The sequence below is a fragment of the Pseudopipra pipra genome, chromosome 16 (genome assembly GCF_036250125.1).
Source record: "Pseudopipra pipra isolate bDixPip1 chromosome 16, bDixPip1.hap1, whole genome shotgun sequence".
NCBI classification, from domain to species: domain Eukaryota; kingdom Metazoa; phylum Chordata; class Aves; order Passeriformes; family Pipridae; genus Pseudopipra; species Pseudopipra pipra.
Window position 1 is genome coordinate 7,777,732 of NC_087564.1, and position 141,491 is coordinate 7,919,222.

At 41.1% G+C, this 141,491-nt stretch overlaps 4 protein-coding genes and 2 long non-coding RNA genes across 19 annotated transcripts; 3 read left to right on the forward strand and 3 right to left on the reverse strand.

The window, feature by feature from the left end:
* Positions 1–3,360: 3,360 nt before the first annotated feature.
* Positions 3,361–7,571, reverse strand: CEP20 (centrosomal protein 20). 3 transcript variants are annotated; one of them, XM_064672898.1, is made up of 5 exons: positions 7,444–7,569; positions 6,826–7,023; positions 6,145–6,229; positions 5,140–5,279; positions 3,361–3,809 (listed from the first exon to the last, which is right to left on the reverse strand). In XM_064672898.1, the coding sequence occupies exons 1-5, from the start codon at positions 7,469–7,471 to the stop codon at positions 3,733–3,735; spliced, it is 528 nt and encodes a 175-aa protein (XP_064528968.1). In that variant the 5' UTR covers positions 7,472–7,569; the 3' UTR covers positions 3,361–3,732. The 3 variants fall into 3 exon arrangements, with proteins under 3 accessions (XP_064528968.1, XP_064528970.1, XP_064528969.1); XM_064672900.1 differs by lacking the exon at positions 3,361–3,809 and having other exon boundaries at positions 6,145–6,261; positions 7,444–7,571; XM_064672899.1 differs by lacking the exons at positions 3,361–3,809; positions 5,140–5,279 and having other exon boundaries at positions 6,141–6,229; positions 7,444–7,570.
* A 2,055-nt stretch (positions 7,572–9,626) lies between these two features.
* LOC135423070 (uncharacterized) lies at positions 9,627–10,875 on the reverse strand. Its single transcript, XR_010434702.1, has 2 exons — positions 10,567–10,875; positions 9,627–9,941 (listed from the first exon to the last, which is right to left on the reverse strand). It is a non-coding gene; the product is annotated as an uncharacterized LOC135423070 (long non-coding RNA).
* On the forward strand, positions 9,950–57,685 carry ABCC1 (ATP binding cassette subfamily C member 1 (ABCC1 blood group)). Of its 8 annotated transcripts, none has more exons than XM_064672891.1 (33): positions 9,950–10,028; positions 23,819–23,995; positions 24,427–24,549; positions 25,764–25,901; positions 26,950–27,075; positions 29,842–29,903; positions 30,859–30,990; positions 31,990–32,217; positions 32,893–33,070; positions 33,721–33,882; positions 34,560–34,652; positions 35,876–36,079; positions 38,593–38,739; positions 39,114–39,201; positions 40,090–40,119; positions 40,262–40,331; positions 41,204–41,330; positions 42,507–42,683; positions 43,740–43,907; positions 44,257–44,434; positions 45,781–45,825; positions 47,647–47,731; positions 48,552–48,690; positions 49,623–49,830; positions 50,134–50,444; positions 50,833–51,032; positions 51,548–51,674; positions 52,023–52,124; positions 53,155–53,301; positions 54,277–54,435; positions 54,588–54,754; positions 55,334–55,528; positions 56,166–57,685. In XM_064672891.1, exons 2-33 carry the CDS (start codon positions 23,969–23,971, stop codon positions 56,272–56,274), a joined length of 4,452 nt encoding a protein of 1,483 aa, XP_064528961.1. In that variant the 5' UTR covers positions 9,950–10,028; positions 23,819–23,968; the 3' UTR covers positions 56,275–57,685. The 8 variants fall into 8 exon arrangements, with proteins under 8 accessions (XP_064528961.1, XP_064528953.1, XP_064528955.1 ...); XM_064672883.1 differs by lacking the exon at positions 9,950–10,028 and adding an exon at positions 10,914–11,092; XM_064672885.1 differs by lacking the exon at positions 9,950–10,028 and adding an exon at positions 10,914–11,092 and having other exon boundaries at positions 48,579–48,690.
* Positions 57,686–59,828: 2,143 nt separating this feature from the next.
* LOC135423064 (ATP-binding cassette sub-family C member 6-like) lies at positions 59,829–83,336 on the reverse strand. 5 transcript variants are annotated; one of them, XR_010434698.1, is made up of 31 exons: positions 83,142–83,336; positions 81,876–82,178; positions 81,291–81,428; positions 80,281–80,406; positions 79,652–79,713; positions 78,783–78,914; positions 78,254–78,466; positions 77,229–77,406; positions 76,638–76,799; positions 75,983–76,075; positions 75,382–75,585; positions 74,611–74,757; positions 73,814–73,901; positions 73,452–73,521; positions 72,712–72,838; positions 72,084–72,260; positions 71,499–71,666; positions 69,931–70,114; positions 69,558–69,621; positions 68,942–69,062; positions 68,018–68,225; positions 66,766–67,076; positions 65,821–66,020; positions 65,037–65,163; positions 64,366–64,467; positions 63,487–63,633; positions 62,797–62,955; positions 62,398–62,564; positions 61,744–61,938; positions 60,960–61,195; positions 59,829–60,118 (listed from the first exon to the last, which is right to left on the reverse strand). XR_010434698.1 is itself a non-coding variant. In XM_064672893.1 (30 exons), the coding sequence occupies exons 1-30, from the start codon at positions 83,193–83,195 to the stop codon at positions 61,087–61,089; spliced, it is 4,530 nt and encodes a 1,509-aa protein (XP_064528963.1). In that variant the 5' UTR covers positions 83,196–83,336; the 3' UTR covers positions 59,829–61,086. The 5 variants fall into 5 exon arrangements, 3 of the variants coding, with proteins under 3 accessions (XP_064528963.1, XP_064528962.1, XP_064528965.1); XM_064672893.1 differs by having other exon boundaries at positions 59,829–61,195; positions 69,558–69,615; XM_064672892.1 differs by having other exon boundaries at positions 59,829–61,195.
* LOC135423067 (uncharacterized) lies at positions 61,193–81,670 on the forward strand. The gene is made up of 8 exons (XR_010434700.1): positions 61,193–61,772; positions 68,090–68,198; positions 72,664–72,826; positions 73,359–73,439; positions 75,973–76,082; positions 78,828–78,940; positions 79,656–80,088; positions 81,300–81,670. It is a non-coding gene; the product is annotated as an uncharacterized LOC135423067 (long non-coding RNA).
* A 658-nt stretch (positions 83,337–83,994) lies between the features above and the next one.
* On the forward strand, positions 83,995–109,447 carry LOC135423071 (BOS complex subunit NOMO1). The gene is made up of 31 exons (XM_064672901.1): positions 83,995–84,213; positions 84,473–84,562; positions 85,826–85,871; positions 86,306–86,406; positions 86,530–86,636; positions 86,822–86,894; positions 87,409–87,561; positions 88,713–88,850; positions 89,380–89,469; positions 90,090–90,195; positions 90,616–90,766; positions 91,246–91,423; positions 92,172–92,313; positions 93,144–93,275; positions 94,049–94,185; positions 94,462–94,549; positions 95,011–95,074; positions 96,229–96,324; positions 97,356–97,565; positions 97,869–97,951; positions 98,932–99,091; positions 99,215–99,341; positions 100,000–100,113; positions 100,750–100,877; positions 101,473–101,614; positions 102,436–102,519; positions 103,986–104,096; positions 105,428–105,529; positions 105,753–105,872; positions 106,834–106,926; positions 107,808–109,447. Exons 1-31 carry the CDS (start codon positions 84,082–84,084, stop codon positions 107,937–107,939), a joined length of 3,630 nt encoding a protein of 1,209 aa, XP_064528971.1. The 5' UTR covers positions 83,995–84,081; the 3' UTR covers positions 107,940–109,447.
* The last annotated feature ends 32,044 nt before the right edge of the window (positions 109,448–141,491 follow it).

Consider the following 141,491-nt stretch of genomic DNA (forward strand, 5'->3'; position numbering starts at 1 on the left):
AAAAAAAAGTGTACCCCAGAAGGAAAGAAATGAACTTTCAGCTGCTTTAGTGTGGTGTAACCTGAACACAGCAGAGGGGAAAAAAGAAAAGCAGAGATTGTGATGTTAATTTGTTAAATAATCTGTCAGGTAAGCAATTTTTTTTGTTTGTTTCAAAATAGTTTTACTTAAGTTTTACCAACCACATTTCTCTAAGCTGACAAATGTAATAGGAACTGATGAGTGCACCGGTGTGCTACCACCTGTGTCAAGCTGTGCCCTTGCAACAGGAGGGACAGTGTTTGTCCAAGTTAGAACAATTAATCATGACAACAGTCTGATGAGGTAAAATACCAACTGCTTAATGTTAAGCTTTGTGCTTAACACTGGCTGCAGGTCGAGTGAAGTGTGTGGAGAGCACAGGTCAGTTTGAATCAGCTGGGCACCAGCTGCTGCTGAAAGGGTGTCTTTGCAAGCGTGAACAAATATTTTGAGTTTCTCTTCCTAAACGTAATTACCAGTGATAATCACTGCTCCGGAAAACTGATCAACTGACACCGAGCCCGGGCTCGATACGAGGGGTGCTCAGGAAGGAAAACGTAACCGAGTCCTCGGAGCTGCTGATAAAGCTTCGGAAAAAGCCTCCCCTGTGCATGACAGAAACTCAAACCTCTGAAGCAGCACGGGTGCTGTGGAGTCTAGAGACATATTTGCTCTCATTCTAGGGGAAAGCAAAAATTGGGTTTTAAAGAATTTTTTATTTTTAAAACTTGTGGGTTCAGTTCTTCCGAAGTATTTTCCAGATCTGATATCCACCGCAAACTTCACTGGCTCCTTGTCACCCTCACTTGTGATAACGAGCTTAGACAACGAACAGCAGCCTCTTTTAAAGTAAATCCCTCCATAATCTCTTGGTTAATGTTCTATCTCCAACAAAATTCAGAAGTGCATTTTGCTCATTAAAGCCCCTAAACTTCTACATGCTTATAACCTTTTTTTCGTTTTCTGATGTCAGTAGAAAGAATAAGGGCAGTTTAATACAAGACATCCCAGGCTGTAATTAAGCTAGATGGTGCTTCTGAAATTCTTTGAGAAAATAATTTTTCTCTGTGCTCACCCAGGTGGCAATTTCTTCTAAACCCTGAACTTGTAACTCCAGGATTGCGAATTATGTCCATCTAAATATTGATCTTGCTTACCTTAAAATTTTAAGGAATAAGTGCAACCATAGCTTTGCAATTCCTCTTCACCCATTAACAAGGCAGGCAGCCTGACATTCATTCCTAAGACTCACTATATGTCAGTATCTTGAAAGATGCTCTGATACTTCATGTACTGTCAAGATAAATGTTAGACCATTAATAATAATGTGATTAGATGAGTATATTTTCATAGACCTGTTTCAAAGCTTTGTTGTACAAATAAATATCACTGGAAATACACTTCAGTTTGATTTTATTACTTGTACAATGACTATACTTTGAAACAAGAGATTGTTTCAAAACCCCAAATCTGGACTGTGAGGGTATTAGAGAATTAGATGAAATGCATTTTGCACCAAGAGCAAACAGGACAGTTTCCACTCGCTGTCCCAGTGCAGTGTCTGGACAATGGGCTGAATCTCCCCAAGAAAATAGTCCCAATTCCCTCTGTTTTAAACATATTTCTTCTCTGATTTCAGGCATACACCTTTACCTCAAAGCTCAGTGAATGACACCTTTGTAACAGCCTCTGCTTTCTGGACTGTGGAGACCAGGAGCCTGCTGAGCTGTCTGCTTGGGAAAGGGTAAGTACCAAACATCCCTTTGCCTTCTTCAACCAGGGCAAAAATTGTATTTCATTTCTACCACTAAAAATCCATTTCCCAGGGAGCTCCATGGCACCTGGGCAGCATCTGAATGATCTATGTTGGGAAGACAGAAAGCAGAGGCAGTGGCTTTGGTTACACTGAAACATTTGCATAGCATAGAAGGTTAGGGATTCTGTGTTTCCCAGAGTGGTTTTTTTTTTGCCCTTGAGAAGACAATTCAGAATCCAAATTATACATAACAATTTGGAGAAACAGAGGTCTAGCATTTAACCCCTGGAAAACCAAAGCAAAAATTCAGGGATTTCTGTGGCCAGAGCAATCATTTCTGCATTGTTCAGACATTCATTTTTGCAACTTCCAGCTCATTCCAAAATGAAGGTGACTCACAAATAACGCCTTAGGAGATCTATTTGATACTATATTTTAGATAAAGAAATTAAGAGAGAGATCAGTGATTGTGAATATTTGCATTAGTGTGGCAGGCAAGACCCAAGAAACAAGGCAGAATCCCATGGAGTAGCTTTTACAGGGATGGCTCTTCAGCCCAGGAGCTGAACCTGAAGGAGGTGCAAGCTCAGAGCAAACACTGAAGGCACAGACAGAGTTGCTTGACCCAGTAGTCAACTGCCATTGATGCAAAGCTACAGGAGACTTACAGATGGGTTTGGTTGAGGTTGATTTGCAAACACGTCCTCCCCTTCTGGCAGCAGTCCTGAGACACTCACAAATGAGCAAAGGGAGAGCTACGGCACTGCCAGTCACAGCAGGGAGATGAGCTCACTGCTGAGGCTTCAAATGGAGAAATGCAGCCTCTCCCTTCAACTCCTAACTTCTCTGCAGTTTCAGAGCACAGATGAGCCTCCTGGCAGAAATAAAAATACACCTGCAATGCTAACTGGGTCAAATCAAGACAAAGGCAAAACTTCACAGTGTGCACAACTCAGGGTCCTTCCAAATTCACAAACTGCACGTTCTCTTCTTCTCTTTTTCCCCCCCTATTCACTGTACCATTTATGTGACGATTAAGATTTTTAGGAACCTTACCCTAAAAATTTATTTATATGAAATTCCTCTCAGTACCACTGGAAACATTTAACATTGATACATTTTGTTAAAATGAGTAGTGAAAAAAAATAGCTGACCTGTTATTTTTATGTACTCCTCTAAGTTTGGCTTCTAAAATAAATTTCAAAACATGTAAATACCTCAGCTAAAAAAGAGCTCTGGGAATCAGTAATCTATTATAAACTTTATTTTTAGCTTTCCCTGACTTTGAGTTTCATGTTGTTTGGGAAAAAAACCCAGAAATTCCTTCCCCTCCCATATACCCAGTGTTAGACCATACAATTTTTAGCAACTCCAGATGGAAAAAAACTTACCCTCACTTGTTTGGTGGCATTAAGATAAATATAGTCCTCGCTTCCGGAGAATTAAAAACAACTATCCCTCTAAAGCACTTTAATTTTCGATTAAAATTTATTTTCCCTGACTTATCTGAAATTAACAGCTTCTCCTTTCCAAAAAGATGATTAGAAGGTTTAGTTTGAACACTCTCAAAATACCACGCAGAATAAAACTGAAAAATTTTATTAAGAAACACAGGAAAAACACACAAAGACATAACATAGTAAAGAAAGTGCAGAAATGGTAAGTTACTTAACAAAAATCTGTTGGATAAACCCAGTATTTTCAAGCCAAATTCTAGACACAGGATTCATTGATGTGACCTCCTATACAGTTTTCCTTCTGCCAGCACTGGAGGAGGAGAGCCTTTGCTAACATTTTTTCACTGACAGTAAGTATGACCTCGTCATCCTTGTCTCATGGGTAGATGTTACAAGCTGAAATGGTCCCACTGGATTTGTTGGAGAAATTTATGCAAGAAGAATGTCCTAAATTAACTCTTACAGAACTTTATATGAGAAATTAGCAAATGAAAGATGTCATCTCTTTACACTTTGTAAAACAAGGGGCTCTTCGATGCTTGTGCCAGCCATCCTTCCTGGTTCTGGAATTCTGTCTGAAAATGAAACACAGACATAAATATTCTCATGCATTTGGAGACCTAAAGGTGTGTTATTTTTTATTATTATCAACTTTGATAAACAATATCAAAACCAGGCAATTTTACAAATAAATGTTTCCATGCACCTGTCTGAGATAAAAGCTTTGCATTACTCAAGATTAGACTTCAGACAACTTCCAACTCAGCTATAGTGAATGAACTGAAACAACAGAATCCACGTTTTATCAGGATCCCCAGTCTGCTGGAATAGTCATACACCTAAATAAGCAAGACAATTTCTAACATGAAGAGCAAGTTACTTGTTAAATATGATTAATCTTGAATTTGTAACTAACTGTAAACAATTAAATCTCTGTGTGAAGTTATATTGGAGTTAACAGGGCAGGGCGACCCTGCACAGAGTCACAACTTCAGAACTGACAAAGTTATACTTTAAAAACAGTTCTTCTGCACACTAAATTTATTTTAAAAATGGAGAAATTTCTGATAGGAATCATTATTTTCTAACAAAGAAGAAATTTATAGCAGTTTTGGTAAGGAAATTGTATTTCTTCAGCCCCCTCTTCTGGCAGAAGGGAAATAGCATTGTTTAAAAAAAGGGGGCTGGTACTTCTCTCACACTTTTTAGATGTCTGTGTGATCTCAGGCCTCATATTTTTCAAATTTTGGGATACAAACCAAATAGTTGATAGTACTAACAGGATAGTACTAAATTCTCACAGTAAAAAATGAAGCAATATGCCAAGCAGACTCTGAAGGAAAAAACTAGACCAATGAACCCTTTCATCCTGTAGCTTAGGCAGTATTAATTGTAACCAATCAGAAAGCAGACCAGAAAGGGCAAATAAGATTTAGCAGTGTTTACTATAGAGCAGTGAACTCAGGGCTTAAGCTCCTGTGGTCAGTGGGATGTGAATTATGTCCTCAGAAAAGGTTTATGCCCATCTACAGAACTGACAGCTAAAGAGTTAAGAACGTTCTACAGAAATTAGGTAAGTTAGACCAGATAGGAAACAGAGATATGCCCACTATTTAATATATTTTATTGAGAATTTATGTTAAATTCTTGTATTAAATCACCAATGTAGTAAGACTGTCTTTAGCTGACCCTTTTCATATTTGTGATAGTATAAGGGAGTACAATTTGGCCAGTTTAAGGGAAATGGTGAAGCCATCTGGTGTATGACCTTTCTGATACTGAGGACTGGTCTTTACAAACAACTGCAGAGCAGTACATCTGCATGTTTATGCTGCTCTATGCATATGTATGGTATAGGAAATCTAGTCACAAATAAAGTTTCTGCAAAAATGACACTGCACCCACCTTTTTGATTTCTCTCAGCAGGTGGTTTGATAAGATTCTGCTTTGGATAATTCAGCAAAGACCCTTTTGGAAAGGTATTGTGTGTACTTTCTTCTTTACCACCATGTAAGAAATGAGAGATAATTCCATACAGGAGAGGTCTGTTTAAGAGAGAAATTACAAAGTAGTCTATATAGAGGCTATAAATACTGAGAATTAAAAATACACCCTTTCCTTGGAACTTCTTAGACCATCATACTTACTTCTAGAATATGTACAGATGTCTTTATAATGATATAAAATACATTATGCCAAGTATCAATACATAAATAAGTACAGACCTAAGCTCACTCTGAACACCAACACTCCCCCAAAAAGCTTGGAATAGGAGATGCTCTGCACTGAACTCCAGATCCCCTGGTAGGTGAAGAACCAGAGCTTGCTTAGCACAAGAACACATCCACATTCTCTCCTTTGTGGATCAGAAGGATCCACACAGTCATGAAGGATCAGATTTTGGTGGGCTATACAGCAGCCCACCACTGCACACCCCAAACTTGGTTCTTCCTAAGCACCTGACAGACTGGGACAGCACAAACTACAGAGACTGCTGAATGTGCTTAAACCTGCTTCTGCCCTCAGCTCATTGATGCCCTTGTATCAGAGCACTGTGAATTTTATATCTAATCTCACAGTAAAATAATCTTTTTATTGTTCTACAAAGCAGCTCGCTGATATGCAAAGAACATATCTGTTTCCTGTAGAAAACAGACTGTGCTGGTAAAAGACTCACTGTGCAAGGACTCTTATCTGGAGAATGCCACGGTGTTGGTAGGATTAAATGGTAGTTTGGAGTATGTTTGAAAATGGCCCCATGTTTGCCATGAATCCAGCACATTAGAGCCAGGTGTGTGATCTAGTCACATTTCAATTGGTGAGAACATTTATATGTGATTTGTAATAACGCTAAAGAGAAAAATATACTGATATACAGAATATACAGCGCATTTTAAAAATCCTCCTTACACTGATTTTGCACTTGCGTCTTCGACTATATTCAGCTCTTTGGCAAGAAACTGTCTATCCAAGGGCACTTCAGGCTGGCCGGATTCTGGAAAAAAGATTTTCCCCAAATTCTTAAGACTGGTAAGAAAAACATCACCAATTAGCAGGAGACTTCAAAAGAGCAGGAGAGCACACACCTCCCTTTTAGACTATTAGTAACTAACAGTATATTGTAATTCCAGGGAACTCACTTATAACATTAGTGCTTCATACTCATATAATTTGCAATAGCACATTACCATTTTTATCTTCACTCTAAAAGGATCTAAGAAAAATATTAAAGAAGACTTACAGTATAAAGATAAATTAATCAGGCAAACAAGTCTTTCTCTAAAGTACTGTTATCAGATGTTTCAAGAAAAGTATTTTGTTGCAGGCTGCTAGCAGATTTTCTTGCTCTTGCATCAACTACTCTATAAACAATATAACTTAAGTGAAAGGAGCAGAGTGTAAGTTTTCTCAAAAACTAAGACTATGATTTAGCTTTATGCTGCAAGTAAAGCTGTGGAGAGGTTGTTTGTACCACATTAATTTCCAAGGGAGAACAAGATTGTGTGGCTTATTAATTCCATAGTATCAGTGGAATTACTCAAACAATGAATGACTATTATTACAGTGATGACAGGAAGTCATCCCCGGTACCTGCAGTTAGAACAGATGCTGTGTATTTGTATCTGTTATATTCCAGGTATTCACGGATCAGTTCATTGATCAGCAGGTTCTCATGGGACAGCGGCGGCCGAGGTTCGCTTTGGTCGTCCAGAGCATTGAACACTTCAGCTCTGATCCTCGCTTTGATTTCTCCAAGAGCGCCTCTTTTTTCCAGCGTGTCCTTTAAAACTATTACCACAGAAAGATCTGTTAATTTAGAGCCCAACGCATCCAAGCATAAACATAATTCCGGCGCGTCCCCGGCGCGACAGCGATAAGGTATCTCCACCTGGGCACGTGCCGCTGCCTAAAGGCTCCAGGCACGTCACAGACAAAAATTAAGCCTTCAGAGAAGTCACAAATTAATTATTTTTTTTTTTTTTTAGTAGTAAACACACGCTCGCTAATTTCAGAAGAGGAATAACTGGAGCAGGATGTGGTTAATAGTGAGACAGAGCGGAATACAGCCCGCTGTGCATGAGGGGGCGGTGCGCTGTGCGGGGCGAAGGGCGGCGGCCCCTTTAGCGCACGGGGCAGCTCCGAGACCCATCGGGCCGCCGGGACCCCCGTCCTCCCTCACGGCCATCCCGGCCGCCCCCGGCCCCCGACCTGCTTTGAGCTCCGCCACCGTCGCCATGGCCGCGCCGGGACCCGGATGGGGCCGGGCGGGCGCTGCGCAGGCGCGGGGATGGCGGAGCGTCCCTGAGGGGCCAGGAGGGAGCGAGGAGTGTCCTCAGGGAGCGGAGCCCCAGGAGGGTCTTCTGTTATCGGGCAAGGTCACGCTGGGATAAAGTAATAAAATAACCAGCACCGCCTCAATGGTGCCTGTGGAGCTACCGCTTGGTGTCCCAGCTGCGGCTCAGCCCTGTGGCATGTCAAGGTTGCTGTGCTTCCCCCCCCGCCTATAATTTCAAAGATTATCAAAGAGCTTTATTTAGAGAGGGGGAAAAAAAAAGAAAATTATTTAGAAAGGAAACGTGGAGAATGAGCGAGAATTTCCCCCAGCTGTGTAGCGGAGGAGTTTTGTACTCTGAGAGATGAACTGTTAGTTAAAAGGACTCGTCAGAGATGAGCTTCTAATTTAAAGGACTTGCCAAAATGTAACTGTATACGGCGTGTTCTGCAACTCTGAGGATCCCTGGCGTGTCTGGAGGCATGTGCGTGTGCCCCGTGTTGCTGGGATGAGTCAACAGTGTTTATTTTGTCAATGCATTAAGTATTTCCCAAAGGAAATGCAGCCGGAGTGGGTGAACGAACTGGATTTGTCATGGTCTGGACGGAGCAGCCTGCTGGGGCTTGAAGGAAAATGTGAGGCAGTAAAGCCTGACACTCACAAGGGTGTAGTGGTGGTGGGCTGTTGGGATTTTTCGTTTATTTGTTTGGTTTTCTACATTTCCTCTCAAAGCAAATATTTATATGATGAGCTTCCAAAGAATCTCTGGTGGGGGGCAGTAAATAAAATTCGGGGAAAGAAAAGTCCTTAGAAGTACTGGTGGAGTCAATCTGTTTCCTGACCCCAGCAGTCACTGTGTCGTAGCTGGGTGTGCCTCTGTCCACCCTGTGCCTGCTGCCCGGATCCCCAGTGCAACTCTGGGGACAAACAGCTCCTTACATTTAACACGCAAGGCATTTTCACAGTCAAAACATGTCTCTTCGCATCCTTCCAAACTTCTCCATGCTGTTATGAGTCACTCTGCTATTACACCTGATTTCCAGTTGATAAGTTGTTGCAGTTTTCCACCCTATATTTTCTATCCTGCTTCAGTTTGTATCCTATAAAGCAAAGTTCATGGTCCAAAACAGAATTTTGAGTGGTTCTTTTTTTTTTTTTCTGATTGCAAGGAAATCCCTTTTTAAACAAGATTGCAGTTTGTACTTCTTGCATTATTATGTGTTTTAAAAGATGCTTTTGTAACAATGGTTTGTGAAATCCATGTTCAGTGACTTTCTGGTACTCTGAGACCTTGGTTCTGTATCTCTGCAGGTTTGGGCTTGTGTCAGCTCTGTCTTTTCTTCTTCACGATAAATATTTTGAGTCTGCTACATTTTTCTTCTAGAGTCTTCTGCTTCCTCTCACATTAATTATTTATTCACTGTGTATTTTGCCTGCACTTTGGTTTACATTATTGTTGTTGTTGCTGTTGCTTAGAGTTTCTAAGGGAAGGAGATTGAATTAATTGGAAAGGAAATAATTTGAGGTGCAGATCCAAGTATCATTTGATGAGAAACATCACTAACCTGGTGCACAACCACTGGTGACATTGGGACAGTCTGAAGCTGAAAAAAATTATTATTTTAAACTAATTGGAAAGTTTGGATCCTGAATGTGTAACTAAAATTTTTTTAGTCTTTTAGCTTACAATAACATCTTGAGAAAAACATATATGGATAAAAATGTCATTTTCTTGACCCTCCTCACTTCATGCTTATTTCCTGTCTTCTTGTTTGGAACAATACCTGCATATGATCTCTGTATCCTAAATAATTTTCTGCTGTATCATTTCAGCTGTAAGTTTATATTCTTATCTAGTGTAAAAGTGTAAGCTCTTAGAGGCTGTATTATCTCTAGCATTTTTCTGGTTTACTATTTTATCAATAGTGCTATTAAAAGAGAAAAGCTCTTCCAACTCAACTATGGGATAGCTTGCATTAATTGCCAGAGCTACTAGCATTTATATGTGCTGCAGAGCACCTGGAACAAAAAGAGAATTCCTATCAGCTGAGGGGCAGTAGGATAACACATGTTGGAGATTGCGATGTAACTTTTTCAAGTCATAGTGAACATTGAGACATCAAAAAACCAAGATATTTAATATGATTTAAAGATCATTGTATAGAGTACACAAAACAGGACAACAATATTCTTCATATAAAAAAAGGGAAGCATACTTCAACATTTAGCTGTTCTCTTGCAATACTATAAAGATTTTAACATGGTATAAACTAAGGTAGGGGTTAAACTGACACAAACTTGTATAGCTTCTGGCTCCTGATTTGTTTGGTTTGACTTTTCTTTATGATTCTGCTCAGTTCATCAATGCAGATGAGACTTTGGTGAGGCCTGAATTCCGGTGCTGCTGCCCCTGGATACCCCGGGAGTGAGAGAGCTGGGGGACAAGACCAGAAATGCTGCAGTCAGATGGATAATCTGGCCACCACCAGCACAGTTCTGAAACTGCAGTGAAAGTGTGCAGGTGAGTAAAGAAGCAGGCTGTGATATGTTTTTCTTATTTGTGATACCTGCTTTTTAATTACATGTTAGACAAATGAGACCTATCTCTTTCTTTGTCCGTTACCATAATTGCTCTGAATAGAAAAAAAAAAAATTAAATTGAGGTTCTTTATGTAACTCATGTGATTAAAGCTTTCAGATGTTACTGTAGGGTAGTATGTAACCATGCTGCTCTTTGCTGCAGCATACGATGCCATTGCTACATCTGTGCCACCACATTCCAGCTGGTCTAGTCTACTACAGTAGATAGTCAGCCGAGCATTGAAGCTGTTTGTGGATGGAGTTGGTTTGGTTCAGTTCGTGCTAAGCAACTTGAACTAGTTCAGGGCTTAGAAACCAGTATAACTGGTTCACGTTTAAAAGTGAGCTGTTTGAAAGTGAGTGCAGGCTTTCGCTGTGGCCTTCCCCCGAGGACGATGCCTTGGCTCAGTCCTGCGGGGCCCTGGGGTCGGCAGGGTCCTTCGGTGCCTCTGCTGGGGGGGTACGTGGGGTCCCTGTACCTGGGGGCCGGAGCGATGCCGCGGGGAGGGGGATGCCGTGATGCCCCGCCAGGGGCTGCGGTCGAGTCCGAGGGTCAGGTGTGGTGCGGCCGGGAGCCGGGAGGCTGCAGGGGGTATGAGACCCGGGCAGGCAGGCGCGGCTGCGGTGCCGCAGGGGGCGGTGATTCCGCCGCGGTACGCGGGGGATGTCTGGGTTGAACAAAGACACGTGTTGGGCTCCGGCCAAGCCTCCTGGAGCCGCCCTCCAGCCCGGTCAGGGCCGCGGGACGATGGGCACCCCGCGGGGCCGGGGCCGCCCCCGTGCCGGCCGAGGCGGGGCCGCGCAGCGCGGGCGGCGGCGGCGCCGGGCTCGGCATCGGTGACGCGGAGCCAATCAGGGCCCCGCGCTGGCGCCGCCGGCCCGGCCCCGCCGCCGCCCGGGCACGGAGAGCTGCGCACGGGGAAGCGCTGCCGCGGGAGTCCGCGGACGCCTCGCCCCATGGGGATCGAGAGCTTCTGCAGCGCCGACGCCTCCGAGCCCTTCTGGGTGAGCGGCGGGACGGGGCCGCGGCCGCGGCGGCTGCCGGTGTGGGCACGGAGGGATGGCGGGGAGCAGGGCGGGACGGGGCTGGTGGCGGAGCCCGAGGGCGCTCCGGGGGAGCGGAGCCCGCGGTGCCGGCGCTGCCCTGGGGCAGAGCGGGGGCTGCGGTGCCGGAGCCCCGGCCCGGGCCGGCGGGGGGGCCGCGCCGGGGCCGGCGGGTCCCGGTCTCCGCCTGCGCGCGGTGTCCCTGTGCCCGGGTCGCGGAGGGGACACCGCCGCGCCTCGTGTGCGGGGCTTCCGGCAGGAAAATGCCTGGAGGGGGGAACCGGCGGGTGGGTGCCTGCCTGGGAGACTGGGAACGAGCTCCCGAGGGACCGGAGCAGGGCTCTGCCGGCCGCGGTACTCGGGGCTGTGCGGTAACAACAATAACGGTGTCTGGCGGCTCGGGAGCGGGGTGCGCTGGGGAGGAGGCCACGGACACGCTTTCTGCAGGCTGGCAGCTCTGTCGCGTGTTTGCACAGCGGTGTTTCCGCTGTTCCTCAGCGGAGAGCGGGTGAGCGCAGGTGCTGTGGGTGAACTGGAACCAGCTGTGCACAGGGAGCGGTGTGGGGACGCTGCAGTTGGGTCCTGCTCAGCCGAGACACGGGGGTTGTGCACGGGCACGCAGGTGCTGCAGCAGCGAGGCACCTGGGGGTGGAAATCCATCCCGGGAGGAAACAAGTTATACGGAGAAGGAGGTTGTGTGGAGGAAGGGAGGAGAAAGAGCTGGAAGTCTAAGGAAGAAAACGTGGGGAGAGAGCTACTGAAGGCAGTATAGGGGTGAGAGGAAAACGTGGAAAGAACTACTTTTGTATTCATCAGATATTTGCCAAATGGTATTGAGCTAATGAGCTGCCTTACTAGTTAAAAAAATAAAATAGAATCAGATGTCCCAACAAATGCCATTGTAATGTTTTGTCTCAAGAACCATTAACATATTACCCATCATATATTTAGTTTTTCCCAGCTGATCATAATTGACTCTGCTAACCTGCTTTTACATTCCTTATGCTCATATCTCTTTTCAGCTAATGTTCAGGTTTCTTAGAAATGGCTAAATTATGAGTTGTCATCATACATTTTTTCCCCCTCTCCTAGCGTGAGACTTTTTATTTGAAGAGCTTTAAAGAATACGTGTTTCAGAATTGGTTTATGGAAAATCTGACTTGAGAGAGTAGTAGTATTGTGAAAAAGAGTTGCTGGCTCATTCCCTGAGCTGTGGAATTGCAACATCAGGTGGAAGCAAGAACTACACTTAGGATGTTGGAAGCAACTAGTTTATGCAGGATTTCTGATAGCAGATTCTTTTATTAGGAAAACACTATTCTTGTATATACTACAGCCATTTCTGGTACTTGTGGTGTGTCATAACTATTCCATACATTTTTTCACTAGTTGCATTGGTTCCTGAGGTTTTGGGATTTGTCATCTGTCTCCAAATCATGTGGACTCTGCCTTTCATTTCTTCCAGTTTAAGATCCTTTGGGTGTGGTTGTTTGATTTCTGGATTCTTCTAATCCTGCAAAAGAACAATTGTACATTCCAATTAGGGTTAGATGTGCCTGGAAAAATCTTCCTTGTCTTCATAAGTAACACCCTATTTCCACTTGGTTGTTGCATCATTCCCAGTAGTGGAGAGGGTGGCAGTGGTGGTTTGGGTGCTCATGGATACTCTGGCTGCTCTGTTTTCTGGCATCTCCATTACTGCTGCTGTTTGAAGCTGAAGTAGTAACAGATTTTCAGAAAATGCCTGTGTATATGTGGTGTTCTGCTGGGCTTTAGATGCCACGTGTGGTTGTGCTGGTGCTCTTCCTGTCTCGAGGTACTTCACTCTTGAGCTCCTCAGAGCTGGGTGGTATCTGCATACCTGGTGCACGTGTTATTGCATTCCTGTGGTGAACTATATGGCTGCATCAGCTATTCTGGTTGGTCCTGAGGCCGTGCTAGAGGAGCAGAAGGATTTCTGGCAAACTCAGCTTCAAGGAAAAGACGTGTTTTCTTTCAAAGGTGATGCTGAGTCTAGGACAACTCAGTTTTGAATTGTGGGGGAGACTGTGGTTGGAAGGACTTAATGGACCCTTAAAAACTGTATGCTAATCTTCTTAGGCTTTGCTGGCCAGGATTTTTCTTGTTTGCACACCCAAGGAATGTTATTGTTGAAAGTTCTTGTCTGAGAATTAAACAGATTGGTTTTATTTAATACTTACTCTGAAAGGTCAGGAGCCCAAGAAAGTTTGCCATCTTCTTCACTCTGTTTTTTTTTTCCTTTTCTAGCTGTTTAGCCTACTTCTGTGCCCCTACTCAGTGTATTAACTTCACTGCAATCAGATTTGTCTGTAGAACTTTACTGCATCTTGCTTCCTTTGAACCAGACTCACTTTTTAAAAGGGTGCTGTTTAACCCTTCCTTGCTCTGGCATCACTGAGTATCTCAGAATGAGTATCCCGTCCATAATATAAAGAAAGGTACAGCTGTGTAAGATAAATTTATTATTTACTGATAGCTGTTGATGACAATAAAAGCTTTAAAATACTTTAGTGGACTTGAAATAGCATTTTGCACTACTTGCATTCTAGTTCAGTGACTTTAAAGGGCCTGTTTAAGCTGTAAAACTTTTTTGTGACCTAACATAGCTGAGATGGCTTTGGCTAGAGTATCACTAGTGTCTGAGTGCAGTCTACCTTGTTTCAATACCAGCATGCAAAAAACCAAAGGTAAAGTGGGGTGAGGACCACTGTCACTCCAGGTAAGCAGGATAAGTGTCAAGGCAGATGGAGAACTTGCTGCACGCTTTGGCCTGCTGACCTGGCTGTCTGGACATGTGTGCATGCAGTCAGTGCTCTCAGTGCATTTACATTTTGAAATAGGCAGCTGGGTTTCCTTTCTTCTGAGTAAAATTTTGATTTTGGTTTTTCAGAGCTTGTAACCTCCTCAGTATCATGTTTAGAGAAGTCTTTTCATGTTTAAAAGTGCTAAAGGAAGAGGTTAACAGTTTTTGTGGCACTGGGATATTTCAAGCCCAACACTCAGAAGGGCTTTTATGAAAAAGAAGTAGGAAATACGAATCTGAAACTTTGAGGTTCTTCCTTATACTTAAGGGAATGTGAGATAAACGGCTTATATTTATATAAGCTCCTATCATGTCCTTCACAGGCATTGTGTTTTTTAAAGTTGATTTAGACAGAAGTTAGCTCCAATTCTTTACTTCAATGAGAATTCATTTGAATTTTTTTCTACATTTTTCTAGTTGGGCTTCTGGTTTTTGAGGAAGGATTTAAAGCAAGTAATTGCATTGACTTCTAGGAGAGAAGCAGTTTTCATCTCCTCTGTTTTGAAAACTAGAGTCCTGTAATTATTCAAGCTATATCTCTGCCTGTGTAAACCCTGGCCTATTTCTTTCCTACTGGTGCAGAAAGCTTTTGTGGAGCCTCTTCAGTGTTAGTAAAGAAATGGTATCCACTCACTGTTCTGGATTTAGCACTTCTTCATATGAAACCAAACTACAGAAGAAAAACAGGAAGAATGAGTAAAGGTGAGGCAGAGCCTCGCACACAATTTCTAGGGACCAGCTTGGAGGGGTTGGACTCTGCTCCCTTTGCTGTCCTTCCTCTGCCTGAAGCTTTCAGGCATGTTTGTCTGCCTAAGTAAATGTATTTTCTTTGTCCAAAGACATTATGTTTTGTATTTGGGTTGACGTTGTTTTAGCCAGAGGGATCTATGATGTAGCTTGATAGAATTTTCTTAAGAAAAAAAAGTATTAATATTCTTCAATTTGTTATATTCTTAGCTGACATTTGTGAAGCGATACTGTGTGACATAAACAGGTGCTGTGCTTATATTGTTTATGAGGACACTAGTGGTTTTACTGAAATAGACTTCTGAAGGAAAACTAGATATTTTATGTAAGGAGCAATTTCATGTTGTTCTGAAGATCTGTGGCTTATGCTTCCATGCATCAGATAAGCAGTAAATTGGCACGTATCTTGGAACCCTGCAGCTTTTTGCACTGCAAGATATGTCTTCAGTGCTTTTCTGGTGTGTTTGTGGCAAAGCTAGGGAGGAGGTTTGAGGTGCTGTGAGAGGGTGCTGGGTGAGTTTGATAAAAGCTATGAATTTAACCTCTGCCTTTACTTGTACAGGTATAAAGTTTAGGAGTGCCTTTGTGACCAGTTAAGAGTATGCAGATCAGGAAACTTCTCATTTGTTGACAGAGGAAGGTCTTACGTGGACAGTGTTTGGAAGAGAGGAGCAGCAGTAGAGTGTTAAACAGAAAACCCTTCACTCAAGACGGTGCCTTTATTACAGTTAACAGCAGATTGCATGATTTGCATGGCTTGGCTGCTGTGTTTTTTAGTAATGAAAGCCAGAGGCCCATTTGTCAGCTTTCTCCTCTTTAAATCTGTAAGACATTCTTTTTATTGGTCATATGAACAAGGATCTCAATTTGCATAGAAATTAAACTTAGATTAGAAATGAAACTGATATCCCTTGATGCAGAATAGATCAATTTAGGGGAAATACAGGGAAATTAAGCCTGATAATCTGTTGTTGATAGGGATTTTCTGAACAGATGACCTGTCATTCTATGGCTGTCAGTTCAAGGTTGCTCCGAAAAGTTAAATGAGGAAAGAAAAGCAGCAAAATGCCTGAATAACTCTTGCTGTTCCATGCAATTACAGTGCAGTTTACATTGAAACACTGTGCTATACTGGGACCCAGGGAAGGTCAAACGAGGTTGTGCTGAAGTCATTCTGGGTCATCCCTAAAAAGCCTACTGCTGGGTACTGACCTTTTGCTTACTTTTAATAGAGTCAGAATTCCCTGCATTACTGTTTTCTCCCTATTTGCATCTGTGGGAGCTTCAGAGACAGTTTATCCCAACTTAAGCTGTTCTCTTAGTCCCTTGATAAGATCATTACCCCAGGTGTGTTCAGACTTCTCAGTGATTTGAACTCAAGGTACAGGCTGTTGCCTGTATCATTAAGCAAAAACCCTGGTTTTGGTGCAAAAAGGAGATGAGAGCAGGAATCTTTTTCTCCTGTGTCCTATTAAGTAACAGTGATTTCAGTGAAAAACTTTACAGAAGGGTAAAACCTATCCTTTGGTTCTGAAGCTGAATGGTAAATATTTTGTTGTCATTTGGCCAAATGTTGTCTTGTGGCACTTGCAGATATGGCAGGGAAGTGCTACGTCTGTAGAGAGAGGCTACATTTTAATTTTGCAAGTACTGATATAATCTGCCATATGTTTCTGTGACACAAAATAAATAGCTATAGTTGAGTGGCTTTTAGCTTCTTGGGTTACTTACAACTCTTGTAAGTGCCACAGCTGCAGGTGCTCCTTTATCTGGTGATTTCTTAGCACCTGCTTCTTATTTTAGGCTAAAAGGTTCTTCTTGTTTTAGGCTAAACAACAGCAAAAAATGCTTTTTTGCTTGTAATTTTACACACTGTTTCAGCTGATGCAGTGCTTTCTATAACAAAGGATCTCAACTGCTTGTAAACCTGAGGAAATACTGATGTTTGGGTTTGGGACAAGGAGGTACAGACACATGATTTAAATGCAGGGCCAATTATTGGAAAGTAGAGTCTTTTTGTTGGTATATTAACAAGTCAAATCTGCATTATGTAAGTCATTACTGTTGAGAACTTAAACCATTGCTAAAACCATTTCTAACTTGCTAAAACTATTTCTAATAGAAAACATAATGAGAAATTAAGGGCATTTCTCTGTCACTTACTGGTATTTTTCCACCCTAAATCTTCTTTATATAAAGGATTTAAAAATTTTAGGGCCTCTCTTTATTATGTGATTATTATTTTTTTTTAACTTTCCACCTCTTGCTCTAACAGTCTTGTCTTGTGATAACATTAAGGGACTATAAGAATAAAACTTATATTTCAGAATTACTTTGAAACAGAGGAAGAAGGAGGGGCATGGTTTTTTTCTCCCTTCTGAGGTCTCAATTCTTGCATGTTATTCTGGGGAGCTGGGCTAGAAGGCTTGCTTATGAATGATTTAAGGCTCTTTATATGACTTGTATGTCAAAATCTTAATTGGAGACCTGCATTTTTTTGAACTTTTGCTAAACAGTTATTTGTTCCTTGCTTCCCTGACTCCTACTAGCATTCATACTTAATATGAATGCTTCATACTTAATAGCAGGAGCTTCATACTTAATAGCAGGAGTTTTGTTCCGTTCATGATTTTTTGAGAAATGTGTTGTGTTCTCACTGTTTGGTGATCACCCCCTGCCCAAGATTCTAATATCAGTTTAAAAGAAGATCCCATATTGCATGGTAGGCTTAGTTCTGTAGTAATAAAGAAAACTCCAAACTATGTTTTTTCTGTGGGTGAATATGATCTCCCCAGGGGTTGGAGATCTGAATCTAATTCTTAGAACCCAATGTGGTAATTACCATTAACATTTCTTATTTCACCTTTGTGGCAGTAGAAGAACAAAAAGGCAGAAACTTATGGATCTATTTGGGGTATTATTGGCCTGAAGAAAGGTCTGAGACCTTTGTGGGTATAGGAGCACTTACCCTCACATGAGACCACAAAGGGAAGTACTGAAGTCTCTTCCCAAATTGGCAGTCAGGCTCACTCTATGTTCATTTGTTCCACTGCCTGTGGTAAGTGGTATAGGTCTGTGCAGGGCCATAATTCCAGAATTTCTGCTGGCAGAAGTAATTTCAAGAGTCTGTGGAGATCTGGGAATGAGATCAAGTATTTGGTTGTGTGGCTTTTACTTTTTAGTAGAATCCTGGGTTTGTGTGTTCAAAAAATTAAAAAAAAAATCACTGCCTTTCATCAAGCATGTGAAATAGCTGTCAGAAAAGTATTACTGTAAAATATGTGCAAGTATTTTAAATTTTTCTTCCGCCTCCTATTTGCAGAGTACACCCTTAGATGTTACAGTAAACCAATAAACCATTCGTTTCATACAGTTAGTACAGACTTCAAAGGAATTGGCTGTGTATTAAAAGTTTCATATAAATGCAGCATGAGGTCACTGTGTGCACCACTACAAAGGTACCATTTTACTTGTACATTCTGCACTAACTTCAGTTGCAAGAAAAACAACTGCATTGTGTCATAGGAGAGGTCTGTGCATTTTAGGTAACTTCCTGTTTATTAAGAAAAAAAGCTAGAGGAAATAAATGTCAGCTGAGGTGGAAAAGTACATCTGTCTGTGTATATTATGCTTCTTCATCTGGAATTGATTCTAGAGCCATTGGATCCTCTAATGCAAGCAGTACTTTTTTTTCAAAATAAAGGTCCTATAGTCCTTTATAAAGGACTTATAAACATGTAAATAGGAGTTTGTGATGGCTATTTCCATGTCATGTACCTCGTTTTGTGCCTTGTTTACCAGTTTTAGGGATGTTGTTACTGCCTACTGCTTGTTTCTGTGAATGTTCCTGAGCAGATAGGAGGGGTGTTTCTGCTGCTTTCTGGGGGAGTTCTGGAGTATTTTTCTTGCACAAATATCTGTTGCTTGTTTTATCAACCTTTATACACCACCTGTGGTGTAGCCTGAACAGTAAGCACAGCAGAGCAGGTGTTATGCTGGTCAGGGTTGTGCGTGATTGTGCTTGTTTAGCCTCTATTCTAAATATGCTCTTAGACAAATGGTGAGCTTCAGCACATGTTTCATGGTCTGACTCCAAAATGTGAATGAGAGAACAAAGAAGCTGCATCAGGTATCATGGACTTTTTTAAAACAAGGTGAGAATTCCTTTAAAGCAACCTTAAAGGGAGAGGACCTTTTCTGCACCTCCCCTCACCCTGTTGCCCACTGATGCAGCTCCTCTAGGCTCAGCCAGATTTGCCAAATCTCCTATCTGGGGAGAGGCAGGCAGGAAATTTGCTGTCCTAGATGGATGCCATGAGGCCATCAGCTTTCAGCCTACCCTGAGGAGAATGGTTGAGTCAGCTCTTGGGTTTATAGGTGCTACACTGGGGAATTTTTTAATACGAGAACTGCCAGATTGTGAGACTTCCGATTTCAGTGGGAAAGTGATGATATTATTAAAATGAAAGTTGTCAGCTGCAATTACGGTGTTACTGCCTGAGAGAGCTAATTACTTGCACTCAACTAAAATGTAAGCATTGCATTAAATGAAAAGTGTTTTTTACTGTTAGGAAGATAAGATTGAGAAACCATATCTTGGTATGACAAAGGAGGTGGGTGATACTGAAGTAATGGGTACACACCAATGTCAGTGTTGAACTGCATTTGAAAGAGTAAGTGTTGGCCATGATATTAAGATTCCAGTGTGGTTTTGTAATCTCATTTTTTTACACAGGTGTGTGGTAATGTTTAAGTAATTTTTCTGTCACAGTTGGTTCATGCAGGTGGATTTAGCAGTGTGCTGGCAGCCTACATCTCCAGCACACTTGCACACAGCAGGCATGCAAGTGAGCAGTTTTGGTCTCTTCATTTCTGCCAGTGAAATTTTAAAATGTGCTGTGGATCAAGTAGGATTATTGATGTGAGAACAAGCAGCCACTGGCTGCTCACTAAACAGCCTTTCCTGGCTGCCTGTCCAGTGTCAAATGCTGTTATTCCTCAGCTTAGGCATCCTGGAGGCATAACAGCTTCCCTGTGCTCTGCCTTCCCTCAGCACAGGCACAATAACTGATCTTTTGTGTTACACCTTTGTCTCACATTCGTGCTGTTGGTGTTTTTATCTTGCCTGCTCCTGAAATTTTAGACAGGAGTTAGTATAGTTCTTAATTTAGCTAGGGTTTATGCACTGTTAAATAAGTGGTTTACCTGTGAATAGAACCAGGTCATTTGATTCTGGAGAATGCCAAGAATTTTTTTGTGCCCTTCTTGTAGATAGAGGTTTTCACTTCAGACGTGATAGGAAGGTTTTTGGTGCCATGAGAAAAAACCTGCTACAGGGCACAAAAACTGTGGACCGGTATTTTTCAGCCACAGTGCTGGTGGTGAAAAGGAAACCTGAGAAATAGGTCAGATAAATTTAAAAATTCTCATTTGCTCTTCTGGGAAACTTTAAAATTGTCGAGGAATTTTTGAAAGGAAAAAAAATCTGAAATTATTTAACATCTGAGATGTGTTTTTTCTGGACTAGGCTAAAACTAAGCCAACAGCAGATCTCTTCTCTCCCAACATGTAGTAAGAAAGGAACAAGGATCAGACTGATTCTTCTCCAGTGGGTTCCTGCAGTCATAGCTTAAAACAAAGGCTGGTTTCTGATTGTTCAGTCTAAGAGCTATAGACCTCAACCCCTTTTTTCCTCCTTCATGGCAGGAATCTGCTGGTTTGTGTAGGCTTTCAGTGGATAGTTGTATCTCTGTCATTTGTTGTGACCTTGCAAAGTGGAAGGGTTAACTGATCAATCAGAGTGAAAATTATTAATCTTTGAGATGTGAAAAATGGGGTAGCTTTGTGCTTTAATAGAACTTGCCAAATAAAACTTGAGTCAGAAAAAATGTTGTTAATTTGCTAATTAATGTCTGTTAAATACAAAGGTCTGCTTCAGTGAATGTTTCTGCATTGTTCCATGAAGGATTTTTGGTTTTGATGGAAAAAAATAAAACTGAAACTGGGTTTATATAAAGCAAAGGAGAAGCATGTACTTTATACTGGCAGAACTGGTCTAGACTTGTGTAACTGAACCTGATGATTTGAATATGAATGCATGTTGGTTTCATGATGAGTGTGATGTGTTTTCCAGCTACAGTTGAATCTCATAAAGCCCATGCAGAGCTTGGGCTATGCCTGTCTTCTGTAATGAATTGAGTTCCTCTTGATTTTGTCCTCTGAGGGCATCAACAGCTCGGTTCAGGCTGGGAGCATGCTGCTGATGTGACCTACTGACAGTCCCCTGTCCTGCTTGTTGGGTCTCTCAAGTGTGGCCTGAGTGACTTTTGGACAGGTGTTAACTGGGAAATGTGCTCCAGTGGCTCTTGCACAGGTGGTAACTGGGAAATGTGCTCCAGTGGCAGATGGTCAGTCTGCAGCAGAGCCTGCAACTTCAATCGGTGTGGACCTGAGTGAGAGGAAACTCGTGAGGCTGTTGCTCAGCAGCAAGTATTGTGTCTACAACCCCATCCCTGTCTCTGCTCCTGCCTTGTGTAGACACAGCCTGAGGGAATTGCACCTATGGAAACAGCAGGAATAATACTGCCCTGTCTCTCTTCATGCATTCCTTGTCTTTTTCACCTGAAATGGATGTAAAATGGAAGCAGCCTCTGCATCTCACCTGTGTGTTGCCATTTCTCTTGTACTGGGAGGAAAAGTGGATTTTAAGCTAAGCACGCTCCTACTTGATAGCAACAGCCTCTGGATCAAATCCTGGAAAAAGTACGAAAGAAGATACACTGATGTTGCTGCAGCTGTTAAATTCTAGCAGGTAGTTAGAACCAAAATTGCCTGTTTGTCCCATCCTTCTTGCATTTTATGCAGAAACAAACACCTCCACATAACTTGCGAATAAGAAAGTCAAATGAAAGGTTGCACATGTTTTTAGAATGTCCTCCAGCCAATATGCATAGCAGTCATGCATACAGCACTTCTTGCTTTTATTTCGCCACGTGGCAGTGACATGTGCATTACCTGCTCTGACCTCTCTGGTGCTTTCCTGATTCATTTTACAGCAAGCATTTACAAACACTGCAGAAGGAGTTAGTAACTTTCTTAAGCAGTGTGTAGATCTCCAGAAGTTTACTCAATAAAATGCTCCTGTTTGTTTGTGGTAAAGCTGATTACATCCTGTCGATTTACTTGTATAATCTTGTAACTGTCTTAATTTGTGAATTGTAAACTGTTCTGCAGAGTCATGAGACTTTTTCTTGGCTGTTGTGCTGTAGTGGAGCAGCTGGGACTTGGAAAGCCGAAAACATTTGTGTGGTGGGTAAATGTAAGGATGACTCAGCTGAAATTTCTGATGAGTTATGCAGTCAGGAAACTTAATAAGCATGTGGCTTGCCCACAGTGTCTCGCAGGCACTGCCTGGTCACGAACAGCTTATGTGACCCCTCTGCAGATACATTAAAACATAATTGGGCATTTGTATGCTCTACCAGTGTGAATTCCCTTGAATTAGCTGTAGTAAGTTCAGAGATTTTCTTTTTCTAAAAACTGGAAAATTAAAAATGATATGAAGTGAGAAGAATTTTTAGCATGCTGTGGAATTAGAGGAGAAAAATAACAGTGAGTGTCCTGTGCATACAGTCTGTGGTATCTAACTGGGAAAGAAGTCTTAGATTCTGAGAGAAATCGAGGGAAATGGGGAAGGCAAATACATCTTCCATTTCTCTTTAGATCTATGTTCTGTTTGTAATTGTGCTTGAAACTGTTTAATCAGTGGAAGATGGGGACAAACAAAGATCAAAGTGTGGTGATTCTGAGCAGTGGGATCTGGTTTCAGCTTTGATGTTGGAATAGAGGGGACAGGCACTACAGCTCCTTTTGGTTCTGTTTCCTCATCTATAAAATGTGGGTAATGGCACTTATTTCTGTGACTAGCTCAGGCTTTTATAGAGGAGAAGGATTACTGACTGTCATTATGTCCCAGTAGTGGTACTGGTGGTGCAAGCTGAGCAACTGCCTGAAAAAATGCTTTGCCACTGAACATGATAGTATAGTTAACAAGGCTTTGGGCTTGGGACTGCTGCTCTTGGCTGTGGGGCTTTTAAACAGAGGCTTGTGAGTGATGTTTCAGCTGTCCAGTATTGCAGTTCATCTGCAGCAGCAGTATTTCTGTATTGGATTGTTCTGTTGGACAGTCAAAAATTTATGGCACTTGAGAGGAAGTGTCTCTTTTGATAATTTTTCAGCAGAGTCAGTAATTTTAAGGTAAAATTTGCTGCAAGAGATTTTCCTAACTGAGAGAAGGATAAATATGATATGAAAGCTCATTTTATTAAACAGTCTGTCATTGTAAATAGTCCTTGTACCAGTACTGGAAATGGTGATCACATTTTTATTACTGTGTCAGTTTTGGTTTGACTGTATGGTTGTTTGACTGTCTTGGTTTTGACACTTGTGTTGAGAAAAATAGGAAAACATTGAATTATATTGATTTACATTCTCTTGTTGTTGAGTAGGAAATAAACTGCAAGAGTGAACCTTTTACTTAGTTGTGTGCCTTGTTGTGAATCCTCAACTGGGTTTGCTGCAGACAGCTTGGGAGCTATGCTTTACAAATGCTGGCATGATATTGTCTTGTGCCATTCACTTTTACTGTGTGCCAGATAATGTTTGCACGTGGAAATCTGGGAATGCAGTGTATCTGAATATTTAAACATACATGTGATGCACAGTGGTTATAGTGGGAGGTAGCTAGCACTGTCGTGGTTTTTTTTGCAATGATAATGTGAAAATTCTTGATTAATGCTGTTAAAGATCCTGGTAAGTACTGTTGAGGATCCCTATTACAGTCGAGTGAGCTGTATGTTATGGTATGTTATGTATGTATGTTGTGGTAGCTGTGTATAACCACAAAAGTGACACCGTCATCTTGTGAAGGTTTGAAACTTCTGAGCTACAAAAAGTGCAATAAAATTAGATGCATCACAGAATGGAGCCAGTTTAATACAAGTATAAATAAGTGCACAAGAGATACAGAATAAGGCTGATAGCGGCTATTTCTGACTTTTAAATATCGAAGTTCAGTGTTTGCTTTTTCTTTAACTCAACCTGTTTTCTTGCCCCAGGATTGGAATCTGACATGGCACACAGAAGATCCAGATTTCACCCCATGCTTTCAGAACACAGTCCTGGTCTGGATTCCTTGCACTTACCTGTGGATCTGCTTCCCAGTGTACTACCTGTACCTTCGCCGTCATGACAGGGGATACATACAGATGTCCAACCTTAACAAAGCCAAAACGGTACCTGACTTTTTAAAATCAGGACTTCCTGAGCTTATCTGGAAGTTTGAATCTGTTTTCAGCAGTGTTTTAGCACAGTATTTTTGTTGAGCACCATTCTTGGCCTGCATGTACACTTCAGCTGTAACTTACTTGTTCTCCTTGTGTGTGATTTCCAAGCCTTACATGTTTCCCTTGCCCTTTTATTAGGCTTTTTGAAATTTACTCTGGCATAGTAACAGACATGTAGATCCTGTGTAAGACCAGTTGGAGAAGACTATTTTAGGCAACTCAGTCTCAAGGCCAAGTTGTTTTTCTTTTGTGTATGTTGTAGAATTGCCCAAAGGATATGATCTGATTATGACTTCTACTAACATATAACATCTAGTGTTCATCTGTTGTGCTGCATTATCTGTGTGAACTGATGTATTAAAGACACTTCTCTGTTGCAGGCTTTGGGTTTAATACTGTGGATAGTCTGCTGGGCAGACCTTTTCTACTCTTTCTGGGAAAGAAGTAAAATTTCTCGAGCTCCATTTTATCTCATTAGCCCTACAGTATTGGGTATAACAATGGTAAGTTCTTCTGCATGGCCACTGTTCATGCAAAACCTTAAGCAGTAACACCATCTTGATATTACTCACAGTGTTGTAATTCTTTAAGCTACTGCCTTTATATACAGACTTATTCTGCAGCTGAACTGCAGTTGACTGAAATGTCTGCTGTGTTTTAAAAAAAAAATTAGGAAAAAAACCCCCTCCAACCCAGCAGTGCTCAGTGTGTTGCACATCAGCACATAAGGCAGTGCTAGTTGTCTTGCCTTATTTTGGTAGGCTTGAGCTACCATTTATTTAATAGTTTGACTCAAGCATGGGGTGAAGGAATCAACTCAAAGAATACTGTTTCAGCCTAGATAATACAAACCACTGAACTTGGTGGAAGACAGTCAAAGGCGTTGCATTATTAAGTATCTTATTACAAACTCTCTTGCATGTAACATTCTTTAGGGCATGTTTTCTTTGTTACACTTCCTGGCACAGTGGAAATCCTAAATGCCACGAGTCACACAGGTGTCCCCAGCTAACTCTTTCTACCTAGATCCACAACTATTGTCTGCTTCCACACCAGTACCCCTGCAGCCTGCATTTCAAGGAAAATACCCTGCTATTCATTTGTTGTCACATTTATCCTGGACTTGGAGTGGTAGTGATTAAACAAGATGGTCAAGGGGGAGAGTGGGACACCACAGCTCCAACAACAACCAAACAAAAAAACCCCACCCAACAGCCCTCAAACATACTGACAAATGCAAGAGCTGTTAAGTACTTTGTGGTCATTTAATAAATGCAATTGTCAAGCTTTTGTCAGGCTGATTGAAAATGGTGTGTCAGCAGCCAAGTGAGATGTACCAGCTTCCTAAAGGACTCTGAAAACACACAAAATACAGAAGTAGAGTAATACTTGGTCAGGGTTGTTTGGCATTGTGGCTTATATGGAAAGAAATCTTTTTATTGTAAAAACAACTTTTGACAGCACTTTTGTGTATGTGATCATTTATTTCTAGGTAATATATATTCCTTTTCTTTTTTTTTTGTCCACTCCTTTACTGATACAGAGAATTTCCTATTTAAGTGTATTTTTGAATTACACTTAAAACTTCAGGGTGTTAGTGTGTGTGGGACATACTGGATTAGAAATTTTAAATAAGCACACTTTAGCACAGTACCTTTAATATGTGCATAATGTATTGTAAAACTTACAAGTATATTTTTATCTTATTTGTTCACAGTTGATTGCCACATATTTAATACAATATGAAAGAATAAAAGGAGTCCAGTCTTCAGGTGTGATGACAATTTTCTGGTTTATCTCATTGTTATGTGCCACAGTGATTTTGATATCCAAAATAAAACATGCCTTAAATATGGTAAGTGATTTTTAGCCTCATTCAGTTGAAAATAATCTGAAATGCTGCAGTAATAGAGCAGTTGCTTGCTAATTATGCCAGTCAAGTCAGTTAATGATTCATTCAGGGCACCTTGGGTTATAACAGCAAAACAATCAGGACTTAATGACTCCTGTTTTGAACTGCTAGTGGAATTCAGAGGGATTTTACCTGTAGCAACAATTGCCAAGAAAATTTTTCTGACTGTTGGAGAAAGCGGATGTGTCTGCTTGAGTACACTGAAAGTGGATAATCTTTGATATGAAACTGTTTTAACTGGGAGTTTACGTCACCTTCCTGTTATTATACTGTGGATTTCCTGAAACACTTTGTTCGGTGGTGGTGTGGTCTCACCTGCCAGGGCAAAGTGAAAGTGTACAAGTGAAATATTTTTGTGTCTTGTAGGAAGGCCACCTGAAATATCAGACTAATTGCAAAGCTGCCTGAAAATGGCAAATCATTTTGATTTCTTGAGACCTTTCAGCCCTGTTGTGAATTTTGAGAACTTTCAGCCAACTTTTGTCTTCACCTGTTGGGAATTGGATTTTACTGGGGGATGTGTGTGTCCATCTATCCCTGTGCTTTGATTTCTGTGGTTGACATGTTATGTATCAGTCCCAGTCTAAAAAATGAAAGAACCTCTGAATTTAAGCACAGTGGAACAAAGTGCAATCTAAATTCTTCTCCTCTAATTCTTATCTTCTGTGTGTGTACTAATTAAAAAATTTGCTTTGAATACTCCTTGTAACCCAATGCATGAATGCCTTGCTCCTCTAAAGAAAGAAGTTCATGCTTGTGTGATGATGGTAGTGACTGAATAAAAATAAACAGTATCTTTCACATCCTCCCCCCTCTCATTACCTTCCCTTTACCAAAATAGACATTACCCCTAATTTGCATGGGGTGGGTAGTGTGGCACTAACTTAGTTTGCTGAACTTACAGAAAGGAGTGGTTTTCTGTTTAATGGTAACATGTTGTTTTAAATCAATTCCTTAAGCCTTCTAATTGGAGTGTTACCTTCCTTTGTAGGGTGCTGAAGTGGATACATTTCGTTATGTCACCTTCTGCATTTACTTTGTCCTGTTGTTTGCACAACTCATCCTGTGTTGTTTTCCAGAACAACCACCTTTGTTTTCTGAAACAGTGAATGATCCTGTAAGTAAGTCTGTACTGAGTGCTGAGTATCATACCTCCAGTGTTCTGTGCAAGGAGCTATGGGGCTATAGTCTCCCAAATAATTCAAATTCTGCTTTTTAGTTGGTGATGAAAAAGATGAAGCCCATAACATGCAAAAACAGGGGGAGAGTGGGGCTGTATGGAAGAAAAAGCGCAAAAATAGTTTCACTCATTCCTCAATAGCATTCCTGGGGTCAAGTCATATTTATTTTTATTCAGTAGTGCTTCTGGCAGTTGGTGGGAAATAGTGATTTGAAATGCTGTGCTCCTAGTCACCTGGTATGTTCAGTAGGCAGTAACTCACAAGGATATGGATTCTCTTTCTTTCGAAGGTGGGGAAGAATTTAGACCTGGAAAACTTTTGACTCTGGATAGATGTGTTTGATTTCCATATTTATCTCTCTTGCGTCAAGCAAAAATTTAACCAACTCAATTGCAAGAGCAGCTAATGTTAGAGGGTGGTTTGGATGTAGAAATTTAATTTTGCCTGGACATGATGTTTTTTGCATGTGTTCCTAGTTATATGTGCTAGATATATGTAGAGTGACCCAAGGGATGCTGGGCTAGATCTTCTGAGTCACAGTGGAGTGACACTTGTCACTGCCTGGAGTTTGCCGAGTTTAGAAACTTCATTTCTATAATTTGATTTTTTTTTTTTTTTTTAATACAGGGTGTGATTCTGGTTTGATGGCTGTTAGGTGATGCTGACTGATGGAGGAAAGTGTGGAATGTGTGATGTGGGGAATAAATGTTGCCTTTGTAACTGTGGAAAGGGTCCATAACCAGTTGCACTTACTGAGTTCCACAGTTAGCTTTCTCCATCAGTATCCAGGGTGCCAGTGGTGCTCTGCATTCCACAGCAAACAGTCTGTGTGTATATGTCTGGAGGGAAGAGCAAACTGCTGAGTCTTTGGCACCTCTTTGGGTTCTTTTCATCTCATTCAGGGATTAAATATACTTGACAGGATACTGTGGATTTATGGAAACCTTCTTTTCTGCTTTGATCATGTTTGTAATAATTACAAGGTGCTTTGAGACCACAGTGGTTTGTTTTTCTCTTCTGAGTATTTCTAGGGGTGTCTTTAGTAAATAGGGCAGACTCAAAATTTTAACTTTCTCTTTTCATGAGTGGTGTGTCTGTTATGATGGAGAAAAAAAGAAAGAAGTCATGTTAGACAGCCTTAAATTCTGCTTTATTCCCTTCTGCCTAGCATTTCCAAACCAGAAATGTTTGTAAGTCTTAAGTAAAAATCTTAGTATATGTTTACTTAAGTCAGAAAACTAGAGTAAAATTTCTAAGATGCAGATACCGATGTATATAGAAGTCAAATAATATGTTTTGTTTCTTGTTTGCATTACACAAATCCAGACTTATTACAGCTTGTTGTTTTCATTCTACCTGGCATAAAACTCAGTAGAATTAATAGTTCTTTGTGTGATAACTATTTAATTTTACAAAAAACAGTATTATTTTAAAAGTAATGTAACATTTTAATGTTTTAAACTTTGGCTTTAAGCAAATAAAGTCTGCTTTTTGGTAGAACAAGATCTAGTGGGCTCTTGAATTTAGAGCTTCCACCTTCAAGTTGATTAAAAAAAGTGTAAAGGAAAAAAACAGTGCAGCATTTTATATAAAGTTGAGAATGTTGTTCAGTTTTGATGAAGTTGAAACCATACCCTGTATTTACTGAAGTAGAAATCTGTCTGTCAGGAATGCTGGAGTGGCTGAATGCTGGAAGTTTTGCCCCTTCCCTTTCTCTGACTTCAAAAACTTCTATTAATTCATTAGGTGATGGTGTTGGATTTGCTTGCAGTCATTTTACTGCAAGTGTTTAAATACTTTGGAAATGTGAAACTCTTGTCCCTTAAAAAAAAAAAGGCTTGTGTCTCATATATACTCTTATTGTTCCCTGCAAAGTTGCAAAAAAAGTTCTGTGAGAAAGAGAAAATGCAAGACTCTCTTGTGTAGCTGGGTGGTAACACACTGCAGCACAGGAGAGCCAGGTTACACAAACAAGAGCTGAAAAATGCAAATGTTTGAAACACTTGGCTCTGGTTGGGTTAATTGCAGCCCTCCAATGGTGTTTGGTGACTTTAGTAGATAGAATACCTGAGTTGTTCCAATTATAGTTGAAGATAAAAACCTAGTGGTTTGTTGTCCCAAAGGGGTGACTGGTTTTAGCATTCTTTGGGTGCTGTTCAGAGCAGAGAAAGAGGGAAGAGAGAAATGTGCCCTGGAATTCTGCCAGTAAATCACCTTTAGTACCTTTGAGATTCTCCCAGCCTTTCTTTAAAATGCTGTTTTAGTCCAACAGATTAGGAGAGCACATTAATTTGAAGAGCAGTCAGACAACCAGACGCTGTGCTGGGTGTAGAACAGGAGTGGGCTGTGTACATTTATGGATACTGAAGTTTCCCTTGCTTATTGATGAATGAGATACAGGGTTTCTAAGGGGAGTTTTGAGATGCTTTTGTGGAGTTTACAGGTTTTTTTTTCATTTGTGCATCTATGTTGATGAAATCACAGCACTTCACTGCTATTCCTTTTGTCCCAGTGGTCGAGTCTACTGGCAGCCCTGGAGCTGTGCTTGTGTTTTCTGAACAAGCTCTCAGCAGCATAAATGGCAAATTTTAGTAATGTGAAAAAACAGTGTACACAAAAGGAATTTCAAAAGCATATTTTCTGCTTTGCTTGTTTCTCTTGGCCCTGTGTCAGTCACTTTGATTTCTTTTTCTCTCTTCTAGAATCCATGTCCAGAGTTCAGTGCTTCTTTCCTCTCCAGAATCACATTCTGGTGGATCACTGGGTAAGATCAAGGTGCTGTGTATGGCACCAGTTCAAGTTAGATGGCACTTTGGGATCCTGCTTTCAGAGTTAAATTAGCAATAATCCTGCAATAATAATTTTGGTTGTTTTGGTTGATTGTTTTGTAGATAGATTAAATGAATATTTTTTCCAAATTCGATTAATATTTTTTACTTTCTTTGTAGAGTCCTTGTAATTTTAAATTTTAGCAGTATTTCCAGAATCACAGAATATTCTAAGTTGGAAAGGACCCACAAGGATCATCAAGTCCATCTCTTAAGTGAATGGCCTGTATAGGGATCAAATCCATGACCTTGATGTTGTTTAATATGTTTGTTGGACGAATATAATAAAAAAATTTTCTTTGGGAAATATAAGAAGGTAGAAATTATCTACTGTATTTAGAAACTAAGGCATTCAAAACTGTTACCTCTTTTTGCCCAGGAGGCTTTTTTTTTTTCTATTAACTTAGTTTTAGTTATGCTGTATGAGTTAAAGCACAGAAACATGTAAAATAACACTGGTGTATAGTTGTGGTTGGTACTTGGCCAGAGTTCCAACAGAAAGTTAGATGAAAGGAATTGCTTTGTGAAATTAAAAGCTAATAAAGATTTTGAAACTTGGTAGGCATGGGAGTATTAATTTCCTGGCTGATTTTCAAATGAGATCACTTCATCCTTTCTTTTATTTTCCCTGAAATACGAATTCAGTGGCACCTTCTGGATCCCTAGATGGTTTTGTGTCTGATTCTTGCAGGAAAGACAGGAGGATGTGTATTTTAGCATCTGAACCTGTGTTGTTACAGGTCCCATGGCTTGCATGCATCTTTGTGAAGAGCTGGCTCTGCTTTGGGGCTGGATGCAAGGGCCACTGCCTTATGGCATATATTTATATATATATGTATACACACATCTCTAGTGTTCCTAAATTTATATTGCTGATTCTTTCTAATACAGGTTGATGATTCAGGGTTATCGGAGTCCTTTGGAAGCCAAGGATTTGTGGTCATTAAATAAAGATGACAAATCAGAGCAAATAGTGCCGGTTTTGGCTCGAAATTGGGCAAAAGAGTGGTCAAAGACCAAGAGGTAAGTTCAGTTGTCCTGGCTGTCAGTTCTCCCGAGATACAGAGGTTTAAAAGCTCAAGTTTCTCAAACTCTCTTTAGAGCTGTTTGTCATTTGTTATCAAACTTACTTTTGTAAGGCCCATGTGGCAGCCTGGATTTGTCCTTAAGTGCACACAGAACAGGAACCAAGTAGGGTGGTGTGTTTCTTCTTTATGAACAGCTTCATCGACTTCCCCTTAGTCTTTCGTGATCCAAACCTTATTACTGTGACTTTTGATGTGTGTTTTTTGTCCTGGGGAGGGAATGTTTTCACACAAACTTCAGTCATGTAATTAGGGAGCTTGGGCTCCCTCTATAGTTGCCAAAGCCTCAGGAGGGTGGTTCAGGGTGTAAAAGTGAAAAGCTTATTACTTTCCTTTGACTATATAGGGAGTCTGAGCATCTAAGCCAGATGACTAAAATTAGACTGCATGCCTGCACTCTCCATCCTACTTTCATCATCCTGTACTGCAGCAAATAGAAGTACCTTTTCATTGAAGGAAAATTACATGCTTGCTTACACGGCATGTTTTTATATACAGCTTGTCCTCAGAAGTTCAGGGTATGTAGTTTGGCATAAGCCAGATGTGTAAAAAGAATGTGTGCATTGGGGATGTCTTGGCATCAATCTGACTTGTGTTTTATCTCTGGTGGTACGAAAGTTCAGCATTACTGGGTTCTAGAATAATAATGTCCTTTGCTCTTTAAGCTTAACACAACTTACAGCCCCATTCCTCATTCCCCAGGGCAGACCTGTAGGAGAGATTTGACAGGGGTGTTACCCATCCAAGCAAAGAAGACCATTTCTGAATGGCCAGTTCATTTAGTTACGGTTGCATGATTAGAAATGTTAAAACCCAGTTTTAAGCTATTGAGAGTCATAATAAGCAGCTCATAAACATCTCATTTGTACAGTGTGCATTTTTCCACTCGGCTTTATACTTGAATAAAGGCTACATTATGTACCTGCTCTTGTTTCAGGCGACCATTAGACATGTTATATGCGCCCAAAAAGCAGCAAAAATCAAGCGACTCAAATGGTGATGTGACAGAAGAGGCTGAAGCTTTAATTATAAAACCATCTCAGAAGAGCTCTGAAGCATCTTTATTCAAGGTGTTATATAAAACCTTTGGACCATATTTTCTCATGAGTTTCCTGTTTAAAGCCGCACATGATCTCTTGATGTTTGCAGGCCCGGAAATTCTGAAGTAAGACCTATATACTTTGTTATTGTATTAAAAGTATGTGAACAGAATTTAAAACACTCTGGTATTTCACTCCTCAGGCTGCTTTGCCTTCAGCTGGTTAAATGGGGAAGAGATATCATGCAAGTGAGAGACCACGAACAAAGATGACTTTGGTCCATTAGTTTTCAAGTTATAACATCGTGCAATAAATGTTTGACTTCTTACGTTCCTTTTCAACACTAGAAGGCCAGGCAGGAATATCATCAACAATAGCAGGAGAGTTTATTAAATTCTAACCTGTAATTATTTTGGGACTACCCATCACAGTATGTGAAGCCAGAGAGCTAAGGGGCTGGGAGAGTTGTATTGCTTTGAGGTGATAAGAAGTAAAGCAACTATAAGTGGTTGTATTTTAACTGGAGGAAAAATGAGACTTTTTAGTGTAGCTCCAAGAGAATGCTATACATGTAAGCTACGTAATACTTTATGTTTCAAATTAGTACCTTGAGGAGGGAGTGATGTGTGCTTATTTAAAATGATCTCCAGTTTCTAGGAAGTTTGCTTAAATGTTTTATCTAAGTTTGGTACTTTAGGTGCTTGCATGACCTGTACAGTGATTGAAATAATCTAAGGTTGTGACCATGACATCTGATTTTCTTTTGCATCTACCAAGAGGATTAATTTCTCTCCCCACAGGTTGCTACTCAACTTTGTAAATAACAAAGCTGCCCCAGACTGGCAAGGCTACTTTTATACAGTGCTGCTGTTTGTTTGTGCCTGTCTTCAGACACTGATTCTTCACCAGTATTTTCATATTTGCTTTGTAACTGGAATGAGGCTCAAAACAGCTATTGTTGGTGTAATTTATCGCAAGGTAGGTGTTTCTATAAATATACAGTACCTGTTTGTGACTGTGAGAATGCATCACTTAAGTCTGAATTATTAGTTATGAGACTCTGGTACGTTGATTCCTAAGTCTTAATGGAAATAACAGGATATCTAATTTATAAATAAAAGCCTTTAAGCTAGGGCAGTCTTCTAATTTACTAGTTAACTCTCTTCTTCCCACTACCAAACAAGAGGTCTTGTCTCATTTAGACTAGGGGTGTGCAATGATTCAGTTTGTGCAGGAATTAAGATGCCCCTACATTTACAGCTTCATTTGGGACTTAGCAGCAGTGCCACCTCATCTTAGCTGGAACATTTTAGAAAGCTGTGGACTGATAGCTCTGTGTGAGAAAAATGTGTCATAAGAAATGAAGATTCCAGTTCTTACACAAAACCACTAAACAAAATAAGCAGATGATATCCCTCAAAGATGCCTTATTGGCTGTATCACCTTAAACCTAGCTTAGCTGCTTACTTCAAACTGTGCAACTTGCATTTTGCAAAACATACAGGGTAAACAGAATATGAAGCAGGAATATGATTGCTTGTAATTTTAAAGAAGAATCTGTGTAAAGCAGTTGAATTCTGTGGAGAAAATGCAAATAAGTCTTGGTTTTATTTTTTATCTGCACCTAGGCACTTGTTATCACGAATTCTGCTAGAAAGACATCAACTGTGGGTGAGATTGTGAATCTAATGTCTGTGGATGCTCAGAGATTCATGGATTTGGCTACCTATATTAATATGATTTGGTCTGCACCTTTCCAGGTGATATTAGCACTGTACTTACTGTGGCAGGTGAGTACTGTGTGTTGTTTCCTGTTTTCACTTTGGCAACATGCTGCTTTCTATGATTCTGTGACTACAGACAGCTGTTGCTCAGACCACTGGAGGGTTAGAGCAGTGTGGGGAAAATGCTGTTTATTTAGAGCCATTCAGAACTGCTTTTGTCACTGCTATCAAGAAGGAAGGCAGGAGGTTCTGAATATGGGCATCTGAGTGCATATGGGAGGGCTGCAGGTGGGACCTTTTGGGGGACTGGAATACCTGTAGTATCTCATTTGTCACTTGATTTAAATAAAAGTGGTCTTGGCTCTGTACTCAGAGTCACCGTGTGAAGTGTCAGCGGGCTGACTCTTCATGAATCTCTACTTCAGAAGAACAGGCAAACCAGCAAAAACTGGAAAACATTAAAAGATCATTGTATATGGGTGTAGAGATATCTCTTCAGAGAGAGCTTGATCTATATGTATCTCTATATGGAGGCTATATATGTATGTTTGTTTCAAAAATCAAAGCATATAATTGTTAACCTAAGCTCCTACTTGATCCTCATCTTCCTCTAAGCTGTTCTTGAAAAGGGAAGAAGAGGTTGAAAAACTATTTCAGAATGCTTTTCTGAAGCATATGTAGTAGTTTGATTCAAGATTTTAAGAATGAGTTTGAATAAATGTTTACAATTAAGTACTTTTCAGAATTTAGGTCCTTCAGTGCTGGCAGGAGTGGCTGTCATGATCCTTCTGGTTCCAATAAATGCTGTGATGGCAATGAAGACAAAAAACTATCAGGTTAGAACCTTTATACATGTGACAGTGCTTGTAAGAAAGGTGTTCTGTTCTTTGACTTGTTCCTTGAGATTTGTCCTTTTATTTTTTTTTTCCCCATCCCACTATTTATCCCTTACAAAAAGGGAAGGGAAAGAAAGGTCAGAGGTGTTATGTATGCAGAATAAACAAACTCATGTATTTTTCAGCCTTGCAACATATCTGTGTATAATGATCTAAATTTGCAATAGTGAAGGCCAAGGTAGCATTTTAGCCACCTTCGTGAGATGTCCAGTGATGGAATTGGAATTAGTTCAGTTTTCAACTTGCTGCCTAAGAACTAAAGTGCAAACATAAACTACTGTCTACCTAATGAACCTGAATGAATGAAATATTCATCTTTTCAGAATGGTGGTTGCAGTGTTAAAATTTTCTACTGCAAAAACTGCTTCCAACAGCCCCACCATGTGCTTTCTGGTGACTTCACTACTAACTGAATGTACTGCATGTCAGTGGAGATTGTTATATTGAAGTGAAACCTTTTAGATCTCTTGTGTTCATCAGAACATACCGGAGCATTTGGTTCCTGCATGGGAGAAGTAGAGAATATCTGGCATGTCCCAGCACACTGTCACTGGTGACAGCTGTCTGGGATAGCTGTACCAGTGCAGTCTGCTGGCTGCCCAGTGCTGAGTCACAGCATCACTTCAGCTTTGCAGTGCCCTCAGTAAAATACTTTATGAAGATGAAAACTCTGAAATGTCTGATGAGTGGCCTGGCTTCTTATGGCTGAATGGAAAGCTTTCTGCCTTAGTGCACCATCAGAAAACTATGGATAGGGCTAAAGAGGAAGCAAAATGCAGTTTGGTCTAAGGTTAGATAAAAACTACACATCACTGATGCTTGGTTATAGTGGCTTATTTTTTAACTGTATATTGTACCTCTGAGGAACCTGAGTCCCAGGGCTCCCTGATGCAGGGTTAATCACACTTAAACCAGTGCCACAGCTGTTTTGATCTTGGTTTGGCTTTTCAGTTGGGTGAAGTATTCTTTTAATTGGTTTAAAACGTCTCGTTAATTCTGCATATTTGTTTGTTCAGATAGTATCTCAGATTTCCTGCTTGGGAAGCTAGTAAGCTTTTGATGATAATGAGGTAAATTTGCCATTGCAAAATACAAAGCTCAGGACTTTGAGGCTCTGCCAAGTATTGTGCTCTGTTAATTATTTTTTGCAATGTTGTTTTTAGGTGGCTCAAATGAAGAGCAAAGACAACAGAATTAAGCTGATGAATGAAATTCTCAATGGGATTAAAGTTCTGAAACTTTATGCTTGGGAATTAGCCTTCAGAGAGAAGGTATTAGAGATCAGACAGAAAGAACTTCAAGTCCTAAAAAAATCTGCTTACCTTGCTGCAATGGCAACCTTCACTTGGGTTTGTGCTCCTTTTTTGGTAAGTGAAACAAATCTAGAAGTCTTCTCTCCTTTTTGGGATGGTGCTTTCCAAGACATTGCTTGAGGACTTCTTTTAGTTTTGTGTTTTAATGAGTGGAAGAGTCAGATTGTCCTCTGAAGTGATGGGACACAACACTTAGGGCTTCACTTCTCTATGAAAAGGCACTACTGTTTTCTTTGAAACTCAGTGACATCTGAGTTAGACGTATTCTAGAAGTTAATGGCTGAAGTATTTGAAAATACAAACCTCCTCTGCATCCCCTCTATTATTTTTGGTGGAGTACTTGGGGTACCTAAGGTTAAATGTATGGTCAGAGGTTAGGAGGGGTCACTGATGTGCATGGTACCCTCCAGGTGGGAGCTGTGGCTGACAGAGTAAAAAAATCCCTTATTTCAGCGTCTTTGAGAGCAGCTGGTCCTAACATAAGAGTCCTTGATGGAATGGGGACATGGTGTGCCAGGAGTACCTCTGGCCAGGGTTCTCTTGGCATCTTTTTAAGAACAATATGGGCAGGTAAAGCCATTGCATAGCTTGGGATTGCTTCAAATTCCTATTTAAAAAAAAAAGAAATCATTGATATGCGAAACATCCCTACTGTGTTTGTGATTAGCTTACATTTCAGCTAATAAAAGGGAGAGAAGGGTGAGGTCACATCAAAATTGCTTCAGACCCTATTAGAACAAGGGGCCTTTGCTCTTGTCTGCAGAAGCAAATAAAAGCCATGACTACATTAGGATAAAATATGTGCTGTTCCAGTTGAAGGTGTTTAAGTGTACTTTCCAGTCTCAGATTCCTTCCCTGCAAACATTTTTAGTGTTTACATTATGTTTTGGGCATGATGAAAGGCAGAGAAGCGCTGCCCTGCGTAGGAAGCATCTGCTGCATTCTTAAGTGAATGCTTTTCTAAAAGAAGTCTAAGATGATTTTAATATAGATACATTATTAAATGAAATTTCTAAATAAAACTCTGCAGGTGAACTCCTTAATGCTGTTCTGTGGAGTCTGTTAGATTCCCCTAAAATGTAGCTCTGTTCCAGCAGACATTGTGGATGTGTGGCAGTGATCCTGCTCTGCAGGGGGGTTTGACACTGGGGCAAATCAGACACAAAGCTGTTGTTCAGCATCTCATTTCTTGGATTTTTGTTTTTTTCATATGTTCTTCTGAACTTCTGATTAAAGAATTGTTGCGAGCACCTACTTGAAAGCACTTTTGACATTGAAAACTTTTATATCGTGTACTGTTTCTCCTGTTTCCATGGCCAGGGCTCTTTTAATAACGGTGTCAGGAAACTATTTATTTGCAGTACCTCCCCTACTGCTCTGTGTGCTGATAAGGGTGTATTTCAGCCTAACTGTTGGTAACACAAGAGTGCAGGCATGCTGTGTGTGAGGTTATTCTTTGGACCCTTTCTTGTTTTTGATCTCCACTGGAGGGCTTTCTCCCTGGGACGTGGTTGTCCAAACTGAGGACTGTACAAACAGGCTACTGTACCAGGCACAGCTGAGTCAGCTGCTGCTCCAAGAACAATACATGTCTTCACAGCAGTCCCATTGTGAGCAGAAGTACTCATGTCTTCAGTGGATGCTGTGCTTAGATGAGATGCTCCTTAAGTGGAGGGCTAATTGTTTCAAGTCTTTTAGGAGGGGGGATGCCAAAGGTTTGTCTGCCTTGATTTCTTGTTTTAATTGGCAGTCTTTTGGAAACAGTTTCTGGATCTTGTGATAGACTGATGTATGAGTGGGGTTACCGTGGAAGAAAAAGCTATGAAGGGAATAGATCTGAAAGTGAACATCTGGGTTTACTTGCAGAATGTTATTATAATTTATTCAGCATATTTTTAAAAAGATAAGTATATAGATTTTTGGAATTATAGCTTATGACTGATAATAACAGTGGTTTGATGTAATTTTCTTGCTCAGCATGAAACTTAATTCACAACAGAAAAGCTTAATTACTATAAGGCTTCATGTTTGTAATGCAATTTCAGGTTTCCTGGAAAACAGTCTGTCCACGATAAAGTGAGCTGTATTTGGAAATCTAGGGTTGTGGTAGTCTCTACAAAATACAAAACATGTTAGCATCGTGGTGTTTCTAACTTTTCTGTAAATGTCTATAAATGTTACTGATCCAGTATCTGGTACTATGAGGAGTGCCTTAAAACTGAAATAGTGCAGGAAGAAAGACCAGTGATCGTTTCTCTCCTTCCTTTCTCCAGCAGTGTGACCACAAAGAGCCTGGGATATTTGTGGTTTCACCCTTGCTATGTGAAGAAAGTTAGCACTTAGCACTAAACACTTTTCCAAGGGGAGCCATCAACTTCTTTTTCTGACAATAGATTTAAATCAAATGTTTGTTTTGCAAAAACTGTTATCAGGAGTGAGGAAGTTACCTGAACATTCCACTTTCTTTGATTTGTAGTCCTCTGATTGCAGTTGTCAGACTGTGTGCTCCTGACTTGGTGGCTTTCAGACATGTTACCCCAACTGTAACCTTTGCCCCTTGTTTTCAGGTTGCCTTGTCCACGTTTGCTGTGTACGTCACCGTAAACAAGAACAACATCTTGGATGCTCAGAAGGCATTTGTTTCTCTGGCTTTATTCAACATCCTCAGGTTTCCACTGAACATGCTTCCTATGGTTATCAGCAACATAGTGGAAGTAAGACTTGAGTCATTAACAGGTGTTTCTGTGCAGAAGTAGGCCCTGGGTGGAAAGATTATATTCCCATGCTTAGTGAATGTCCACTGGTGAAATTCAACCACCTCAGAAAGGGAGCTTTGCAGTTCCTGTGTTAAGTGCAGTGCAAGCAAAATTATCAGTCCTGGTCGTGGCGGATGGGTGTTCCTGAAATCAGTCGTGATTCTTGTGGTTTGGGAAGTGTGAGCTTGATGACTGTCCAAGCAACTATGCAGTGGATTTAAGGAGGGATTAGGAGTGTGTAATAATGTGTAATGTATATGTGGTGCAAAATAATGAGCTCTTAAATGTAATGAGCAGACTATATGATAGTTTTATATCCCTTTTCCATGCAGGCCAGTGTCTCCTTGAAGCGCCTTAGGGTGTTCCTGTCTCATGAAGAGTTAGATCCAGACAGCATAATCAGGGGTCCCACGCCAGAGGGTGAGCTTCTTTGCCTGCTGAAAATCAGTGTGTACAGGTTTTGGGTGGTGTCTTTTGATTTCTGTAGAAAATTTACTGCATTTTTGGAAGATTTCACTGATAAATTTTAGACAGCAGAGAAGGGAGTTTGTAAAAGGAAAGTTGTATAAAGGTTCTACTTCCATCTCAGATAGTTTCTTTCCTCTCCACAACTCCTGTGTCCAAAGCAAAACTTGACTTTAGCTGTGTCAGTAATTTCTAAATAAATTTTGTTACTTCCTCTTTACAAAGCCAGTGAAATCTGTACCACTCCCTCTCAGGCAGTTAATGAGCTCTGTATCATTTTAGTCACTTGGCTTTTTGGTAAGGAGTCATCTGCTGTATTTTTTTTATCTCTTCATCTTTCTTTTGAGAATATCCCCTCCCCTTTCTCAGCTGATAGCCATGAATAAATTGCTTGCAAATCTTTAGTGTGGGGTTTGGGGGTTTTTTTTTGTCCATAATGGGTTGTACTTGCACACCTATGCAAATATTTAGCTGGACCAGTATTAATTGCATACTTGGTTGAATTAGAAGTGGTATATTTTGAGTTGTTGCTATAAAAAACTACAGATGCCACTTCCATGTGACATTTCACTGAACAGTATTTTTGGTCAAAGGTATTTTATGTGGTAGTTTGATTTATTTGGCCTATCATTTGTGTAGCAACTTGACATGGTAAATGGGCAGTTTAGCTGATGCTTCTGTTAAAACACAAGTCAGATGGAGCTGCTGGTTTCTTGAACTGACTTAGCAGTGCTGGATAAAGGAGGATGCAGCTGAATTAGTTTCTGTCTCTGTGTGGTTGACATTCATGTACCTCCTGGTTGCTGAATGACTGTAACCTTGGAACCTCTGCTGTCTTACTAGATCCAGTAAAAGCAGAAGACAAATTTTGTGGTAAGCAGTGAGTTGTTTTTCTTCTGCAAAAGCAGCTTTATACCTCTGCCTGTGCATGTTTAGGTTGACTTCTGCGGCATGATCCAGAGCATGTATGCACCTTTCATTGATACTTTTATAAATATGAGTTTTCTGTTTGCAGCTGAAGGATGCATTGTTGTAAAGAATGCAACGTTTAGCTGGTCCAAAACTGATTCTCCTTTGCTGAACAGGTAAGAATTGGTACCCTTCATTCCACCCCGTAAATTGCTGCATCATAAATGATCTATATTTGAATTATAAAATACGTATGGAGAAGAGTTTGTTGCCTTAAAGAAATAGAACAAATGACATCTCTTCTGTATAAATTGGGCCTTCATAAGCTGAAGAGGTTTACGGTGTATTGCATGCATGGAATATATAAAGGGGAGTAGCAAGAGGTGTAATAGGAGAGGAGAAAACTGCAAGGGATTTCAAGGTCTTGCTGTGTGCTGCAGATGGGGTGAGCTCCATCTAGAGGATGCAGCCAGGTCAGCCCCTTGGAATCATCCCTGGTCTCTCATTTTTGCCTCATTCCTCAGTCTCCCTTTCACAATCTGATTCTTGCTGAACTGTAGCCATTCTTGATTCCCGTGCTGCAGAAAACCAGTGGTGAACCTTGCACATGGTATGCCTAACAAAGTAACTGGGCTGATGCAGCTACAAGCCCTGTGTTCCATGTGCCCTGTTCCCTTCCTTAACTTTGGCTGCTCTTTCTTGGGACTTAAATAGCATATTCCTTGGGAAGCATCCATTTGTATTTACATTTGTGTTCACAGAGCATTTGCAAGAAATATTGGCAAGGTCAGCTCTCAGTGCTTTTTTTCTTACTTTTTCCCCCCCTTTTTATTAATTACATATTTTAATACTATGTTCTAAGTATAAGAAGAGCTGGGTGCTTTCTGAATAAGAGGTTTGCATTTTCAAACAGTTACAGTTTGGTTCTGTATCAGTATTTGCAGTGAGTGTTCACATTGCATCTGGTTTTATATGGGCAATTCAATTGACTGTTTAACTACTGGGATGTGCCAGCAAGCGAGGCTGAATTATGTGCACTTTATTTCAGCATTAATTTCACTGTTCCTGAAGGCTCCTTGGTGGCTGTTGTTGGTCAGGTTGGCTGTGGAAAGTCTTCACTGCTGTCTGCATTACTGGGGGAGATGGACAAGAAGGAAGGCTACGTGGTTGTCAAGGTGTGATATGTCTGAAGAATCCTTCAGCTATTTGTGGGTGTTGCCAGAGGGATTCTATCTAGATTTCTGAGAGGTGTGAAGGGGGAAAGAGACAGCCTTTCAAATGAATGCACTTTTTAGCCTGATTTCCTGGCACATACAAGCCATGTATGTGCCTTAGCCTGCACTTTGTATAATTGCCTGTTAAGCCTGGACTCAACAACATCCAAATCTGTTGGTTTCAGATTTAGACAAATAGAATGATGAAGGTTTCTAAGATAAGTATTCTGGTGAGTCTTGTTGCCAACTGGGTATGAGTTGAGGAAACCCTATTTTACTCCAGCCTGAGGAACAGCAGCATTGGGTCATACCTTCTTAGACATCAGAGAATTACAAGGAGAGAGGATGCACCCAGACACCCAAACATGGGAAAAGCTGCTGTTGCAGTTTGCACTTTCCTAGACGTCAGAGTTGCACAGAGCTCACAGAGGAAAATGACCTGGAAGTAGATAAATAAATAAGTGAAAAGTCCTTGCTTTGTATTTTGCTGCTGCTGTAATGTTTTGCTCTTAAAATAATTTCCTTTCCATACGAGTATATTGCAAACTGTAGGTTTGGTAACCTCCAAAATTGCTGGGGAAAAACAAGGTAGGTGAGATTTGAATCACTAACTATAGTGGAGAAAGAGAAGGCAGAAATGATCCTCAAAGCAAAATACTTTGCATTATCTCAGTCTCTTTCTTTGAAGTGACTTTTATATGAAAACAACTTCCTGTGCTTTCTGCAGAAATCTCTTGGCAGGGTGCATTTGTTAAACACTTGCATTCCAGATTAAATTGTTTTATGAAGAATGTAATTTATAACTATATGAAAGAACTAATGACTTTTGACATTCAGTAATTTGTACAAACATTCTCTAAACAAATGTTTCCTCCAGGTTTATGTTAATCCTATTTTGTTTGAAGTCCTTTATTTTCTACCAATGCACTTTGTTACTTTCACTTACAGAGAGGATTATAAAACTAACATTTTGGAGGAGGTGGTAGCCCAAGAACTACTTTGTACAGTTTTGAAATGACCGTAGGCAATTTGGGAGGTGATTAGCACTGCCTGCCTCACAAAGCCCTGCTGTGCTTTGACTCTGTGTGCAGACTCTTAGTCTAAAGTACTAAATAAGGAACTTTATTTTTCTTGCAGGGCTCTGTAGCCTATGTTCCTCAGCAAGCCTGGGTCCAAAATGCAACTCTGGAAGATAACATTATCTTTGGAAGGGAGATGAATGAGAGCCGGTACAAGCGTGTGATTGAGGTCTGTGCTCTGCTGCCTGATATAGAGATTCTTCCTTCAGGAGACAAAACAGAAATAGGAGAAAAGGTATTTGAATACCCACACTACCGTAACAGTGCTACTGCTTGTAGTTAAGGCTGTGGGACTTTCATTCTGCTTTATCTCTAAATCGTATTGAATTTAAAACATTCAGAGTAGAAATCCTCTGGAATAAGAGGCAGATTGGTACAGTGTATTTTCCTCATCTTTAAGCCTCAAATGGGAGGAAACCAGTCCTCAATTACAAATGCAAAAGCATCTTGCAATGACAGTTTTTAGTCGTCTCTAAGTTGCCATGGTCATAGAGCAGAAAAATGTATGAAAACAGCAGAAGAATCTTCTGAACACTTCAGCTTCCTTAAGAACAAGCAATCATTCCTTCCAACACCAACCCCTCCCAAAAAATCCAAAACACAAACCACAAAAACAACCACCACCCCAAAACTGGCCCTTGGTTGCAAAAGTGTGTGTGGTGTGGGATTTGGAAAGTTGTAGTGCTGTGCTATGGAAGCAGGACCGGGTGTCCCCTTCCCGTGAACATGACAGAGCATGTGTATGTGGCTGCTGGACATTCTGCTCAGCTGGGGCTCTCCTGAAGACTGGGATATGTACTTTGCCTGCTGACTGGTTAGAGGTGGATATAGCTCTCAGCTATATAAATAACTGACAGCCCCACATTCACCAAAGGGGGCAGCTTTATCTTCCTTATTGGTCAGCAGGCCGGCCAGGTTGCAGAGTGTGGACAGAGTTTGTTCATTAAATCATAGGCAGCACTGCAGAAATACAGCTGAGAAGAAAGGTAGCTCCTCAATGTACAAAGATAGGTAGGTTGGTCAGGGTTAATAGCTTTACAAGACTAGCAACACTTTTTTGGCTAACCCTTCCCTGACAGTGGCAACATAATATATGTGCTTCCTTCCAGGAGGATTTTGACGGATTGCTTGTGCTGTTGTGGTAGGGAAATTATTTGTGGAGATCTGTTTCATACAGTGCTGAAATTCTTCTGATTTGAATAAACCACCTATGACTTGTGTCTTTCATAAGCTGTAGCAAGACATCTCTTTTCAGCTCTAAATAAAGGATCCTATTTTCTTGTTTCCCCAGGGTGTGAATTTGTCTGGAGGACAGAAACAGCGAGTCAGTCTTGCTCGGGCAGTTTACTGTAATGCAGATGTCTATTTACTTGATGATCCTTTATCAGCTGTTGATGCTCATGTTGGGAAACATATTTTTGAAAAAGTTATTGGACCGAAAGGAATCCTGAAAAATAAAGTATGTCATAATGAATACTGGTCTCTAGAGAATGCTTTTTCTTTTTCTTGGCTGAGTTTGTTAAGTTGCATATTCAGGCTTTTGTTTTTAACATCTGAAAAATGAAAGGATGCTTCTATGATTTTTAGAGAACTTCTATAAAACACTGAGATTTTTATAATGAAAGGTGCTCTGGTTTCTGTAATTCAAAATTATTCAATGGAATAATTTTTTCTTAAAAATGCCACATACCTATCCCTTGTTATTACTGTATTTATAAACGTAATTCAAGCAGTAAGAGCAGTAGTTCAACCATGGTATTTACTAATTTGAGATGTTTGAAAATCTTTTTTTTTCTTTTGCTATTTAGACTCGGCTTTTGGTAACCCATGCAATCAACTATCTGCCTCAAATGGATACAATTCTGGTAATGACTGATGGAGAAATCTCTGAGATGGGCTCCTATCAGGAGCTGCTGGAGCAAGATGGGGCTTTTGCTGAGTTTCTTCGTACATATGCTAATGCTGAACAAAGCATGGAGAACAGTGGTAAGCTTATCTTGGGATAAGTTGATGTCTGTCATGTTAGAGGAAAAATAGTAGTAGTGGAAGGGAAGTTAAATTACCTTGTGATTACCTATAGGTAGAGGTGCTTATGTCTTTAAGGGCATTCAAGGTTGTGAGATTAAGCACGCATTCTTTCTTAAAATTTAGCAAATTGTATAACAGATCTGTAATAAAATCCCTCTTAGTGAAAAAAAACAGATGTTTGTGAGACTGCATAAAGGCCAGCTGGGATTTATACACCCTTCCTGTCTCCATTAGGATGTGTCTTCTTTATGCACATTATTCCTTTGGGGACAGGGAGGAGGAAGCAACAACTCAATTTTTTAGCTGATGTCCTTGACTCCTGCTTCTGCTTCACAAAACAGCTGCACTGATAGAGGAATATACTTCAGATTTCTTTTTTTTAATCTGCAGACAGTTGCAGTATTGGATTTTAATAAGGGAACTCAGGCTTTTGCCTCCAACCTGTTTTCTTCAGTGGCTCACCTATGGTGATTTTCCTGTGGAAAATAGATTTTGAAGTCCTTTACACTAAACTAAGTTACTTTATTTTTCCATTTAAATACTGAATGTTCTTTTGGAGAATGAGCCAGTGCTTTGTCTTTTGCCGTGCTTCTCTGCAGTTGTCTCATAAAGGGCACTTTTAACTTCATTATGACTGGTGATCTGAGAGGATTTTGCTGTATCACAGGGTTAACCTATTTGCAGCAAGGTTGTTTATCAGTTTTGGTAGAGTGATCTTCTGCCAGTGGTAAAAAGTGAAAAATAGGAGCATTATTTGTCTGATTCACGGGGATAATACTAATATTTATCAAATATGTAAAAGGTCACTATTATTCAGAATCACAGGATCTTGGAGTCAGTCTGAGATAGCTGGAGGGTATCTGCACACTCACTTTAAAAGGGAGGCTCCCTTGTGCCTGAAGCTATGTGTTGGCTGCCTGAAAACACTGGATTGGGGCTTTCTGGCTGGAATATGTCTGCTCCTGCAGGGGTGGGAGAGCCTCTCCTCCTACCCAGTCTCTGAGGTTTGGCTGTGATTCTGCTCTCCGTTGCCTCCCAGCCTTTCTCTCCCGTTGGGATTCCTGAGGGTTACCTCTTTCTGTGTGCTGTACTGCTGCCTTTCCCATCCTCAGCTTCATGGGGTTTCTTTTGTGTGTGGGAACACTATGCACGAGGCTTGGGATTAAAAATAGGTCCATTTCAGCAAATTTGATTCTGCCCTGGGCATTTATGGTTTTGTGGTTTAGGTTATTCTTGAATGCGTTGTTGTAAAGATTGAAAATGGTTGAGTGTGTTCTGGAGAAGTTAATTATGTGTGCTTTTAGAGTCAGATCCTTCATTAGAAGGAACGATGCAACCTCTGGAAACAGGTAACTGCTCTTTTGCCATGTGGCTTTATATCAGTGCTTACGCTGGAGTAATATGAGTAGCTGCAGTTTATTTACAAGAGATTGAGTCATTATTAGAAGAATTTTATCTGCACAATAGAAGTTATATGCATGGTTTGCATGGTTTGTGTGAGCTACAGCAGTTGGTGTGGCAGCTTGTAGGTAACTCAAGCAGCAGTTCTTTATCTCAAACGCTTCCATGAGGAAGCTTTAAATAAACTTTAAAAGTACACCCTGGACCCGGGAGTGTAGTGAGTGTACCCAGGGAGGCATCATTCAGGATTGAGTCCTGAGGGTCCCTTTTGTTCTCATATGTGTATTCAGTACTTCACAGCTGTTCCCTTATATGAATTCTGGACACATTTTTCAACAGAGCCCTCATTAGTGGGCTTATACCCCAAGTGCATATGCCAGATTTACTATGGCAGTCTTGAGCATTTTTTGTTCTCAAGAGCTAAATGCAGTATAGGCAAGAAATCTTTGTAGCCTACAACATAAAATCAAATGTAAGAGCTGTTAGGGGAGGGAGGTTTATTTGTGGTTTTGTTTTCTTCATGTGGGTTTGGAATTTCAGTGATGTTCTAAAGCAGTATGATGCTGGAATGCTTGCTGGTTTTCATATGGGAACTTTTCAAAACAAATGCTGTCAAGTGCTTAAAATAACCAGTCCCATCTTGGTTTGCTCATATAAGAAAAAACTAAATAATTGAACTTTTCACTTTTTCACACCTTCTGCTGTTTTTATGCTTAAGATCATGCTGAACAATTTAGCTTTGGGTTTTTAGGGTAATGAACAAATGTTCAGTTTGCAGACAGGAGGGAACAGCTCTGTGTTCAAGCAGTCCACACGTACTATTTTATGGATATATTTTGCTTTACTGTAAGAACATGAAAATTTCAGACTATAGATCTCCACAATTCTTCCTAAATATCTTTTGAATAGATGCAGTTGGGTGTCTTTGTTCGCATAAACAGTATAAAATGCAAAATTCTGTGTTACAAATTCCAAATTAACTTTCATACATGAAAATAAAGTTCTGTTTACTTGACAGGTAATTTTTTAGGAGTCAGTTGTTTGGTTTTTATAAGGAAAATTATGACATAACCTGAACTGAGAAGTTTTACTTGTGGCACTGTATAACACTGATTTAAATGGCTCAAAAAGGTTAATCTTTCAAGCTGACAGGTTTTCTGAAGTTTTTTTGGCAATTGTTTTGTGTGTGCTGCATCTTGGTACAAGGGGGATGTTGTGGGATAACAATTCATGGAAAGATCTCTTGCTTAAATTAATCTGATTCCTATAGTTGCCTAAAACACCAGGCTTTTGCACATTTCTTCCTGCTTAACCTTGCACATGCCTGCTGTTCTTACAGCTTTGCTCCATCATTTACTAGAATGTCTTCTCATTGCAGTTTAAATTGAATATAATTTATAATTAACTGTGTAAAAGATGTGCTTTGTAAAGGAGTGGCTGGAGTGTTGGGTTTTTTTCCATAGAGTGAGTCACATGTGACTTGGTATTGCATGCTTTAACATAAAGTATGTCCTCATAATTATATTACATTATTATTACTGACCTACATTTAGTAGAAAAAAAAAATGTTCCCTGTCTTGGCAATGAATCCTGTTGGGGGTGGAACTAAACTTATTCATTCACCTGGTCAATTTTCTGCTAGTATCTGTAAATACCTGTGTTCCCTGCTTTGTTTGCACATCAGGACTGCATCAGTCGTTTGGGCTGGAAATGAAACCCCTGTGTCTCTTTGCTGTACCATTTTCATGTTTACTTTTTCATCCCCTCAGATACAAATAGTCCATCTACAAAAGAAGGAAAGCCTGTAGAAAATGGAGTCCTTGTGAATGAAGCCCCTGGAAAGTTAATGCATAGGTGTGTATTCTCCTTTTTATTTTTCTTTTTCCCTTCTCCCCCTTTTTTTCAATGCTGTTACTCAGATGTGGATAAAGAGTAATTTATGTTTATGGTATTTGTTAGAGGAAAATATATCATGCTGGATCCAGCAGCCTGAGAAAGAAACTTGTGTTGCAAAATATACCGTGGGTTTGGCTTGCATAAAAGGGAGAGTATTTTATTGGCTAGTCCAGCTTTGTACATGTTCCCAAAGCTTCTGCATTTGACTGCTGTCAGATGGGATGAAGTGCTAAGTGGACCTTTAGTCTGACCTAATACAGCTGCTGCTATGCTTGCAATTCCTCTGATTATACCTTTCCAAAATCATGTCATAGGCTTTGCCTTATTCTTACGGTGCTCTGGAGACAGTGTATTTCTGGAAGTTAATGAGTGCCTGGGAGTAAAATTGCCAGTTTTGATGTGAGTGGGGGAACATTTTATTGCACTCCAGCAGCTGCAATGTATATGATGACAGGGTTTGTAAAGCCTTGGTGGTGTTGGTCACAAAGCATTTTTCTTTCTGGAGTTTGATTGTGCAACCAACACTTCCTTATCTGGCTCATAGTGTTACTTGTGTCTGAACACGGGGCACTTGGGGACTGAATGCCATCAGTGAGGGTTAGGAGAGTGCACTTTGAGGGGAGGAGGGAAGTACTCATGGCCCCATGATGGCTGGTGAGGAGATCTCCATGGGAATGTAAACCACTGACTTGGAGCTGTGGACTGTCAAAGCCTACTTATGAAGTAAACACCTGTCCTATGTCAAGCTAAAACTGAAAAATAAAATGTCTGCTAACAGGCAACTCAGTAACTCTTCAACATACAGCAGAGACACTGGGAAGTCCCAGCAGCAGAGCAGCACAGCAGAGCTGCAGAAGCCACTTGCTGAAAAGAATTCCTGGAAACTGATGGAGGCCGACACAGCGAAGACCGGGAGGGTAAGGTCTCCAGTCCCCACTTCCTGGGCCCTCTTTCAGTTTTGGAAAAATCCCTTTTAGAAGAAAATAGCTTCTGAAGGCCACGTAACTGGCGTGAGAAAGGGCTGAGGGAATTCTTGAACTTGCTGCTTGTTGTGTAATACTTCATGGAAGTGTTGCTGTGCCCTCTGCTCCCAAACCTGAGCCCCGTGCTTGCCTGCAGAAAGAATGTCGACACCAAACCTTTTGTGTAAGATGATGGGCCTGACCACATCAAGGTTTAAAAGAAGAAACGAAAACCTTGCAGCTGTTTCTTGGAGAGAGGTTGTGACAAATTAGGTGACCTAATGAAATCTGCCCTTCAGTATAGGGAGCTGGAATCGACTCAGATGAATTTAAGCCAAGTTTCCACTGTAGACACAAGTATCTAATCCCAGGATACCCAGGGCTTTTTAAGAAACCTGAGACTGAGCTTCCTGGGAAAATGGCAGTTACCCCTCCTAGCAATGTTGCTTGAGTGCAAGCTGGTATTGCTTGTTGTTGGTTAAACATAGATCGTAGGATACAAGCCATGTGGAGCAAGGGTTGGTTTAAAGGCTTTATAATCTTGTGGTGTACAGAGAGCCAAAAACTGGAACTCCTCAGTAAAGTTTTTGGCTGTGCTACTGATGCTCTGTGTTACTTCAGGCAGCTCTCTCCCTACTCCTCCCTTCCCTTGGATGACAACGAAAGATGATGTGTGCCTGCCCTGAGGGGATGTTGGATTTGGCGTGTCTCCATCGAGTGCTTTGCAGCATGTGTTCCCAAGCAGTGGCTCTACAGAGTGCAGCTCTGTGTTTTCATGGCCTGATGCAGGGATACTGACTTTAAATAGGCATTAGAGAAGGGGAAGTTGCTGCGTTTGAAACTTCATCTGCAAAATGAGTATTTCTTTTTTTCCCTTCTGTCTTCAGGTAAAGGCATCGGTGTACTGGGACTACATGAAAGCAATTGGACTCTTTATGTCTTTCTTGAGCATTTTCCTCTTCCTGTGTAATCATATAGCCTCCTTGGCTTCCAACTACTGGCTAAGTTTATGGACAGATGATCCTGTTATCAATGGGACACAGCAGTACACAGATGTCAGACTGGGAGTATATGGAGCACTGGGAATTTCTCAAGGTTTGTTTGGTCTTACCTACTTTAACATTTGCTGATTCAGAGCAAAGCGTTCAAATATGACACAAATTTTTGTAATGGAGAAACAACTTCTTCTAGGACAGGAATGTGATGTTTTCACTGATTTTTTTCTTTTTTCTTTTTATTTTTAAACTGCTTGACATATTTGCTAGGTCTTCCTGTAGTGAACCCTAGTTCCCTGGCTGATTAGTTGTACTAGAGACATGCTAATGGTAAATGATGACAAAATTAGGAAATGTTTTGTGTGAGAGGTGGCAGCAGTTAAAAGTAAGTCTTCTTTTCTAGGTATTGCTGTGTTTGGCTACTCAATGGTCGTGTCAATAGGGGGAATATTTGCATCACGACACCTACACCATAACCTGCTGCACAATGTCCTCAGGTCTCCAATGAGTTTCTTTGAACGTACACCAAGTGGAAATCTAGTGAACCGTTTTTCTAAGGAGATAGATACCATTGACTCCACCATTCCACCAATCATCAAAATGTTCATGGGCTCAATGTTTAATGTGATTGGGGCTTGTATCATCATTCTGCTGGCCACACCTATAGCTGCTGTCATTATTCCACCTCTGGGACTTGCCTACTTGTTTGTGCAGGTAAGGGGTGTTACCTGGGGGAACTAAGACCAGCAGTCACTCGTTATTTAAGAGAGTTCTTACTCTGCTCTAAGATGGACTGTAATATGCTGGGTTTGAGTCACTGTGGTGATGTGTGTGTTTTATACTGTTGAACTAAACTTGCTGAGAAGAGAAAGAGCAGAAAATGGCTATTGCATGAGGTGGTTTGACTGGTGGTTGTTTAAAGACAGCACTGTGTATGTAATGGTGTTTTTGGGCCTAAAAGTGTTAGAGAAGGTGTGTATTTCCACATGTAAGTTGAATCTCTGTAAGTAACAGCCCAGATGGCAGGGTACTGTCTTATGATTCCCCTTGTCTTTTCAGACGCAGTCTGATGTAACCGTAATTCTCATACTCTGAATTGCAGAGATTTTATGTGGCCACGTCTCGGCAGCTCAAACGCCTCGAGTCTGTCAGTCGTTCTCCCGTGTATTCTCACTTCAATGAGACCCTGCTGGGAGTCAGTATCATTCGAGCCTTTGAGGAGCAGAAACGTTTCATAAAGCAGAACGACATGAAAGTGGATGAAAATCAGAAAGCTTATTATCCAAGCATTGTTGCAAACAGGTAACAGTGGGGCTGAATATTGAAGGGTGGTTATCTGGGAAGGACATGGTTCTGCTGGCTGTGCTCCTGAGCAATCACAGCTCTTGGCATTCTTGTCCAGGGTAGGGAAGCCTGTGGGGGTATATTGGTTTCACAGGTGTTTTGCTTAAACTTCTGTGATAAAGTGGAGATTACTAATTCTGAATCTCTCTTCTTTCTGAGAGTTTCTGCCTTACTTCTGGCTTATATTCTTTTAAAAGTTTTGATTAATTGATCCCAATGTTAGTTTGGAAATCAGTTGTGGTTGAGACTGGAATTCACGCACCTGAAAGATTTATTAATTTTGGATGCAGCTAGGTTCAGATGCTGCTGGAAGCAGAACCTCAGATATCTGGCAGTTCCTGTGTCACTAGCAGGACACACATGCCATGTTAATGGTCTTCTAAAAAACATGTGTGACAGAACACCGGTTGCACATCCTTAATTTTCTGTGGGTGAACTCCTGGAAAGATGCATTCTGTTTTTCTGCCTGGCAGGTGGCTGGCTGTCCGTCTGGAGTACGTGGGGAACTTTATTGTCCTCTTTGCAGCATTGTTTGCAGTGATTGCACGCAACAAACTCAGCGCAGGACTGGTTGGCCTCTCGGTATCCTACTCACTGCAGGTAGTTTTACCTTTCTTGGAAAAAAAAAAACACCTCTGATTTGTAAGACTGCATCAGAAAGCCAGAACCTTGATATGGCTTTGGATGGAAAATTAATATAAGGAACATAGAAAGAGAATAATAACTACAAATAGTATCTGAGAAGGTGCTGGAAAGTTCCTTCTGTGCCTTCCCTGTGTGAGGGTATGCAGCATCTCAACTCTTCTCCTTTCCAGCAGTGATTAACCAAGATCTTGTCTGTGTTTATGATTCCATGAACTTGCAGTGCTTTGGTTGTTCCATGTCTTTTATTTGTTGCAGGTAACATATTTAGTGTAAACTGCCTCTAGACTTCTTTCCTTCTTGCAGATTACAGCATATTTGAACTGGCTGGTTCGCATGTCATCTGAGGTGGAAACCAACATTGTTGCTGTTGAAAGAGTCAAAGAATATACTGAAATGGAGAAGGAGGTACAATGAGTTGTCTGCCACACCTGTAGAAGTCAATGCCCTGTTCTGAGGTCTCACCTGCTGTCTGGCTGAATGGGTTGGAGGTTGGGCCTGTGATCTGAGCTGAGGGGGGACACAGAGCTCAGTGTTGTCAGTGCTGTCCCCTGCTTGGGACAGGCTGGATCTCAGCAGGCAGTTCCTGTAGATGCTTCTAATGTGTATCCACTGATATTTACACAATGCTATTTAGGAAATGTGCTGTTCTGGCCTAGGACTAAGCAGTGGGGCTGAACAAACATTTTGGTTTCCTAAGTCTCTAACTATTATTTTTTTCATTTGTGTTTCTCTTTTTGCTCTCAGTATGGGGAGTAAAGAGGTTTTAATTTTTTTGTTTTGATTCAGATAACAGAACTACTCATTTAATCTGCAGTTGTTCCCCTTACAGAACAGAGTTCCCTGGGGCCTCTCTTTGCCATGCCTGTCACTTAAACCTGACTTGAGTCACTGTTTTTGCAGCCAAATGTTATGAGGGCCCTTCCTAGAATTGTTGCTTAAGTTCTGGTAGCAGACCAGTGTTTATACATTTAAAAGCCTTTTTATTTGGCACTGGCAGTGAATGCAGTGGGGTGTGTTCTCTCCTTTCCCACCTGTGTTGGAGGCTGAGGCAGCAGCTGTTTACCAGCTTACTAATCATTTAGTACTTATGTCTCAGTTAAACTGCTTCTGGCTGCACGTGTGGCTTCCCCAGTGGTTTCCTTGCCGTGGTGGGGGTGTACAGGCAGGCTGTGTCGATGCCTACTGCCTGCATGATTCTGCCATTTGTAGCAGGAAAGTTTATCCAGCAACTGGGACTTTTGCAGTAGCCAAACCCTTGCCTACACAGACCATTTAATCTGTCTTGAGGCAACTCTTTCCCTGTCTTCTCATCGCCATCACAGTTCCTTTTGCAAATTACGCACTGAGAAGGATTTTTCTTCGCTGCATTCTTTGAGTCCTCTCAGCCCATTTGGTTGAAGCAGGAGCTGATCAGGTGTTCCTGTGGTTCTTTCAGGCTGAGTGGAGTATCGAACAAACCGCCCCAGCGAGTACCTGGCCCGAGGAAGGGAAGATTGAGTTTCGAGGTTATGGTTTACGTTACCGCGAAGACTTGGATTTGGTTCTGAAAAACATAAATGTTACCATAAATGGGGGTGAAAAGGTAATGACTGAGTGTTACAGCTTATAAATCTGCATGCATGAGCCAAAGAAAGGGCTAAACCAATTCTGTAGTGTGTCTGGGGTCCTTAAGAACTAGAAAAGCTGCTGTAGAATCAGCCTTGCTGTAACTTCAGCTGTCATGGGCTCTCAACCTTTGCAAGGTGTGTCCTGTATCATGGATAAAGATACACTTATGTGGGGCTGCCAAGTATCATTTGGCCTGGTTTCACTGGGAGGTGAGGTTTATGCTGTGATCTGTGTGTTTCTCCTACTGGTTCCTCACTTGTGTGCTCACAAATTTCCCACCCCAGTCCCGTGTGGATTCCTGTGGTGTCTGATAATAGTGTGATGTTGCACAGCAGCAGAAAAGGTAGCTGCAAGGCAGATCTACTATCTAGCTTCCTTATTTGTGACAGCCAGCCAGGCATTTGTTTTCTCCTCAGTGCACACTTTCTACCTAGAAATATGGGCAGAATAGTACCTCAAGAGTAGTTAGAATGGGCAGATGGTGAGAGGTATATCATCCAACCAAAGTAGCAATCTTTTATATTTTTAAAAAAGAAAAGAATTGCTCAAGACTTCAATCTAGCCGGGAAGAAAAACATACAGTGTGAAACTGAGTGCTTTTGGTATGATTTTGCTCTAAATTCCAACAAGATAAATGTCAAGTCCACAGTTATAACTATGAAGCATGAACCAAACGAAGGATTATGGAAACCTTGACTTGCTTTACAATTCTAGAAAAACTCAACTTCTGTGATTGGATTGCAAACCTTGAGACATCTTTTTGTTGTTGTTTTTTTCACATCCAGTGATTTTTCTTCCCCTTTGATCATTCTCTGTTATGCTGTTTTGCTGTGTGGATAGCCCAGCAAATATGACAACCTTCTGCAAATGGGTCAGTTTTGGGTAGAAAGGCTTGGAAAGGCTGTAACACTTTCCCAGAATAAGTTGTTCCTGTATTTCTTCCCAACAGATTGGAATAGTTGGAAGAACGGGAGCTGGAAAATCCTCACTCACTTTAGGTTTGTTTCGGATTAATGAAGCAGCTGAAGGAGAAATTATTATTGATGGAATTAATATTGCAAAGATAGGGCTCCATGACCTGCGGTTCAAGATCACCATCATCCCTCAGGTAGGTGCAAAATCCTGCCACTACCAGAACTCCTTATTAGCTTACTTGCAGCTGCATCTGTACATGTTGTTTTCCTTTCATTATCTAAGAAATATTTTTGGAGCACTTGCCATGTTCTGTGTACACTGTCAATTGTCTCTGTTTGTGACCAGGATCCAATATTGTTCTCTGGCTCTCTGCGTATGAATCTTGATCCTTTTGACCAACACTCTGATGAAGACATTTGGAGGTCTTTGGAATTGGCTCACCTGAAAAATTTTGTGTCATCCCTTCCTGATAAACTGAATCATGAGTGTGCTGAGGGTGGTGAGAACCTCAGGTATGTCAAAGAACTGTGACTGTGAAAATTGCCCGAAGACCCAATGAGAACTGAGAGGGGGGTGTGTGTGCCCTCCCATCTGCAACTAGACTTTCCATTTCCAGAAACCTTTCAGCTCACCTGGGACAGGATATAGTCAGACCCAGCAAGAGCTGTGCAGTGTGGGGCTCCCTCCAGTCCCGCAGGAGAATTTGAGGAGGGAGTTGGAGGATTCTTAGTGCATGACCAGGCATTTTAGTAGCAGCAGTTTTTCTAAGAAAGTTGTTTGCTTGCTTTTTGCACCCTAAGAGGGATATATGTGTTCAGTCTGTAGAAACCATTTAAAGTCCAGTCCTCAACAGTGCACTGATTTGCTGAATCAGCCTGGTGCAGTTATGGTGAAACCACTTGTAATGCATTCTCTTACTACGTTGCCAGGACTTGATTTGAGGGGTGTTGCAGTTTCAGACACTGTTAGATATTCTGCAGGGAATTAGTAAGACTGACCTTATCTTTAGAACAAGGAATTGCTAGGTTTCAAAATGAACACTGCCGGCTTGTTCTGACTTTTTTCCCCACCCTCCCATCCCATCTGTGTAGTGTGGGACAGCGCCAGCTGGTGTGCCTGGCACGAGCTCTGCTCAGGAAGTCCAAAATCCTGGTTCTGGATGAAGCCACAGCTGCTGTTGATCTTGAAACAGATAAGCTTATACAGTCGACGATAAAGTCTCAATTTGAAGAATGTACTGTATTAACTATAGCACATCGTCTGAACACGATCATGGACTACACGAGGTAAAGCTATACCGGTTTTATCTTGATGAAGGTGTGACCTGCATTGTGCTCTATGGGAATCCTTGTGGTCATTTTTAGCCACCTCTCCACAAGGATGCTGCAGTCCCTGTTTTGATGGGTGGGGTGTGTGTTTTGGCTCACGGTGCCTGTGCTTGGCCTGTGGGGCTCTTCTCATCCCTCTGTGGCATTGCTGTTGTGCTGTTCCTGCCTAGAAAACCTGGAAAGGGGAGGGAGGCAAGGACAGGAGTCTGTTCCTGGGTCTTGTCCTAATTTAGGCACAGACAGCATAAGGAGTCAAAGGGGCAGATCTTGCCCTCTGAAGTTTATTTGACATTTCACTATCCATCACTTTTGGTTATAGTTCAAACAGCCTCCCCCATGGTCAGCTGCCTTGCTAAGGTGTGGTTGAAGGCTGAGCAGACAGACCATCTGCAGTGAGGTCAGGAAGGACAGTGAGAACCTCAGTCTGTTCATACAGTCAGGACTGTCTTCCCTTGCACAGAATGGATACCAACAGTCAGTTTCTGTCTCTCTGTAGGATACCCTACACAGTTTCTGTGTCTGTGTTCACTGGCTTTGTGGATCTTCTTCTGACCATTTTTTCTTCTTTCCCCCCCTGCCCTTGCTTGTTTTACAGAGTTTTAGTCCTGGAGAGAGGAGAAGTGGTGGAGTGTGGAAGCCCAGAGCAGCTCCTTCGGGAAAGAGGCATTTTCTACAGCATGGCCAAAGATTCAGGCTTGGTGTAGCACTTGAACTTGTTTAGTTCCTGTGGGGAAGAGGGAGGTGATACATTTGGCGAACTGTAACTTCCCCTGAGCTGGAGTGAACCATACAGCTCAGCTTGAGACATAGTGAAGTTGGCCAGAGCATGGCAATGGAAGTAACATAAAAATGCAATTTTTTTCTTTTTTTATTTCTCCTTAGTATTGATTTTAGCCAACTTTAGGAGAAGCACATCCACTGTGCAAAACACTGCAGAGACTTCTAATTTTTGCCTGAAACCTGTCATTATATGCTAAAATATAAGGTGGAGTGATTCATCAGAGAAGTTCAGAAAAGCTTTTACTTCTCATCTGCTCTTATGTTCTGAAGTTCCCTCCCTCTTTTTTTTTTTTTGGTTTAAAACATTTTTGCAAATGCTAATTATTTACTTGTTTGCGGATTCCTCATTTGATGAGCCATCTATTGTGGGATGCACCTGGAACATTTTGTGGCATATAGTACTATAGTCCAAAGATTTTTTTTTTCCTTGTGAAATAACGTGTGCCAGACGTTCTCATTATGGCATTTACTGTACATGGTTAATGCTTTATGCATTGTCCTAAAGGTTTCATGTGTTTACAGCGTATAGCAGCAAGTTCTCTATAATGTCGGTAGTGCTGAAGTCAAAAAGCACAGTCAACTTGATAGCAGTATTTAAGCATGTCTGGAATGACAATCACTCCAAAACCAAATTGGTGCAGCAGCTGGTGCATTGCAGTGTGCAGTATCTTACACCCAGTTCACTCAGGAATTCTGACTTGGGTGCCCAATCCTGGTGACACCTGTGGGGACGAGGCTGAGAAGTGAGGATTTGTCTGGGCAGGGGTTGCAGGCTCGGTGTGACATTGATTGTAAAACCCTTGGCTTTGGCAGTTCTGTGCTTTAATTCTGCCACATCAAGGACCATTAGCCTTATATCAAAGAAACATGCCCTTCATGCTGCTGCTGTTGACTCTTAAATTTTGTGGGAAAATGTTCTGTTACAGTTGTTTAAAAAAATTACTGTTTTTAAAGTTGTGTGTCAGAGGGGTCTAACAATTCAATTAGCAATGGAGTCTGGTTTTCAAGATCCAGGTTGTATTTTCATTTTTCTGTGGTAAGAGAAAATTTACTTTTCTAATGTTCTGATTAGTCTTATTTTAAAGGAAAATGCTGGAAGAAGGCAAACTAAGTCAGATGGACACAAATACTCAGCACTGAGAATGTGGACTTCTGTGATTGATATTGCTGACCTTAATACTAGACAATTGTTGTCCTTAGAGTAAAGCTATTTATTTTTTTGTAAATTATGACTCTCTGAAATTGAATAGACTGAAATTTTCTTTGGTATTTTTTTGTAATGACTATACAAATATTTGCAAAGAACTTGCAGTAAAAACATTGTTTGAAAGAAAACATGATTTGTCATTTCTTGGTTTGTATTTGACAAAGGGTTAGCTTTGTCAGTTCAGGTTTTTGCCTTGAAAATAGAAATTATTGGTCCTGCTTAGACTAATCAGACTGCTTGGCCTGATGTCTGGGTGTTGTTAGGATGGTGGGTAAGAAGCCATGAGCGCAGATACCTGTGTGCTGTGGCAGACTGGATCATTTTATGGTTTGCTGAGCAGACCAGGTAATAGTGATGGATCAGCAGAGCAGGAGTCAGTGGTGCTTTGGACCTTTGTCACACCCTTGGTGTCCATGGCCTGTGAATGCCACATGTCCTGGGCAGCTTGGTGTTAATTTGCTGTGTGGAAGTGGAATAAGCAGGGGTTGATTTGGGAGTTTGGGGAGGAGCAGTGGGTTTTAGTTTTCAAGTCACTAATCTCTTCTGCAGGGCTGTGATGGACAGAAGGGTGGAATGATTGGAGCAAGTGTCTTGTAAGGAACAGAGTTCAGAGAGATGGGTCTGTCGGGTGAGGTGTGTAGCTGGTGGTGTTGTACTCTCCTTGCAGAGGAGACCCAGAGGAGGAACCATGAATGCCACTGAGACACCTTTCCTGCTTGGGGACAGTCATCCAGGAACACTTTGTGATCCTCCCCTTCCACCCCATCCTAGGAGAGCCCTGTGAAGGAAATGGTGGAGGGCCACTGGCATTGGATGACCAGACAGCAGAGCTCCCTGTGCTCTCTCCTTGCCTGTGCAAACCAGTTATCACCAACTCCTTCCTCATGGCGGAGCTGCAGAGAATGTCCAGTGAGGAAATTCAGACAGATTTCAAATGCCTTTGAACAGCCACGTGGGATTAGTGTACCTTGTTCCTGAGAGCTCTGCTGGTTTGGGATGGAGTTCAAAGGAAGTTGTGTTGCTAGAGTTTACTTTGGTGGAAACTGATTTCAGATTGGAGGAAATAATGCTTTTTGTTGCACACCGATTAGAAGCCTTAACATATTCATGTGACTCCTTTAAAAACCATGGAACTGCACTGAGGGTCATGGTTGTTTGAAATACAGAGCTTGCAGAATTGTGTAACATGTTTGCAGTGGAGTTGTCTGTGTAGAAATGACTTTAACTGAATTTGTGATCTGAAACTGGCTGCTCTGAGAAGTGTCACTGAATGTTCTCTGTCCTATTCATGGGTTGTTTGTGATCATTTGGGGAACTGTATGTCTAAAATACTGTATTTTGCAGTATAACCTTCTAAACAGTGCAGCAAGGGGTCAGCAGATTGCTACTCGTGTGTTTTGTTCTTTTTCAGTGCTATGGTGGTTAATACACATCGCTGTTCTCCCAGTTTTATATATTTATACACTTGCTGGCACAAACTGTTCTGCCCTAGCTCTCAAGTAGAAACTCTTTTCTACATGCCCTAAATACCTGTCAGTGCTTTGTGCTGTTGCTGCATTGATTCATGATCCTGATTCCAAATGTCTGTTCTCATAAAATGATGACTATCTTATCTGGATGTAACTTGAACAAAAGTGTAATATGCATGATGAGGATCAGTCTGAACTAACCTTCACTGCACACAGGCAGCTGAACAAATGCAGCTTCTTCCCACAGAACCTGTGTAAGAGCAGCATCATAAACGTACTTGGGGTACCTTGAGGTAGGAGCAGTGTAACTGTGAGATCCTATTGCAGCTGGGACAGCACTCAGTGCTACTGGGGTCAACTGCAGAAAATGGTACAACTCCCTGCAAGGTAAGGTGTCAGAATCTGGCATTAAAACTGCTAGATTTTCCTCATTTAATCTGTTTCCATTTTTGTACGTGTTGTGTGGACTAAATGCTCATTTAGTCCTTGGGACACTTGCACCACAGTGTAGCCTGATGGCTGGTGACCTCCAGTGCAAGGACTCTGGTGCCATCCAGCCTGGAATGGTGATAGTGCAGCCCAGGGTGCTGAGTGTCCTTCCAGCTGCTGGAATAAATTCAGGGATGTGGCACGGAATTTTAGCATCTGAGCTCGGAGTCATGTAGCAGACACTTATGTTCTTTAAATGCCTTGATGTCACATATTTTCCTTCATGCAGCAAAGCTAATGCCAGCTCTGAAAGATCTGGGACACAGGGAGTGGGCACTGCAGTGGGAGCATGTACTTTAGCTTACTGAAGAGATCCATTTCAACACTTGATTATATTTTTATTTCAGCTCTCTAGAAAATGAAGCGCTGTAACAAAAGTCACAGTAAACAGCAGTATCTCACAGTGTATATTTGTCTGTCACATTATTGTGTTGTGATTCCTGAGGAGAGACTTGGGGACAGCTCTGACTGCAGCCCCTCGACACTGTGGGAAGCCCAGGAAGGTTTTCCTGTCAGCTGCCATTTGGTTTGTTGAAGTAGCACCTGAAAGATGACCATGCCAGAGGCTCTGCAGCACCAGGGCAGCACATGTAGGAGGTAAACCTGCACTCCAGAAGAAAACCAGGAATGAACCATCAGGTCAACAGGTGAATCATTGCTACTTTTCTCTTGTAAATTCCTCGTGGCCAAATTCAATTTGGAAATGTTGGTGTCAACACTTGGTCATGCTCTGCTGTGACCTCCAGCATTTGGCAGGGCTGCTCCAAGCCTTCAGCAGAAGGAGCAATGCTCTCTTCCCCACTCGCAGCCAAGTTCCTGTCCTGTATCCTTGAACCTGTGTGGAAACTGGTTCTGTTCCTGCAGGCAGTGTCACCCTCTGCACAGCATGATGGCTCAGGACACCTCCACAGCTGACAGGGAGATGGAATGGATCTGATCCCCTGCTGCCACAACAGGCATCCCACTTTCTCTCCTCCCTCCCACCTCCCCCAGTGTTTGTGCACTTTGGATGACAAGCTCCAGCTGCTGCCTTGGAGCCCACATCTGTGTAAAAACAGCACCCAGGTAAGCAGTCCTAAAGACATTGACAAAATGCCACATTTGTTCTGCCTCGAGCCTTGGATAAACTGCAAACAGTTAAGTTTGGTTGCTACCAGTTAAATTCTTCCTCGCTGTCCATAAAATCTTGTTGGCTTTTAAAAGTAATCTGTATAATCTTTAAGTATGGCAGATATTTGGGCTCCATTTATAGAATAAACTGGAAATGCTGTGGCCTTTTTTCTTTTGGCTTGTTTGCTTTTATACCAGAAAAATATTTAAGTCCTGACTGGCTCATTTTCAACAGTTAAGTGAGGTTTTGGTATGTGGAAACAATGAAAATGGAATTTCTAAGTTTCTTATGGAAATAACGTGTATCTCAAGTCATCCCTTTTCATCTACTCACTGTGGTTATGGCTTAAACGAGCTTTGGATGAGTGTCAGGCATTTTAGACAGAAAACAAGATAACAACTCAATTATGAGATGAATTATTCCTGATATTGATGGCGTTGTGGGATACTCCATAAGTGAGTCATGCAAGGCCTGATTCTTCCATCAGTCTGTAGAATAGTCCCTTCTGAGCTATTAAGTGTTCTGGAGTATCAAATTCAGCTATCTGACCATTTTCCAAGACTAAAATCCTGTGAACATTAGAAGAGAAGTGTAAGTTTGGGGATACACCAGCAGCTGTGATAAACTTAGTTGTTTATGCTTAGTTTTAAAATAAATATCAGTACTTGCTGTTTATTCAACCAAGCCTTCCAACAGCTTTTCAGCTGGGAAACAGTAGTGGGATAGAAAGAGGTTTCTGATGAGTGACTATACAAGTACTGAGTTTGGGAGGAGGGTTTTTTGGCAACTGAGACTGGAATAAGATTTGTGAATGGGTATTTTAGTTTCACAACTTCTGGATGACGCAAAGAGCTGCAGTCATGGTTTCACTGTCAATGGGGGAAAAGGGGTATGACACAGCATGAAGTGTATCATGTGGCAGTCAGTAATCTCTGGTTAACCTATTGGTGCTTAGCTGGTTCAAGAGAGATCCTACAATCTTTAAAGCAAAGGTTGGAGAGTTAAGCAAGAAAGGGACAGAAATGAAATTGCTGTTCACTAACACTGTGTGGTGTGTTTAGTTACACAGGCTGCCTGTGTCTTCCCTCCTCCCCAGGAATGTGGCTGAAGATCTTACCTGTCACAGTCCAGGACGGTGTTTATCCGGTGAGCTATTGTTAACACTGTGCTGTCTTTGAACTGAGTCCTCAGGGTGGACTGAATCTGAAGATCAGTTTCTAAATCTACTGCTGCTGTGGCCTCATCTAGAATGAGGATTTTGGTTTTCCGCAGGAGTGCTCTGGCCAGACAAACCAGCTGTTTCTGACCAGTGCTGCAAGTAAGAAGAGGGGTGGTAAACTGAGAGCTGTAGTCATTTTTCCCTGGGGTCAGAATACATAATTAATTTGAAATTAGTAATGAAAAGGTGATTGTTCCCTTTCTCTGGAAGGGTGATTGAGGCTGATGGCACTGCAGGCAGGTAACAGCATGAAACAGCCTAAAGAAACAAAGGGAGGATATTACTGTGGCACCCAGGAGATGTGCACTTGGAATAGGATTCCAGGGTTTTAAGTACTGCACAAATGCAAACCACCACAGTGACCAAGTCTCAAAGATCTTCCACTTGGTGTCTTATGATTTGATTTCATGCTGCTAAACAGGACAATAATGCAAATTGCCTGGACACCATTAAAAAAAATCACAAAAGAAATTAGCTTCCTTATCCAACTAGCTGTTCTCCTAGCCCAGGGGCTAGCACTGCTCTGCCAGTGTCTTTCTGCAGATAAGGTACCTTAGGTTTTCCCCTTGGTCAGTGCATTTATATTCCAACTGCTCTGGCAAATCTGCAACAAAGTTCTTGAGCTGAGTCAGTTCCAAAGCTGTCCAGATGTCTGCATCAGTGTATTGGTTTAGTGGGTCGAGATTCATTCTTAGAGAGCCAGAAAACAAAACTGGATCCTGAGCACAGAGACAGTACAAACAACTCCTGAAATGAATGATAAAAACGAGCTCTCTGGTCTCCCCTGCTGGGGAATCTGTGACTACTATTATATTGAATGGGAAACAAGCATGGCACAGGTTATTTCCAACTCTGAAATTTCAGAATGCCCCTCCTCTCACAGAACCTTTGTAAACCCTTCCTAAACGTTCAAGACTTACTGCTCAAGGATTTCAGAAACAAATTTCATACCTGGGGAATGACAGTTATCTTGGTTCTTAGGTCATGGAGACCTAGTTGAGCAATATCCTGTCCATCAATTAGAATCACTCCTTCTGCAGCCTCCACCAATCGCAGCAATCCCACAGCAAGAGTAGATTTCCCAGCTCCTGTTCTTCCAGTTATGCCAATCTGTAAAGTGCAGTGGAAAGCCTTTGTTTTTGATGTTGATTGTTTTCCCACAGTTGGACAAACCTGTCATGTCTCTTGGCCTTTTGAAGAGAGACAGCTTTGCATGTATCAGATTTTTAGGGCTGTTCAAGGTTCACATAGTCCAGCAGTACATTCTTAGAGGAATAATGTATGATTTGTAATTGTTTTGTATGAAAAGGAATCATGAAAGCCTCTGATGGGAACCATAATTACAAGGCAGCAGTTAGAACAGGGCCTTCATGTGGCACTAGAATTAAGAGTGAAATTGCTTTGCTGTAACTCTGCTAACCTGGTATGAAATTAAATTTTACTCAGAAGAATGACTGGTGTATGCAGCAAGCCTGGGAACACTCCTTTGTGTAGTGTGCAGTGTGAAAGATGGGCTCAGGCTTACCTGCAGCTTTCAGCTTCCAAGTTCCTGTAGCTTGTTGTGGGGCAGGAGCAGTACCCACCCAGCTCTGATCACTGCCCAGCTCTGCTCACACTTGTCATATAAATGGCTTTTCTTACCTTCTCTTGCCCATGGATGGTTAGACTGACATGTTTCAGTGCTAACTCCAGATCTGGCCTGTATCGCAAACTATAGTTTCTAAATTCAATCCTCCCTTCAGTGAGCCAGACTTGACCTTCAGGTTTGCCATTCAGAGTCCAGGGTGCCTAAACAGATGAAAACAAACAGCAACATATAAAGCTGATTTAAATTACCAATCAAGTGGCCATACTAGAATGGGAGGTTTATGAAGACCTCTGTGCCAAGTCCCCCCAGTCTGTTTACTGCTTCCAAAAGGCAAAAAGGCTTCTAACTTTCATACTGCAGATGTTGACTTTTTACTTTATGCAAAGATGCTGAGGCTCAACTGAAAATGGGGATGAACATTTATTTGCATTGTCAGAGTTGTGACTTTATGAGTGGTTCAATAAAAAAAGATTTATATGCCTCTGTAAACAGGACTGTGAAAGTGTCTCTCAGGGCAGCATATGGAGATGGAATTTTAATGATTACAGAACAAAAAATTATTGCACTGGAGACTTTGAGTGGCTAAAAGGCTATCTAGCAGCAATCAGTTATCAGAGATTGCATCTGAAGTCGCACAATAAATACTCCAAATATGGGCAGAAAATATGTCTCATTCCATGAGTGTTACCAAGTGAAGCTATTTTAATGGCAGTCCAGTGCTTAACTGTCTTAAGGAAATAATGATGATCAGAGGTTATAAAACAACTCTAGTCCGTTGGATAAAACCCAAATGCTGCAGTTCTTTAAAGGAAAAATGACTGGCTTTCAGAAGGGGAAAACTAGAGTTTTCTTCATGTGGAACAGAAAAGTTACTCGTTTAGTTTGCAGAGATGTTCTACCCCTGCTAGTAAGGGCAGTAGTGGACCAGGTACCTCCTTGGGAGTGCCCAGGTATTCTCTGACTCTCTCCACAGAAACAATGTTGTTCTCTATGTCTGTCCAGGAGCGCACCATCCAGTTCAGAACACCAGTTATCTACCAAAACGAGAAAGAAGCATTAGGGCAGATAAAATAAGTCTTGACCTGTGCTTGTGAGTTACCCAGTTAATTTATAAAGACCTACTCATCATCTAATTACATCAGAAAACTTTAAAATGCTTAAAAAATAACCATGGGTCCTTGTGAAAGTTTGTAAAGCTGTGTTAAAGAGCGTAGCCAGCTCCTCTCATAGCTCCTTCAGCAAATTTATAGAGAATGAAATGCTGCTGACTTGGATGCTAAAAGATAGTGTAGCTGTTTCTTAGGCTATTATGTAACTACTCTACAAGGAGGTAAGACAAATGCTGAAGACCTTGCTTCAGCTGCTCAGGGCTTGCTGCGACTTAAATATGAGTTCAGGTGCAGGAGAAGAAGATGCCTTGTGCATGTGTTTATGAGGTTTGTTCCCTAAGGGGCCATGTGCTCCAGATAATGTGGGTTTCAACAATGACAGCAGGATTTGGTAGGAAAGGGCATCTAGAAAGGCACAGAAATAGTTCGCAATATCTTAGAAATCAAAATGCATTTACTTCTGATAAAAGGCAGGCATTTCAGCACTGGGTTACCTGAAGAGCATATGAAATGGAGAAGCCAGCAGTTCCTGGACTAAGATGTGTTCTGCCCATTGCTGCAAACAGTGCTGCAAACAACACGATGCCATTGCCTAGAAACTCCAGGTTTGTAGCAAGCCACCTGCAAGAGGAGGAGAGTACAGGGCTGTTGCTGGTCCTTTTCCTTTCTCCCAGTGCAATGTGTGATTACTTTATAGAACACTTGTGGAACTGCTGGGAGTACAGAATACTCAACAAAGCTCTTGTCACACCCTGGTTCTCTTATCCAGCTACCTTGTAACTCCTTAAAGGCTACAGTCTGTCTGAACTGGTTGGCTTATGGTCTCTCCTAGGATTTTCCCCAAGGCCTGTTGGATGAGAGCAGCCAGTATATGGTTTCTTGGATGAGCTGGTCTAACATATCTCACTCTTTCTGGTACTCCTCATTCATGTCATGACTGGTGGCTCATAGCTCTGTGGTCTGATGGCTTTTGCATGTACCGTAGGCCTCGTGCACGCTGTAATGGGGTGATGGGCCTCACCAGGCACATGCTACAGCTTCCTGCATTTTGGGCACCAGGTGGTACCTTTGGCAGCATTGGCACGTGTGTGTCTGTGCCTGGCCACACAACAGAGCTGGGAGCATGTTGGTTGTGTGAGGGTGCAGTGCAGGAGATGACAGAGGCCACTCTACCCCTAAAACACTGCACCACTGCCTCATCTGTGAACCTCCACCCGAGCCCCAAGAGCACCATCTCCACTCTGCTTTCCATGCAAGGAAACACTGCAGATTTGTTACCTGTCAGCAACAGCTCCAGGGAAACATATTCGCTGATTCTCATCCACTAGAAAGTTGCTCTTCAAAATAAACCTCTCCTGGTCCTTGTAAGCACGGATCACACTGCTCCCTTGGAAAGTTTCCGAAATGTGGGAGTAGATGGGTGACCTGCTGGCGGCCTCCATACGCCTCAGCTGGCAGGAGGTGATGACGTAGAAGTGCTGGCACAAGGGAAAATGGAAAGGGAAGTCATTAGAAGGTTTATGTCTCCATGGAGGTGCTCCACAGAAAATTTGGGAAGGCCTCAGCAAGTGCAATAGTACGTTCTATCCTAGTGTTATAAAACCTAATGTGCGGGTAGGAGATGCCCTTAAAAGGTGAGGTAGCATTTCTACCTGTGTTATGTCCTGTCTTCATTAAGAATAACCTCATGGCTGGGGGGAAAGGAGCCAGGGTGCTCTGAACTCAAAATAACCTCTCAACTCACACTCAGTTTCTCCTGTAGATGAGCCCTTTGCTTGATGGAGAACAGAGGAGTTGCACCCTTACTTGCCCTTCCCTCATGTTCAGTCTTAGCTGGCAAAGCATTTGGGGTTTCAGAGCCCAATGGGAGAGCTGCATGGCATACATGGATATATTAAAAAGCAGTGTAGCAATTCTGGAGGAAAGGAAAAATGTTTTCTGGTCTTGACATGATTGAATTTATACTAATGGAGACAAGGAATGTAGCTCTAAGTAGGATTTGACATCAGAAAAGCACAAGCCTCTTTGTGAGGGCTCTGGAAAGCTTTGGAAGGTGGAGGTGATGTGGGAAGAGCCACTGACATTACTCTTGTTCAGATGCAATTTAAAATGATGAAATTAGTTTCTGCATGTCTCTGCTCCTAAGAAATGGAGGGAGGATTTCTGCAGGGACGTGGCCATACTGCTCCAGCCTCTCCTGTCTGTACCTCTGTGAGCTCCTACCTGGAATGCAGCATAAAGAACAGTCAAGGGCACTATGGCCATCGCTGCCCATGGTGTAGCCACTATAATCACAAGGTAGATCTCCAGTAAGTTGAACAAGAATCCCAGGAAGGACTTCAGCTTGTCAGGGATGACAGAATCAATAGCATCCATTTCTCTGGAGAAGCGGTTCAGCAAGTTTCCGATGGGTGTTTGCTCAAAGAAGACCATTGGGGATCTAGTGACATTGCTCAGCAGCTGCAGAAAGAGCTGGTGGGAGGCTAACACGCCACCCAGCAGGACTGCTGCTGTGGAGGTGAACCTGCTGAGGGCTGTAAGAGAAAAGAAATTATTGTTACAAGGTCTGAACAATCCACCTTAGAGTTCTCCTTTGTGAGATCATGATCTCCACTTAGTACTGTGAACATTGCACCAGTGAAAGGAGCTGATTTTCTCTTTAGTAGGAATTACCTGCAGCTCTGAGGCTTGGCTTAAGCTGCCCTTTCTGTAGGGTAGTTGCAGGGCAGCCAAAGACCTTCTAAGCAAGCTTGATGGATTCAGCAACTTAAATGTGCAACACAAATTATTTATTCCTCACAAAGTGATCTTGACTGGAATTACTTTAAATTTCTCAGTGATATTTTTTCTTTTTATTTTTAAAGAGAATGACCAAAGGAATTGTGGCCATTTTTAAGGAGAAAGATATAAAGAAATGTAGAACTCCAGAAGTTCCTCTTTTTCTCTCTCTTTACACGCAAAAGACCTAAGCCAAGATTTAGTTCAGCATGGAGAAGAGCAACTAGTTGCACTTTGATATGATTAATTTATGTTGTAGGAATGAGAAGAGATAAGAGGAAGAAAGATATGCAGATGATGTTGGATACAAGGGGGCAGGATAGAAAAATAAGGATGTTGTAGTTATTTCATTGCTGCATGTTTTTTAGGGGCTCAGGTCATTTAATTCTAGCAGGAAATACAGAGGAAGACACTATTCTTCATGGTCTGCTGAAAGGCACAGAAGACCTATAGCATACCATGAAGTAGAATTTCAGGCAGTAACACTGAAAATATTGTTCAGATCCCTTAGAAATCCTCTCTGTGCGTCAGAACCTGTAGTTTTAGGTCCTGTGCCAAACCTTTAGGGTTGGTGCCAAAAGCCCAGAAGGCTGAAAACCCGTGGGTAAGCACTTGTTTATATTCTGAGAAAACATCCTGGATATGGGGAAGGGAGATGGGAATACAGAGAAGAATTAGGTGAGCAACTTAAACAGACCTTGAACTACTCCTAATGCACCAAAGACTCCAACTCTCAGCTCCGTGTGCTGTCGTGTCCCGTTGTGAACAGGGTCATCTGCCCACATGCTGAGCCAGTAACCCCGAGAGAACGACACAGCTTGCTGGCAGGCGAAGGACAGGAGGATGAACACACACAGGGCTGAGCCTGTCGCCTTCAGGTAGGCTGCATAAACCCCAGCACTGACCTAGAGTGAGGTACAATTGGGGAAAGACAGGAGGAGAGGTTGGGAGGATCAAGCTTGTTAGCAAGAAAAAGCAGCTCTGAAATAAGGAATGATTTATTATGGCATATCTACTCAGTTATATGTCACAGCCATAGCAAAGATGTTAATCCTTTTTTTGTTTTCCTCATGGATGAATAGTGAAGCCATACTTAAATAAATCCATGGTGTTAATGATTATTTTCAAGTGATGGATGTTATTGCAATAGGCTTTTGCTACTTCTGGAATGCAGAGAGTGGGCTTTCCTTATGTTGGGCAGTGTGTTCTGTGAGTGAGGGAGAACTGTCATGTATCACACTGACTGCTTGTATGAGTAACTGCTGATCAGGAGAGGTGAGGACATCCCAGTCTGGCTAATGCTGTGCTTCCCTAGAGGAAAAGCTGCCTCTTTTGGAGTGTCTGTCTTCTTAGTCTCATCTGCTCTCAGTACCACTAGCCTCAGCTATTTTTTTCCTCTCCACATTTTACTACTGCCACAATGTGCCCTGAGCACACCCCTCATCCATGTCTGATTCTTCCTAACTGGAATACCATGTCTGCTTCTTTCCTTTCATGGTACCCTCCTTGCCTCAGCCTTTTGAGGTGTTTCTTAGCTTAGGCAGGGAGCTGACCAGTCTGCCATGAGTGTGATAACCCCATGGGATGTGTCCTTGCCATTACAGGAAGGTGCTGTGCTTACCCTGCCATGCTGAGTTTTCTCTCCCTTAGTTAATCTTCCTTTGGTGGCTGCAGCACTGGTACAGTCTTGACTTACAGGAATGGTCTCCCTTCTCACAGCAGATGATTTGACTGAATTGCCACTTCATTAAGAAAACAAAATTCCTTTCAATTTTTAGCCAAGCTGGATCTCTTTACCCACCCCTATATTCATGCCTGTTTTGAGGGCTGCAGTTTTTGGAGTCCTCCAGAGTGACCCCAATCACTGTCCATGTTTGTCACAGGGCCTGGGCTCTGTCAAGCCATTAACAAGCAAAGGCTTAAAGCATTCACTCGCTCTGGCTGGTTTGGAGTGAGCCTGACCTTACAGCCCCACTGGGAACTGAACAGCAAACAAGTGTATCAAGGTGCCTTGTATGTGAGCTCTGTTCTGGTCCTTGTGAAATATGGAGAAAGTGTTAGTTGACCTCCACATTGAAGACCAGGTTCTTACCAGCTCTTGAGTTTTGCTTGTGTGCTCTTGTTATTAATTTACAGATCAACTCCAAACCTTTATTATACTCAGTAAGAGCCCCCACGTAGGCTTGTATGGGCTTTTGGAATAAGTTCTTCAGTGTCTGAGACTGCTTTAAGCTTACCTAGAGAGTTTCTCCTGAGATGGACCATTTCTAGATGTGATGGTGCCTTTGGTGTCTCCTATAGCTGTGAAATAAATACATTTTTTTCTAAATGCTTTAGAATCTCAGTTTGTCCTGCATAGTCCTTGAAAGCTTGGTAATACGGAGATTTTGAAGGGTAGAAATTTCAAGGTTAGACTTGAAACATAGTACATATAGTGGGTAATTCTGTTTACTGCATGAGTGTTGTCTACTCAGATGGATTCAAGGACCAGTTCGGAGGTGATGAGTCAGCCGATTTGACAGGCATATTTCCATAATAAAACAAATGTGATATTAAGGAAACAATTGACTGATAGACCTAGGAAGAATGATTCCAACTCACTTGGGTTACCTGGAAAACCAGCACATGCCTTCTCTTCTGCAGTAACATGTGAATGAAGAAATTCTGCAAAGGCCCCATTTCTCTGTAGAAGTTCTTGGTAGGAACCAGTTTCTGAGATCATTCCATCCACCAGAAAAACAATGTTGTCCACTTGAGGCAAAATGTTGATTGTGTGAGTCACCAGCACACGAGTCTGCTTGAATCAAGAGGGAACAGTTACATGTTTTCTGCTGTTTCCCTGCTAACTCGAGCTGTTGCACTCAGCTGGCTTCTGAAGACACACACGTACTCAGTGCAAGCTATGATTTTTACTAACTTGGAGATATTTTTGTTATTTATTCCTATCACTTCTGTCTCTCTGAGGAGGTCTATCTTGGCAGCACAGCTTTGTGCAGAACTTGGAAGTGGAGGGGTGAATCAACTCGCTTTGTGTTGTAAGGATGGGAACTGAAGCCTGAAGTCCCAGGCTGGCACCCTATGTGCTGGAGGACCTTCTACTTGACTCACTGACCAATTCCATGTTATTGATTCCCCTCTGGTTGAAGGTCTTAAGTAGGAAGATGTTAATTGCAGAGTATGCCACATTTATTGCCACTGATATCAGTATTTCAGAATCAAATTCATGGCTGAAAAATTGATCAGCCCGAAGGGAATGAAAGTGCAGCTCCTTTCCATTTACATTTCTGAGTGTATTTGCTGTAGGAGAGGACATAAGAAAAGTAATTTCCCCTTACATAAGTTGGCATGTTCTGTATTTCTGATATAAAATCAAGCCCCTTGAGTACTCCTTAAGTTTGATACATTCTTCTTAGCCAGCCATTCTGTTTCAATACAATGATTATATTCTGATACTTGCAACCAATCCTCATGAAGACAAAGGTATTTATAGTCAGGCATGTCTGTTATAACTGGACTTTCTAATGCAAGAGATTCCCTGTGTTCCTTATATCATATGAAACTGAATCAAGTATTTCTAGGCAATTTATACCATGAATTAAATAGAGCTGCTCTAGCATCCCTTCTCATGTATCTACATCTATTATCCAGATTAATCGACAGCAGAGAAATACCAAGGAATAACAAAACACCACCACTGCAAAAGGAATGGAAGAGAAGTGTTTAAGGTGGATTTTAAGACTGAAGTTTAAGTGATTAGAACTGTAAAGGTGCCACTGAACTATTCAAAAGTGATGGGATTAGATGTTATGATGATACAATTTGCTAGAAGAGATCAGACAGCTCTTCCTAACTATGCTAGAAGCAGTTCTCAAAAAGAGAGAAGGATAATGTTGACAGAAGACCAAGGAACAGTAAACTTGCTGTAGAAGTAAGGCTGGAACTAGGCATGTGGTTTGCATGAGGATAAAGACAGTCTTACTTTTCCTTGGTGAGGTTCCCTGCAGGACTTACAGGTGCTGTGTGGCCTGCAGAGGTTACCCATTCCACTGCTGCCACTACCAAAAAAGAGTCTGGGAGCCTTTGATAAAGCGAGTAACCCACCTTACTGGAAACATTTCAGGGGCTCTGCTAATGAGATTCGTTGTGCAATTGTTTAGAGTTCAGGATTTATAACACACCTTGTCCTTCAGTAAACCATTGGGTCCAAGAATGTGTTCAAAAATGTGCTGTCTGACGTGGGCATCAACAGCTGAGAGGGGGTCATCGAGCAGGTAAATCGAAGCCTTCTGGTACACGGCACGAGCAAGGTTCACTCTTTGCTTCTGCCCTCCAGACAGATTTATTCCCTGTAAAAATGTATTGACTCTGTTTATTCCACAGCTACAGCATATTTGTCAGCTGTTGACTCCATTTTGTGCTGAGGTTTTATGACTCCCTTATTTTTAAACCAGTGCATTTTCCTCCCTCCAAATAGGGCTCTTGCAGAGGCAGAGTCTCCTGAGCAACTCCACTCTCCTGTAAAAGAGCATCCCAGAATGGCCTGGATTTGTTGATTTTTGTCTTTAACAACTCTCATGTCTCTGGTGAGGTTAACTGTCAGGAGGTGGGCTTAAATTAAATTAGATCATGGCCCAACTTTCCAGAAATCACTGAGCACCTGCCTCCTGCAAGTTTAATTTCTTTGTAGGTGTTTTAAGCAGGACACCTGAAGTTGTAGCTACTCAAAGAAAAGTTGGCCAAAATATATACCTAAGTATAAGTACCTTTTCTCCTATTTCACTCTTCTGCCCTGCAGGGAAGCTCTCCAAATCAGGGTGCAGTGCACAGGCATCTATCACTCTATTGAACCATGTTTCATCCATCTCTTGCCCAAAAAGAATATTATCTTCCACTGTAGCATTTAGTACCCAAGCTTGCTGGGGGACATAAGCTGCAGTGTCCTATAGAAGTGGAACAATGTTAGTAATCTTCTCCATAAACTCAACTTGACACTGTGGGAACCCATCTTTGCAGAAAAGCTCTCTGAGTTACAGAAGTCTGGAATGATCATCACCATTGATAGGTCCCAGAGGGCTTTGCAAAATATGAGTCTGCACTGTTGTTATCTGACAGAGAAGGACACAAAGGTGCAAGTACATGATGAGATTTACCAGGATGACATTTCAGCTCACTGTCAGAGTGGGAAATAGAACTGGATCTTTGAAGCAATGTTTCAGCTCCTATTTCCAAAGTCTTCAGCACCTTCAGATAATTAAATGTGGACTGATACATACAGCCTTTGTTAAAATTCAGCAGTAAATGCATTGTCATCAAGTACCTGATGCCTTGATTAATACCTTACAGTTCCTGAAAACAGCCTAATTAGAAGAAAATGCTCAGGGAAAAATTTACCTTCATGGTCACGGAGCCGTCCAGTTTCTCCAGCTCACCAAGTAATGCTGACAGCAAGGAGGACTTCCCAGCACCCACCTGGCCAACTACAGCAAGCAAAGAGCCTTGGGGCACGGTAAGATCTATCCTATGGAGAAAAGATTAGTTCCTTATCATGTTTTAGGTACACTTTCTGAAGAGGAAATTATCAAAATTCTTGCTATGGTCTTGTAGCAATAAAAATGTACCCAAGTAAACCACCCTAATTTCATCCCTTCAAAGACAACTCCAACCAGAAAGTCTGATCCACATCCCCCTCTGAGTTTCAAACCCAGATCCAAGACCCAGCTCCCCACTCTGGAGATAAGCTAGCCCAAAGCATTGGATATAAAAAATTCCTGAACATCAGCACTGTTCAACATAGTTTCTTCTCAAAAATGGCAATGCCTGTTGAGATAAGCATCTAGTGATGCCATATATAATACCTGCATACCATCTGTTCTACTTTTTTGACTTAAATTACTGTAATTTCATATTTGAACAAGAAAATCGTGTAAAGAAAACAGCCTCCATAGATTAAGGCAACATCCAGATACAGGCACCTTCCCATTTATCTGCTCCCAAACAGAAAAACAAGATTGTGTTTTGTCTGACTTTGTAATTTTCAGAATTCAACATTAAATATGAAGTGAACTCAGAAGCCTCTGGACATTCCACACTGGCCCTACAGAGCTGAGAGATGACTAAGAGTAAGTCTGTACCTTCTAAGACAAGGAGAAGTTTCTTTGCTCCAGCAAAAAGTCCCATTTCTTATGGTGATACTTGCCTGTGCTAAAATATAAAGAGAAATACAATACCTGTAAATGCAAAAGGTGCTACAGAAACATCTCTATTTATATGATTTTATGTTTCAGTATGTATATTACGTAAAACGAACCATAAGTATAAAAAAAGACATAAATTACCAGATTAGATTTTATTGGTAGAAATAAATAGGCCTGAGAGATAAAGTGACAGTAAGGGGCAAATATTTTTCTGTTGACTATGGTAAGCATCCTGAGTAGAAGCTGAACAATAGAAGTTACTCCTCTTTTAAGGTAACAGTGCTAACATAAAAGCTCACCACAGCCAGAAGTGCTTCTGCATGAGCTCTCAGGATTCAGTTGTCCCAGATTCAGAAAAGCTGCCAAGCGGTTTAAAGAAACTTTGGCCTGAAATGAAGCAGCACACAAAAGAAAATAGGATTTAGAGAAGAAAGGGAGCAAAAACCCAAAGACTCAACATGAAGAACACTGAGATCATCTGCTATGTTGCAGGTGCTGTAGGCTTAGCTGGCCAAATGCAGCTCTTCCTTATGTTAACTGCTTTTATTTCCACTTAGCTTAGCAAAAAGCCCGTATCCTTCATGGTGCTTTTGGTTCAGTGAAATGGGTGCTTTTTTCTCCAATTCATCCTGCAATTTCCCAGTGATTGCTTCTGTACATGAAAAGCTGTGACAGCCTTAAAATGTAAGGGGGAAATGAATTTCCCTATATCTTACTGGGCAATGATTTGCTTTTCTCTCTGGCCTGGGCTAGCAGGTTTTCCACTGATCCCCTATGGAGATTTTGCTCCATCTATTCTGATTTGTGCAATTAAAAACAGGACCAGAAGCACCTCTGGGGTCTATTGGTGCTTGTGATGAGCTCCAAAAGACTTATGAGTAATTCTTGTTGACTATTTTGTCAGTGAAAGGAGTCTTTCTGAAAAACAATACAACAAAGTACATTTACTTGCAAGTGCTTGCATTTCACTATTTCAGAATAGCAATTAAATGGCTGATGTGCAAAGCCCTAAGGAATCTCTCTGTTTACCTGTTAATGGTGATATGTAAAAAAACCCCTTATGGCCAAAGGAAAAGGAACACAGCCTGCAATTAACCTGGACAGCAGCGTTGATGGAGAAGGGCAGGAAGGAGTGTGCAGTGTTGAGGATGTTGATCAGTGTTAAAGACACAAAGGCCTTCTGAGCATCCAGGATGTGTGTGTTATCCACCAGGGTGTAGACAGCAAACATGACAAATGCAATCTGAAAGGGAGCAAAGGGAAAGCAAACCATTTGCTTCAGACAGGGAAGAGAACAGTTCAGGGGTGCCAGGCCCCTTCCTAAAGACTCTGGAACCTGTTTAGTTAAATCCAGGCTACCACCTCTGTGCACAGTACCCATTCTGCAGGGATCATGGCCAAAGGTCTTGCATATTGGTGACAGTATCAAGTTGATCATTTGACATTTGTTCTGCATTAAGGAAGTTTTCATGCTGCAGCCTCAGCAAGTGAAAGCACAGCAGGTTCCCACTGAAAACACACATAGCTGAGCTGCAACAGCAAGTGCAGATGTGGCTTGTGCCATGAACTCTGTCTGGCTTGGAGGTCTCCCAGTGGATCCTGCAAAGCAGGCTCGGGCTGCCTGGAGCACAGTGCCAGACCAGATCACCTGTCCATGGAACTGTTAGGACAGTGTAAATGTCTGCATGGCTCATTCCACTGGGGCTCAGCAACTCCTGTGAGACCGCCAACTCCTCCAGGCGGAAATAATCTTTAGTTTATCCCACAGAAGAAGGTTTTCCCACAGGAAAATCTGTCCAGGGAGGACCTGTACAAAGAGAAATGGAAGTAATAGCACATGGTTTATGCAGGAAGGTGATCCACTCACCAGGAAAGTTGATGAATGGAAAGAAACTAGGGATGCTGAGAAGAGAATCTGAGATCTTTTAAGGGCCTGAAGTTCTTGCTTCCGGATCCCAAGCACTTTCTCCATGAAGGTGTTCTCCCAGCCATACAGTTTGATTACTTTAATGTCACTGAGAATGGCATTGGTGAGTTTGGCCCGCTCATCTTTATGTTTCATCTGGGTCTCCTGTAATAAATGTTCGTGTTATATCGTTTAATAGGTTGATAGTTTAATGGTGCAATTATTCTGAAAATATACCTTACTCCTGCATCTAAGTCCTGAATAAATTTCCCTGCAGTTGAGCTGTGTGTACTGTTTTGCTTATGAATCTTCCAGGCTGGGAAATATTCTGCTTTTCATCTTCAGAGCTTTATTTTTACTGGCAGTACATAAAAAACACAGAAAAGGTGGGCAGACATGGTAAAAGATTGAACATGCAAGAGCTTAGTCTAAATTCTAAGAAACTTTGCAGGCTTCAAATCCTCCTATGTTCCTTCAGACAATCATGGTAAGCATGACTAATAAATATTAAGCCATCACATATGTCAGTAAACAATTTCTCTTTTTATGAAGCAAAATGTACCTGAAACTGACTCCTCTTCTTGGTGATCACGAAATTCAGAGGCAGAAGAAAAAAGAATACAGCAATTGCAGTCAAGGCAGATGGCCCTAGAAGCTGCCAGGTGAGAAAATGAAAGAGAAGGAATTTCTGGTGATGACTAGAAATTACTGTTTTCTGTTCCCTTGCTTACCTTCCCTCTTACTTGAACTTATGCATAACATCCCTCATGGTTAAGGCTTTGCTCTAATCTTGCCTTTGCCTTTCCTGGGAATTGTGCTTCCCTAAGCGCTGTGGATTGTTAACCATCCAGGCAGGGGAACTCCTGTCGTCAGGCTCCGCTGAATTTATTTGCTTCCTTGTTAGGAACTCGATTAGTGCTGAAAGTGATCCAGCAGCACGCTGGCAATTCCAGCCATTCCTGTTTCCTCCCGTGTCCTTGGATGCGTTAACGAGGACATCTTGTGGCTGGCTTAAGTAAGTGATCCGAAACAATACCAGGTTTTGGTTAAAAAACACCTTCCAGAAAGAAAAGTGAATGCACCATGCTACAGAGCTAAGAAAAATATGGCAACTTCAGGTTATTCCAACCAGGAAAGCTCTGAGTAGAATTTTGAAACCCCCTTTTTTCTTGGATATGTAGAATAGAAAGGGATTGATAAGTACTGTCATATTTTACCTGCCACAAGAAGACAAAGCAGATGATAATCCTAATAGGAGCAAGCCAGGTCCCATTAAAATAGATAATCAGATCCATTAGCTTTTGGACATCAACAGATACCAGATTAACAATTTCACCTATGGTTGCTGCTTTCCTTGAGGCATTTGACATAAGTAGGATCTAGATAGGGTAGAGAGGAAAGAAACATCATCAAACAACAGCTTTGGTCAAGAAGTCAAACAACTTTCTTTTCCTCATAAAGAAAGAAAACAAATAAAGGGAGGAAGATGATGTCAAATCCTAGGTATTGAAACCATGCTGCTGCATGTGACTTCACTTTAGGATGAAGCATTTACTCTTTTCCCTAACCATCATCTACAGCATAAGAAACTTTATGTTGAATTTTGCTCTTTCCTTTTCTTGGCTTTTTCTTTAGAGGTAAGATCTGAAAAGTAAATGATAAAGTACCTCCCATATACTGTTCAGAGATGAATATAGCACAGAGTGACATCCTGATATTGCTAGAAACATTGTACCAACAATGGTGTAACTACTAATGTAGGGCTAGGAAAAAAAAAAAGGAAACTAAAAAGGAAGCTACAGACTCACCTTCCTGTACACAAGCCCTGTTACTGCAGTTTTCAGTCTCAACCCCAGAACAAGACACATGTACATGTAGCGTTGCTCAAACAGAGTCTGGAGACAAGCCAAAAGGAACATAGTGAAGGCATAGAAATAGCCAAGCCAGCTGGGGGCTTCTGGATCTTCAATGAACTTCAGGAAAAGGCTGCAAGACAGAGGCAAAATGTTGCTGAATCCACGAAGGACTGATGAAATATCAGGCACATAAACTGGCAGAAATAGCAGTGATTTTTCTGTATTCTGTCTGAGAGGTTTATCAGTAAAATAGCAGAAGAACTGGAAAAAAAAACTGCTGAGTAACCTAGATCATATAATATCCTGATTTTTGACATGTAGCCACTCTTGGTTTTGTAACAACCTCTGATCTCAGCATCTTCTCAGGGGAGACCTCACTTTCATTGTTATGGATGGCTCCTGAATTTTATGAATTTGTCAGAAATATGCAAAGTGGTAGCTGTAATCTAAGGAAGTCATTGACATTTCCAGAACTTCTCTTAGTTGTAATGATTAAGAAGGGATTTTGCACTTGAAAATATACCCTAGTGAAGGTTTATATTGTACCAATACAATCCACAAAGCATTATGCCAACTGACCAACAAAGCTTCTTAAGATGTGTAGGATGCACAGCTGTGCTCTTTGTAATTAGTCAGGGAACATAGAGCCTTCAGACTACAGCAAGGGGCTGACAGCCTTGTGCAAATGATGTGATGCATAGAACCAACAAATAACTCCTGTTCTAGTAAAGTTGTCACATGGTTTAGTGCATCCTGTCCTTTCCACTCTTGGAATACAGCAGTGGAGACAGTGGTTTGGTGACTTCTCCTCCTGAGTTGACAGTGGGCTAAGCTCAAATGATAATTCAGCTCTTTTCATCAGCTACAAGAGATTTCAAAAGGCAAGTGCGTGCGTGCCCACCTCTGTGAGTGCTGACATACACACCTCTGAGCTCGTGAACACAGCAATCTTGTACATATTATAAATATGCACATACCTCAGTAACTTTGGGATGGAGAACATGAAGACATCACAGATAACTAAGCAGATAGTGCTGAGGAGGAAATAGGTTCCAAACATGCTCCAAAACATTTTCAGTAAGGGCCTGCTCTCGCTGTGCTGTGATTGCAGGAGAGCCTCTGTCTCTTCAGCTTCTGCTATGCCAGCTTCAGTCTTCTGACCCTTTTTAAAAGAAGCAGACTCCCTTTCTCTGAAGAAAGTAACAATGAGAAAACTAGCTACAATTGTAGAAAGCTTGGGAATCTTGTGCTTCAAAAAATCATTACATATCTTACACCAGGTCTCATACCATGTTCAGTGTAAATGCTCATCAAAAAGTGACCCCTCTCACAAAGAAATCAGTTCTGTGCTTCCAGAAATGGAAGGATGTTCTCCAGCAATTTTTAACACTTAAAATCAGATTTTGCACAAAGGAACTCACACACCAACACCTGTGAGTGTATTTGCTAGATCACCTAGACCTGCCCAGCTGAGCCCATGATGTACTCTCTAGATCAAGTACTCACTGCTGGGTTCTACTGTGACACTTCTTCCACTCTCTTTCTGCCCAGGCAACAATTTCTTCAGAGGAGTCCTCTCTCCTCACTGGCCACAAGTCATCCACCCCCAAGGACTGCTGAGAGCCTTTCCAGAGAAGCCTGGAGAACACACAGACTGCAGTCAGGTGAATGCAGAAGGTTTTGTGGTGCATGTAACACTTTCAAAACAGATAGACATTGAATTAGTGCACCACAGTGAGCACGTGGAGACTAACTTGCATTACAACACGACTCGGGACTGTCCTGTGCTGTCCTCTGTCAACATAATGAGGATTTGCAAGAAAGCCCTAATTTCTAGTCCATAATGAGAGTCTTGGGCAGTGGGACCAAAGTTTAGTGTAACTTACTCTGGGTTCAGTGAAACCAGATGAGACCTTATCATAGCAGACATTAGGCCCAAGGAATGTAATTGTTTTACTTCTGGATGCTCAGCAGCAGACTGGGCCTATATCCTCTTCACTGTTTTTCCCTTGCCCAGCATTTGTTACAGGAAGGTCTGGCAGGCAGATAGGGTTGTGGTTGGTGTGCAGTGATCTTTTGGGACTGCTGAGATCTATTTCATGATTGGGAGGGCACTGGAAGGGTAGTTAGGAGGTAGAAGAGAATTATCTAGAATCACAAATTTATGTTTTGAATTATTTCGAGAAAAGTAAGTGAAATTTTTATAATTTGACCTTGGACAATACGTCACACCCCTGGAGAAAGAATTTAAATCCCCATTCCATAAGCTAACTCAGGGGCTGAGATATTTCCTGCTGGCTGCCTCTACACCGTCTCTTATGCTGCTGGGGTTTTTCTGATATTCTAGCAAAACCACATCTTCTGTGTTTTCTTACCCAGAGAACCACCAGTATGTGATTTTGGAAAGAAAAAAGCTTCTGGCTTCTGGACAGTGATTCTGATGGGAGAGAAAACGTGTGATATTTATATACAGAAAAGTGCATGTGTCAGATGAATATAATTCCCTTCTGTGCTCCCCCAGGAAAAGCAATCAAAGAGTTACCCCCACCCCTCAATTCACTGACAGAGCAAGTGTATTGTGGAGGATCAATGGGATTGGGAGATTTTGGAGAATTTGACTTCGAATAACTTCTCAGATAGAAGAAAAAAAAGAACATAATTCTTCATGCCCAGAGACGTTTATTTTCTTAAGCACAGAAATTTGTCATACCCATACCACCAAGTACTGCTGCACAGGAGAGCAGCAACAGGGGAAGCAATAGGAGCCCTGTCTGCTGGTTTCAATGACAAGAAACATGAGTATGGATAAAAGGTTTGTAGTTTTGAAAAGCATACATAGAGAGATAGATCAAATTCTGCCAGTTACCTTTTAAAACCATCAGACTTTATACAGAATGATGCATCTGACATCACCCAGATACTTGTGTTCCTGTGTATGCCCATACATTTAAAATCCTGTTTCAGCAATGAAGCAGTGCATTAGGAAAAGCTATGTTATACTTACAGGATTGTTGACATCTTTAGAGAAGAAGGGAGGGTGATCAGCTAAGCAGAATAACACAAGTTCTCCTAGCACCAGGTTGCCATAAAGGAAAGCTGTAACATGGTAGAAATGGTCTTCCAGGAAGGCCTAAGAAACAGAATACTGGTGAGAATGAGGAAATGAACTATCATGTTAAATCAGCAGAGAAAGATGGCTTCTCATGTTCTACCAGCCATAAGCTCGGGGTTTTGGTTTGAAGCATGAGGTGCATTTATTTAAGCTGTAGTTGTGTAGAGCTAAATAGATAACTCCTGAAACTGGAAGCTCAGAAAATGCTAAATAAGACACATTTATTATTCATAGTGACAGTTTTATTGTGAGGATTCATAGTACTCTAGTCAAGTCAGATGTCCACATTCCATCGTTTTTCAGGGAACTTTGAATGCTCTGAGGGATAGAAGCTCCTCGCTCACCCAGTGGGGTGAGTTGTTGATATAATAAAGCACTTGCTAAGTTTTACTATAAATGTTGTGTCTAAGGGGCTCCATGAAGAGCTCTTTAATTCATTTTGTGAATGAGAAAGAGAAAAAAACAATGGAAAAGTCTAAATATTTTTGGAACAGTGTATTGGTAGCAAGTTGCCAAGTGTTACATCAACAAGCAGCCTTGTGCCTTCAACACAGCAGGAACAAGCAAGGTCCCAGCTGTATTTTGCTTCATGGCTGCATATTTTTCCCCTATTACTTAAAACACACAGGTAACAAACTTTTGTTTATTCCTTGTTGTGACTGCAAAGAAGCCTGTTCATCTGAGGAAAATGGCCACTAACAATAAGTCTCAGATGTGCCAGCAAGCAGTCTGGTGCGAATAAACATCCAAATGAACAAATATATAGTGTCAGCAATCATTTTTCTCAGCACATATTTTAAGAGAGGAATTTTGTTCTCCCCCTTGCAACAATGAGACAAAAACAGCTCTGCTCTTTAGAGACTTCATACCCTTGCACATTGAAAGTATGTGATTTCACTTACTCTTTCCAGGGCATGTTGAATTTTGAAACTAAACATCACAACTGCAGCCACGAACGAGAGCAGCCAATAAATCAATAGGACCCCTGAAGACTGGATGCCCATCATTCTTTCTGCCTGGGTAAGGAACATGGCAAGGATCTGTGAGGAGGTACAAATTTGTCTACATAAATACCTGGTAATGGAATGCCAAACATTGTTATCAAATTAATGAGTACCACAGAAAAAAGGTCAGTTTCTTGTCCAAACACTTCAAGATGTTCAGAGCTGTAGTAGCTGTAGTATTGTTCCTAAAAGGCTAAAACTGAACAGCATTATGTGCAATTTTGCACTCCAGAATGTCTCTGAAGAAAGGGCAAGTAATGAAACTACAAGTGGGCCAACAGGCAAGGTCTGCTCTGCCCACAGGGCCCTGTATTGTAGGTGTAGCTCCAGTGGTCTGCCCCGACTCCAAAGCCATGGCCTGTTGGGCTTCTATTCCCCATCAGCCAAATTTGTGCTCAGAGATACTGAGAAACGTGGGAAATACAAGATCTGTCCCCAGAGGGCTAAGCTTGGCCACGTGCAGACAGACAAGGGAGGAATTACCATTGTGATTCCCATCACAGCAGGGCTGATGAAGAACTCTGGAGCCCGTGGGATTCCTTGGCTTATCTCCCACAGCATGAAGAAAACATTAGTAAAACACAGTATCACCAGAAGGAATCCAAGGACCATTTTGGTTTTGAAGATGCGGGACATCCTGATATAGCCCCTGTTCCTGTGTCGAAGGTACAGGTAGTAGAAAGGAAAACAGATCCAAAGATAGGCACAAGGGATCCAGGTGATGACTGAGCTCTCAAAGCACCAGGTAAATCCTGAGGTGTTTGTATGCCATGTCTGATTCCAGTCCTGTCACAGAAATAACACAGAAGTGAAACAGTAAAGCAAATGTACACAGAATTTCACAGCTAATGCAGGTTCCTAATGCTACAGCTGAGATCTACTATGTTAGTGGAATTTGATTTAGGGTTTCAAATGTAAAAAACATTTGGCAACAGAGATGAACTCAGCTATAGCAGTTTGGAGGGAATTGAAGTAGAAAGGCAGGACGAAAAAAAGATTGCAAAAGTGAAAGATGCCGAAGAAAGGACATGTATCACAACTAGAGAGAAAAGAAAAGAAAGGTAAGTTAATGAAAATGGAATGAGAAAAGGTAATTTGGGAATTAAACAGATGATCAGCATTTGGGAACCATCATAACAAACAACAGGAACTGACCAGTGAAATGGAGATTAGGAGGAAAAAAGTGTCCTAGTGCATGAACTGCATTTCCTCAGCTGTTTGTACTAACCTTTTGTGACTTTTTGACTGAACAAATATTGGATCTCATCTGGCAACTGTACATAAATGGGTAAGGTTATTTTTTCCTTCAGCTTGCAGAGTAAGGCTGAGGAATCACTGTGATTAAAAGAGGAAACAGATAATGGCTCACAAATTATTACGGGAGTTTATCAATCTTGGGGATGGAAATCTGTGAGAGCCCGGACTGATAAAATTAGAGCCCTTTTAAAGGTATTTCTGTAGTGGGTCCTTCAGCAGAAGCTTCCCAAAGACAAGACTCATTCCAACATCCTTCCAGCAGTGCAGTACATGCAACTCATCAAATTCACTGTAACTGAGAACAACTTGGGCTGTTCTGTTTGGGTGAAAACTTGTTCCTGGGAAGCAAAGCCCGCACCCACGGGAACACACTTCACCACTCGCACTTCACAGCCCCGCAGCGGGGTCCGGGGCTCCCCCGGGGAGCCGCACTCCGGGCCGTGCTCCGGAGGGGTCCCCCGGCGGAGGGGCCGCGGTCACTCGGTCACTCACCCGGGGCCCGGCGGGGCCCTCCCCGGGCCCGCACAGCGCATCGCCCGCACCCATCGGCCCGGCCCCTCCGCCCGCTGCCCCGCGGGACGGGACGGGACGGGACGGGACGGGCGTTTCCTCCTCGCCGGGAAGCGCCCGGAGCCCCGTTCCCGGTGTGTGAGCGGTGCCGGGAGCCCCGGAGCGCCCGGTCCGTCCCGGCTGCGGGCAAAGTCCGGCCGGGGGCAGGTCCGGGGCTGTGCAGCCCGGCAGCGACCGCACCAGCGAGGCGGAGCCCCCGGGGCTGCCGGGGGTGGGAGCTCTGTAAGCACACAGGGTCTGGTTTGGAGAAGAGACGTTGTTTATTCTGCGCAGGGTGGAGGTTCGCGCAAATCAAGCGCGCCAAGCGGTAAAAAAAAAATTACATCTTTTGTACCGTAAAATTTACATTACACGAACCCGCCTAATAAATATTCTCCGCCTACACAATGCATATTTATTCGTGTGACGTAATCTCGCGCAATGCTTGAAACGCGAAGTTCTTTATTAAGCATCTTCTGTTTCAGCACTTATCTGACTTCAGCTGTGTTCACAAAACGTGAGAAAATTCTGCTCGAAGACACCAATTCCTTTCGTAGAAGTTACCTGACGACATCAGTTACGTTTACAAAACGTGCGAAGATTCAGCCTGGGGCACAGATAATCCATCCCGACGCCATCCCCGGCAGTGGGATGGGGCTGGGGGATGTCCAGCGGGGCATCCCTGGGGAGCGGCCCCGGGAGCGGCCGCAGCCCTCCGGGCCGGCAGGGGGCGTCCCCGCGGGAACTTCCGCGGCCCTTCCGGCCCTTCCGGCCGCGCGGCGCTGACTCAGGGCGGCGGTGCCGGGAGGGGCCGGCGGCGGGGCCGGGGCTGGCGGTGCCGGGGCTGGCGGTGCCCGTGAGGCGCCGGCGGAGCTTCGGGGCCATGCGGGGCCGGGCCGCGGCCGCGCTGCTCTGCGCGCTGTGCTGCGCCCTGGCGCGGGGCTCCGAGGACATCGTCGTGGGCTGCGGCGGCTTCGTCAAGTCCGACGTGGAGATCAACTACTCGCTGATCGAGGTGGGCGCCGCCGGCCCCGGCTGCCCCCGGGCCCCCCCGAGCGCTCCCGCCCGGGCCGCGGGCACGGTGCCGGTGCTGCGGGCTGGGGCCGGTGGGACTGCGGGTCTCCTTCCCTCGGGCCCGGGCTCGCCGTGAAGCTCGTCCTGCTGCCCCCGGGCACGGCGGGTGCTGCTCTGTGAGAGCACCTGGTTAGACAGTGCCTGGTTCCAACCTTCCTAGCCTTGTTTTAAAGCACCCTTGTTGTGTTTGCTTCTTTTAGATTAAGTTATATACAAAACACGGTACTCTGAAATACCAGACAGACTGTGCTCCGAACAACGGGTATTTCATGATTCCCCTCTATGACAAGGTAAGACGCTGCACCACCTGCGCTGTCCCCTCTGTGCTGCCCCCGCCTCCCCACCTACCACCGGGATAAACCTCAGAACAACACCCTTCCCGTGAAACCTTCGAATCAGGACATAATTTAGTGTGGTTTGGACCAAACTTTCAGTGTTTCTTTCTGTAAGGCAACTACTTTATTTCTCAGTGCTAGTTATGCTGAGAAAAGCCTGGTAGCTGTAGCTGTGGTGTTGCATTTGTGCTGTTTATTGGAATGACTGCAGCACTGGGAGCCGTAGTTACTGCCAACAGCTGTGTGCTGCAGCTGTACAAACAGTACAGGTTACTACAGAGTACAGCTAAAGCTTTCTGTTTTCTGCCTATAGAAATGGAAAGAGATGTGTATGAGAAGGTGTTTTGATACGACTGAATTGAAAATAACTTGAATTACTAACTGCAGGTATTAGAAGTGTCTTAAGGAAATAATGGTACGGGAAGCTCAGAATGAATCAGAAGTCTAATGTGTATTAGACTGGAAAGATGTTTACATTCAGATTAATTACACGCTGCCCTCAGACAGTCGAAGTGGTTTGCTCTTTTAAAGAGCTGGTTAACGTAGGGATCAGAAGTAGAATCATAGAATGGTTTGGTTTGGAAGGGATCTTTAAGGATCATCTAGCTCAACCTCCAAATAATTCCTTCCCTTCCCAATCTAAGAATGTAAGATGCTTTCTGATCTCAGTGGTTTCATTCTTAGGCCTTTGAACCTTTCCATTCTGAACTTCAGAATATATGTGGCAGAACACGTTTGGTGGCCACTATAAGGAGGATCCCTGTGCAGATTAATAGCCTTTTGGAGCAGAGCTTTTAATAGGATTGAAGTTTTGTTGTCTCATGTTTGGGCAGAATGGTTGAGTTGGATCTCCTAGTGGAAATACTAAAGGCTAATTTAGAACCCATCTGTTGGGGCAGGTAGAGGTAGACTTGAGCACTTTCTAGCACTGAGCTGCTTGAATGTGAGCCAGGTTTGTTCTTGAAGTGGTATAAACACAGTGATACTTAATTTTTGCTCTTAGCTGGCTGGATGTGAGCCCAGCATCCCGGGCTGTCTGGGTAGATTTTGCTGCTTCTTTGAACAGAGTATCTGAAGTAAGAGGGAAGGAGAATGGTACACTTGAGTTTTGTGTTCCTCTCTGCAGCGTGATGCTTGTGTTATAACTTTTTTTTTTTTCGTAATTTAGCTAAATTGAATTTAGATCAAAGAAGACAGTTATTGCTTTTTATTTTTTAGGGGGATTTCATTCTTAAAATTGAGCCTCCCCTAGGGTGGAGTTTCGGTAAGTGCTTATTTGTCTTCTTTCAATAGGACAGTGTATCTGCAATGGGGGACTCATCTCTGACTTGCAGTTGGCAGAGAAAATCAAGCGCTTTTCAGAACAGATGAGCCATACTGTGTGGTTTCAATAACTGAAATGCACTTACTGTACCGGGGAAAATAGAGCTATATGGTAGACACTGACGAAGTAACCCTTGAACTGATTTGAAGGAATGTGTGTTTTTGACAGAAATGGCTGCAGCGGGAGGGGGGAAAGAGGATTTTCAGTCTCGGGATTTGGAGATGTTTAAACTTTGCTGGGGCAAGACTCCCAGAGCAACACTTGCATGCTTGGACTAATACATTTCTGTGACAGTTTTGTAAAGCTAAAGCAGAATTTCTTCATGATTGCTTTCTCACTAACTACCATGCTGTTTCATCGTTTTTCTGTTCCAGAACCAACCAGCGTAGACATCCATGTGGATGGCATTAATGACATTTGCACAAAGGGAGGTGATATTAACTTCGTGTTCACAGGGTTTTCTGTGAATGGAAAGGTTAGACTCCATTATCTTTATTTATTCCATCTTGCACTAATTCAGCTTTCGTAAAAAACATTCTGCTTCAGCTCTACAAGGTTTTTTTTCCATTTATACTCTTGTTTCTTTTTATTTTGACAGGTTCTCAGCAAAGGTCAGACATTAGGTCCTGCTGGAGTTCAGGTTGCACTGAGAAATGCTGGCAGTGACATAAACATACAAGCAACTATTACACAACCTGGAGGAAAGTGAGTGTGGGTGGTGCATACTTAATTAGTCTGTTCATTTACACAAGATTCTTTCAATTCTGCCACAACAAGTGGGATTGTAATAGTTCCGAAATACTTTTTCTAATATGTGTCTGAATTGTTTTTCTGTAAACAAACATTTGTGACTGTTTCTGAAGAGACATAACCCCTTTCTTGCCTTGCAGGTTTGCTTTCTTTAAAGTGCTTCCTGGCGAATATGAAATATTTGCATCGCATCCCACCTGGATGTTGAAAGAGGTTAGAGCCTACAAAAGTTCTGGTTTGCCTGTTTAGGGAGGGTGGATCTGCTTGTCCTGATCAATTAGTGTGAGGAAGGGTTTTTGTGAGTGGACAAGGTCAATGGAGTTTTCATACATTTAACTCAGGTAGTCAAGAAACTGCCCTGTGCAGACCCAGGTTGGAGGTAGTGAAGCCAGCCAGGGTAGGACTGGGAAATGAGTTCTTGCTTTCTGTCTTCTGATCCTGTACATTTTGCAAGAGCTTGAATATTGTAGCAGATGCTCTAATCCTTTCCTCTCAAACTGCTTACTTCCTGAGGAACTCTGAGATCCAGACCATTTCCTGAATCAGTAAAGCGGGAAAAATACCATTTTGCGAAGTGTCTTTGCTTTACTGTCTTTGTGTTTTGAGTAGCCTGTGGACACTCTTTGAGTACTGCTGCCCTGGGCTCTATTTCTGTTGTTGAATACACAGGGTCTGATTGTTATTTAGGTGCTGTGAGATCTAATGCCTGTATGTTTCTGTTTTTCAGGCAAAGACAGTGGTCCGGGTGACGAGTTCCAATGCTTATGCTGCCAGCCCCCTGATTGTTGCAGGCTACAATGTGTCTGGGGCTGTGAGGAGCGATGGAGAACCCATGAAAGGGGTCATGTTTCTGCTTTTCTCTTCTTCGGTTGCTAAGGAGGTAATGGTCTGTCAGTACCTTTTAATATGGACACAGATAAGAAGCAGCTAAATAGCTTCTAGATTCATATTGCCCTCATACTCATCTCTGTCCTTCACTGAGCTTGGCTTATAGAAAACATAAACTGTACAGCCCCTCAAGCTGTATTTTTGTGTTTGGGTTTTTTTGCATGTTTTTTATCTTTTCCCCCAACAAGACCCTTTTAGTACAATATCTGTATACATGCCAAGTTTCTTCTGACCTCCATGGAACTACTCAGATGTGTAACACAATAACCATCTTTTAAATGTTGGCAAAATTGAGGCTTAAGGTCTACATGTTTTTTTTGGACACAAGAAATTAGAAGATTCTTTTAATATCGACTCTTTTGACCTCTTTATTATTGTTTTCACACAGCTGGATTCCTCAACAATCAGGCTGTTCAGGGGCATAGAACACTAAGACCTGAACTGAAGCAGGCAACAAGTGCAAAATATAGTATGTTCCACAGCATGTTATCGATATGTATATTCCCTGTGGGTCAGCAAGGTTCAGGGTTACAGTTTTAAGATATTATTTTTCCAATATTACACCTTTTTGCACATTAAATATTGGTTAGTAAACGTATTCCCTCATGAGAATGATACTTCTCCATGGTAGAAGACCAGCATCCTGCACAAGGTGTTACCAGACAAATCCTGAAATTCACTGTACAGTAGCTGTAATTTTTCTTCAGCATGAGGTCTTAATTGCTCTTTGTCCTCTTGATAGGAAGACAAAGTTCGATGGCTTCTATTGCCACGTTATGAGCGTGTTATGAAATGAGTGTGAAACATTTGTCATGTATTGTGATTTGTTCTTTGGAGCTCTGTTTTGTAATGTTAACCTTGTCCACAGAACTGAAGTCAGTTAATGTTAAGTCTTGCAGTGAACTTTGGGAATGTTGAATTTCCCAGTTTTCTGTTCTTGTTACCACGAAGTTCAGTATTGGCTGGTTTTGCCTCTTCTACCTGTACATGAATTTTAAGTCGTGTTATCAAACTTTGCCTCTAAATTGGTTTTATACTTGCCATCATTTATAGTTTAGTATTTCGAACCCTCCTACATACCCCCCAAATTGTCTTCTCTGTTTTGACTTGAGAAAAAGGATTGTATTGCATTTATTACCACAGGATGTTGTGGGCTGCAATATTTCTCCCGTGGATGGATTCCAGTCAAGAGATGAGTCTTTATCCTATTTGTGCAATGTTGTATCTAAAGAAGATGGATCTTTCAGCTTTCTTTCTCTACCAAGTGGGAAGTACACTGTGGTAAGTAACTAGAAATTAATTGGTTGTCTATTCAGTGGGTTGTTAACTTTCATTTTCTAAACTAGAATGTGTTACTGCCACCTCCTCTCCTTTAAGCTCTCTGTTTTCTTATTTTCCCATTCCCTTTCTTATGTCTGGGTGGTGTGGGAGCATGGTTCTCTGTGCACTGTCTAGAGTGATGGTCCTGCATTCTCAGTCTTTAGCTCTAGAAATGGGATCCAAGCTTCTCTCATTCCTTTAGTCCTTGTAGCAATCATATAGTCTCCTGTCTGTAAGCTCTTGCACATCCAACCCTCTGAGTAGAGGGTTACTTTTCCATCTCTTCTGATAATCTCATGGTTTCCATCAGTCTTGAAATATTACTGATATTTGTGTCTCCATCCCTCTGAGTCATTTTTTCTAGGAGTTTTGCAGCTCACTGGACCGTTCATAGAGGTGTCCGATGGTAATGAGGGCATAGAAAATGGTAAAGGAAAATCATTCTGTCATCACAGCTTCTTAGGGGTCAAAGCAATGTGTCTTCTTTCAGATACCATTCTACAGGGGAGAGAGAATCACCTTTGATGTTGCCCCGTCTAGATTGGACTTCCTTGTGGAACATGACAGTTTACAGATTGAGGTAAGGCCTGCAGAGGAAATAGTCTTTTTGTGCCACTCATTCCTGTAAAAGAATCACTGATTTTAGCAGAAAGCAGGTGTATTGTAGAAAAACTTCTTTGTTAGAAGTTGAAGATGCTTGTTTATACATACCCCCCTTGCACAGCAGGTACAAGACAATATCCAGTATTGTGCTGTGTTTCTATACTTGGCTTCTTTTTACTAGGAAGAAACAAAATAGGGGAAAACTGTCTGCTATGCTCCCTTTCATGTCCACGTTGCAACCAGGCAGTAATCTTTGAGGTTGCTTAAATTTTCTCATTCAGATTGTCACATCTCTGGAGAAGGGCCTGTGGGTTTTTATGGTTTGCAGAGTGCCTCGTGTAATGGCAAAATGATCTGTTATTGGGCCCTTCTGAACTCTACTGAGGCAGATAAATTGAGAATGTGTGTTTTGTACTTAGGGGAACAGGATGTGTGGAGATCAATATGTACTTTCATTCTGATTATTCTGGTGCATTCTTTTCCTAGAGCTAGAAATAAATTTCCTTTATGTGTGTATGGGGAGATAACAGTTGGTGTTGATTGCTGTGTGTTTGCATTTCCTGAGTAAGGACTAATGTTAACTGTTTCCCATTTCAGCCTGTTTTCCATGTGATGGGTTTCTCTGTCACAGGCAGGGTGTTGAATGGTCCTGAAGGAGAAGGAGTTGCTGATGCCACTGTGACTCTGAACAATCAGATTAAAGGTATGCAGTGCTTCTGATCTTTGTTGCTACAGGGAAGCTTTTATAAGCTCAAGTACAGGACTAGTGTATGATATGGAATTAAACCTTCAGGATAATACACTACTTTTGTTGCAATGTGTTTTAAATAATTAAGTGGTTTTCATGCAGTTGATTTGCATTTTCTGGTTTAGGTGAGAGTGTTAGGTGTTCATTTGTTGTGCTGTTGAAAATATCTTAATTTCTTTCAACCATGTGCCAAATTGTACTATGAAATACAGAAACGAAGGTTGATCTAGTAAAAAAGCATAATGTCATTTCCTTGTTGTGCAATATAAATTTAAAATAGTCTAAAGCAGCGCATGCCCTCTGGATCTGTTGATACATAAGGATAGACAGTCAACACATGCTCTGCTTTTTAACTCTTCCTGTTATTTGTTGCAGTGAAAACAAAAGCTGATGGCTCTTTCCGCCTTGAGAACATAACAACAGGTACTTACACAATTCATGCCAAGAAAGAACACCTGTTTTTTGATACTATTACTGTGAAGATCGCCCCAAATACACCTCAGCTGGCAAACATCATTGCAACAGGGTAAGTACTGGTGATGTGCTGAAAATGTGTGGATAAGGCCTTGAAATATGGCTGGTCCTTTCCCATGCCATGCCCAGGCTTGTGTGCTGCTGTCAGGAATGAAATACTGCTCAAGAAATTCAAGGTAGATAGAACAGCATGAGTGCAGGGTAATGCTTTGTCCACAGTGTTTTGCTCAGTAATAGTTTAAGGTGCTTGAAGTGGTGGCGAGGAAGAGTGAAGCAAGTTGCAAAAACGTAACATAACATCATGGTGACTTCCTAAAAGAAAAGATGTGTTAATTGTACAGGAGTGCACTTGCTCCACTGTGTTTGCTTGTAGCATCTCTGAAAGGAACACTGTTTCAGGAGAAATCCGTTCCAATTCAAGTGTTATTACCTTAACATAGTGAGGTTCACTTTTTAAGGAAGTTTTAAAACAAATATTTTTTTAGGATTTTTGTCAAATATTGGTTCTGATGACTGGTATTTATTTGACAGATTCAGTGTGTGTGGCCGAATCTCAGTAACTCGTTTCCCTGACACAGTCAAGCAGATTAGTAAATACAAGGTAACCATGATACCTGAAGAGAAAGACAAAGCAGCACTAGTTACAACAGAAACTGACCCTCATGGAGCATTTTGTTTTAAGGCAAAATCGGGTACATACAATGTTCAGGTAAGAATGAGCTTTCATTTCTTCATTGTGGGACTATCACGGTTTTTTAAAAGATTTTAAACATTTAATTTTTAAAGTTTGAAAAGCTGAATTTAGATTTTTCTAGTCCTTTTCTCCTGTTTGCACTGTTTAAACAGTGACAGTTATTTGCTTTTTTTGTTTCCTTAACAAGCTGAGATTCCCATGCTCTTTGTCCTTTATACTTTTTAAAAGGAGATCAGGCCATTTGGGTTGTAAGTTCTTTTTTCTCTCTCATCTTAGTCGTGATGTCCCTTAGATCACTTCTTATTATCTCCTGAGTCAAATCTGTAATATGTCCCTTTCTCAGGTGCCTGAATGATTCCTGGGATGACAGGTCACAGCAGAACCTGTAGCAGAACTCCCATAGATTTTGCATTGTGGCAGATAGCTGAGGCTGAAAGATGAGCAAGTGGGTGGTTATAAGGCCTCTAACTCAGACAGAGACATAGCCTCATGTAGAAGCTGCAGCACACCCTGGAGTGGAAGTCACTCAGACTTTTGAAACAGCTCTTTGGAGGATTTGTAGCTCAGTTTTATTGCAGTTCTTTGGAGGATTTTTAATACAGGATTTTGAAAAGCATGTTTGAGAGGCTGGCTTTGCTTTGCCTGGGGTTTACAGTAAATTTCCATTTTCCAATTTCTGATAAATGGATTGAGGACAGCAGAGTGGGTGTATTTGGACTAGTATCTGAAAGCTGGTGATGTTTTGTTGTCATATACTCTACAGGTGATTATTCCAGAGGCTGAGACCAGAGCAGGATTGGCTTTGAAACCCAAAATGTTCCCTGTTACTGTTACAGACAGACCAATAATGGATGTGACCTTCTCTCAGTTTTTGGCATCTGTCTCAGGGAAGATCTCTTGTTTAGGTAAGCCCATATTGAAAGTGAGGTGTCAATGGGAATGGAGAACTTTAGCACGGCACATGTGAATGGGTACAGGTCAGATCAAGACACTTGCTGTGGTTAGCCCCATCAGCAGGTAAGTAATTTTAACTTCCAACTCATAGATAAAGCAGCTCTTTTTTTTGGTCAATGTTATGGCCTAGTGAGGCGTCTTAATAAAATTTGGAGTAAAGTCATGTACCCATTTTTAGTACTTGCTAGGGATGAGCAAATATTCCTTTCTCAGGAAGGAATTCTGACCTGTTTTCCTTCTGCAGAAGATGGGTAGATTTTGGAAGGAAATGCTCCTGACTGACACTAGGGGTACTGTACATCAGTCAGAGAAGTACTGGAGGTGAAAAAGATCTTTAAAAAAAAAGCAGTGCATGTAAAAACTCCAGAATAGATGCTCAAGCTGCTCACAGAAGCTTTCAATCTTTGTTCTCTTTTATAGGCTTTTTGTCTTTATTTTAGTCTGAGGTTCCTCTCTCCTGCTATTTTCCTTGATTACTCAATGATTTCAACAGATGATGATTGGAGCCTGACTTTTGTCATTTTTGCCTTCCTTTTTCCTCTCTAAATCCTCTCTGCACTTCATGTTCTGTCTCTCAGGTGTTTAGTGGGCCCTGTAGTCTTTGGAGAGCGAGGTGATTTAATGTTGGCCTCAGGTTTTTACTTGCCATTAGATAAAGGAATATGATTAACAGTCTGAAAAGTTGTGCAGAATGCATAATAACCCTGATAAACATGTGCCTAGGAAATAGGAGTAGAGTTTTAGTTGGAAACATCCTCATGTTCTGCTCTTCCCTTCACAGACTTGTGTGGTGACCTGATGGTGACATTACAGTCCGTGAGCCGGCAAGGGGAGAAACGCACCCTGCAGCTCTCAGGGAACAGGGACTCAGTGTCCTTCACCTTTGAGAATGTGCTCCCAGGCAAATACAAAGGTAGGATCATGGGGAACTGCTTAGAGTGGTACCTTAATAGCTAAATTTCTGACTTAATCTGAACACTTCTGTTATTATCAATACTCTTTGCACTATGCCCAGCATTGAACTAGCTGTGAAACTTGAGAGAATTTGGAAAAATGCTATATAACAGTGCATCAGGTTTTCTTAGTCTTGTATGTTTAAAACCCTGTGTCAGCTTAAAGGTGACTGCTCCCCAGAGTTTTTTTGGTCTGCATGGCTGGTGTGAGGAAGATGGGCTTTATCATGAACTGGCTTGTCCCAAGCCTCAGAACAGGGGCACACCCTAGTTCTGCTGCTTCCAGAGCACTGCTCCTAGTAGCAGTATGTCTTTTGACCAGCTTACTTTGGCCTATGAAAACTGTTTTCCAGGGAAAGGTCTAGAAATATATAAAGATTGCTCTCTATACAGGAAATGGAATGTCTTTCCACTGGGTTAAATTGGGTTAGGTTGTGATGTCCTCTAGGTTGCTTTGGCTGTCACAACAGTATTGCACATTGAGGAGCCTTCCAGGGTGACCAGGCTTCATTATTCCTTTTTATAGAATAGCTTTTCTGATAGGAAATGTGCAGCATTCCTGGTGACGCTGCAGTGCTGTGAGCCAGGTCTGTTATTGCAATGTCATTGTATATCTGGCTTTAAAGATTATTGTCAGGGAAGTTAGAGTGGCACAAGCTTTTTATACCACAAAACTTGCCCTTACTTACACAGTTTTACATCACTAAAATGCTTTGTGTGGCATGTATTCTAGTAAGCATTGTACATGAAGACTGGTGCTGGAAGAATAAGTCTTTGGAACTGGAAGTCATGGAGGAAGATGTGTCAGGAGTAGAATTCAGGCAGACTGGATATATGCTGAGGTGTTCTCTTTCTCATGCAATCACACTGGTATGTAGGAAACAAACATCCTTGTATTTTTTTAATGACCTTGTGCAGGTAGTTTGGATTATGCTTGGAATCAAGGCTTTCTCATGCCTCTAGAGGATCATACAGCACAGCAGCATTGACATTTAGAGTGCTTTAAAATTTATCTCTTAGATTTAGTAAAATGGTCTTGTGATATTAGCTGCTATAAAAGAGATGCATTAGTGTATTTTTAGGCAAATACTGTTTTCATTTTTTGTTTGGTAGTTACTAATAATGAATTGTGCTATGGCTTCACAGGAATTTTATCAGGATGGAAATGGACCAGAGAATGTTGGTGTTTATAACCTGTCCAAAGGAGTGAATAGATTCTGTCTTTCAAAGCCAGGTAACAGCTCTAAAATGTTAGTTTAAAAAATGAAAAAGAACTAGTCAGCTAATACTGCGGGGAATTTAAAAAAAAAATTCTGTTGTAGTTTCTGAGGTTTCTGAAAGGCATTGTCTTATTTATATTTGTATATAGAAAGCCTATTCTAGGTTTTTAGAATTCTCCATTTCTCCTGCTATTTAGTCCTTCACCTAAATTGAGATCCCAGAAGTAAAATATTACTGTTTTTTTCTTGGTGATGCACCTTAATCTATGATGAATGAAGATCACCTCAAAATTATCTCATTTGTATGGGTTCTGTTTGCCAGTCACATCAGAAAGTGTCTCTGTGAAAGGCAATACTCACATAGTCGAATTTTATAGGTGTTTCTGTACCTCTGGTCTCATTGATCTTGAGAATTCAACCAACATAGTAAGCTTGAATTTTTTCAGCAGATCATTCTTTGGCTTAATGTTTACAGGTGTTTATGAAGTGACCCCACGTTCCTGCCACCAGTTTGAACACGAGTATTACACTTATGACACGTAAGAGTGTAATCTGTTTATGATCTTATGCCTCTCAGCATGCTTTTTCATAAAGCTGCCTTCTGCTGCAGCTGCTTGCTTTCAGCAGTTCAGGATGTGTTGCTAGGACTGTCCAATAGAGGGAAGCTTTAGCAAGTTGTATCAAATGTGTTCTCTTGCCCTTTCTGTTTTAAAAAAACCCCAAAATCAACTTGCCCTTTCTATCTTAAAAAACCCCCAAGATCAACTAATGATAGGCTTTAAAGATGCTTTTCTCTCTTTAAATGAATATTTTTGTCAGCCTTCTGTCTAGTGTTGGGTTTTCTTTGTAACAAAGGAGAGTTATTTCAGTGAAAACTGTTGATCACTTCTGAGAGCTGAAATGCAAAAGATAGGACAGTAAGTTTAATTAGAGGCTTAGACCACCGCTGCACATCACTAGTGCCAAATCTCTGGTGATTTGATTCTACTTACCCCACTTTTTGCAAGCTGAGGAAATATTCACTCTAATCACAAGTAAAGAGTGCTAAAGAGTGCTGATCTTCCTAACTCAGCCAAGTTTTATTAGTTATTTATAGAATGTGGTCTGGTGATGTGCTTAATGGTGCTTTGCTTACAAGGAACAAAGAGGATTTCTGCTCTCAGGCCACTTCTCATTCATGAATGTGGCAGAAAACAAATTCAGCATTAAAATCTGATTATCTTCTGTTGTGTTAGTGAATTAAAAGTACTTAAAAGAGAGGTATACTAAACATGAGCTGGCACAAGGTGATTGAATGGATAGAATTAGAAACCTTCTCTTGGCAGCAAAGCACCATTAGACTTGAGGCATCTTGGTGATCTGTGTCTAATATGACAAACTTCTGAGTGTCCTTCTGTGTAAAGGGATTGCACATATGAAATCAATCAAAGCAGCTTTGGCTTGAGAGGAAGCAGGAGGCACAAAGGAAGGAATTGGTTTGACCAGTGTCGTGCAAGGTTTGGGGTTTAGAGCTGGAAAACGCTCCCTTTCCTATATGTGATCATCTCAGCACTGCACTTTGCTGTGTCATTTCTATATTGTCTTTTATAAAGCATTTCAGTCCTTTTGGGTGGGACCACAAACTCTGCTAAGTAAGATTTGGTTATTTAGGAGGGGGACCTTGAATTCATCTCTTTGTTCCTTTGATTTACAGGTCCTCTCCCAGCATACTGACGCTCACTGCAGTCCGACACCATGTCCTTGGCACGATTGTAACTGATAAACTGATGGATGTGACTATTACCATTAAGTAAGAGCAAAGAAATCTTGGGCCTATAAAAAGTGGAAGAAAAAGACATGGCTCTCATAAAGCTTTACTTCAGTTTTAATACTGCAGTGTCTGCTTTCTAAGGGGATGTTGTCCAAGTCTAGACTGCAAGAGGCTTTTATGCTGAGATGTGCTTTGAGTTCGAGATAGTTGAATAATTTCCAGCCCTCAATTTGAACATTGTCTCTTCATTCTAATATAGCCCCTCACTACTTGTATGTCATGGTAAAAAGGAATGATTTTCTGAGTTTTTATACACTTTAATGAACTGACATTTCAGAATTTAGAGGGTATTGTTTTAGCTTAGGTCTGAGCTTTTTAGCTCTGGTATCTATTTTTTTCCTTTTTTGTTTCCTCAGAATGAGAATCTGCTGCTTTAGAGCATTGTTGCTGGTGTGAAGAGGGTTATAAAAGGAAAACCATGCAGAGTGATTACACACTAATGCACCAATTTGTGCTTAGCTGAACAGACAGCTCACTAGGGAGCACTGATTTGCTAACAGCTTTAATTGTATGAGGTGCCAAATCTGCCTGGAAGTGTCTGATAATGATGAGTGTTTTATTAATGCTCTGCTGATGGCTACTTGTTCTAGACTATGGGTTCTCAAACTTTTTTGAGTGTAGAAAACCTCTTTTCAGAGAACATTACCTGCAGAGTATTGCCTTGAGTTCTCTGTGTTTAATGAACCTATCACTGCAACTGCAGGGCAACCTCAGCACCTGGAAAGGAAACATTGAGACAGCAGAATGGTTATTGTGTGCTGGTGCAGGATTTGTGAGGGCTGTAAGTAGGTAGGTTACCTGTAGCCCCTATGAATGACCGTTTCTTGTAGTAAGATTGATATAAGGGTTAAAGGTTTTACTTATGCTTGGAATAAACAGCACAAAAAAAATGGGTTTAAAAAATATCCTGGGACTCTTCTGCTGTGGTATAAAGGCAGTAATTGACAGATACAAGCTCTTATCCCTCCATATGGAAGGAGATGATTTTGTTTTCTCCTCCATGTTTTCAGGTCATCCATTGACAGTGAACCTGCCTTAGTTTTAGGGCCCCTGAAATCCCTACAGGAATTACGGCGGGAGCAGCAGCTGGCAGAGATTGAGAGCCGTCGACAGGAGAGAGAAAAGAAGGGGCAAGAGGAGGAAGGAACAAAGCCCCCAGTGCAAGAAATGGTGGAGGAGCTCCAAGGACCCTTCTTATATGAATTTTCATACTGGGCAAGGTAATACCAAGCCCCAATGAACAAGCTGTATTTTTTGTGCTATTGTCTGGTGTTTTTACTAAACAGAATAGTGATATAATTCCATATAGGAAAGAGCTACTCTATAGCTACCTGTGCCTCTTCTTGCTGACTGTCAGCTAAATGGAAATTAGTACTGCATAGCAAGGATTTTGCTTAGCCTGTTGTTGATACTTTTTTCTTGCAGTATTTAGATGGATTCTTGGGTCAATGTGCCATACTCTGTTACACATGAGAGCTACTAATTTGGTTTTCTTCCAGTTATATCTTATTTGTGTTTTACAGGTCTGGAGAGAAAATTACTGTGACACCATCTTCAAAAGAGCTGCTTTTTTACCCACCTTATGTGGAAGCATTTGTTAGTGGAGGTAAATATAAATAATTTGTACTTTGAAAGGAGTAGATTTTTAAGGCAGAAATGTATCCTTATAGATAAACATATGGATAACTCTTCAAAGGTAATGTTAGAAAAGTTTCAGTTGCAGCTATTTCTTTGGGCCAATTTCATTCTGGAGTTCGGAAGCATGGCTGTTTGACAGAGGGTGCAAGTATAGTTTTTATCAGCAGAATATGCTTCCAAGTGCTGAAAAACCACCTGGCACAAGAGGAAAGGTTAGGTTTTTGGATATTACACCAGATTTGGAGAATTGTTTATATTACTGTCATCTAGAAAAATAGTTGTGCAAAACGGTGTTTGTATTTTGAGTTTGTTTCCGAATTCAGGTTTCTGTTGCATTTTTTTAGCCAGTAAAAGTATTTACCAAAAAAAGTGAACTTCAGAATTGTCAGTTATCATCAGTTGATTGATGCTACTTGTTAAGTCAGTGTCCACCTTGCCCTCAGATTCCTAAGTGGACACACTTTGTTTGAGATCACTAGGAAATGTTTGGTGCCTCTTTCAATGTGACTCTTTGCACATTCTAAATACATTGGAGGGGGGGGAAATGAAATTTTAATTAATGTCATTAAACATGACACCTGCTGACCTACATTTTAAGTCAAAGAATGTGGTCAAAGTTCAGTGTAATGTTTTCTAGAAGGAAATATTGCCATCATCTCCATGTGGCTGCAGTATATGTAACTTAATGAATCCTCCAACCACTTAGGAAATCCAGAAGGTTTATTTTGGAGGTGTGCTTATAGCTTTGAAACTGTTTTGTTACTGATTTTGGCAATGTTTAGATGTTTTAAGACATGTTGAGAGGTCGTTTAATTATGTGGGTTGCTCTCTTATCCTAAGGTAAAAGGACATCAGCTGATCACTTTGGAAGTAGTTAAACTCCTGCTGTAAGCCAGTGTGTGGTTTTGACTTTCTTGTTTGTCTTAAATCCCCTTTGCACCGACCAAGAGAGTTGTCCCGGAAAGCTGATAGAGATTCATGGAAAAGCAGGCTTATTTCTGGAAGGGCGAATTCATCCTGAGTTGGAAGGTGTTGAGATTGTCATTAGTGAAAAGGGGGCAACTTCCCCACTCATCACAGTTTTCACCGATGACAAAGGTGCCTACAGGTAAATAACAGATTTCTTTTGATCTTTTGGATTCTTTAGTTAAAACACAGTGATAACTTGACAACATGTATGTGATATGCAAGTGTTTTTTTAAAGCAAGTTCTCCTTTCCCTTTATATGAAGTGTTGGGCCACTCCACAGTGACTTGGAATATACAGTTACTGCTCAGAAGGAAGGTTTTGTTTTGACTGCAGTAGAAGGAACAGTTGGAGACTTCAAAGCTTTTGCTCTTGCTGGGGTGACCTTTGAGGTAATGTGCTAAACACTTTGGGTTCTGAATGAATAGTGTGTGCAGTTAGAGCTGGACAGGCAAGGAAGTTAACCCATGTCTTCCAACCAAAGACAAAGGGGCGTGGGATTTGGGGATAATTTATTTTTATTGGGATAATAATTTTTGTCATGGGGAAACAAGTCTCAGTGGATGAGCTCAGTTGTAGACTATGACTTGCCATGTGGAAGATAATTTTCAAGGCTTATAGAGTGAAAGTTAGAGCCTGCAGTCCAAAAGACTGGCTTTATTTGCTTTTGTAGAATTGGACCACCTTCTTTTAATGACTTTTATCCCTCAAGGTGATGTTTTCATATACAGTCTGGTCCAGCTACTGCCTGGTTCCAGTCTTTGGGGTACTTTGTTCTGGCCCCTTGGAATGTTCTCTGAAGTGACAGAGAATGACTGCTGTGGTGGCACACGGTGTGTGCCATGGCTGTGAGTGCCCAGGTGTTGAGAGCAGAAGGTTCTGCAGCCCTGTGGTCTGGCCAGAGGGGATGGACTGCAGATGTTAGTTCTGCCTGCAGCTGAGTGCTCAGAGCCAACCCATCTGTGCACGCTGCAAGGAGCTTCTGAATTGAACCCTTCTTCCTAAAGCAACCCTCGCTTACACTTACCATTACTGATTTTGCAAAACCAGATCAAATCAGAGGATGACCAGGCTCTCGCTGGAGTTCTCTTGTCTCTCAGTGGAGGGGTATTTCGGTCCAACCTCCTTACCCAGGACAATGGCATGCTGACTTTTTCCAATCTGGTAAGTTGGAATTGATTCTTCTGGATGTGGCTGCACATGTGATGCTGTGCTACTTTGCCCTCCCAGGTACAGATGCTATCAACTCTCCTGAGTGGCAGGTCTCCTTTGAGACCACAATGGAGATGTAGATCCCTGAGAGTGGACAGCACTTGAAATCTTAGCAAGTGAAAGATGTGAAATCTAACATGGCAAGAGATTTCTCCCCAAGAGGTAGCAGATGATGTTGATTGATCTCAGTTACTAATTTGCAGTCTGTAAACATGAAGCAAGCCATGTTGATGATCATTTGAGAGTCTTTAGAGCAAGGAAATCTAATTAGATTATTGATCTGTATATGTGTGTAGACATGCCTGAACAGTTTCCTTGCAGACATCCTTCTTTAGTGGTCACTTTCCTGTCCTTGAGGCCTTGTGATAAGGTTTTAGGGCTGTAGTTTCCTTTCTCTCTTCAGACTTTGTCACCTGGTGGAGTTCCATTGGTTTATTGTCCAATGTGCTCCCTGCTTTTCAGTGCTCACATTTTACAACCAGTTTAACCTGTGATTGGAACAGAGAACTCTTGCAAAGCCTGTTTGTTTGGAGTTGGTGAAATTTTGCATCACTGTGAGTAAACAGCTTGTTTTGTGCCTCTTTGCAGAGCCCAGGGCAGTATTATTTTAAACCCATGATGAAAGAATTTCGCTTTGAACCGTCATCACAAATGATTGAAGTGCAGGAAGGACAAAATCTTAAAATTCGGATAACTGGGTACAGAACAGCTTACAGGTCAGTAGAGCTGGAATGCCATGCAAAATGCTACGGGCTGTATCAGGAGGGATTATGCCAAATGTGTGGGTTTTTTGTAGCACACCTCTGTTCTGCAGGTTTGGAGGAGACTTTCAAAGGCACAGTTTTACTTTATTATGCTGTGGATAAGTACTTTTATTAGCCTTTTTTCATGGATGTGGGTATATAGCTAAGCCCAGCTGGCAGGGCTACAGAGAGAAATATTGCTGTGAAAGCACTGTGTCAGTGGCTTGTGCTGCATCCAGTGGGAGGGGAGAGGACTATTCTAGGTAGGGTAGACCAGTTCGAATATCTGACTTCCAGATCCTCCCTTTCCTTACCCTCAGGGGTAAGAAAGAGTTGCTGTTCATGGAAGTTAGGGAATTTGGATTCCTGAAGTTGTGCTCTGAACTGCAGTGAATTCTAATGATTTAAACTGTTTTACATACACATTATGAATTCCCCTTTTCCTCTCTGTGCTATGCTAAAAACATTAAGCACTTTTCCCATCAGTTATAACTGTAAAATGTCTTTCAAATGTGCATTGAAACATTGTCTGCACATCTGTAGCAACTGGTTCTCTTTATACCTCTAGCTGTTATGGCACAGTTTCTTCTTTAAATGGAGAGCCTGAGCAGGGAGTCTCAGTGGAAGCTGTGGGACAGAAGGATTGTAGCATCTATGGAGAAGACACGATAACAGATGAAGAGGGCAAATTCAGGCTACGTGGCCTTCGGGTAAGGATTAGAACACTCTCTGTCCTTTACTTGATAAAATGTGTTCTGTTAATTAGTTACTGATTTCTGTTTTCCCATCACATTTGCTAGCTCAGATTCCCTTGAGTCTTCGTGTGTGAGGAAACAGTGTCATGTAGAGAACATTCAGTCTAGTAAAAGGGGGAAAAACTTGTGTAAGTCTGTGGAACATAATGGCAGCAAACTGTGGTGGCCTTCCACAAACACTGAGCAGTTCATGAGACATGACCTGAGCCCCTGGTCAGTACTGAGTGTGTCTGACAGGTGTTCAGGTGATAGAGCAGGGAATTTTATTAGGCAGAAGAATTTGGGGAAGCATTTAGTTTCCCTTGTGAAAATGCTGCCAGCCTATTTTTAGCAGGGTGTTGGGTGTGTGTATGATGTTAATTGCACAGCATGTATGTGAAGGAAGCTGTTCTGCAGGAAATATGGAAGCTGAATTTACAGGACCATTATGTATGGAATAAGCAATTTGCTGAAGCAGGAAGCAGGTTTTAATCCTGTTTATGTGTTTTCTTTTTAACTAAAACACTTCACAGAAGCTGATTTCTTTTAATACTGTGATGTAACAAACCAGTGCAAGTCCTGTGATAGCCCTTTCTTATTTGCTGACAGTAAACACCCCTAATAGTGCTATTGAGTTAAATTTTCTATTTGGGATTAAGAAAACTTTAACTGCACAGAGTTAAATCTGTTGGGGTTGTGTATCTTAAATGGAATGTTAGAAAATTCTGTTACTGCTGTCTAAAATTAAAGTATGTATTATTCAGTGTTGGGATTTATCATCTGAATGTTGCTTTTAGCCTGGTTGTGTGTATCATGTCCAACTCAAAGCTGAAGGCAACGATCACATTGAAAGAGCTTTACCACAGCATCGGGCCATTGAGGTAATTTTTTTTTTTTTGGTAGCATCACTTAAATATGAAATGCATCTGTCTAGGCATTATGCCTGTTCTGTCAGCAGCAATGTAGTGAATGCATTCTGTTTAGACAAGTGCCTTTCAGCAAGTTAGCTCCCTAAATATGGGCCCCATATTGTGTTTCAGCACCATAGCTCAAAATAAAAAGTGAGATAAAGCCCAAACAGTAAACAAGTGAAAGGGATTCTTTCACAATCATAAAAACTATACATCCAGAAACAAGAGAATAAATGTATAGAATACCTTTCAACATTTCTTTATGACGTGGAACAAAGCAGTAGTTGACTTGAGGATGTCATAAATTGCCATATTATCCTATCTTTGTATTTAGTTACAGATTGATACATTTTTACGTTTTATTTGGTCGAAATCCTGCAGTCTTGGTGTGGGTGAAATTGTCATTCAGACTAGCAAGTCTTTATAAAATTAATAATACCTTTGAACTGAAAACTGATGGAATCTTGTTAAATATTCCTCCATCCTTACAGATCCAGATTAGCTGCCTTGCACTTATCTCTTGACATCCAACAAAGGTTAATTAGCCTTGTTAGTTGTCCAGAGCTTTTCAGTCATTTTTTGAGTTCAGATGCCTGCCTGATCAGAGTGCCCTCCTTTGCAGCAAAACAGAAGGGCAAAAATCTTTCAAGTCCTTAGTGTCTTCTTGCTAAGAGTCCTTGCTGGTTCAGAAGGGGAAGAGAATGGATACCCACATTCCAGAAGATGAAGGTTCTGTGCTTCAAGTGACAGCTCTTCACAGTAGCCTTTGCTAATCCTACCCTGGCAAGCCTGCCATTGTCTCCTGGAGGGGGAAGTGTTTGAGACACCTGCAGGAAAAATGTTCAGCCTCAGTGGCACCAGACTGTGGCCCCTGACCTAACCATAAGCTGTCTGTTACTATAGTTATTGTTTGAGTAAATGTCTTTCCTTATTTTGATCTGATCAGAGTTAAAGTTTAGAAACACAAATGTTTTGTGTTTTAAACACTTGAAGAATATAAAGTTATGTATTTTTGAAGTAGGTTATATTATGATATGAGCATATTCCTCATTAATCAAGTGAATAAACATCCTAGCACAGTAATATGCATCTCTCAGCACAGATGCAAAATACTGAGACCAATGTTCTGAGATCAGGCAGTTCTGTGTGTACCTCAGCCTCTTCCAGAATAGTGTGTGCCTTTGATACTTCCATTTTTAGTTTAGTTTGATGCCATGAGCCTTGTGCTGATAATGTCTGCAATTGGAAGCTGTGCACTCTGGAGGACAAGAACTTGCAATTGGAAAGCCTTCAAGTTTCCATGTGGTTCCTATAGAACAAAATTCACTTTTGATTTAAAATGATAAGCAATATTTGTGTTGTGTTGACAGGTGTGTTACTGTCCTCTGTTAACTGTTCCTCTGTTGGTGAAAACATGACTGTTTTTTACATTGCAGGTTGGGAACAGTGACATTGATGATGTAAATATTATAGCATTCCGGCAAATTAATCAATTTGATTTAAGTGGAAATGTAATTACATCTTCTGAATATCTCTCCACATTATGTGTAAGTTCAAGCCTTTCATCTCTGCCAAGTGTACTTGTTACTGCTTTCACATTGGGTGTTTTTGCAGGATCACTGGAAATTGTTCAGTGGCCATAGAACACATTTAATTCAAATTAGAACTAATATTTTAATGATGGTGAATTTTGAATTCCAGATAGAATAGCAGTGTTCCTGACTGCTTTGCTTTAATATTTCCATTTTTAATGGGAATATGTTTGAGAAATACTTGGTTGGCCGCAAATTTTGGGATCTGCTTCCTGATGAGGGATGGTCTGTCTGTAGAGGTATCAAAACACCAAGGGTGAAATGAGTCCTTTGTATCAGAGAACTGTACTAATTCCTGAAACACCTGGAATTTTTGACCTGCATGTCTGATAGCAAGAAGGTGCCAAATGAATGCAGTAATACCATAGGACATGTGAATTTAAAAGTATAGTTATAAAAGACAGTATGAGACCAATAGTAAAGCTGAAATTTCCAAAATTCAAAGGACTGTACTGGGATCCAAAAAAATTGCTAAACACCTGTGATCCTTTTGGCTCAGGGTGTAAATGCTGGAAGTGTCTGCAAGAGCTGTTAGTGGGGTAGGAGTTATAGTATCATTTCTCGTGTTTAAAAGCTCCTTGAAATGTTACCTACAAATATAAATGCAGTGCCTAGATTTCTTTCAGACTAGTCTGTTATGCATCTCACCTGCCAAGATCTCATTGCTAAGCTGTTGGGTTTTTTGGGAGACATCCAAAGGATCCAACACTTAGAGCAGGTGTGAAGGGAAAATGTATCACCTTACTGAAGAGCCCCTGAGCATGTTTCCCATATTTCTGGGGAAATTTAGACCCTTGCAGTTCAGTCTTAAGGCAGTAGGAATTGATGTCAGAATTTGATTATATGTAAGTTATCCAAGCCTGTGCCTGTTCAATATTAGGTGGGATCTTGTGTTGCACATAAATGCACGTGTGCTGTTGGTGGGTCCTTATCATCACCCTGCCTTTCAAAGCAGAAATTTTTGTGTGCTGAGATCTGAGACAGACACAAGTTGAGCGGTTTTGTGATGCACAGCACAGACTACTTTTCATATCACACTAGATATGTGAAAATGTCAGACATCAGTTGTTCCTAAATATTTCAAGTTCTATAAAAAGACTGTTTCTGTGACTTTTTACATCCCAGATTAGAACATTTCCAGGTGTCCTACTTGACAGCTTTCTGTTTACATAAACACGTGATGAATTTTGAAGTGCTTTTATCCCTGAAGATGTGGGATGTCTAAGTTATCTATTGTGGTGCAGGCTCAGAAGTATCTGGTTTGTGCTTTCTTCTTTCACTTACAGGTGAAGCTCTACAAAAGTGAAAACCTTGACAACCCAATTCATACAGTCAACTTAGGCCTATCCTTGTTTTTCCATTTCCCACCACTGCTCCGAGATGGAGAGGTAAGAACACTGCTGGAAAATTAGCTTAGCTCATTTCAGGTTTTTTCCCTAAGGACCATGAAGTGTTATTTCTGGTGTGCCTGCAGGGCTGTATTCTTGCTGGGCTACCCCATGTCTTGGAAGATTTGAATCCTGTTTAACTGACTTTTGCCTTTAAATGTGATTTTTGTCTCAGACTGCTCCCGATGCTGCAGCCTGAGTGTATTTTTTTTTTTATCCACAGAATTACGTGGTGCTCCTGGATTCTACATTGTCTAAATCACAGTATGACTACACCCTGCCTCAAGTTTCTTTCACTGCCATTGGATATCACAAACACATTACACTGGTTTTCAGTCCCACTGTAAGTACAAAATGCTTCAGTGTTCACCTTGGGAGCAATATCTAGTGGTACAGCCTGCATATATTTTGTGCTCTTGGCCAAACTTTCTATAAGTGTAAATATAAAGAGGTTTATGAGGGGCATTAAAAAGTGACAATGAATTTGGATTTGGCCACATTTAAGGCCTCTGACAGGGATGTTACCTGGTAACCTGGCATGTTACCAGGTAAGGAGCAGGTGAGGAGGTCAGGTAAGGAGGTCAGGAAGGGTTGTAGCTGTGACACTCACTGAAAGGTTGCAGTAACTGGAGAGTGAAGGAGAAAGATAAGGATTGTTGTCCGAATCCCTTTAAAGACTTGTGTATATGAAAGAAGTGTCACAAGGCCGAAAGGAGAGCTTTAGTTATTGGAGCTGAGGTAGAGGGTAAAACAGAGGGGTTTCAAACCAGCATCAGAGGAAATTTGTTGCTTGAGAGAGAGAAGGTGTGTTCTGAACAGGACAGTCAATTTAGTGAGGTGTTCATTCTGTAACACTTGAATGATCTGTTTCTCTTCTTCTTTGCTGCATGTTCAGATGCCAGTGGAACATGAGGGAAACATGAAACAGGAGTTAGAAATGAAGGATGCAGATGTGCCTGAAAGTTTTGTGCTAGTATGGTTGCTGTAGTGGTATCCTTGGGATCATAGAGGTTTGGGCAGCAGGTGACAGGTAAATCAAAGCACACCAGGCTGACTGTGGAGACTGACCATCAGTGAATTAGCTTTACAAAACAGCAAACCCTAGGAAGAAGGTAGTACATGAGTGAATCTCATCCAGAGGACTTGCTTTGAAGGGGAAGGTAAAGTAAATCTTGAAGCAGCACTTGGAAGCAAGTCAGATGGGATGGGCTGGAGATCCTATTGCTGATGTTGCTTCGAGCTGAGGGATTTCACAGTCGACTGTTTAAAACAAAAATAAAATCCGTGGTCTGCTCTGTTTTCAGAGAAAGCTGCCTGAACAAGACATTGCCCAAGGATCTTATATTGCATTACCACTGACACTGCTCCTGTTGTTGGCTGGTTACAACCATGATAAGGTAGAGCATGGGCTTTTTTGCTCTTATGCAAATACTCTTGTCCTATGAGTGAATATGTTGTACTCTGTTAAGTGGGGGTTTGTTGGGGTTTTATCCAAAAAGAGAAGCAGTGACAGTCACCTTTTGTGACTTGTTTTAAGAAAAGTCACAACATAGCTGTGTTTTGGACAAATACTTTCCTTTAAAAAAACTTAGTGTGAAGCTGAGTTCCGGTGCTGTGGCTGAATTTTGGCTTCTCATTTGGTGGATCTGAGAAAAAATACAGCATTATTCAAATTCAGATAACCAGACTCCGTGATAATAGAAATGAAAATAATAATTATTTTATTGGCTTCAGGAATGATCAGACCGGAAAAAATCTTGCAAGTCCTTGAGTCTGGTCTCTTTAGCTTTACACCCTCCCTAGTCCAAAGCTCTGAAGAGGAATACAAATACCTGCTATATAACCCCCTCTTTGTTAACAAGCTGTGCTCTTCTAGTCTTTTCTGATGTGTCTGTGCAGTTTGATTTCCTCTCAAACATGGGTAAGAGAGCACTCAACATTAGATTTGCCAGGTTTTTCTACAGTGCCACTGGAACTGTCTCCACTGAAAATAGCAGTAATTTCTAGACTCAGGACTCAAACTACTGTTCTTGGCTAGATGACTTCAGGAAAAAAGGTGACTGACAATCACTTCAGGTTTGAATTATCAGGAATTCCCAGAAGTTTGGTTTTAATTCCTCCCCAAGATTTGCTGCCTTATTCCAATATCTTAGTAGATGTGCCATTTATGCAATAGATTCTGTTTGTGAGGGACTGCACAAATGTTCTAAAGAACATTATTGTTCAGACCTTACATACCACTGTAATCACAACTCACTGCCCTTTTTTTTCCCCCCAGCTTATTCCCTTATTGCTCCAGCTGACAACTCGACTGCAGGGAGTCCGTGCTCTTGGCCAGGCAGGTTCTGACACTGGTGGCTCGGAGGATGCCAAGAGACAGACGAAAAAACAGAAGACAAGACGGACGTGAGGTGAAAGGAATGATTGTATGAGGTGGTGCTCTGTCAAACTGGAGCCTGAGGGAGCAAAGCCACTAAAATACGTTTTTTTTGTTGAACTTGCAGACTTGACATTTTCGTTTTTGCTACATGAGCGCCGTTTGTCACACTAGCTCCATTTTGGTTGTAAATTTTCTATGGAGTCTATAGATTTCCATGTTGTAAAGTGATGAAATGAATGCCTCTGCTGTAACTGTGAGTGCATCTCCCATACTTGAAGACAATTAATGCTTTATTTTTTCAGTGGAACAGGTCATACTGTCCTCATTAATGATTTATAAAAGCAATGGTAGTAGACTACTTGATTTCAGTCTCTAGATTTTGGGATTATTTTTCCTTACCTTTTGAAATACCCACTTTACAGAAGCAGCACGTAGGGATTCTACTGAATCAGTGGTGCTCGAAACAAAGTTTCAGGGGACGTAGCTGGACTGGTGAATTATGTCATTGTCACTTCCAGTTCAGCAGCTTGACTGAAGAGTGTCATCTGCACAGCTGTGATTTCAGTTCTTGTCCAGTGATTGTTATCTTTGATTAAGTTTTTGCCCAATGAAGACAAATTCTCCATGTCAGGTAAGGTTAGTTGTTAATGATCAGGTAAGTTCTGATGATCCTGTTGCAGAAGCAGTGTTTAAATTTCAGTTTCAGTGTGATCTCTTTTTAGACCTCTGGTATTCCTGAGGTGGCTCCAGCTGGCTACACTGTTCCTTCCAAAGTTGTACTGTGGTGTTGGTGATACCCATTTGCCCATGATGGTCACACCTCCTGCCCAGGCCATGCACAGCCTTTTTGCCAATTCATGACTGATTTATTTTTATCTTTTTTTACCTTTTTTTGCCTTTTGGGTTTTTTTTTTACTATGAGAAATGTGAGCTTTTTGAAATCTCCAATGTGTACAGTCCCAACAATGTAGTCTGTAATACATAACTGCTTCTTACAGGCTATCTTTTGATTGTTGCTTGAAGTGGGTAGTTGGACATACACAGTTTAAATATTAATGGGGCTTTTTATTGACAAATACTATAAAGGTTAACAGAGCATTTGAAAGATGTACATAAATGCCTACAAATATTGCAAAGACATTGGTACTGCCAGTAAGTGGCAATGTTTCTCTTTTACAGTACTTGAAATAAAGTCCCTTTACATTTAAATATTTAAGCTTACAAACCCTACCATTCTTAGAAATTTGGATGCTGAAGGTTTTATGCTCGTTTTGTTGGCACTTTGCAATAGTTTGGGCCTAAATAATTAAAATTTCATTCGGTGATCCTTCCAGTTTCTCAGAGGGAAATTTTGTCAAGATCATAATAAGAATGAAGAGTGTTGAAAAAGTGTGTATGTATAGAGTTTGAGATGCAGCTCTAATAAATTATCATGCTCTCTATTTAATGACCTGGAATTTTATATTGCTGTGATGAAATATATGGGGAAAAAAACAAGGTGTTGTAAGAATTATAATAAATTGTACATTTTCAATACATCTTTAGCTGGTGAATTTTAAAAAAGCTACTGCTGCTCTGGGGGAATGTATGAGGAAGAAATGCACATGTCCATGTGCCTTGAAAGAGTACCAGGTATTCTGATCTTTGAACTGTGAGACTTGCTGATGATTGACCTTAAGCATTGAAAATGCTGTTAATAAAAAGAAAACAAAAAAAAAGAAAAGATAAAAGTATTAATTCTTGCTAATTTAATGCTTGCTTCTAAAGCTAGGATTTGCCCAGCATCTCTTCTCAAAATTGTAATTTTTTTGCCTTCTGCAGCACACCCGTGGCCTACTTGCTTCCAGTCCCATGTTTTGAGGTTTATTCTGCTTTTGAAGTGTTTATTCCTAACAGAAACTATAGCTTGAAGTTTCCCACTTGGCAGAGAAGTCATGGTGCTCTTTGAGAACACAGGGAAAACTAAAGCGTGAGATGATTTTCTAAAGCAGAACTAAATGCCAAGAAATCAATATCCCCAAATATGTACAGAAACCAGTGATCAGATAACACAGGCACAAGCAGAACAATGGGTGTGGTCTGTGAAATCCCCAGAGCCACGTGCAGGAAGTGAGTTGGACTGGTCTTTTTGATATTTCCTGTTGAAAATGTCAGTTAAAGCTGCTTGTTGCATCTTTAATTTATGTTAATACAGAGAATAAATGCAGGATGGGACTAACTTTTCTAATATATTGACTCTTACTGGAAAACTTTCAAGGCTCAGTGTTTACTGGTCTTTTTTTGCAGGCACAATAGTGAAAAAATGATTAATCTTCTGTTGGTGAGCTAAATATGGGCAAATGGCTGAATTCTGTGGGAAATTAGAGTAAGGCCCTCTGGATAAAGATGGCATTGCATGCTACTTATTTTTTCTACCCAAAGCAACAATGAATTTTAGGTATATTTGGTTGATTCATCAGTGATGCGCAGAATTCTATGGTTTAAGAATGAAATGGAGCATTAATATTGAATTTTGCAATTTCTTTATAGATAGTTCAGCTTAATTTCTGAAGCATCATCTTTATTAGATGGTGTCACATTCCAAGAACAAGTGGTTTTGATGCATAAGCAACAATGTTGTTAAATAAAGATGCAGCAATTTAAAAAAACAAATGTTCTTCAAAGCAAGAAAACAAATACTTAAAGAAATGGATATTCTCAGTGAAGGTGGAGAAGCAAAAGTTTCTTCATAGTTAATTCATCTTCGTTGTGTTTATTGTTAAAATCTACATTTCGGTATTTGCTGAGTTGCACTATTTAATGCAAGATACATAGTTGTATGAATCAGATTTGTTTGTTTTAAGAGAATTAGAGGGAAAAAAGTGTGAGAGTGGGTCTATAGATCTCTTTGGGGCTGAATGGGGTGCAGTGCCCAACATGCCAACAGGCTCAGTGCTTCCCTTCCTATGGAGTGTGGGATTTCAGGGGGAAATCTCTAAAATCAGTCTTCTTTATGTGCTGATATACTGACTGAAGTTCCCCACCTCCTACCAGGTTACTTTTTACTCAGCAGAACAGCTATGAACCTTGCCAACTTCTCTAACTCACCAAGGGAAGAAAGAACTGAAGCTGAAGTCAGTCAGGTCTGACAGCAAATGTGCCATCCCCTGATTCAGCACTTCAGTATATGGTGTTATCCTTACAGACTTTGCTTTCTATCAGCAAATATGGCCATACTGTGAAAATAAATAGGCAACAAAGCAACACTGTGGGCCTTCAGCATGGCCCATCTGAGACAGCAGTTTGATTCCTGCTGCTGTTCTTCTTTATGTGAACTTTGTTCCTCAGATATTCTACAGTTCCTCTGTAGAATTAGAAATTTTAATGAGTACCCTTCTGAGCCCCGTGCTAAGGAAACATGAATTCATAGCCTAAGCAGTGAGGATTTTGAAGGTAAGGTGGCTTTAAAAATCCTGCTGGACTTCTGACTAAACTGACTTGTCCAGAAAAGCTGAGGCTGAATGTGGAATTGAACCCTGAGATGATTGGTGTCTAATTTTCCTGCTATTCAGTGTTCCCTGCTTTGTACAGCATCTGTATTTCTATTTTTGTCCAGTCTGAAAGTAATTTAAATTGGGCTTCTTGCAAAGGTAGATGCAGTGAAATGAGTGATGTGGAAAAGCCTGAAAGGCAGCAAATTTTCTGAGCTGAGCACAACATCATTGTGGCTCAAATCACACCCAGTGGTGGGGTTCATGTTATGTGTGGTAAGTCATGTTTTCCTTGCAGATGGATTGGTGGCTTTAGAAAATCCCTGAAAGTCTCTGAAAATCCAGTAAATCTATTTCTGGTGCATTATTGACTGATGCCAGAACTCTATTTTTTTTTACTTTTAAAGGAACACCAATGAGTTTAATCTCTGTCATTCAGTCATTTATATAAACCTGGAACAGGCCCATGTGTCCTCATACAAATGAAGAGCAGCTCTACCCTGATTAGCATTCCCTGAGCCTTCATGGATTATTATTAGCAACTTTTCTCCATTGAATGTTTACAGAGCTTTTGTGAGCTTTTTACATCAGCTGCCTTGTCCTTTCAGTTTTCTATTATACCTTTTGTAATTGCTTTCTGTCTATATTTGATATGTTGTTGCTTTACTCCAGTAACTTCCATTATCACTTTTAACTGTTTGCTATTGCTGGGAATAATGTGATTGCATTATTTACTCTGTTTGATTTAAATATCACTTTTTGCTTGTTCTCCCCCCTTGTCTCCCACCATCTTTCTGGGAATATTTGAGTTTAGCAACAAGATGCTGTCTGAAGTCTTATTTGTTACCTTCATAGCCCAAGATCATGATTACTTGAAGCCAAATGATATATTATCATAAAGCACTAAACACCCACCAGACCATTATTGAATTTATCATAGCTACGAGCTCAATACACATTGAAAGATAAACTTGTTTTTTACTGCCTGTGAAAGTCAGCAGGTTGATTCCTCCTTTAATTCTCATTTTTGTCAATACTAGAATCATTAAATCCCCATCACGAAGACTAGTTTCTTCACAGCTCTCTCGTCACACTGAGTCTAGCTACTTTTTTTAGGCATAGGGTTGTGGTAAAACAGCAACAAATTCCCTCTCCAAGCCTTCCTACTCTCAGGCACAAAAGAAACTAATAGGGGCTTAAGTAAAAGACATGAAAAGGAAATATTTTGTTTCAGTAGTCTCAGGTGTTTGCTGCATTAAAGTGTTTTCTACAGCAGTCATTAGGAAGCACATTCATGTGCTCCATTCCACACCCAATCTTCTTGTGCATTTAAAATCAGAAATGGTGTTTCTTTTCTTTTCTGCACTCCAGCTGTATGTTCTGCTATCCTTTCTGGCATAAGAGAAGGTCCAGGAAAGACCTGCTTTAACTGCTCATTGTCAGCTCTGAAACAAGCTCGGTAAGGAATCTGATTCGTGTGTACTAAATAAAACCAGAAGAGATTTATCCTGTACTTCATCAAACATGAACATTCAATAAATTTAATTGCTTAATCCTGAATACAGCTATTTGTCCATACTGGTAGCTGCATCAGAGACCTAACTTATCCTTATTTGCTTCCTTTTCCTTTTTTTCTTCTCTTTATAAGAGAGTAAGGAGCTTCTAGGACTTGGTTGACCCAGTGGTGATCACCAGCTTAGCTGCCTGCTCTGCTGTCCCACACTGACATTTTCCTAATCTTCCTTAAAATATGAGTAGGCTGCTGCTATCTTTGTAAATCAGCTTTGTAAATCAGCAATGAAGGCCAAAGTTCAGAGATATTTCACTGCTTAAGAGATAGAATTTTTAAAAGGATTTAGGCAAGCAAGGGTTTTAATTAAAATTACAGAATTACATACTCTAAAACATTGAATAAACACCTATTTGCATTTTCAGGTGCCTAAATAAATGTCTTGACACTTTGATCCTGTGATCCCAGAACTGTGGTCTCACAGTGCTCTTCAAGCTGACTTCCTCTGATGCTTTTTCCCTTTGCCCAAATCAGGGGAGTTTTGCCACGTAGGAGAGCAGCTGTTTCAGCATTCCTGACTGACAGCTCGCCAAGCAAGGTGGAATTCTCTCTCTTGGAGAGACTGGGATGCCCAGGCAGGATGCTCCAGCAGGACTCACAGACACTTCAGCAGTGAGTCAGGTCTCCTGCCTCCTAATCCTGCAGCAGTGGGAGTGGGGGAAATTAGGCTTTGAAAATCAAGCACTAGGTGTTACAATAAGAATATAAAATATTAGATGAAAATCTCTGCTTCTGGTCCTTGAAAACTGGTTCCAGCTCTGCCTGCTGTGTGTTAAATATATGGAATAGATGACTGTTTCACAAATAAGCTGTTGCTTTTTCTGCATCCATTGCTACAAGGGCACTGGGTACTAACACCTATTACCAGGCTGCAAGAACCATCTCTCCAGAAAACTGAGACTGTGCTCCAGCAAAATGTTTGTTGTATAGGTCCAGCTCAAATGTGGACTTGGGTATAAATATAGTTTCAGTCTTCAGGTATGTTTCTGTTGCACTTTAGATGTGCATACCTACAGCATACTCCTACAGCAAAAAAGACAAAATACTGGAAAAGCTCAGCTTTTCAATAGAGAAAAGATGGCCTACACAATTAGAAGGCTTCCCCTTGTTATAGTCTTCAGCCATTTAAGTATCAGCTGAATAAATACAGAATGGAAGTTGCATAAAGATGATAAAAGGTGAGGGCACAAACATACTTGGTTATTTAGCTTTTATTCCTCATTGTGCCATGCAAGGTTTCTTTGCTCCGTTAAAATGATTAGTGAAATAAAGCCCTGCCTTGGGCTTATTGCTAGGTCAATGAGCCTCTGTTCTTTCTAGTGGTGAATGCTGTCTGTGATTATTGCATTCATTACTTTTTATACAGGGAATAATACCTCTGCCTGGATCTATATGAACACATAGATTTCTGTTCCACATCAGACTTTATCTGTACTGTGTGCTATTGCTGGGAGGGAAGCAGAGAGCTAGTACAGTGTCAAATCAAGTTAAGGAATGCAATTTCATAGTAATAACCAAGGGTAGTTAATGCTTATTACATTATGCAAGATAAACTGGGGCAGGCAAGTTACATTGATTACGTGTTGGGCGATTTGTAACTCTGAAAATAAAACATTTGGAATGTCCTGACTGCAGATATGGATGTGCTCTTAGACAACTGAGCTCTCTTCCATGTGTTCAAGATACAGCATGAGGTAAGGCTGGACAATGATTTGCACTCACTGGCCATGACCTTATGGTTCAGATTGTTGTAGATCCTCCCCATAGTGAGGATGATGATGGTGTAATCTGGTGAGAGAGGCACCTCTCCTGCCACCTTTTCCCTTATGAGGTCCTTAGATCACAACTTCGTTACCTCTCATCTGCTGACCCTGTGCCCTCAGTGCTGAACTGTCCCACAAAGTCATTCAGTGCTGGCTTTTCTGTAGCATGTGTTAGACAATTCACAAACTATGTTTTACTCTTGTGTGGTGAGAGAAGAGCCCAATTCTGCATCTTCCTGTCTCATCAGGTTCATTTTATTCAGCCATTAGAGACATCTCTGAGCTGTTACCTGTGAGCTGTGCCTTCCTTGTGAATTTGCTTGCAATCCTGAAGAACCTTTCTGATGTCCCTTGGTTTGTGTGCTTTTTTAAAAAATTATTTAAGCCACTGTCTCTCAAATATCCAAACTCTGGCTCTAGTTCTGGTGAATATAACCCAGACCTTCATTTAGAATCATTCTTTACCTAACAAAACTAAGAAAATTCTAATTCCTTATGTCTTATTAATCTTATTCGCTGTAATTTTTTCTTTAATCATTAGACTAAATGTCAGATTCTATGACTAACATCCAGTAAGTGGTTTCACACATACTTCACAACTCAAGAATCCCTCATATTCACTTGCTCCACAAGCAAGCGTATAAAAAAAGCATATATAGCCACTGAAATCCTTAGTTTTGCATCTTCTCCTAAAGCCAGGAGCATGAACTTCATTGACTTAAGATAGATCAGAGAGATTTGGTCTTTGAGAAAATATGATGATACAGCTCTCTCAAGCGTTTGACAACTTACTTAGTTTCCTTTCTCCTTACATGACCCCTTTTTAGGTGTATTGTATCAGTTTTGGTCTCCATATCACAAGAGAAGAAGAGCAACAGATGTGCTTCTTCGTTTTCTTCAGGGTCTTGCAAATCTTGCCTGGGGATATTTGCTACTTTCTAGTTCCTTCTAATTTCCTTCTGCTTGAAAGAATAAGACATAATAGGGTGAAGCCATCTGCATATTTGTACTTCTTAGATGAGGATTATTTCATTTGCAAGGAGCTTAATAGAATTCTGAAGAATCAGCTTTGTTTATCATTTTAGAAAATGAGAATGTTTAAAAATTAATTACTAGAATATAGCACATTTGTGAGAGCTTGCCTGGATTGAGGAAAAAATTCCACATTCTCAAGAGAGCTGTTGGTCCTTTTGTCATTTGTAAAACTGACTCTAAAATGATGGCTTTAGTGATTAAAGACTGAAAGAAAGAGGTCTCAGAATAACCAATGGATTCTCCGGCATATGTTAATATATTCTGTTTGGAAAGGTTACTTCCATTTATATTCCAGATGAAAATACTTTGTGACTTTATGTCATGTAATCACATTTTTTCCTACAGAAGCTGAGTGCTCTGTTTAACACTGGGAACAAGAATCTAAAAAAATGGTGATGGATTAAACTAACAAGGACATGTTGATTTCAGTAAAACACATTTTCAAAGATTGGAAATAAAGAACATGCTGATAGGGCTGGGGCACCTCTCCTGTGAAGACAGGCTGAGAGAGCTGGGGTTGTTCAGCCTGGAGAAAAGAAGGCTCTGGGGTGACCTAAAAGGGCTACAAGAACCCTGGAGAGGGACTTTTGACAAGGGCTTGTAGTGATAGGACAAGGAGAAATGGCTTTAAACTGACAGAGGGTAGGTTTATATTGGATATTAGGAAGAAATTCTTCCCTGTGAGGGCAGCGAGGCCTTGGCACACTTTGCCCTGGGAACCTGGTGAAGCCCCACCCCTGGAAGTGTTCAAAGCCAGGCTGGATGGGGCTCAGAGCAACCTGGTCTAGAGGAAGGTGTCCCTGCCCATGGCAGGGGGTTGGAACCAGATGATCTTTGAGGTCTTTTCCCACCCAAACCATTCTCTGATTCTATGATGTTTAAGTGGCTCCAGAGAGAGCACACGGAATGTTTTGTGGGGAGCCAAACCTTTCCTGGATAATTCACATTTATGCAGGACAGCTATCTAATCTGGGAAACTCAGGTGGGTATGTGGCACTCCTGACAGGCATTGGAGTCCTTCATCTATGTCTTCACCACTGTGAGGAACAATATTCCTCCCTCTAGAAATTTGGTGCCTCATCCTTCATTCTCCTTCAGGGAAATCTACCAGTAAGGTAAATTAGTTCTGAGCAGGAAAAAAATTTTCAGATCCCTAAAGTGGTTTGAAACTTGGGAATTTTTTTCTTCCTTTTTCAGGCTAGGACATAAATAAGTCCTTTCTCAGTTTTCCCTTGAAATATTTTCCACTCCTTTACATTCAGTCCCACCTCGGTCACTTGAAGCACTCATTTGGAGAGTAGGACATCATTCGGATTCCAGTCACTCCTCCCTGCTACAGTGGGCAAAGGGAATCTCAGCTTCTCAATAAGGTGTTTTAAACATAAAGATAGGAAACACAGTGATCTGGGTTGTGAAGTGGCTGCTCCAGCATTGAAATCAGTGCAGGAAGATCTGAATAAATAAATCAGAGATGGCAGCTTCACAGCACCCTGGTTAAAAAGCTACTAGCACTGAAGGGACATAGTTTTAGGGAGCTCAGACACACTGCACCCAGGTGTCTGTGAGCATCCCCTCAGCTGGTAACAATAACATGTTCTGCAGCTGCAGATAATTAGTCCCACGCAGCATTTGGAGCTGGGGGTTGGACCAGCAAATCCCAAATTCTGAACAGTCCAACCTGTTAGAGCCACAAGGACGTTTTAACCCAGGAAAGAAAGAAATAGCTGGATGGATTTATTGCAACTCATAACGTGTAAAGTACCAGACAGGCTATTACTGAGAGTGTGGTGCTTGTAGCCTCCTGAGAAACCGTGGCAGTGTGTGCAGTTCATGAGGAGTTAGCAGGGCTCTCGGACTGCCAGTGTCAGCATTGCAAAGACAATATACCTTCCCTGCTTCAGAAAAGTTTCCTTGATTATTGATTAATATCTCTGAGAACCCCTGCCTGTACCCTCCTCTTCCTCACTTTTAAAATAACCTGTTTTATAAGGCTTTACAGCCTAACTTTTCATGGCTGGCAGCAGCAGCTTTCGTGGACTGTTGAGGTTTCAGCAGCCCTGGGCAGGAGGCTCCAGGTGAAAGCCCTGCTCGTCAGGGAGATGAAGTGCAGCTGTGGGCTGGTATAAAAGGCCCAGCCCAGGAAGGTGAAGCCCCAGATTAGGGTCAGTTTGTGAGATGAGAAGCCTGGAGGGGAAGGGCTGGTGTAATTCGGGAGCTACAAGCATGGATAGGGCCTGCAGCAGTGGAGGGACCTGGCTTTAACCAAAATCCCTGCAGACACAGGAGCTGAGAAACTTCCCCTGTTATGGGAGAAGACTGTGCTGAAACCCCCAGAAACCTAAAGCTATAAATCAAAAAACTTTCCAGCCAAGACACTTAAATCATGTGAGATGAGAGGTTTTCCATCTGTGTCTCCTGAAGAAAGGCTCTACCCTGGAAGGCTGCAATGCAACTGAGTTTGCAGAGGAGGAGACAAACCTTTCTCCTGCACAATGAGGTAAGGTCTCTCACTATATACTTTGTCATTTTTGGGGATAGCATTGTGCCTCAGCACTTCTGTGTGTGGGAGCAGGGCTAGCTACCATCAGTGGCAGAGTTGGCTTCCAGTTGCTGCAGTCACTGTGACATAGTTTGCTGGTATTGAGTTCTTTCTTTCATCCATAGTGAATTACTTTCCCCCTTAAAAGCTTTGTGCAAAAGCTCAGCAGAACAGCAGTCTTGTATGTCTTATTTGACCTGCTCCAGGAGTCTGCTGTGTGTATGGAGATGATCTGGAAAGCAAGGAAGAGCCTGTAGCAGACTCCTGGGCTTTGTAAGACTGGGAAAGCTTGGTCATGGCAAATGTGTTCTGAGGCTTCCTCTGCTCAGCTCTGATCTTACTGGTCAGTCTGGGCTCTTCAGGTGCTACTTTGTACTGTGCTGCAATTGCTGCAAATGAGTGCTACTCTGAATGCTGCTTCTTTTGACTGGGAATCTAATTATAACTAAATTGAAAATGAACTTGCAAGGTAAGTGCTTGAGCTTGTAGACTGTTTTGGAGTTAACTTCGAAAAATTGTTTTACTCTCATGGTATTTTTTGTTTTAATATTCTTGTTCCTCTTCAAGCTTTTCTGGTCCTGGGAGGAGCGAGGAATAGATTGTTTTCATTATCATTATTTCGGAATGGGGGGCAGGAAATTATAATGATCCTATTTCACACTTCCATGAGTTGCCATGTGGTGATGACATATGCCCTCCAGCAGGAAGTACTGCCAAGTGGCTCTCAATTTGTGCTGAGCCATATTGCCATTCCCAAAATTCTGTGTGTTTTCTACAGTATGTATAACCTGAGACTCCCTAGACCTTTGAATAATTGCTATTCACGATTGCCATGCAGTAAGTTGAGGGCTTTTAGTGAGATCTCTCAGAAGGTCTGCCTTCTACCTCCTCCCTGTTCTTTTGGTCTCAAAGCACAAGTGCTATTTTAATAGGCACAGCAATAATACATGCCCCATAACAGAAAACTAGGTCTGCTTGATAGTATAGAGGAATTTTAGTAGGATATAATTATGGATGAATCCCAGGCTGCACAGGGGACTCAAAATGCAACTTCAAAATGGGGGAAAGGGAAGTTAGTGTTTCATCCTGACCCACTGTGATCTAAAGGAGAGATCATCTCCTGTGTGTCACGTGTGATCCAGAGCAACTGTTCTCTCTTCTGTTGCTTTTCAGAATCCTTAGAGTGCACATGTTCTCTCTCAGGATTGCAGTATGAGAAGGTGTGGCCGTGAGCCAAGCAGTATATTTAGTGTTGAATGCTTTCAAGAAAGGAGACTAAAGCCTTGCTGATACAATGCAAACTGAAGTATCAAAACACATCTGATCTTTCTTGAAGTGGTGGGAAGAACTGTATGATATTAGAGTGTGACTGTGCTGGAGCACAGATTGATGCTGTACAGACTTCTGATGGCTAGATGTGTTAATGTGTGCAGAGCAGTAGGTAAGTGTGGTGAGCTGCAGTGAAGAGCCAAAGAATGGATGAATTTAGAGGCAAAACAAAAACCTGCATCATAGAATTCCCATTTAAAGCATTAGCTGCAGCAATAATGTAATATCTCTGCAGATAGCATTGAAAATGTGAGGTACAAACGTGTAATTCCCTGATATATCACACATAAAACAGCCTTCCCAAGATGACTGTGTGTCCAGGGAACAGGCCAAAGATTTTTCGCTTTCATTTGTAGTAAGGAGAAAAGATATCATAAATAAATCAAACCTGAAGAGAGTAATTCCTACTCCTCAGGTTGCTCGTCAGATTTGAATATGATAAACATTAAAGGACAGCAATTTCAGTATAAAGTCAATTATCTGTGTGTAGCAAATTAAAATTAGACATGTTCCTCAGTCTGGAAGTTCATCCTAATGGAAATGCAATTTTCTTTCTATTGAAGGGTAGCATGTCTCTTGAGTATGGCATCAGTGTGCATCAGTTCAGGAGGAGCATTGACTTGACAGGCATGGAAAGCCATTGGCTCCCCTCCCTAATCCAGCTGGAGAGTTTTTACAGGAGTGATATGCCAAGGTTTCATTATTCCAAATGTTGAATTGAAATGTCTGAGCCTTTAGAGGATGATGAATATGGCTTTTGCTTTTTTCAGAGCTGTTGCATTTCTCCTACACACACACTTTTAGATATAGGCAAATGATGCAACCAAAAATATTGCAGAGTTACTGGAATATAAACTTTTTAATAATGGAAACCAATAAGAAAGGAGTTCAGAACTGCCAGTTGATGGTGTTTTCCTCGGTTTCTAGAAGTGGAGGAAGCAGTTGGCTTGAAATAAGCAGAGGCAGGTTCATTGAGAGTTTAGGATAGGGACAGATTTTTTTGAAAAGATCTTTGCTATTATTTCTGCTCTCCCATATAACCTGAAATGACACCTTCACTTCTGTCTGCTGCTTTCCCTTCCCTGACTTTAGTCTCACTATGTTGGATAATGCTACTTTTGCTTAATTATGTTTTTAGTAATCTGAGGCACTTGAATATTGTAGTCTTTCATCAAAAGCACAAACCAAGATGTCTTCAGTTCATTAAAAAAAATATTTTTATGAAAATTAATTTGAAAATTAATATTTGAAAATTATTAATTTTATGAAACTGATGAGAAACCTGTGAATTTGGATGTCCTCTCTGGTCCCCCACCCATCATAGTCTTCCTACTCAGCTGGAAATAATGTATGAACACTTGAGGATGGGGTGGAACTTCCACCAGCTGTGTGGATCTTTTTCTAAGACACACTCTTTAGCTCAGAGAGTGAGAACTCCTTCAGAGGTCCCTGCTCTTGAGTAAACAGTCAATTCTTATAATTGTTTCTAGGTCACTTTTATTTTAGGATGACTGGTAAGGCATATGCTGCAAGTTTGTGCTGTTTTTCCTTCCTTTCCTTGTGGGCTGTGCCAGTGTAGTCTAGTCCCAGCCAAGCTTTCTGTGCTTGCTCACCAAATCTATTCATTATTGAGCAAAACCCTCTAACAAAATATTTGATCTTCCTCCCTGCTGTAGGAGGGAAGTTCTTTCAGTGAGCTGAACGTAGGAGATTTTGTGTGAGAGATTTCCTCTGCTGTTAGTTCAAAGGGTACTTGAGTAAGGTTGTGCCACTACAGAGTGGAACTACCTTAGGAGAAAGAGTGCTACTGAAAATCACAGCACTTTATTTATGTAAATCTATTTTACCATTGCACATTAAGGAAGCAGTTAACCTTAAACTGTCCTTGTACTTGAAGAACTACTATTAAGCTTTTTTTGACATGTGGGCTTTTATAAGTTTTAAGTGCATATTAACAAAATATGCTCTCAAGAGGAATGCAAGTAACCTGCCAGTCATTCCTGGCTGACAGGGACCTGTCACTAAATGACTCTTCCTCCTGAGAAGGGGGGGAGCAAACATCTAACAAAGCCTTTCTCCTCCTTGAAGCAATCCTGCCAGTTGGCAGTGACTGTTCCAGCAGTGGAAGGCTTTGGCAGGCAGCAGGGTGAGCTGTGGTTATTGAAAAATAAGCTGAAGTAGCAGCAGCTGGCAGCTTGAAGAATCCCTGACAGTGTGATGATAACCTGTCTAGTACTGTCATCATCTGAGCTCAGCAGGACCAGAAAAAATCCTGATGACATAGAGAAGATATGGAAAAGCTGGGGGTTTTTCCTACTTTACCAAGGAATGACAGTTTTCTTACAGCATGAAAGATTGTTTTAGCATTTGCAGAAATAAAGCCAGAGCATCCTGGCTGGCCACTAAGGCCAACCTGACCTAAGTTTCAGAGCTTGTTTTTTTTTTATTTTATTTTTTAGTGGGAAAATAACAATCAGCTTGAGCATCAAGTTTCTTTCAGAAATCATATTTCTACAGAAAATCCCTATTCCTTTAAGGGAAAGGAGTTGGTGTTACTGTTGTTCTGTTTGTTGCATGAATTTGGCAGCGCACTGGCAGTTTGTTTCAGTTTAGTAAAGTGAGCAGGTGATATGCAGTGTAACTGGGAAAAGATCAGATGAAATGCTGAATGTCAGCTGGGTGATTTCTGTGCACAGGGGCAGGCAGTGTTCCCAAGTGATATGGAGATCTGGAGCTCTGCAGGTACAGGGTCAGCAGGAACAGCTATTCCCACCTGACAGGTTAGATAATTCTGCCCCACCATAACCACTACTGCAGGGTGCCTAATGGCTATTTAAGTGAGCATCTGAACTTCACAGGAGTGAAGAAGCCAGAGCTTTAGTTTGAGCTGAAAGCCTTGTAACATCTTTCTAGTAGAGTTTGGCTGGCATTTTAGAGAGTAGCATTGTTGAGTGTCCAAATGAATTATTCCACACAGCCAGACTGAAGCTAAATAGGCCCCAGTTGTCCCTTCTGGAAAGAATGTGTGCTAAAATGAGGACTACTGTGGTGGTCAGTGAGAGATGATGATGCCAGACAAACTCATTGCAGCATTTGGCCTGCAGAGAAGGCACAAGCCTGTATTTAGATTTTAAAAAATGAATGAAGTTGGTCTTTTTCTGCAGACTGGAAAAGATGCACTGAAGAGATTTATATATGCATACACATAGAACTGGTGTTTCTGGGGCTAATCCCAAATACAGAATATTGTCTTGAAAATAGACAAAGATGGATGTGTATGGCAGAGCTCTGGTATCTGGAGAAGCTTGCCCATCTGCATTAGGTGTGGGTCTGAATCACAAATGTTGGAGTGAAAGTCATGCTCTTGGGGATTATGGGCAACTTTTAAGTTCTGGAACAAAGCCTGGTATTTCAGCTTAGTCCAATGCTTTGCTCAGACAACCATTATTTCTCATTATGAGGTACCTAAAAATGCTATGGAAACTGTCTTATACAAATGTAATAGGGTAAAATATGTTCTGAGTGTTTATACAGTGCCAAGTATTAGTTAACATAAAAGATACCAGCAATTGACTGAAGCCTCTGCAAGTAATTTTATTAATGTTTAATCCTTATTAATGACATTACAATTATTTGGGTACATGTTTTCCTAGCATATTAAACGCTCTTGGGCTCCATAATTTCCTTTACAATAGAGATAAGCTAAACCCCAAGAATAAACCTGAGTTCTAGTTTTCCAACTTCTAGCTAAGCCTGCATGCAGTTCATTTAGAAGAAGCTGCTGTAAAGGGATGGCAGCATGGAAACCATCACCAGGGATCCTTTGAGTGCAGGCATGCATTTGGAGATAGGGAGGGGCCAATATTTCCCTAATAGAACTGAATCCTGTTTGAAGGTGTGTGTCTGACTCCTTGGAGTCTTTGAAAATCCCATCTGAGAAGTCAGCTTCTGATTGTTTTTAGGCAGATTTGATGTTCCAGTGACATACTTGATTAAAATTTGCATGATGAAATGAATGGATTATCAGCTACCTGATGAAAACTGTGATTGTATCCAAGGCTGTAGTCATGGTACAGTAAACATCTGAGATACAAATCTGAGATACTGTGGCATGCAAGCCAGTTTGCCATTGAATTATGTTTTCAAATGGCACAATTCCTTTCCCAGTCCCCAGCCCTCAATCCTTAGATGGATGGATGGGAGGCTTCACTGAGTGCTTTGTCAGCAACCTGGCATTCTCTGAATGGTGGATGATAATAAAGTGATGACCTTTCAGTGATAAGAATTGCAAAGAAAAGAGAAAGGGGCAAAGAAGGTAATTTAAACCAACAAGGACAAAATGTAGAAATCATATTAGAGATAAAGAAATGCTCAGCCTTACAATGACAGTGTCTGTTGTACATTATCTTATCACAAGGTGCTGTAGGTGCTTCATCTTGCAGTCTAATAGACGAGACATGCCAGTTTAAAAACAATTCTAAATCAAAAGAGCTTGTGGGAATTAATTTTGCTCTGTGCTTTGTTCTTTTCTTGAATGAAAACAGCAGTAAGGGCTAAAACAGTAGTGAACACTCTGTAGCCAGTTGTGTTGTTTTTTTTTTTGGTCCTGCTTGCTTGTTGATGCACAAGCAGCATTAGATCAGAAGACAAAGTACAGTCTTGCTGCTGTGGAGCTGGAATCTCTGCTGACATGTATGGAAACTGGTGGAGCACCAACACTGTACATGTGATCACAATTTTGCACGTACATTGGTTTGTGTACTGTTAAATCACTTTATATTCCTATTGATTTTTGTAGTGGCTTTGAATTCCCATACCCTGAACAGAATGACATTTTAGTCACCAGGTCTTTTCCAAGTGACTTTGGTCATGTGCTGCTGGGCTGGATGTGCACTGAAAGTAAAGCAGAAGGCTCTGTGAGATACTTTTATTCCGAATTTCAAGCAATAAATGCCTTTGAAGGTGTGTGTGTGCAGCTTTATAAATGCACAGGTGTCCTTGCAATGTATGTGAAGAGTTACACACTCGTAGAATAATGTTTTAGTTCTAGAATAGTGGCTTGTTAATCTAGGGAGTGAATAGGAGTGGAGAAAAGAAATGAGACAATGAGTTTGGTTCTTGAAGCAATGTTTCATTAATTGAGAAAAAAACCCTGACCCTGCATAGCTGCAAAGTTTGTCAGTGCAAGAGAAGAATTAATTTTCTTTCTACCAAATACATTTTGTTTTTCAGTAACTATAGGGAAACCAGAAATGCTGCTTCTAGGAATTGTTTTTTTTTTTCCCATTAGTAAATATTCTCAACTAATATAGTAATGTCTAAATATAATATTACTTTTGACTACCTCAATTTTCTTTAGATGGAGCTTGCTGAAGGCACTCCTAATCCATCCCAATTACTGTATCGTACAGTTCCTGTAAAATTCATAATTAGACTTGATGGTTTTTTGAGTGCAGAACAAGAAGCTTTCTTTGTTAATAAGGTGTGATTTCCCCAGTCACCTTTTTAGTGACAAATGTTTATTACCACAAATACTGTGAAGTGTGTGGCAGAGAAGTTGACTTCTGTAGTGTTGGGGGCTGCTTGCAAAGCACTGTTTGAAGGAACTGCTTGGTTGATACACAAAGTGTTGGCATATCAATGAAAAATATTAAGGGTGTCAAGCAGTGGATAGTAATTTAAATAAAATTACTCTAACAACCTAAAATACTTAATAATAAACATCTCTAGCCACAAGAGGCTCATTTTACTTAACTCAGAAATATTAACACATGATGAAGAATGCATATGGAAATGAGAATACTGAATTACAGAGCTAAAAGTGTACATCAGTACTCAATATCTTTTTTTTTTTTTTTTTCATTTAAAACTACAACCTTCAGCTGGATATTATATTGACCACAAAATGGAGTAAGGCACCTGCCTAAGTTTGCCAATAAAAGCAAAATACGACAAATATAACGATCAGGAACATAATGTGCCCTTTCCTTTGCAGCCATAATCCTTGATCTGCCTGCTTCCTATGGGATGGTATAAAAGGAAACCAAACAAAATGTATTGAGTGTCTCTGGACATGAGATTTTTGTGAAGAGAAAAGGAAGCTTTGATGATGGCCTGCAATTCTGCTTAGTTACCTTTTTAGTTGCTTGGCATGATGGGAGGGAAATCAGATGTTTCACCTGGGTAGTTTTCTCTAGATAGTAGGCTAATTTTCAAAAAAACAAAATCATTGGTATGATGCAGTGATGTCTTTTTGTGCACGAGTTTGATACAGAAAGGATGTTCTTCCAATTCAATAAGTAGCCCAGGTTAGTTCAATCTATAGATCTACCAGTCCTTTATTTATTCTAAAAATTAGAAAAATAACTCTACACTTGAAAAATAAGCATTTATATCCTATTTTCTTTTATCTTTAGGGCATTTAGATGAGAAACTCTTAGCATGTGACTAGTACTTGTGGCATGGCATTGTAATTTTTACTGGGAGACTTTAAAAGTCTCCCAATAGCTAATAGATTAGCTATTCAACATTTCCAGTCAACTTTTATGAGAATTAAGACAGTCATTAGTAACTATACAGTGTGTGAATCCAGAGAGTGATAAGATCTTCCTAATTAATTGTTATAGTGTCAGTCCCAACAGGTGGGCTTATGAAGTAAGATGGGCATGATTTCTTGAAAACACCCCTCCTGGCTGCTTAAAAGGTGCATGACAGTGACACAACACTGGTAAAAGGTGATTACAAGTTCTGGAGATACCTGTCTCTTTACTTGGACAACAGTTGGCTTAGACATCTGATGTTTATAATAGTTTTTTTTTCTACTACTTATTAGGGTATTTCTGTGTTTGGCAGGACAGAATGCTGTGGCAGTCAGAGACAGACCTGAACTGAAATCTGGCTACTCTCCAAAATCCTGGGTTCTTGTCACAGCAGCCTAAACTCCCTCCCATTTGGGGAGGGTAGATTTGATACTGAGCCTGCATCCACAAGAGCAGGATTGGAGCTCTGAAAACAGTTGCATTCCAGAAATCGAAATGAAAGGTTCCCTTAATACCAGAGGATGCATAAAACCCAGGCTGCATTGAAATCAGAGCAGTACTTTTATGCTTGGAAGTGGGGTCAGATGTTTCCTCACTGCTACTCCTTGGTTCCACTGTGAAATGGGTTATTGGTGTGCTAGATTGATGTCAGATGCAATGTAACATCACCCCCACCATTGAGTCTGAGCTTCTTGCTGAGGAAGAAAAGTCCCAAACCACTATATGGACATGGACTATTAACAGGTTTTTTAACTGGAAACACACCAAATAATTAGATTGCTTCCTAAAGAGCGTGCATGGATTGGCTGCCAGCAATGCTCTGATCCTTCATAAATCATAAACCAATCAATTTCAAACACTTTTATTGTGCTAATCTGTCTCAAACAGTTAGGAGTTACCCTAGCAGAAGTTTATACAGTGACTTAAAATGGGAGCTGTGAATGCAGAAAAGGAGGACTTAAGAAATGTAATTAACGTTACTGAAAATGGAATTTGTTCCTGTGAGGTGGGAGTGCTGATTGAACACGTGAGCTCCACTTACATTTTGTTGTGTGATAGATTTTTTTTTTTTTAATAACACTGCAGGCAAATTGTGATGGAAAAGAAGGTCACTGGAGTAGAGTTTTTTGGAGTGTTTTCTGTGTAGTAGCTTAGGAAGGATGTGGAGTGGGTTCTATGTGAAACAGCTGTTCCGTGGTACACTTGCTAAGATATGGAAGAAAAACCCTCTCAACTGACATTGAAATTAAATAATATCTGTTTTAGTAATTTCAGAAATGTCACATTTTAAATTTAGACTAACAGATTAACTTTGATATTTGAACTTTATTATTAAATTTGCTTTTTTCCATCTGACAATGGAGTTTTTTTATATTAAATTGAGTCATTTTTAAGCAAAATGTATTCCTGAGCCTTAGGTCTCTTTAGAAGCCCTGAAAAGTAAGAAATGTGCTTTGTGCTTAATATGTATACACAGACACAGTAAAATATACATTAGATGCTGGTGTTTATACATGAACTGCAGCTGTGAATTGTTCATAAGTTTTCTCTTGCAATCCATGTAACCTCTGTAACCTCTGCTTGCCTTCCTAAGCCAATTCTTTTTTTTTATTGTTGCATTAGGGCAAGACCAATGACAATATTCCCATTTCTTTCCTAAACACTGCATGCATATATATGTGCGTGTGAGTACTGTCTGAACTCTTAATATCACAGCAGATTTGTTACAGTGTCTAACAGCCATCTCAGAGTCAGGAAAGAGTTATTGCCAAGGCTGTATGAATGGGAACTTGCAGATGGAGTTAACTTTCAGATGCTCAGGTGAGGGGGGAAAATTGTGACAAATCAACAGACACCTATGAATGTGCAGTGAGGTTGGGTCTGCTGAGACTCAGTGGAGGGAGGGAGTTTGCTCTGCTGTTTCATAAACAAAAAAAGTTTAGGTCAACTGACACTACTGAACTCTTTTTATTTGGGTCAGGGTGGAAAATATGGCAGTTAAATCATAATATTTAGATTCTTCACTGGCAAAGAGTTTTTAAGTTTAAAAATGTTCTACCTTTGCTTAAATAAGAGTGAAGTAACACTCTGCTGTGAGTAGAAACAATTTTTTGTTGTTCTGTCAATGAACCAAAAAAAAAAATCTATTTGCTTGTACAGCTTTGCTGTGGAATAGTGTGCCATTTTTTTTACCACTTGCATTCCTGACTGAAAATCCATTTTAATTCTATATCATGTTAACGTTCTTCCACCTTTCAAGGTTTTTCCTCCCAGCTTTTTATGTACAGCATTTGATTTATATGGGCAAGATAAGGATGCTGCTCATTGAAAAACGTGGCAGGCTGGCATTAACCTGTCCAGAATTCATGTCTGATAGAACAGATACTGTTTAGATGAATTATATATTCAGTCTCTAAACCTTTTCAACAGCAAACCAAAGCCCTTTACCTTTTTTAACAATGATGTAGCATGAGATTAAATCCCTTGTACTTTTTCATAATCCTTGGTCAACAGGAAGACACTAGTACAGTATTACACATGTTCATCTGCCTTTTGGAGGGGTGGACCAAACTGTTCTTATTCATTGAGCTCTGGTTTCTAGGCTGGTGTTGTATTAGTGTGGTGTTTTTCCTTGTGGGATATTAGAAACCCATCAACACCTGAGCAGTACCTGACGCTGGCAGAGGACTCACTCCCTGACCTGTCTGAAGCAGTGACTGTGGCCAGGAGTTACGTGGCTGTTTCCTCTCCCTTCCTACTTCCACCTTCCCTTGGACTGGCCCTATGAAGGAACTGGTGTCACTTGTGTTTTGGCACTGCTCTGTCTGAGGGAAGGCTGCATGAAGGAAGCTGTTCTCTTTGGCAAACCAAGGAACCTGCTTTTTGGGGACCTAGATGAGGCTTTTGTGTTGTTCCATGGTAGAGGGTGCTCTCTGATCCTCGCTTCAGTTCAGGTCCGTCTGTACTTCAAGCAACTTATCCTCTAAGGGAGTGTTCATGGATTTCAGGGTGTGTGAAGGAGAGTGCCAGGAAAAGGCTAGGTCCACTTGGAGATGAAAAACAGTGCTGGGGTGATGTGCAGTAAATGTTGCTGCTAGTGGATGGATGTTTTTGTGGATTTTTATTTTCTCTTGAGCTGCAGTAGGTGGCAGTGGAGGTGAAAGGGTTTGCTGGGGTTGCTTCCCAGCTCCTGGTTTTAAACCTAGCAGTGGCTGTAGGCTCAACTGCCCAGGAGTAGCTGTGGAAGAGCTGATCAGCCTCTTTGTGCTTCTGGACCCTGGGAAAGCCAACTGCTGAACTACACTGGGCAGGCAGAGAGCTCTCAGCTGGTCCTTCATGCAAGGGGGAGTCTGGGACACAGCTCAGTGCCCAGCTGGAGACTGAGCTGGGAGTGGGCAGCTCTCCAAGGGGATGTGAAGCTGAGATGCAGGGGGACAGTACATGGCCCCATCAAAGTGGCAGAATGGCATAAAAAGGAGATACTGAAAGGTTTTTCTTAGGTGTTGGTCCTCAGCACAGCCTTGCTAGAGATGACTAGCTTGTGACTGCATCCTTTGAGCCTTTTGAAAGCTATTTGTTTCCATATCTCTGACACAGTGGTGTTGCTGTTCCCCTGGGATCCTACATATCTTCTGTAGTTAGGCTTTTGCACTTGCCAAAGCTGCTGGCAGAAGGCCAGGGCTCCAATGTACTTTTGTCTGATCAAACTGAGTCCCGGTGGAAGGAAGTGGAGTTCAAAGCTGACTGTGGGACTTCAGTAGAAAACATGTCTGGCTGAGATATCTGAGTCTTTGGCCTGCAGGGGAGGGTATGGATGTCAGCTCCATGGGGAGCCAGTGTGTTTCTCCTGAAGATCCAGGGCAATTTGAATTTATGATAAACTCATTCTCTTAGTTGTTTACATACACAAAATCAAAGGTCCTTTTCCTGCCCCTAGAACATGTCAATGGGTGGGACCTCTGAAAATCACTGATGTGCTGTGAAGTGTAGGTGGCTGAGGTTTTGTCCAAGAAGGACAAACCTCAACTTCTGCATGGCAGTTGAATGGGATTGTAGACATAACACCCCAAGTGTGTGAAACTCCCAGCAGGAACTAAGAGATGCAGTGCTGGCCTGCAAGGAGAGCACAGGAAACAAACCTGTGTGTCTTAGAAAGAGGATGAGAATGACAAACTGAAACAGAGATGATAAGTCTGAAGTGGAGGTCTATAACTTCTTTGCTGGTTCTTCTGCATATCATCAAGTGTGGAATTTCCCTTGTTGCAGGTGTTGGGGGGGAAAAAGTTAGGCTTGGCTCTTGCTTTGAATCAGGCACAGCATGAACTCCAGGAAACCAGTTGTTGCTTGGGGGATGAATTTGGCCTGGTGAATGTCACATTAGCACATTCAGAGCACAAAATGCCCTTTCTGAAAATGTCTATTGATTTTTATGACAAATGAAATATTGCAGAGTATGAACACAAATGCATTATTCCTCCTCTGCAGAGATATTACAAATTCTGTGTAATACTGGTGAGACAGCTGCTACAAGGGGACTGGTTGAGTCTTCTAAAAATGGAGGGGCCTGGTGGTAAATCCTGTACAAGAGAGTTTCAGAATTAAGATATTTGTTTGAGTCACCTGATCTCAGGCTGCTCACACTGAATGCACACCAAATAATTCTTCTGCTCTGCTGGGCTTTTTATGACTGAGACACAGTTGATGTTCAGTGATTTCAGTGTGCATAATTCAAGCATCAAGTTATGTGACATTTGTCCTCAATGTTGATTTAAATTTCTTCCCTGTGTAACTTCATACTAATAACGAAGTACTTCTGGCAATATTCTACCATAGGTATTCTTATCAGAGATTTCCTCCATGCTTACTGTCATATGGGAAGATATAGTTGTACCAGAAGATTTAGTGTCTGGTCTTGAACAAGATGCTAAAGAAACAGGCTTTGCAAGGGGCATGAAATGGAAACAATTTTTTTGTTTGTTTTTAAAGTTGTAATTTCTCTTTGAGAAAAGAGATCGATGACAATTGGCTGCATTTACAAAATGTCCAATTAGTCTTTCAGAGCTGTATTTAATTCGAGATGGGATGGATGTTGACTCTAAGTTGGTTTGGATGTTTTCTTTAAAATAATTCAGTAAAATAAGGATACACTGAAAACAGTTCACTACTGAACTGGGGAAACCCAGTTATCTTGGTATTGCAGAGGCACAGACAACATGTTTTCAAGGAGTTAGGGTGTGCATCAATGCTGCTGTGACTCTTTGCACTGTGTATATTCACCTGGGATTATAGAATTATTATAGGTCATGATGTAATTAGCCATTATTAGCTAGTATTTACGAGCTACACATCACCTGTTTTCTTGTAAACAGCGCTGGCACCCCTCAAATGTGCAGAGTAGGCTGATGAGCAGAATAAATGATTGCTAAATTTTGTGGAGGTTTTACTCAAATGGCAATATCATGCATCTCAATTGCAGCCATTGATGCAGCCTTTAGAGTGTCCAACTTTAGTGACTGTACATCATTGGATTAATCTTTGCCTACAATAAATTTATGAAAATATATGAGTTGTCTGCATCTATCTTGCTGTCACCTCATGGCTCTCTGGAGATTGACATGTACATGTTAATGCCCAGAAAAGATGGAGATTAGATAGAGCATATTGCTGTAATCTGCAGGGATGGTTTCTCATGAAAACTTGATTGTTTTACATAATCCTGTCAAAATGCCTCCTAAGGCAAAGCTGGAATGTAGTTAACATGGTTTTCCCATGTCAGTCTCTTCCTATTTAAGCCGTCCTTCCCTTTCTGTATGGCTCTTGAGCAAACATCTACCCCATTTGTGTTTTGACTGAGATGTTGTTTACCCTTACACAACTGCATTTTAATTTTGATGTTGGATCTTACTGATGATTGCTTATGTGTATAAAATCACTCTAGTCCTTCAAGAGGTGAATTGTAAGATATCAGAGAGGCTGCCAGGATAAATGCACCTGCAGTGAAGTTTCCCAACCTCTAGACTGTAACAAAAGATGCCTCCTCAATTTTTGCTGCTACCAGAAACCTTGGGGTTGTATTAAATTATGTCCTTTTGTTTTGTTAAACTTCAAAGGCTGTATGTTTGTCTCTTGCTATGAGATGTTTGGAATAAAGAGTGCTTAGCCCTCTTGTGCTACCTCATGACTCTCCTGGATGGAGACTGGACAACTTGAAATCTGAATATGCTGCCTTCTCCCACAAGTGTAAAATCCCAGTCTTGCTCTAAGCCTGCAGTGTGGATGGAGACAGGCACTCTGCAGGGTTTGCTGCAGTGTTCTGGAGGTGGCTCTTGGTTGGTGGAAGGAGGGATGTTGACTGGCAGTGATCAGGAGGAAGGGGATGGTGTCAGAGACTGGCCTACCCAACCCACAGGTAGAGTTCAATAACACTTCCCAAGTGTACAACCACTTTCCTTGATGGATTTTTTTTTTCTTTTTATGTTTTATGTGGCTAGGTAAAATAATATTGTTGTCACTAATCTGCCCATGCAAGTAAATAAGCCAGACCCCTTCTTAAAGAAAACCAAAACCAACCCCACACCACCACACACCCTAATACCCCATGGAAACCACAGTAAAGCTGAAAGAAAAGGTATGAGCAGAAAACCCCCTCATTGTATGGATGAGATTAACTGGTAATTAAAAAGCCAACCAATTAGAGTGAAGAGGTGGATTAATTAGATAAACCCCCAGGAAATCTAATTTAATCAGCAATTTATTTTTTATTATTTTTATTCCAAGAAGATGTTATCATGGCTTCTATGAAGCTTGTAGGAACCCAGTCAGATTTAATTATACTCCTGTGTAATGACCCATATCTCTTAAGTTTTATGGATGTTATGATTTATTTATAAATAAAAGTACACTTAAGATCCAAAGAGAGTATCAAGAGCATTTGATTGGCAGTTTTGATCCATTAATGCTGGAATTGCAGAGGAAAACAGTTTCAGGTCTCACCCCTGAAATACAGCTGGTGACCTAAAGTAGTACCTTTTCATAATTCCCTCCTATATATAAAAAATGTATTTTTTTCTGTTCATGGCATTAGAACTGTCCTTTTACCACTGGTTACCTGATTCTTTATGGGATGTGGACAGGCAGCAAGTGCATCTGCCAGGTATAATTAAACGTGCTTTGAAAGCTAATTGTTGTCCTAAACACTTTCCTTAGCAGACACCTTAGGAAATCCAAATATCCAAAGCCAAAATTGCACAGACTGAAAGAGGGTACTAGTGAAGACTGTGCAGATAAACAGATTTGTGCAGGATTAGACAAAGCTGTGCAATAACGAGGAGCTTTGTAATATGGGTGCACAGGCACAGCTTTATTGAGTGTTCCCAAATGACTTAAAGTGATTTTAACTGCCCTGTGTAAACAGTCTAATCTGGTATTGATTCAGCTTTATCTTATTTTATGGAAGTACATGAAGACTAAGCACCTTCAGGCCTGTTGCATGGCTGTAGGATTTTTGCAGGCTGACAATTAAAAAGGGTTCAATCACTTCTTCCCACATAGCCCATAGTAGGACTCCTGCCCAAGGTCACGCATCACATCTGCAGCTCCTGCCAGCCTGGGACTCCACGTGGCTGTTTCATGGTTTTTTCCACTTAAAAAGGAGTGGAAAACCTCACCCTTTTCCACTGTGCATCTGTGTAAACTAGAGCTAACTCTTCTTTGAAGTACATGTTAAAAATGGGAAAGTAGAAGAAAACAAAAAAACACCACCCCCCCAAAAAAAGGCAAACAAAGCAGCAAACCAAAACAAAACTACACATACAACCCCCCCCCCCCCCCAAACTAAAATAAATCCTCAAACTAGTTCTGTTGCAAGGGCTGAAGACTAGAAATTGATGCTTTCTCATTACTGTCCGTGCACTGAAATTTTAAAAGCAGGGACTCAAGCCGATCTATGTGCAATTGGGACTGGGGGATGTTCTTCTGGAGAAGAAATTTACTGAAGAATGCATTTTTGAGGAAACAAATATCTTAAACTTGTGTTTTTTTCATGCATAATGTAATATTCCAAAAGTGGCAGAAAAGTTGTTAGGAATTTTGCTGGTTAGACCTTTGAAATGGATATTTGCAGTTAGGCTATTCTTAAACCTCTGGCCCTTAAAAATCCTTCAGAAGTTGATCTAAAAAGGGAGTTTGCATTTGTCTTCCTTTAAAATGCCTTAATATTCTGTTTTTTTGCATGAGTCAAATGAACTTCTACTATATATTTTGGTCCTGTTACCAACCCAATATATACATTATTCATGCAGATCTGCATTTCCAGATAATTATAAGGAACATCCGGAGTAACATTAGAGGTGTTTATGCTAATACAGGGAAGTGACTCATGCAGCAAGGAAAAACTCCTCATGTTTCAGACTATGGAGAATGATGTCCCAGAAAGGACTTCCATGATGAAAGAAGAAATTGTTGTAACTGAACTTTGTTCAAAAAGGAAATTTCTGTTCTATAAAATCTGCTTTTTGTGAGTCCACTTTAAGTTTTTGTTGTTGATACTGCAGATGATGACAATGTGCTTAGGTACAGCACTTAGACTCAGGTGATAAATGTAAATGAGAGGCTAAAAAGCCTGTTAAAAATATTAAAAGGAGGACATGGAGGGAAAATTGAAGCAAACAGTGGACTCTTTGAGTGGTGGGGGATGAAAGTCATGATTTTTGTTTCTAGGAAAAGAATAGTTGTAAGCAGAACTTCTGAAATGTGAATAATTTTAATAAGGATGCATAAAAGCTAAAAGCTCTTGGGAAATATCAGTTCTATAAGTAGAAAAATTTAATTAAAGTCCAGCTACATGGCTTTGTTGAAAATAACCCTAGGCAAGCCTAGAGCTTTCTCCTGAGATTGTAAGTTTGGATATAATTGCATTAATTTAACTTCCCTAAACTCTTGAAAGATACTTGACTTAGAAATCCAGTGTTTTGGTTCTGAAGCATATGGATTAGGAGTGGACAAACTGACTAATGGTGAAGGTAGATGCCAATAGGATTTAATTTCCTTGGTCTGGGGTTCTGTGGGGTGTGTTCTTGAACCTGATGATTGAAGTTTTACTTGGTGATCTCAAAGTAACGTCAAAGCTTTAATATTGTTTGGGTGTGACCTGTGAGTCAGGGGAGTGCTAAATAAAGCATGATTTTTGTCACATTCACTGCAGTCTAAGACTTGAGCTGTGATAGATATTGAATGAAATGTATAACCTGGAAGAAAACATTCAGTTGGGACTCTTGGAAGAGGATTATACTGGACAGCCAAGACAAGTGTGGTACCCCCAGAGCAACAGGAACATATGGGACTCTGGGCAATAATGAGCAGGGCTTTGAGGCAACAAGAGGCCAACATCCCTGTTGCAGATAGTCCTGGAGACCTTTAAAATGGAAGCTGTAAATTAGAGGGTATGGAAAAGACAAAAATGCTTCAGCGGTTTCAGAATGTGTCTTCAAGTGAAAAACACGCGAGTTTTATCCACTGAGTGTATGAAAAAGAAGACTGAAAAGTTTTTCCATTAGGAGGCAATCCCTGGGTGTTCTAGAGTGCTGGAAATTAATGCAGAATATACAGTAAGTGTAGCAAGGGAGCTTAAACCAGTCATGGAAATTCACACCAGAAAGGAAAACACGTTTTTATCCACAAATGAGGGACCATAGAAGAAAAAGCCAGGGCAGTGGTATATTTTGTTACTTGTATTGCTAAATCAGGACTAAATACCCTTTCTGGAAGAGATGTTTTAATAAAACATGAGTTCTGATAAAGATAACAGAAATGAGTTGGCTGCTCTTTTCTGAATGGAATGAGATCTAACCCCTGCCAGATTCACATATGCAAGTGATGGCTATGTGCTCTCCAGGGTCAGCAGTACTAGCTGAGTGAATAAAACTGTCTTTTCTGTTCTCATAATATTTTGGTCTTTACCTGAAGTATTAACTAGCAAACAGTTGTTGATCTAATAAAAATATTTAGCCAGGGTGATTCAACTCTACTGCTACAGTACGTTTACAGTACCTGCTAGTCTGCTGTTATACTTGTCCAATTTGGACCAGACTTTTCCAGCAGTCTAGATCCTCTGCAGCACTCAGAGATTAATTTTCATGCCCTGTTAGCCTCTGACCAGGTGTTAGCTTGCTTGTCTTGATTGAAATCCTGCCTAGGCTGACCTTAATGCATCTTCCCCCCTCTGTGTAGTTACCTGCTGTTTCTGCATTTGAAGCTCCATAACTTTCCTGGTCAATATTTCTATTCCTGTCTGCAGACTTTTAATTGCACTTTTGATCCCTGAGCCTTCCCTGCTGGGTGCCTGGGCTCTGTGGCTCAGATCTTTGCTGGGTTGCCCTTCTGCTCTTCCAGCTCATCAGTTTGCTCCAGTTCACTGGGCTCTGGGGGTGGCTTTGCTGAGTGTCTACAGCAGAATCCTTTATTGTGATATCCAGACGTGCTTCTCCCTCCTACCAGCAACGCAGTGTTTGGGCTAGAAAGTATTTTATAGTGCCTTTTTTCCCCCCTAATAATCCTCTGATCTACATCATAGCATTTCTCTGGCCTGCTGCTTCCAGTCTGTAAATGCTGTGAGTCAATCCTTTTGTGCATCAGATGAAGATTACTATGATTACAATGTTTCTTGGTCCCACCAAACCTTTCAGTAGCTGCTGCTACCGATGTAAACACATCCCAGATTCACCTTTGTGCACAAGCTGAGATAATTTACTTTGGGCAGAGAGAATGGTTCAAAATTCTGTGAAGTCCTACACTAAGAATTTGGAGCATTTTTGTTCATCTATCCCTTCTGCTTGAGAGCTGATTTTTGGCTTCATGTGCTTGTAATTGAAATTTGATGTTGTTCATTTTATAATATCGTTAGTATGCAAAATGACACACACTGACTGTTTGATTTGTAAATGGCTGTTTTAAAATAGATGATCTTGAAAATTAATGAATCAGGCTTTCAAAAAAAAGTTGCCATTTTCTTTCCCTTCTCCTGTCCCTTTTTTGATAGAGGTGAAAAAGGGTTTGACAGTATGGAAATTATGAAAATAAGAAAATTAATTTCATCAAGTGCACCATTAATTATTCATTAAATATTTGAAAAGCAGCATCTTAGCTCTGTGTGTGTGTCTGTGTGTGTGTGTGTGTATATATGTATATAGTATTATTCACCATCTACTCTATACAGTGTTCTGTCTTGGTTTCAGTAGGTGTTTATTATTAATTTTTATCATAACTTAGTCAAAAGACTGGTTCCCTTAATCAGATGCTTTTGAACTGATAGGACCATTGTTGCTCCTGTTCTAAGTGTGTGGGCATTTCAAGTGGTGAATTAGGTGCACTGTATACTTCTCACAAAGCATCACACACCATAGTGCTACAGCTAAATTAAAGTTGCTTTCATACTTTGGCTGAACATTCAGTTCATCTTATGCATCATGTTTTGTAAAGCAGATTTGTTTTGTTCCACATGGGTTTATATTCTCAGACATGTTACTCCAAGCTCTGATGAGGAGATTTGAAATTGTACTTCAATGAATTTCAAAAAGGTCAAGTTCTGTCATGTAATGAAGTAAGATCAGAATAAGAACTAGAACTTCTTTAGAAGCAAACTAGGAAATAGCCATGGAGGTTATCTTGTCATTGGTAACAATAAGGAAGAAAAAACATTAGCACAGCAAACTACTTTTAACTCCCCAATGGATTTCAGGCACCAAAGTTGCTTTGATTGTTAACTTCATCTAATGTTAGGGTGTCACTCAGAGAAGCTTTGTGAGCTCATTGGCTTTACTTTGGATGCTAGAAGTATTATGTACTTGGAAGTGCATAAAAGATTTATGGAAGTGGGTTTTCTGACTCACTGGACTTTTAACACTTATTTTGACCTCATCTCACAAAATAAAAAGCTTTTTACAAAGAAGTTCTGAGTGTCATGTAATTAGATGCATTGGAAAATCAATAGTGTCTCAATAAGTGATGCTGAAAAATTATTAGCAAACATCTACTCAGGCACTGGAGATCACATACACTGTGCTAATCAGGAGAGAGGCCATTATCAGCAAAAGTCATGCAGCTTTCACAGAGAACAACAGATGCCCCAAGACAAGGTTGATAATGAAATCAGAAGCATCCCAGTCTATGTAATTTATTCACTTTACGAAGCTCTTGATCCAATTTGCCATATGCTATGGGATATAAATTTTGAGTATATGTTTTTATCTCTTATATGCTTATCATTACACAAAAATATCAAAAACTTCAGCAGGAGAATGTTAAGGATCTAGTAAGAGCAAGGATCTGTGAAAGCAAGGGCACTTCAGAGATTCCTCTTTAGATTATAACATGGGCTATTGAATTTGAGTCTGGCAGCTTGGGCCAGTATTATGTTGTGTGGACTAGGGGTGCTTAATAATTTCTGATAAACTGCACTCTCCAGACCTTGACAACAGCAAAGGGAAAAGGAGGCTGGGACTTGAAATGACAATTTCCTTTTCCTGGTGAAAGCTCCAGGAGGAAGGAGAGAAGACACAGGATGAAATAACAACTTCCAGTTTTTTTTTTACTTAGGCTTGACTTCTTGCAGGGCTTGCCTGTTGTGTGTGAGGGTGTGCACTGGTCCTGTAGAACAGCAGCTCTGTGTGGCTGTGGTGGTGAGGGGGCAGAGCTGATGCACCCACTGAGTCCCAGAGTGAAGTTTGTGGCCATAAATGTTCTTGGCATAGGAAGCCTGCAATGATATAAGTAGCAGAAAGGTTTGGTGGTATATCCCATTCTGTCCCCTGAAGTTCACCTGCTCTTGCTTGACCTCTGCAGATCTGTGCTGCCCTCCAGCTGTGCCTTGCTTTCATATCAGGAACACTTGTCCTCTGCAAATAATTATTTCTACATTATATTTATAATTCTCCAAATGTTAACTGGTTGAAAGCAGCAGTCAGTCTGCATTTTATGTCCTGAAGGAACCGACCTGTCATGTTTTTTTTGGAATATGGGAAAATCATGTGAGAAATGGCAGGGAGCTAGAAGCTAATAGTGAAACATGTTTATTTTCAAAGAATAACAGAACACTTACTTAAAGGCAGACAATCTAAAGATGTGTTCAGAATGTGTAATTCAGCAAACACTAAGGAATAAGACTTGAAATCTGAAGGAACAAAGCCTGCAGTTAAGTAAAATATCCAATTAAGCTATCTGCTTGGCTGCAAAACATCATCTTGACAGACAATTAGTTCTGGGCAAGTCAAACATTTCAGCTATGAATTTATACAGGGCAATTAGAGAAACTAATCTATATTTGATGTGTGGAAGTGGTAAATTGGAAGGCTTCAGAATGAATATGGAAGTTCAGACTACGTGGACTTCCCTGCACTCTTACCACAGTATGGGGAAGGAAGGAAGTGGTGGTTTTCTAGATGACCCTTTAGTACCTTTTTTATCTGTAGAATGTCTCCAGCAGGATCATGTTACTGATTTCTGATTAATACTGGAGGTGCTGAATGCAATTCAATTTTAATAGCCAGACACAAAAGAATGTACAAGGTTACAGAGAATATGTGGAACAGACTTAGAAATTGTTTTGCTAAAATGGAATCACAAACTCTCTTCTTGACTCTAAGCTTTGCTTTGTTGCTGGATCCTGGAAATGGCTTCCTCTCCCTGACTCTGAGATCTCTGCTTCCCCTCGGGTAGTGACTGGACTCTGGCTGGCAGGACACCCACAGCACTGCTGGAATTACCAGTAACATCTTCTTCCCTGCAACAGAGCCAGGGAAGCCATGGGGCCATGAGGCTTTTCAGCAGTGTAGGGAAATTCAGATTTTGCCATCCCAAGGCTGATTAGCTGTGACTGGGCTGCTTCTGCTCAAACAAAGGAAGAGGGAAGGGAAAGAGATTGTATTAAGGGAGGCATCCCAGAGCTTACTTTGAACCTCCAATTGCTTCTAAAGGAAGCAGCAGCAAGGAACAATTGGAGGACTGAGAAATGACAATATCTGTTTCTGTAAGACTAATTTCAAGAACTTGGAACTTATCAAATATTCAGCCTGAATGCATGTGTTACTGTCTCATTTGCATACTAAGTGTTATAGAATACTCCTAATTTTCTCTTGGAAAAAAACTTGGCTGTTATTAGTTTATATCAGGTTAACATTTACATGAGGATACTGATATAGAGCTGAAATCCTATTGGGGCTTTTAAATATCTTTTTTTTTTTTCTGCTTCATATATCTCTTCTTTTATTTAAGAAACTGCTCTTAATTCCTCAACTTCTAGTGAATAAAAATTTTGGATGTACAAGAGTTTCAGGGCATGTCATCCCAGTCTAAGCTGTAAAATACATAGTACTGTATTATTCCTAGTAAAAAATAACAAGCTCTTTCCCCATCTCCCTGTCCCCCTACTTTTGGTCCTGTGATCTTTACTTTAACCAGCCCAAGGATTTGTTCTGTTCCTTATCCCTGCAATGCCAGAGACACTGAGAAAACCTTGGAAAAGGCTATGATATTTCTCTAGATAATATTGTCTCATTGTTTAATTGTGTTCCTGGAAGCAAACCTCCTACTACCCACCCAACCCCTCTCCCCCAAGTACATCCTGATCTTAAAAGTGAATTTTAGCCATTTCAGGTGTGGAAAACTTATCAGCACAAATGCAGTTCTCATTTTGCCAAGTTTTAGTTTAATACAAGCTGGAAATGCTGAACTCTATGAAGGTCTTGAAAAGCAGAGTTTATAATGGAAGTGGCAACTGACCATTAGCTGGTGGGGTTATGGAGGCACTGCTGTAATAAATTGTTTTGACTTCGTGAAATGCTGACATAAAGAAAGCACATTTGGTTTTAGAGCATAATTATCCCATTATTCTACTCTCTAAATTTTGTTTTACTGCTTTCTCCTAAAATAAATTTTATTACAACCATAAGCATATTAAGCCATAAAGAAGCCTGTCCCGTGGGCAAGTGTTTGCAGTTATAGTGTGTGCTTGGTACGTGCAAGACAAGCTGTATATCATGTGACATGTGTAAGGATCATAAACTCAACCAGTGATTGAAAATGTTGATGTATCACCCTAATCAGAGTTCAAAAGTTTGTACAGGTTACCTCATTAAACCATTGCTGAGCAAACACGTTGTTCAACATACAAAGCACAGCTGTAAGACATATTTTCTTAAGTAAAGGAAACCAATAAGAACTGTGGGGTTCCATCCACTGTTCTTTGAAGTTGGGTGTTTGTTTTATTTTGGGATAATAGTGAAGACCTGAACTCCTTTGGAAGTACTCATGGAAATCAAGTTGCTAGTGCTTTTCCTTTCTTCAC

Coding starts and splice junctions, on each gene's coding strand:
- ABCC1 (XM_064672883.1), top strand. CDS start 11,045: ATGGGGATCGAGAGCTTCTGCAGCGCCGACGCCTCCGAGCCCTTCTGG. Junction 27,076..29,841: donor CTGAAACAGTGAATGATCCT/GTAAGTAAGTCT, acceptor TCTCTCTTCTAG/AATCCATGTCCAGAGTTCAG. Junction 47,732..48,551: donor CCTGGAAAGTTAATGCATAG/GTGTGTATTCTC, acceptor GTCTGCTAACAG/GCAACTCAGTAACTCTTCAA.
- CEP20 (XM_064672898.1), bottom strand. CDS start 7,471: ATGGCGACGGTGGCGGAGCTCAAAGCAG. Junction 7,024..7,443: donor GGTGGCGGAGCTCAAAGCAG/GTCGGGGGCCGG, acceptor CTGTGGTAATAG/TTTTAAAGGACACGCTGGAA. Junction 6,230..6,825: donor AGCATCTGTTCTAACTGCAG/GTACCGGGGATG, acceptor TCTTTTTTCCAG/AATCCGGCCAGCCTGAAGTG.
- LOC135423064 (XM_064672892.1), bottom strand. CDS start 83,195: ATGGGTGCGGGCGATGCGCTGTGCGGGCCCGGGGAGGGCCCCGCCGGG. Junction 79,714..80,280: donor CTAAAGATGTCAACAATCCT/GTAAGTATAACA, acceptor CTCTCCCATCAG/AATCACTGTCCAGAAGCCAG. Junction 78,915..79,651: donor ACATACTGGTGGTTCTCTGG/GTAAGAAAACAC, acceptor TGTGTTCTCCAG/GCTTCTCTGGAAAGGCTCTC.
- LOC135423071 (XM_064672901.1), top strand. CDS start 84,082: ATGCGGGGCCGGGCCGCGGCCGCGCTGCTCTGCGCGCTGTGCTGCGCC. Junction 94,550..95,010: donor ATTCTGTCTTTCAAAGCCAG/GTAACAGCTCTA, acceptor TAATGTTTACAG/GTGTTTATGAAGTGACCCCA. Junction 106,927..107,807: donor CTGGTTACAACCATGATAAG/GTAGAGCATGGG, acceptor TTTTCCCCCCAG/CTTATTCCCTTATTGCTCCA.